The sequence below is a fragment of the Vulpes vulpes genome, chromosome 6, assembly GCF_048418805.1.
Source record: "Vulpes vulpes isolate BD-2025 chromosome 6, VulVul3, whole genome shotgun sequence".
Lineage (NCBI taxonomy): Eukaryota > Metazoa > Chordata > Mammalia > Carnivora > Canidae > Vulpes > Vulpes vulpes.
This window is the reverse complement of record NC_132785.1, coordinates 6873718-7017896: the sequence shown is the minus strand read 5'-3', so window position 1 is coordinate 7017896 and position 144179 is coordinate 6873718.

The following is a 144179-nucleotide window of genomic DNA, read 5'->3' as shown; positions in this document are numbered from 1 at the left end:
GTCTCTAGCAAAGCTGGTTCAGACAGCCTTCTCTGAGTTTATTTTACCAGCTTAGGTCCTGCTGAACTCTAAAGGATTTCAGACACCAGAACAGCTGTGTTTAACCTCGTCTGTTAGTCCCCGCTCAAGAAACCCATCTGAATTGGCAGTGCTTCTCATAACACAAGTGACACTAAATTACAAATGGAAAAAGTGTTTGGTTTAAAATAAACTGTCACCAGACAAAAGCTTTCTCCTTCCATTTTCTTTTTTTCTGAACTGGCGTCGATCTTATCCTTAGATGAGATTTGTTGTTCTAATCTTTTTAAAAGCACTTATCTCAGAATTTCTGATCAACAATAAGAAGGGGGAACAGTTATCTGCTTATAGTAATAAAGATCCAAATCTAACTTTGCAGCTTTGCCTTCTATTCTGAAATAGAATAGCACAGAAAAAATGAATTGTGGACCTTGCAAGGAGCATGTCTTGTGTTGCTTGGTTATGGGGACTCTGGAGATTAGATTGTCAGGATATTCAGAGACCCAGAAAAGCAAATAAACAAAACTCCTACCTGTCTGGTACTACCTCTGTGAGGACAGGACAGCCTCTAAGGTTGGAAACCTATGTAAGGTTGGGGCGGGGGGGGGGGAGGGGGGGAAGATTTCTGTTAGCAGAGGATGATAATAGTAATTATTTTCAACTATGTCTTCCCCAAAAAGTAGTCCCACCATCTGAGACATGGTCAGTGGAAAGTGTCTATATACAATATGATTAATTTCATATTGCTTAATTCTGGGAGCTTTCAGATAATTATACACAGGCCTACTTTTCTTCAAAAGTTACCTTATGCAAACTGCAAAATAAGAAAAGCGGGTCTTATAGCTCATTGGTCTTGAAAGAGGTAAAATAGAAGCAGGCTCTCAAGTATCCCTAAGGAGGGCACTGTAGGATTTGTATTGGAAAGGGATCTAAAGACCAAGAGTGACTAGCAGGTCAGAAATGTAGACAGGCGCCAGTTCTCTTCCATCAGCTAATTTAAAACTGTCTAAGCTTTTGCCAAATGATGTTCTTAGCTCAACAATATCATTCCCTTTTTCTGTATTCTGTCCTGCATCACAGGAGAGACGTTTAGAAATCCCTTTCCAGTAGAATTCTGGATTAAACGTGCCAATGATAGGAACTTAAGTGAGATTTGGAAGGCAGAAGAAGAGAAGGTAGTTTTGTCTTGTGATAGCCAGGGGATGGGAGCTGCGATCACTTATAGCTTCCTCAGCTCTGGAGTTCCTTTAGGCAGGCAGCTGACATCAGCAGGGACTTCCCTGTGATCACTGCAGATCTCTTAAAGTGGCCTCTTGACCTTTGCTCCCCCAGTTCTTCCAGTGGCATATGAAATTTGAATTTTCTATATTAAATATAATTAATAAATAATTATAATAATTAAAAATAATTAAATATCGCTCCACTCAAAATTTGTAGAGTCACTTTTTCCTCCCTAAATAATCCTGAATGATGCAAAGGCGTATACACAGAGGCCCAATACTTTGGTCATCTATGTTGATAAATCTGAATTTTGATTAGCACCAAATTATAGATCAATATATGGCTTACAGACATTAAAAATACATACGGTATAATTTCATCTTAATGATGTTCAAAAGCAGACTGATTTGTGGTATTAAGTAGTAAGGATAGCGGGGCACCTGGGTGGCTCAGTTGGTTAAACGCCTGCCTTCAGTTCAGGTCATGATCCCAAAGTCCTAGGATCGAGTCCCACATTGGGCTCCCTGCTCAGCAGTGAGTCTGCTTCTCCCTCTCCCTCTGCCCTTCCCCGCTGCTTGTGCTTTCTCTCTCTCCCTCACTTTCAAATAAATAAATACAAATCTTAAAAAAAAAGGACAGTGGATGGTGGTTGGGTGATCTGTGAGGAAGGCTTGGGATGCTGGTAAGGTTTGTTTTCTTCATCACAGTGTGCTTAGTTGGTTGAATTCCTCTTTATAATAATTCTTGAGCAGAATAATCATAATTTGTGCATATCCTTTTGGAAACATTAAACTTAAATTTAAAAATTATCTAAAACTTTAAGGCTGATAGGAAATTTTGGTTTTTAATGTCATTCTTCAAATGACAGTGTAATTGTTGAGTCTGGTCTTACTCTTTGATACAACTGAGGCAGGAAAAACCCAATGACCTGCCCAAAGTCTGCCTTCAAGTCCAATTTTCTATCCATTTATATTCTGGTTTAATGTGAGAATTTTTAAAAATCAGGTTTTCCTAATAATTTTTCCTCATTTTGTTTTCGCTAATACAGTCAAATAGGGATCAACTTTACATAAAAATAGATAAGAGGAATTATTCCAAGCTGATTTGTCATCTCAGGCATTACTTTAAAAATGTAAGTCCAGGGAAAAGGTCTATGGGTAACATTGGTAGAGAATGTGCCAATCTTGCCAAGGTATTTAGAATTTATGAGTAGAAGGGAGAGAAGCTGCTTCACAATGGACCATTGTGAATTGGATGTGGCTCTAAATCAAGCAAAAAACACATAGTGTAAAATGTCACCAAGAAAAGTAAATTGGATACTGCTTGAAAACTCATACTAATTTGTCCATTCATCCATTTCTCACAGCTTTTTCTACCTTTGTGCCACCTAGATAATCATCTCTTAAAGCTTGGGATTCCTAAGGCCTAATGTACCCAGTGTTAATTTCCCTGCCATTCTTGCCCTGAGAATATGGGCTGACCTATAAATGCCCACCAAATGAACCCTGTATTGCAGGCGTTTCACCAAGGGAGGGCTACTTCCCAGAAAGCCAGGAATTTCATAGTTAACAAAGGATGAGAAGGATAGAGTTTTCTAAGCTTGCATCCAGTACAATTCAGAAAAGACTACTTCTCATAATCTATTTGTTCAACATGTATTTGTTGAACTTCTATGATACACCTGGCATTGGGCTAGATACTGAGATCACATGATAAATAAGATGCAACCTCTGCCCTCAAGAAATTCATGATTAGTTGCAAAACAGTCATACAAAATAGAAGTTTAGGTACAGGAATGAATTTTGGTACTGGTTAAAACATATCATTTAAGTTCTAACTATGAGTTTTAAATTTATTTTCTTGATAGCTCTTTGCTGGTCACCTTCCAATATGAGGCTCACTGTTATTTTGGATTAAAAGTTATTTTGAAAATTCATCCTGCTTGAGTTCATTTAAGTGTACTAAATATAGGCATAATATGGGGCATTTCAAGTTCAGATGGTGAGAAGAATATACCTATTGGAAACAGGCTGAGATTTCTTGCTTAAATTTGATACTGATTAGAAGTCTTGGGAGTAGGGAATTTTGTGGCAAAAAAACTTCTATAATAGTAACTTGTAAACTGAGTTTGAGAAGTTTCTAAGACATGCTGATGTTGTGTTGAAAGAAAGGCCAAAGATAATGTTGACTATGTTTGTCACCTATCTATCATTAGACAATACTTCAAGGCAAACAGCTTAGAGCATGGAAACTTAAGAGTAGCTTTTCTAGACTGTGAGTTTCTATATCTTCCCAGAACAGAGAAATTCAATCTCAAAACAAGAGATATCTACTTGCAGTTATTCCTGTTTTGTTGTTCGCGAGATAAATTATCTGCCAAATGTGATCAGAGACTTAAACCGGAAAAGAATATTAATCACTCAAGATATCTTTGACCTAATTTTTATTGCTCATGGGTTTAAATGAGTCAGTATTTGGTTAAAAACTTTGCTACGTGATTCTCCTTCAGCCCTGATAGAAAAATCTGCTGATGAATGTTCAGAAGACCAGGGATCACAAGTAATGTGACTTGGGCCAGATGATGGGAGTGCAGGCAATGAGTTTGAAGTGGAGGGTGCCCACCCTGAGTTCAGGGGTAGCCTCTGCTTAGCTGCAACCAATCTCTGCATATGGAAATATAAGCCTAATACATTCAAGAGAACCTACTCTAAAGGGAAGCTGGAAATCTGCAATTTGGGGGGGGGGGTTTCCTAATTTGTAATCGTCAGTTAACGCAAAAACCAGAAAAGAGAAAAGGAAAAGACGTGTGCTTCCAGCTACTCTATGGAAGGCTATGAAAGCTCTTTGCTCTCATGGTAACAAAAAGAAAAACTTATACAAAATTAAGTCATACTTTTCTAGGGGGCTAGCAAAAAGCAGAGAGGACACAGGGAAGCCTTGATGAGCAGAAGTGGGTCAACAATTCTCTCTCCAAACCCAGATTTGGCTGAGAAGGCAACAGTAAAGAAAAGGATAGTAAGCAGAAAGAAAATAACATATTACCATATGTTCCTGTGATAATTGGATTCCAAAACCCTGAATTGAATCTGAAGATGAACCCCTCCCCCCAAATAAAAGAAATAAGAAAATAAAGGTGAATCCAAAATACCTTCGGGCAGTCCAGGTGGCTCAGCGGTTTAACTCAGCCTTCAGCCTAGGGCCTGATCCTGGAGACCTGGGATCGAGTCGCACATCGGGCTCCCTGCATGGAGCCTACTTCTTCTGCCTGTGTCTCTGCCTCTCTCTCTCTCTCTCTCTCGTGAATAAATAAATAATATCTTTTTAAAAACAAAACAAAACAAAAACAAAATACCTTCAACTGTGGCCAACCTTTCTCATAGCTCAAATATTGAAAAGATCAAAAGGCAGTGACAAGGAAGATTCAGTTGTGGTCAACATCAGTTTTCATTAAAGGAATGCAAATTGAAATTACAATGAACAAAATGCCATTTCATACCCCTAAAATGGCTAAAATTAAAAGTATGACATCAAATGTTGGCAAGGATGTGAAACAGCTGGAAGTCTTACACACTGCTGGTGGGAGTGTAAAATGGAATAACTACTTTGGGCAGTTTCTCATTGTGACATGTATACCTATCTATGAAAAAGCAGTTTTGTTCCTATGCATATACTTAGGAGAAAAGAAAATTAGGTCCTCCAAAAGACTTGTACAACACTGTTTCTCATTGTGACATGTATACCTATCTATGAAAAAGCAGTTCTAAAAAAAAAAAAAAGCAGTTCTGTTCCTATGCATATACTTAAGAGAAAAAAGATTATGTCCTCCCAAAGCCTTATACAACACTGTTATCTATAGCAAGTTTATTAATAGTAGCCTAAAATGTTCCTGAAAATAGCAGCCATTATTTCCATCAAATCCCACCCACAAAAGAATACATAAATAATTTGTGATATCCACCCAGTGGAATACTATTTAACAATAAAAGGAGCAAAGTACTGACATGCACCAACAATATGAAAGAATCTCTAAAACATTATATTGAGGGACGCCTGGGTGGCTCAGAGGTTGAGTGCCTGCCTTCGACCCAGGGTGTGACCCCGGAGTCCCAGAATGGAGTCCCGCATCGGGCTCCCTGCAGGGAACCTGCTTCTCCCTCTGCCTGTGTCTCTGCCTCTCTCTCTCTCTCTCTCTGTGTCTCTCATGAATAAATAAATAAAATCTTAAAAAAATTTTCTTTAAAAAAATAAATAAAACATTATATTGAGTGAAAGAAGCCAGACATGAAATAGTGCATACTTATAAATTTCATTTAAATGAAGTTCAAGAACACCAAAAACTAATGTATGATGACAGAAATAGTAATAATGGTTTCTTTTACAAGGAAAGGTCAGTTTTTGACCAGAGAAGGACGTAAGAACACTTTCTGGAGTAATGGAATTATCAGTGTTTGGTGTGCTTACGGTATATGCATTTCCCTTTGTAAAATTGTATCTCAATAAAAAACAAAAATCTCAAATAATAACATTAATAATAACATGTGGGCCAAATAGAATAGTTTTATGACCTATTTCCACCTGTGACTTCAGTCTGGTAGATGAAAGAGTTCTGCCTGCCAGCACCAACCCAAGAATTCATGGATGGAAGAATGACCAATAATCACTCCTTTAGGTTCAGGAGGATCTCCCTATTGTGTTAGCTACTAAGAGAATTTCTCAGCAAGAATATGCATAGTAGTGATCACAGCTTCTGAGTCCCTTTCTACCCCCAGCTTATGCTCATAATATCCCCACAGTTGTGGCCTGGACTTGAGAATGGGGTTCTGTTGGCTCTCATCTCCCTGGCTTGTTTCTGGGTTGTGATGCTCTCTTCGGCAACCTGTTCCTGTGTTTAGCTCTCCTAGGATTCTTCTTAAGATTCACCAAGTTTATCCTGAAATAGTTTGCTTGAATCACAGCCAAGCTCCTTTCTAAATCAGGAGGTCTTTACCTGAGTCTGACGTCTAATGGATCTCTGGGTAGAATTCCAGAGTTTGAAAGGGAAAATTGCATCTTCATTTTTACTAATCTGTGATAAAAATTTGCATTTCCATTATGAATGTAAGCAGCAAGCTATAATAATATTAATAGTACCTGTGAACATCATGATTAAAAATCACAGGCAATTTACGTTATGTTATAGCTATGCAGATATCTCAAAATATTGTTAATGACCATCACTATTTCAAAATTATACTTGCCACAAAATCTTCTTATTTAGTGAATTAAAAAAGATATCTCTGTATATCTCTATATCACTTGAAAATACTTAGATAACAATTTCAGTGTAGTTGCTTTCCATTGTGACACTATGCATTTTATTTATTTATTTATTTATTTATTTATTTATTTATTTAAGATTTTATTTATTTATTGAAACACAGACAGAGAGAGAGAGGCAGAGACACAGGCAGAGGGAGAAGCAGGCTCCATGCAAGCAGCCCGATGTGGGACTTGATCCCGGGTCTCCAGGATCACACTCCTGGCTGCAGGCGGCACTAAACCGCTGCACCACCAGGGTTGCGCTGATACTATGAATTTTATTTATACGTTTGCAAACATTTCAAAAAAAGGTCTGTATTAGTTTTCTATTGCTACTGTGAGAAGTTACCACAAACTTAGTGATTTAAAACAACACAAATTGATGTCATATTGTTCTATAGATCAGAAATCTGGGTGGAAATCAAAGTGTCAGTTGGGCTGTGCCCTTGTAAAGTGGCTGGGGAAAATCCATTCTTTGCCCTTCCCAGCTCCTAGAGGCTGCTTGCATTCCTTGGCTCAGGACTTGCTTGTCTTTCTTCAAAGGCATGTTCGAGTCCTTCTCAAATCATATCACTCCAACCTTCCATTCCACTTCCCTTTCCCACTTGTAAAGACTTTTATGATTACATCAGACCCATTTGAATGATCCAGAATAATCTATTTATTTTAAGATCAGCTGATTAGCAATTTTGTCCTTTGTCATGTAACAACATATTCCCAGGTTCTAAGAATTAGATGAGGACATCTATCATAAGGTTCATAGATTTCATCAAACAGCCCAAGATGTCCATGGTATAAAGAATCGAATGCCTTGCCTAAACCCTGGTCTGATTCATGTTGCCTGGTGCAGGCTGTCCTACCGAATTGTGTCAGACTCACTCTAGGTATATCTGTAGCCAAACTGGTCAGAAGCCCTGTGAGAGGCACATCCAAACCCAATCTGAGGAAGCCTAGGCTTTGAGAGAGGAAATTACATGGACTTCAATACAAAGGGTCCTAGCCAAAGTGTCTGTGAGCCCTTTTACTGTGGGTAACACTAGGGAAATAACCCACCTTCCCCCTGAATTTTGTTACAGCCAAGGCAAGATCCCATTCTGGACTTGTGGATATTACAGGGACAGGGGACATGGATATGCCTCCTGCATTCACATAAGACAAACTTGAGAGACATGTGAGCTGTCAGACATCCCAGAACATGGAGCAAAGAAGGGACTGGAAGTCTGAAGTAGGATAGACTAGATTTCTGAACCTTCTGGTGTTGGACCATAAAGTCTTAGCCTTTGCACTCTAGGGATTTATATACTAAGTTGAGTAGAAGAATATCCTAGTTTTATAGAAAACATCTAAAGTTGAAAATACTTATTAAAATGAGAAGGACAGCACATGGTCCTTCAAACTAGAGCCTTAAATGATAACTTAGTAACACTCTCAACTTTCATTGCCACCTAAGCTTCATGAGAATATAAAGGCCTTAAATATATGTTGTCCTGTATTTCTTTGCCTGATGACTTCAACTGCTATTTGCCTCAATAAAATTGTCTGCAGTGCAGAACTATTAGTCATTGTTGGTCTAAAAGTGAAAATATTTGGATTTAGCCTTAGTTTTACCGCTAGCCAGCAATAGGATGCCAACAAATTATTTAATGCCACCTGAAGAGCTTTTTAAAAATTTAGGTGTCTAGAATATCAGGCACATGCTTTTTGAACCAGAAATGTCATTGAAGAGCACTGTATATTGAACATCTGTATTTTGAACAAATACTCGGTGATTCTCACTATCAGAAGAAAACTGGATTCAGTAAGTACATTCTGGTAGGGGGATGTGTTCACCTTCCTAAAGAAAATCATCAGAAATCACTGTACTTAAAATAACTAGGCACCAAAGAGTCAACTTTGATTTTGCTTCCTTTGGTGAACAACTAGGTAATACAAATGGCATTTTCTTGCAATGATCTCTTTAATAAATGGCAAATGTTTTTCTTCTGGCAATCAATGCCGGGATTAGTTTGCTTTCTATCTTGCACAGATCTGGAATAAAATTAAGTTTGAAGTCTTCCTCCATGAAAACAAGTTTACCAAATATCAATCCATTTAGCAAACCATCGAAATTATGATTGCACCTTAATGTTATTCTTCCATCTTCTAGTTTAGCCAAAAGATATTTGTGGGAATAAAAATCTGAAACCTGAAGGAAGGGATGAAGTGGGAGGGAGGCGATTTCATAGGGTGTAGCAGATAAGAATTGGCATGCTAACTCACATTTATATTGTTTCTTCTTACTCTTCACTAAAGTTAAACTAGAAAAAAGTATTATGATTTTTGTATGAATATCATTCACACATCTTGTGCCGAAAGTCTGAACCCAGAGAATAGACTTCATTTCTGGGCTGTTGATTGAAAGAGAAAAAGTATGCCAAGTGCCATAGGTACTTGGTACTTTCATTTAAGGAGACTGCATCCTTTTTTTTTTTCAGCTGGTGAAATAAGGAAAAACAAGAGAAATATGTGAAATGAATTTTTTAAGTCTGCTTCATGAGCACACATGTGCATAAGTGTGCATGCATATTCATATGTGCATACCCACAAACATGAACTAAACTCAGGTTAGCACCCTGCAGGTTATGATGAGAGGTCGGGAGCATTCCCTATTTATTCTGGCAAGTGCATGCATAAGGATGCAGGGCAATGGCTGGCAAATTGCCGTATGTTCTTTTCTCTGATATTAGCCTGGCTGGTGTGCAGAGGCCCTTGGGAAGTACTGTTAAAGGTATTGAAATCAAACCCTGTGGAGCCTGTCAGGCTGATGGATGGAAACGAATCTCAAAAGTCCATCAACCCTACTTGTCAAACACCTGCCAAGCATCTTCAGATGGAAGACATGCCAGGCTGACTCAACAAAAAACTTAGCATCGCCTGGCAGGAAAGGCTGCTGGAGGAAGTGAAGGAAGACAGAAGAGGGAATAACACTGGCTTTACATGGGAAGAATCTATTTGACTGGCTAGGTCTGATTTCTGTGAATAGTCAAGGCAGTGTTTTTTTGGTGTCATTTTAATTACCTTCTGTGCAAAGGGAGAAAGAAGGCAGTAAGTGACAATAATTAATTTTCATTATCAATTGATAATTATTATTTTTTCTTTCTAGGAATTCTTCTGACTCACAAAGCATGTTATATAGCCATCTGTTTTCCCTTAAGATGGATCCTGTTAGATTTACTCATTTCTGTCTCCTCAGAGATGTACCAGCATTGCCAATATCGGGCATCTGTGTGTGTGAGGGAGAGTGGAGGGGAAGGGGTGGGTATTTGGTGATTTTTCTTTTTCCTATGGTTAAGTTCTGTGTCCCTTGAGGGAACCCTTGAAATTTCTCTTGCTTTCTGGTCTCCAAACTCCAGTGTCCATCCTCACATAGGACCAGATGCTATGTAGGAATCAGAGCTACCCTGGGGAAAAGAACCCTTCTCAAGGTGGTACTGAAGAATTCATGTAAATGAAAACTTCAAAGAAGTGAGGAGGTCTGTGTTCTTTTCAGGGTTGGCATTGTTTTTAGAAGGCACTTCACTTATCCACTAAGCTTTTATTTTTCTCAGAAAATGGAGAGAGTAGTGCATTCTCCCTTTTTTTTGAAAAAAAAAAAAAGAAGCAAGAACAAATGAACATAATCATCTGCTTTTCTATTTTCTGGTTTCTCCTTTTTGCTTATTTCATACTCTAACAAAAGTCAAGTATTCTCATCTCCTTTATCTATTTATTCAACAGTTAAAGCTAATGTCTGAGTAGGGAAATTTTTGCATACCTGTAGTTGGTAGTGTGCATGCCCAGTGTGGATTCGGCTTACTGTTGTCTGCTCCAAGACTGTCATCTGGAGTTAGTTGTGTCTGAAGCCAGGAGAGGAAGTCACCTGTTTGGGAACCGATATAATAAATGGCTTATATCTCAGTCCTTTCCTCTTTTAGTTTTAGCCCCATCAGACACTGTACCTTCCATTTTCTATACATGCCTGAACTAGTGAACTCTCAGATCAGAGCAGGCAACGAGGAGTTGCATGGTATCTGTGCATGTACCAAACTTTGGAGTACCTCCCAGCCCACACTCCCAGAGATCACTAACTCTGCTCCCCATTCCCAATGAAGCCTAGTATTACGTCCTGTGCAGAGTAAGAACTGAACAGTGTTTGTTGAATGAATGGGAAAATGTATGAAAAATTAAATTGTTTATAGTGCCTCTGCTCTACTATTTTCAATCGGGAGTAAAGATGAGCCAGGAGAACATGCTCTGACAGTATATGGAAACGAGCAGGCACTTTTTTATATTGTAGAGAATAAACAAGGGAATCTGAGGCAGAACCCTCATGCCAAGCCCCTGAGCTCTTTGGGCACTGATAATGATGATGGTTAGAGGTAAGGTCAGTGGTCCAAAGCCCTGAGAAAGGAGGCTTTTTGGCACCCAGGGCTCTTAAGTCCATTAGTTTGGAAATCCTTAACAGAAGAATTAGTGGTCAATGGGTAGTGGGTCAAAGGAGAAGAAATTCTCAGTTCCACTCAGGATTTGACTATGTGGTTTATGGAAGAGACTTCTTTAAATAGTGAAATGTAAAGAATGGTTGTTACTCTGTCTTTGACTGGAGAAATGGATTTGCACTCTGGATATGGAAATAGCAGTGCCAAGGCTGGACAGAGGTTTCATTCGCAGAATCATGAATTCAAGTCTTGTAATAACAGCATGCAGTGTTCTAACATCTAACCTTTGGACACTGCCGCTTGGATCTTCCCTCACCTGTTCTGTCTCATTGAAGGTAGGGAGCTTCAGGAATCATCTGTCTAGTAATTCCTTGCATACTTGCAAACTCCCATGGGCACGAAGTTGCTTCTGTAATTTCTGTAGGAAATACATGAGCAATATGACAATAGCAACTCACTATTCTTTAGATGTTAGCAATGCAATGTGGAAATGCTATGTATTACTTTTACTATTTCAGTCTGAAGAGGCATCTGAGACTTAATAATAGGCTACACAAAATATAACACAACAGAGGAGCAATTTGTCTATCAAGAATATATTTGCTTATCAACTCTCTGGAGGGGCTCTGGGTAAAATCTCTGTTTTGGATTTCCATCGTCTCCATCTAGACACATTTTTGCATACTTAGAGTAGCTCACCCCCTTGTGCACATGTAAGTTTTAAATTTAAATTTTAAAGTTAAATCTTAGCAATAAAAACTTGTCCTAAAGCTTCTACACTCCTTGAAATGTTTTCAGCAAGCTCCTTTCTATATCTTTTTACTTTGGTTGGCTTTGCCAAAGCTTGTTTGAACCCATAATAAACCATATATGCGATCTCTGTTTCTTATTTGCACACTGTCATGTCTCTCCATTTAGGCTAACTTCTGTTTCTGCCCCAGTTAAGCAAAGAAGTTTCTTTGATTTTCTCATGATCTGAGAACCGTGTTCTGTACATGGCAGATGATGTTAGTGTAATCTAACTGATCAACAAGATAGGGGGGCAGATTTAAATTGGCAGAGAAAAAATGAGATAATGAGGCCTAAAAAGTGTGTGAAAAAAAGGCAGAGTTACCAGAATGGACTATATTCCTTTTAAAGTTCCTTGTTCAAATGTAATAGAGAACAGTGGTGATTCGATGCATTAGCATTCTCCCATCTGATGGATATTTGGCCATTTCCTGTTTTGGGCTCTCTGTCCAGCTCCTGGAGGACATATGCCCTGCAGACTTCAAGTTTCAGCTAGAGGGGAATTACATCTTTACAAAAATATGGTTTCCAGAAATATAACATAACTAAATAAAATCCAGTACTGATGGCATGAAGAAAGGCCAGTCTCCTGATGCTTAGTTGAAATATCTCCTTGAGCATGTGGGACACATTTTGTTTAGTTCTTATATGGAGGACAGATCGGAGAAATGAGAAGCGTTTGAGTTTGAGAAATTAATTATCGTATTTGCTAAATGCTGTGATGTTTAACTGTAGGATTAAATGGATATCATCCGGGGATGAGGAGCTGATAGGCAGCATGGCTAGGGGAGAAATGAAAGCATAATATTCTTGAGTTAGGTATTTAATCAGTCCTCTTGGATAAAGGACAACCTTGTGTTACAAGCATTCAGAGTTATAAGTGAAAGATGTGTTCATTCTACATTCTCATGTACACCAGGGGCATAATCTGACCCAGGTGTAACCCAACCTGTGAATAAAAAAGGGGCCTTATAACAGGATTTAATTGTACTTGTCTGGAATCTTGCCCCTCATTCCTGTTGGGGGATTTAATTAATCCTTACCCAGAGGTCAGTTACTTCAAGACAAATACCATAGAAGGGCAAAGAATTATCTTAATGTGGGTTCCAGTTAGACACAGGCAGTTTTCATTTTATTACTATTATCAATTGTTTAAAGAACTCTGCTGAATGATTTCATTGTACATGTGCCTTGAGGCTTCCTAGAACAATTTGGAAAATACATTATCAAATAAACCACAAGTTTATTAAAATGACTTTAAACAGTGTGAGTCCAATTTTCAGCAGAGGTTGTAATACCCATGTTTACTTATATTTCATCCACTCATATGATTATTCACACTCCATATTTTGAGGACAAAATTTATAAAAATGTGTCCCCACCTAATATCTCACCCTCTCCTTACTCCCCTACCCCTTGTTTTTTTTTTTTTTCCTGTTCTTTCTTTCTTTATGAAGCAACTTTCTGGCTTCTAGCAAGAGCCCATCAGGGAACTTAAGAACTAGAGGCTGAGTGATCTAGAAATACCAGAACCACTCCTTCACATGTGCTTTCCTTTCAATATATCTAATTCATTTCGCATCAAGGAATACCTTTTGAAGAAAAGAGAGTGGGTTTGTTCTCACAGTGGTTGGCAAAGGATTAAATTAGAGATTTCTTCCTACAGCTCTTTTATTGCCTGTTTCTGCCCCCATGTTCCTGATGCATTAGAAGTTGGGCTGGAACCTCTTGTAACTGCCACTGGGCATGGTTAGAAAGGGTTGAAGTGAGAAACAGCTCCCCTGTGGACATTTGCATCTGGTTCCAACCCACCGTGATCCTGGGGGTACAGTAGCAGATCTGAGGTGACTTGCCTGAAGAGGTTGCCTGGTAACCTGTTTCAGACCTAACATACTATAGTATTAAATATAAAATTTGAAAGAAAAGGACATTTTAAATCACTTTTTTAAAATAAATTTATTTTTTATTGGTGTTCAATTTGCCAACATACAGAATAACACCCAGTGCTCATCCCATCAAGTGCCCACCTCAGTGCCCGCCACCCAGTCACCCGCACCCCCCGCCCACCACCCCTAGTTCGTTTCCCAGAATTAGGAGTCTTTCATGTTCTGTCTCCCTTTCTGATATTTCCCACTTATTTTTTCTCCTTTCCCCTTTATTCCCTTTCACTATTCTTTATATTTCCCAAATGAATGAGACCATATAATGTTTGTCCTTCTCCGATTGACTTGCTTCACTCAGCATAATACCCTCCAGTTCCATCCATGTCGAAGCAAATGGTGGGTATTTGTCATTTCTAATGGCTGAGGAATATTCCATTGTATACATAGACCACAGCTTCTCTATCCATTCATCTTCCGATGGACACCGAGGCTCCTTCCACAGTTTGGCTATTGTGGACATTGCTGCTATAAACACCAGGGTGCAGGTGTCCTGGTGTTTCACTGCATCTGTATCTTTGGGGTAAATCCCCAGCAGTGCAATTGCTGGGTTGTAGGGCAGATCTATTTTTAACTCTTTGAGGACCTTCCACACAGTTTTCCAGAGTGGCTGCACCAGGTCAAATTCCCACCAACAGTGCAAGAGTGTTCCCCTTTCTCCACATCCTCTCCAACATTTGTAGTTTCCTGCCTTGTTAATTTTCCCATTTAAATCACTTTTAATCAGTTCATAAACATATTTTCTTCTCTCTCTTCTCTAATTTGTCTTGCTTTTTCACCTCTCTCCTATATTAATCATCATAGGTATATTTCAAATCCAGAACTCTATCACAAGGGCACCTGAGTGGCTCAGTGACTGAACTTCTGCCTTTGGCTCAGGTCATGATCCCGGGGTTCTGGGATTGAGTCCCGCACCAGGCTCCCTGCTTCTCCCTCTACCTATGTCTCTGCCTCTGTGTGTCTCTCATGAATAAATAAATAAATAAAATCTTTTAAGATCTCTGTCACAATCCCTTCCTCATATTTAAACAAAATGTTGGATATGGAGTGATGGTTTGTCATAAAAACCTAAAATAACTTGTCTGGCTACATCACTGTAATAGAAAGAGTACTGGATGGATAGGCCACCTGTGTTCAAGGTCTCTTTTTGCTACTGCCAATAACTTAGCCACAGTTTATTCAATTCCAAAATTGATATAACATGATACTTAAAATCTCTATCTCACAAAGACTTGGTGAGGCTAAAGTGAGATAAACACTGCATAAAATTTAACATGGAAATACATACTCTATAACATTGTGTTTCAACTGTACTTAAAAATTAACAAAAAAGATATGCAGAAATGCAAAGTACAGTGCATGGTAAAGAGTAGTGTCATAACTTGATCTTGTGTTTTTGTTTATTGTTTATTTGTTGGTTTGTTTCTTCCACTTACCAAAAAAAAATTAGTAATAGCCAGTATTTGTTTCAAGCACTGTGCTAAGTAGTTTACATGTATGTATTTATACAATTATTGGGTAACATTACCATCTCCATTTACAAGTGAGGAAATGAGAACAGAGAGGTAAAACAAGTTGCCTATGGTCACAGACCTGGTAATGGGGGCCTGCAATGGGTTGCATTTGTCCCCTAAAAACATATCTCCAAGTCCTACTCCCTGGTACTTATGCAAGTGACCTAATTTGGAAAAGAGTCTTTGCAGATAGTGGCCCTAGTTTTAAAAAAGGGGTCTTTCTGTTAAGTTGAGGATCTTGAAACAAGGTAACTCTGGATTAGGGTGGGCCCTAAATCCAATGTGAGTGTCTTTGCAAGACATAGGATGGACGCACAGATACATGGAGGGAGGAGGGACCATATGAACTTGGAGGTAGAGATTGGAGTGATGCAGCCACAAGTCTAGAAATGTCTGGGGCCACCAGTTGCTGGAAGAGGAAGGATTTCTTCCCTAGTGCCTTCAGAAGGAGCATGGCCCTGATGACACCTTATTTAGGACTTGCAGTGTCCAGAACTATGAAGTGGTACATTTCTGTCATTTTAAAGCCTCCAGTTTGTGATAATTGTTATGGCAGGTGCCGGAAACTATTAACAATGCCCCAAGATTAAGACAGTGGGAACCTGATTCCAGAACATGAGCATTTGATTATTTTCTTTTCTTTTTAATGTAAGTGAATTAAGGAAGGAAGGAAATTATCCAATCGGATGTGATACAGGTGTTTTGGGGGAAAGAAATGGTTAATTGTACCTTTGTACAAACTGACATGTTAAAATCATTGCTATGCAGGCATGGAGCTTGTGGGGACTTTTAGTTTTTGAAAATGTCTGGTCCAAAAGTAGTCTAAAATAAATTTTAAAAAATTAAAATTAAAATAACTTTCAAAATGAAGACATAGTGCATTAACACTAAGCAAAGTCACTAACAAGTAAACCTAATAAAAGCAGAATGCAAGAACTTTCTACCTGGTGAGCTGAAGTTGTCAGTTCTGGATCAATATTGTTTCATGTACTTAGAGACCAAAAAAATGATGTTTCTTGGAGGCTTTTGGTTTCCTGAGCCAGACTAAAACTTTTGTGAACCATCTAGCTTTTCCTAACCATGACTAACATAACCATGACTAACATATTTTTACTCATGTATAAAGTTGTGTTCTATAAAATATTCTCTCTGTTTCCACTCATTTATACATACACTGTTAGAAGAGATTTAAAGATATAATTCATTAGAGATTGAAGAAAGCTCTGAGTGAAGCCTGCCTGTTCTTTTGCGGGGCCTCTTGGACTTCGGCTTGGCACAAGGGCACCCAAGCTAGACGGCTCAGGAATCACCTGCTGCACACCTCCCTCACCTTACTCTGAGACCAAAGAGCCTCAGGAAGTGAGGAAGTGAGCACCACAGCTGGCACCCCAATTCATCTGGAGCAGCTGTTAAGCTTTGTTTTCTTAAGCTCAGTACAACTGAGTCAGTTTGAGCTCATTCTCTACCTACACCTCTGTTATCTCTCCTAAGCCCTGATCCCAAATTTGCTATTATTTGTTCTAAAACTCGCCCTTGGTTTTCTTCCAAGTCCATTGGATTCACATGCTCTTAGTGTAGCCCTTCCTTTCCCCTTCCCAACTGGATCCCAACCTGGGCCTTCTCTGAGTTAATTGTGCTGTTAAGGATAACACCATTCTCCCTGGAATTGAGGCTCGCAGCTTTTCAATCGTCTTTGATTCTGATCCCCCATTTGTGCTTCCAATCAGTTACCAGGACTGTTAATTATACTCCATAGTATCTTTCATACCCAAACTGTCCTCTCCATTCCCACTGTCATTACCTGCCAAGGCCAAGTTATTATGACCTCCTCCTGCCTAGACTAGGAAAGCAGCCTTTTACCCTGGCCCCAAATGCTTAGACTTGCTCCCACTTATTACATCACACCTCCGCAGTCACAATTTGCCTGTGCTCTAAAATTTCCCATTTCTCTCCCTGGTCTACAGGATAAAATTTAACTTCCTTAGCTAGTCACTGATGGCACTTTACAGTTTGGTCTCAGAGTACCTTTTCAGACTTGGTCCCTGCTACTTCCCTTCTTTCATGCAGTCTGACTTCAGTATCTTCTCTTTCTGCAATAGCCCTTTACTGCTTGCTTTCCCACCTTCTTTTATTCCATGTCCATAGCATGTAGAATCAGGTCTCCTGTTTTCTACATGTCTGAATTTTGTCCCCCACAAGCATTTCTCAGATTCCCTCTTCCAGGATTCCAACACTGCTACCTGAGGTAGACGTAAAGTGCTGGATGCCAAAAACACAGAGAAAAGGGGAAGTCTTCTTAAAGCTTTTTACAACAGTGGGGAGGCAGGCAAGGAAACAGACAACTCAGTCTGGAGTGATATGAAATTAGATGCTTCCGTGCTGCCTGAAGGCCGTCTGGTCTCAGGCTGGTGGAGAGGACATGGGAAGAAAAGTGGGACTTCAGAGAAGACTTGGTAACGGGATAGACCATCAGTTGCTCTGATGCCCCAGCTGCCAGGCCCCATTTCTGGGGTCTCTCCAGGATCCAGCCTGACAGTAGGTCTTCAGCATCTGTTTCAACACTCTAGTCTACATCCATTCTTATTGGTCAGACTTTACCATTTTATTTATTAAATATTTTACATTTCCCCCTTGCCTGTTTCACTAACAGCAAGTGAAGTTTGGGATTGGCAGAGATGGTGGATGGAAAGAATAAAACCCCCTTTGACCAGGGCTTTGTCTAACTCTTCCCAACTTAGTTCCTCTTTCAAGGCTGATACTCTCATCTGGAGTGGCTGCTCTGTGATCACAGAAATCTTATACTGTGTCTTTTTTCATCAAAGTGTTCCATAGCCTCACCATTTCCCATTATTCTGCTGTTTTCAACATTTCTGCATTTCTTCTCATTTTTTGTGTGTTCAAGACCCTGCTCTAGGATTCCAATTGTTGATATACCATCAACCAAGTTTGTGAAGTAATTGAGTCATACAGATTTGACCCATGACTTAATTCTTTTCTCAGCAAGAAGGCACTCACCCTTTTCATCCAGAAAACAGAATTTCTTTCTGATGACACGTCTTGCTCCAGTCATTGTCATTCCTCCTCTGTGTTCTCTCCGCCAAGCCTGCACCCCTACATCCAAGTAAATCCAGAGACCTGGCTGGAATCACTAAAGAGTTACTGTTTGACTTGACAGTCTCACTATTGTCTGCTGAAACATTACCAGTAAGTTCAGGTGACAGCTGGAGAACATAGCAGAGCAAAGGTTTCCATTATCAGAGGCCTCAGTGATATGTTTTCATTATCAGGCTTCAGAGGGGCTGGAAATGCAAGTAGGTTGAGTCTTGGTGAGATCAAACATCAACTGGCTCTCTCAGCATGTTGTCAACACTATGGGCTTGCCAAATTTCTTGTATAAAATGCTGCTTTGGGACAACTGGATGGCTCAGTTGAGCATCTGCCTTTGGCTCAGGTCTTGATCCTGTGGTCCTGGGACTGAGTCCCACATTGGGCTCCCTGCATGGAGCCTGCTTCTCCCTCTGCCTACATCTCTGCCTTCCTCTCTCTGTGTCTCTCATGAATAAATAAATAAATAAATAAATAAATAAATAAATAAATAAAATCTTTTAAAAAAATAAGTTTTTCTTAGAAATATTCAAATATGCAATATAGTTATTATCAACTATAGCCACATGCTCTGCATGAGGCTCCAGAACTTATTTATTTTATAATTGAAATTTGTACCTTTTGACCCCCTTCACCCATTTTGCTCATTGTCTGTATTTTAAAATATATATATATTCCAGACTGGTTCCAAACTGACCACTTCATCCCTTCACAGGGGTCTCTATGCCTGATGCTTATCCTATATTTTCCATTTTGGCTAATAATGTTTTCATCTGGCTTGCACCAAACTAGAAATGTCAGTGTTATTTTCAACTATTCCCTTTTTCTTTAAGCTGCCACATTCCATTTGTGGCCAGTCCTACAGATTTTGCTTTTAAACTGTCTCCGTGGGGGTGCCTGGGTAGCTCAGTTGATTAAGCATCCAACTCTTGATTTCAGCTCAGATTATGATCTCAGGGTTGTGAGATTGAGCCCCGCATCAGGCTCTGTGCTGGGCATGAAGCCTGCTTCAGATATCTCTCTCCCTTTGCCCTCCCCTATGCCTCCCTCTCTAAAAAAAAAATGTCTCCATGCAGGTTGCCCTTTCCCAAGTCACTGATCCTGCCTTGGTCCAGGCCCTTATCACCTTTACCTGGACAAGTGGAGCCACCTGCTGATGGTACCCTTTCAGGCTGTCTTGCCAACCACCCCACTTCTGCCTCCTCGGGACTCTGGTCCTGTTCATTTATCATTATTTTGTGCCATACCTCTGCTGTTTTCTCTGCCCTCAATGTACTTCTCAGCTGCACATATCCCAATTCAAAACTGCTTCAAATCCTTTTTGGGATATGGCAAGATAGGAAATGAAATAAAGCAATCAGCACAAACAACCCAAGAATAGAAGTCTATTCGTTCTTCAGAATTCAGCTCCAAAGCTGCTTTCTTGGAGTCCTGCTGATCCTGTGAGACATAGTAGGCACTTTCTTCCTGCTGCCTCGACAAGACTGTCAGATATTGGCTGCTTCATTCATGGGCTTAGAAGTCTGTTGATTGTGGCAGGACAGGGACTATGTCTCACCCACCCTTCTGTCCTTCTTTTCTTAACCCTGGTTCACAAGTCCATGGTGGGCAGGTCCTGCTGTGTCCAGGGTGGCCTCCATTTGACACAGTCATCTCTGCTGTCTGGAGGCTCAGCCTGCCTCCTTGGTGCCTGGAAGAGGGACACATTTTCTTGTCTGAGACCCGGGTCCTTCCTTGTAGACCCCAAGCTGTTTCTGTTGCCATATTGTTTCTTTACTAGAAATTACATGATTCCTGTCTAAAACACCCTTATTTGCTCCAGAATCTGTCCTGTGTCTGATACAAGCATAGGGTCTTGCTCCCTGTCTGGTATTGCAATTTGAAGACTTTCTGGGTCCGCTTGTTGAAAGTGCAGATTTCTGTGGCTTGCCTCCAAATATTGTGATGCTTTCCCATTCACATCTGGAGTAGAGAAAGGGCATCTATCCTTTACTTCACCAGAGAACCCACATCATTAACTTTACTCTGACTGGCACTGCTCACCCCTAAACCAATCCTGATGGCCAGGGTGATGTGTGGGACGTAGCCCTCCAAGCCGTTAATTTGTCTGCATAACTTAAAACAAAAGGCTTAACCTCCTTAACCAAACTGACAGAATTTAATTGTTTTTGTGTAAGCATGGTAATAAAGTGATAACATTTGGGCCTCTAAATATTTAAACAGAAAGAAATACAGTTGGTTCAAGAGTAACCATTCATTTCCATGGTAGTGGCAAACAGCCAGAATCAGCCTGCCAGGCCACACAATTTAGAGGCCTTATGGTATTATATTTTGTTGAAGCTCCACTAAAATCTAGAGCAGCATTTGTCAAATTGACTGCAAGGGTCATAGGTGCTCATGAGAAGTATAGATTTCCAGATCCTCCCTTAGCAATTCTAATTCAGGGGACCTAGTGGGGCTGGATATAAAATATAAAAATATGTATTTCTAATAAAATCTCTGGGTGATTCTTATGATCAAGCAAGCCTGGGGGAATAGTGTTCCAAAGACAGAAACTGAATTACTTTGTGGTGGAAAGAATAAGAACACATCAAGACCCAGGGAGGGCTTTAGCACAGATACTGATTAGAAGGTGCAAAATCCTCAGGAGGCTCCCACTTCCTGAGTGGTAACCCCTCACCACACACTAATTTTAGCCCATTATGGTCCAAGGAGGCTCCCACTAGTTTCAGCCCCGTTTGGTCCAAGAATTTTAAGTCTCTTTAAACTTAAGTCAAAGCTCTGGGATAATCGCTCAGACTTTTGGATTCTTTCCCTTTCCTGGAACTGTCTCTAAGGTGGTGTTTTGTAATTGGTGGTGGGGGTGGGGGGGCGGTGGTGGCTCACATAACCTCAGGGCATGGGGAGAAGGGGACCACTGGCCTGGTGCCGGGTCTTAAATGGGCACTGGCTGTCCCCTGCTGAAGGGAGTTGGGCCCATTTTGTTGTTGTTGTCTGTGGCCGATGACTTCTTGATTTTTCTTTCCTTTTTTCCCCCCAAGATGTTATTTATTTGTGAGAGAGAGCAAGAACATGAGCAGGGGGAGGGGCAGAGGCAGAGGAAGAGGGAGAAGCAGATTTCCCACTAAGCAGGGAGCCTGACCCAGGTCTTGATCCCAGGACCCTGGGTTCATGACTTAAGCTGAAGGCAGACACTTAACCGATTGAGCCTCCCAGGAGCCCCTGATTTTCCTTTCTTGATTTGTTCTGGCCCAGGGCCTCTCCTTGCTGACCCTCCTCCTCTTAGCTTCACCCGACACATAAATCACTCTGAGTCTCTCCACATTTGTTCACTATAGCTTCTGTAGGATTATTTCTCTTGCCTTTACCCCAGCCCCATCATGTCCAGGCCCTACAGTTCTCAACCTACTGTCTTTATTACACAGAAGCTGTAGGAGGTTTAGGAACGTCATCAAAACCCATATTCTTCCTGGCCATGCTCTCCATCCTCTTCACCATGATGGGCCTCCAGGAGAGAAAGGGGGAGGGAGCAAAAGCCCCTTTGCCCCTGGTGTTTCTCTTAGCCTGTCCAGGGAACCATCTGGCTCTATACTGAATTCCCAAGGTGGGAATATCAAGTTATGACTTCCCCCTATCTCCCATAGGCCTTCCTACACCCCTTCTACCTGTACACTCTCTCAGGGCAGCAAGGGTATGGATTTTCTGCCTTCCTCCTCCTGCTTTCTCAGGCCTTTGCTTATACAAAGGCAATGATTTTCTCCTCCCAGTCAGCTTCTTAATTAAATGGGGCAAAATTAATTTAGGAAATCCTTTCCCTTTGACAATGCCAACCTCTCCAGCTGATTGTCTAGCTGCAAAAATCCTAACTGGACTATCAGGGGAATTTGTCAACTTTTCTGTTACAATCTCACCAGTTCCATCTGTGCCTTGGGGGACCTGGTCTGGCCTGAAAAGGGGAGGGTCATATAGCCAGAAAAATCTGGTAACTGTTTAAAAATACTATCTAACTATCCTGATGGAATAAAAAAATAAGTTTTTCTTTTCAGTTTGCCATCTCCAGCAGGCAACTTTTGGTTCCCATGATCTTCAATGATATCAGTTTCTGAGATACTTTGATGTCGATTCTTTAATATTTCCTTTTTTTCCCTCCCCAAAGAACATATTTTATTTTATTTTTATTTTTATTTTTTTAATTTTTTATTTATTTATGATAGTCACAGAGAGAGAGAGAGAGGCAGAGACACAGGCGGAGGGAGAAGCAGGCTCCATGCACCGGGAGCCTGATGTGGGATTCGATCCCGGGTCTCCAGGATGGCGCCCTGGGCCAAAGGCAGGCGCCAAACTGCTGCGCCACCCAGGGATCCCAAGAACATATTTTAAATGTGGATCACAATAAAGATGATCTGAAAAAAAATAAAAAATAAGATGATCTGAGTTTTTTTCAACAGGGGTGGAGTAGTGAAAAGAACACTAAATGTGGAGCTAGATATATCTTGGGCCCAAATCCATGTCCTTCAACTTCTGGGCTTCAGTTATAACATCTCTGTTTTGGGATAATGAGGAACCTTTTGGGGGCAGTTGTGAGAATTATTTGAAATTGTGGTGTGGATATTCTTTGAAAACTTTAAATCATGTTATAGGTGATTTTTTAAATAATAAAAAAAATCAAGTCCTAGTGTATGTATGGTTGTAAAGTATCGAGTCTATGGGTACAAGTAAAGAGAATTTCTGGGAGTCACCCTATGTCTTGGTTTTTACTGTTGGGTATCAGCTTTCTGGTGCCAAACCACAGGCATCTTCAGGACCCTCATGTCTGTCTTTAACTGCCTGGAACACCCTCACTGGAGAGGCCCCAGATTCTCAGCTCTTCTTAACTTCTTCTTTTAGATAATAATTACCTGTCTGATAATGGTCTAATGGCCATTTCGTGGCCAAAAATAGGTTCATCCAGTAGATCAGCTATTTTAGTGATCTGTGGTTACAAACAATAGAAACCCTATTCAAATGAGCTTCAGCAAAAGGTCAGGAATTACTGGTTCCTGTAACCTGTTTCCCCAACACCCATCCTACCCTGTGCCCAACTAATCTGTCCACACCCCTATTCTGCTTCCCTACAGGTCAGACACCCTCCTTGTAGGTGCCCTGACACATTCCATCCACACTTACAGCTCCCAGGCTTGTAACCCCAAGTGAAAGGGGGTTTCTTACTCCTGACAGTTACAAAGAATGTCCGCATTTTCCTGGTGTGTGTCTCCTGCCCAAGTCTAAGCCAATTATTATGGCTAGGAAAAACAAAATGGAATGTGATGCTTTGGCTAGCCTGAAGTAGCAGCAATGTATGCACTGACAGAGAGTCCTGAAAGGAAAATCAAGCTGCTGTGGGGGATGAACATCAAGCAGGCAAAAATAACAGGTGGCAATAGATTGTTAAAAAAAGGAGGGTGGGAGTATGCCTGAGTGGCACAGTCAGTTGAGTGTTGGACTCTTGTTTTGGGCTTAGGTCATGATTTCAGGGTTGTGAGATTGAGCCCCAAGTCAGGCTCTGTGCGCTCAGCATAGAGTCTGCTTGAGTTTCTCTCTCCCTCTCCCTTTGCCCCCCCCAGCGCCCTCTCTCTCTCTCTCTCTCTCTCTCTCTCTCTCTCGAAATAAATAAATAAATAAATAAATAAATAAATAAATAAATAAATAAAAATAACAAGGGCCCCTAGATGGCTGAGTTAAGCCTCTGCCTTTGGCTCAGGTCATGATCCCAGGACGAGCCCTGAATCTGGTTCTTTGCTCAGCAGAGAACCTGCTTCTCCTTCTCCCTCTGCCTACTATTCTCTTTCTCTCTGTGTGTGTCTCAAAAAAAAAAAAAAAAAAACAAAACAAAACAAAACAAAACAAAACAAAAAAACAGATGCCACTATACTAGCTAACATATGAAGGAACCTGAGCCAGTGTATTGCCTTTCCTGAGATATAGGACTCTCTCCCTTCTGGCAACCCTCACTTTGTTTCCTAGAGTTCAGCATCTCTTATGGTTTGCCTCTCTTTTAGTTTTCAGATTGCCTAAATATATCCTGTAGTAAGTTGACTGTATCAGTTATATATTGCTGCATAATAATCTGTCCTAAGATTTAGTTGCTTAAAACAAAAATAATTTATTTTGATCATAAATCTGCAATTTTTTCAGGGCTCAGTAGGGACAGCTCATCTGCTCAGATGGAGGTCAGCTTGGGTAGCTTGACTGGGGGCTGGTGAATCTACTTTCATGATAGCTCATTCACATGGCTGGCAAATTGGTGCTACCTATTAGCTAGAAGGTTAGCTAAGACTATGGGGCAGGGATCTCAGTTCCTCTCACATGGATCTCTTTATTGCTGCTTGGGCTTCCTTGTAATGTGTTTTTTGGGTCTCATGTATAAGCATCCTGACAGATGAGAAGTGAAAGCCCAGCATCCTTAAGACCTAGATTTGAAACTAGCATAGTACCTCTTTCTCTGAATTCTGTTAGTTATGCAGTCATAAAGCTCCAGACTTACAGAGAGGAGATATAAACCTATCTTTCCATAGGAGGAATGTCAAAGAATTTTATGGCCATGTTTTATAAATGCCTCAGTGATCTGAATGTTGACTCTTACCCATATAAATAAAGCTTCACAGATATGTTGAATTATAATAGTATCAACTTGGTAAGACTATCAGAACTAGTTCAGCTTCTTAGAATATGAAACATCTCCCTTTGATTCAAGAAATCTGACTCTAGTTCTTCATGGAAACAATTCCCAAGATGCATACATTTCCCTTTGGGGCCTGTGTTGATTAATGCCCATAGGTCAAGGTGGCCCTGATCACTATACTCAGCTGGAATTTGGCTCATGGCTACAATACCATTCACTGTAACTAACGTGAGAGCTCAGTTTACAGAGAGACTTGTCAGCCAAGCGGTGCCTACTCTTCTTATATGAGAAATAGCCCTTAACTTAGAACACTTCAATTCTTGCCAGAAAATTGTTCAAAATAATTCAAACGTGACTCTTTATGGTACCTCTTTGCTTGAGTTATATATGGGGTGTGGTTGGGTAAGCATAAAGTGAACACACAAACAGCTTCCTGAGAAAAAACAGTGGGGCTATTCAGAACATTCCCAGGAAACATAACCTTTTTTGTAATGTTGGATTGCTTCCTGGGAAAAGACTCCAGAGGTCATATAATCTGTGTTTCACCTGCCAGGGAATTATGCCAAAGTCAGGAATACCAAATAGACATAAGAATGAGACATAGGGGTAGGAGAGAATGAGGGTATATATTCCTTTGTAACAACCAGAAAAGTTTAACATGTTTTCCTGGTATGTGTATGTTCATCTACCAGGGAAAGGTGTGCAATGGATTTCTTGAGACCCAGTATGATCTAGGATATAACAGAAAGAAATATACCTTATTATTTTACTCTTCTGTGAAGATTCCCTTTATGGACCTCCTCATGTTGGCAGAGGCTATTCTGGTCACTGTGCTTGGTTAGCACGTGGCATCCAGATCCTGAAAATACTGTGGGGGACGGGAAGAGGGATGAAGAACAGTGTGACTCTTGTCACTGGCTATCAAAGACTCTTGTCTTTGTCTATTTATATATATTCTTTGTATATTTATACAACTAGGGAGGAGTGAAATCCTGGAGACTTGTTTCACAAATGGAACTTTCATTTGTCAGAGATATGTTACTCTGAACACTGAGTAGGTAAAGTGTTCTATGCATATACAGGAAAGCCCTCTCAGTATGTACAAACTGCCATCTCCCAAATTTGGCCAAGATCAGATAATACAGATTTTGATTTCCTATCTACCCTTTTCTCGTGGTTTGACATTCCCCTGGGGTGTTCTATTCTTTAAGCACAAATTTATGCCAACATTCCTAGAAAAAAACCTGTTTGCTCCCTTGTGTGATGGTGATGGAATGTCAGACCCTCTGAAAAGGTAGAACACAGCTTTGGTATAGCTCCTTTTCAAGAAACATCCACAGCCAGTTTGTTAAGGGAACTGGCAAGAAATCTAGGTTAAGGCTATTGTTAATTGGTTTTTAATAAGTCTAAAAAACCTGTAATTATGAGTAACTGGTTCTTGAAGTCATACCAAATTTATTGAAAAACAAGAAGCAGATATTATTACCTTTGAAACATATTGTCCCTGTATCTTCAAACTTGAATATACTTTGAATATACCTCCAAAGATTTCTTATATAAATGAATTTATTGTATCTGCTTTTAACCTTGTACATTTCTTATGCTAATGTATTTCTCTTTTAATCTGCTATTATTATTTTAAATATCAGATTTATTTTATTACTGTTTTGAAAACTATGACTGCAATATGTTTATGACACCTGTTGGCTTGGTCACTGGGTTTTCTTTTTCACTGTGTTAATATGGACACATAAGTTCCAGAAATTGCATCTTCAAGTTAGTAGATCATTCTTCTCACTGGGACATAAACGTCTACATTTTCTTTGCTTCACCTCTTGTTTCAAATATTTGTGCTATGCTTTGAAGCTTTACACTTTTTAAAAAAATTTTCTCTGGAGAATCACTCCTTACTTTGCTTTCCAAATCTTCTTTTTCATTTTATCTAGAACACTGTATGAATGTTCTGTGTTAGGGATCCCTGGGTGGCTCAGTGGTTTAGTGCCTGCCTTCAGCCCAGGGCATGATCCTGGAGTCCTGGGATGGAGTCCCACATCAGGCTCCCTGCATAAAGCCTGCTTCTCCCTCTATCTGTGTCTCTGCTTCTGTGTGTGTGTGTGTGTGTGTGTGTGTGTCTTTCATGAATGAATAAATAAAATCTTAAAAAAAAGAGAGAGTGAGAGTTCTGTCTCCCTCATGGCTAGTCTCTCCATGTCCTTCTCTTTCTTTTGTTTTTTTTTTTTTTTTTTTTTTTTTTTTTTTTAATTTATGATAGTCACAGAGAGAGAGAGAGAGAGAGAGAGGCAGAGACATAGGCAGAGGGAGAAGCAGGCTCCATGCACCAGGAGCCCGACATGGGATTCGATCCTGGGTCTCCAGGATCGCGCCCTGGGCCAAAGGCAGGCACTAAACTGCTGCGCCACCCAGGGATCCCATCTTTTGTTTATCCTAGTTGTCTTACATATACTTTTATTGCCTTCTTAAACTGGATTGTCCAGGCCAATGACTTTATTTATGAATCCTGATTTGGTGCCTTCTGTCTCTTTCTCATAGCAAGTAGATGGATGAGTAGCCTGTAGACACGGGATTGGGGATGACAGATTTATATTTATTAAGAAATTGATTGACAGGATCAGAGTGGGATTAAATCACAGGTGTTATATATCAGGCGAGTGTGAATTCTTTCTAGGAAATTTGCTTGTAATGTCTATAGAAAGGGGTCTGCTGTGGTAAAGGGATTTATGATGAAGATGCTAGATGAACACCTACAGAGGATAAAAGAAAAGGATCGTATTCCATGGTTATAAAAATCTAGAGGGGAAAAGACCAGTCATCAGAGAAAGAACTTGAACTAGAGGGGAGGTCAAGGGTGAGGTGAGGTGGTGATAGTATTGTGATCATAAAACCTGGAAGATGGAGCAAACTGAGTAGTACTAGTGATACAGAAAGGGATTAACATTACTCACACAAAGGAGAGTGATCTGGAGTCCCACAGAGAAGAGTGTTTCTAGAATGGGAGCAAGAGGGAGGTTGAAACTGGAGAAAGCCAGGCTTGGGGGTATGCTCTGCAGACTCAGCAACCAGCTGCATACCTATAATTTAAGCCTCCAGCTAGAGTTCAGCCTTAAAGAGCAAGGCCTGTAGGAGAAAGTAAAGTAACAATGTAAAAAGAGTTGATGTTTGAAGTTGAGTTTTAAGCCCTAGATTGTGCTCTTAACAGCTGAGTAGTCTTTGCAGAAAAGGGAATTTGGGGAGCTCAGTGTTTCAAGGGGCCCTAGGCAGATATTGTTCATTATTCTTTAATTTCTTCTCATTTTGCTGCATTTGCTGCCCTGAATCACCTATAATAATTAGAGGAATTCTTGCATTTTTCTTCTTTCTCCCACTTGTTAGGAATGGGGACACTGTAAAGATTAAATGACATACAGTATTTAGAAGCACTATGTGAGCAGAGAAGCACAAAAGTTGTATATGCCCTATCTGAATTGGGATTGGTTTTCTAGGATCCCCGAATGCCCTTAGTTCTTGGTTATAGTAAGATAAAGTAAACCCCGAAGGTAACACCATTTTTAGTTGATATATTTTTCAACAAACGTTTCCTGAGGCTACATGAGGCATTTGAACCTGGGTTAAGTAATGGAGCTACAAAATGAAGACCTGAGCACGTCTGCAGGGGAGGCTGATAGAGCCTGAAGTCAATGTAATTTGGAGGCTTTCTTTAAGAAAAAAATAGATTATGTTACAAATATAAATTTGAGCATAAAAGAGAAATTTTAGGATCCCTGGGTGGCGCAGCGGTTTGGCGCCTGCCTTTGGCCCAGGGCGCGATCCTGGAGACCCGGGATCGAATCCCACATCAGGCTCCCGGTGCATGGAGCCTGCTTCTCCCTCCGCCTGTGTCTCTGCCTCTCTCTCTCTCTCTATGACTATCATAAATAAATAAAAAAAAAAAAAGAGAGAAATTTTAATCAGAGTGAGAAAACAAATTCCAACAAATTCCAAATTTTGAAAAATCTGACAAATACCTCAAATATCATACAATCCAGGGGGAAAAAAACCAACATAGTATTTTTATTCACTAACTGATAAGAAATTTTGAGTATATTTTCTCCTATATGTTTTGACTGTATACTCTTTGATTGCCTTCTCGTATGACAGTAATTTCTAAAACTACTTTTAATAGAGAGACAAAAATGTAATTCAGTCTTTCCTCTAGCATAGTTTATTGAACTTTGTTTTTTGTTATTGGTCATTTTGACAAGATGCACTTGAAGGCTGAATCATTCACTTACAATAGTATATATTTAAAAATTGGGAGAAAGTTTGGTACATCTCATACCTTGTTTCATTTGCCTTCATAGTCCCTGTGCCCAGCATGGCAAGATGTTTTTACTATGATTCAGCCTCTGGCTCCTTGCTCCTAAATGGCATGGTGCAGGATGAGTCAGCCCTGTGGGCAGTAGGAGTTTTCCTGGAAACCATTCCTACACCAGCGTAACTAGTGTCACTTAACTCTACATGTAAGTGTTTATGAAACATAAATACACCTGATTAAGTCCAAATAAATGTCTCTCTAACTTAACTCTCTGACCTAGGTTCCTCAAATACCCTCAGCTGCTCCAAACTACTGAACATGCAAAGTGAGTAGGGTGGGAGCAGAGTGGCAAGAGACAGTTAACTTATTATAATGAAAATAGATTTCATCAGAAAATTTATAAGGACATATGTCCTCATGAACACATGAGGCCCAAGGCTTTTGCAAATAAAGTGCCCTGGGCACTTAAGTGCTTAAGTTTTATTAACCTCCATGTAAATCCACCTCTGAGGAAGCAGGTAGCTAACTTGAGTGGGTGAACAAAGACTTCACAGTGGTATCAAGCTTGGAGCTGAGTCTTGAAAGATTAGAAGACCTTTTTCAGGTCAGTGGGAATGGCCAGGTCTAGTAGGAGGTGCCAGCAAAAAAGACAAAGAGGTGATGGAAACAGTGAAAGAAGGAAAATCAGGTGAGAATGGTTCCTTTGAAGAGTTTTAGAGAAAATTTCAATAAGGGATGATTAAATGCTATATTGGGTCCAAGAAGATGAGAACATGAAGGAGTCTATTGGATTTGGCAATTAGAAGCCATGTAGTGACCTTTGCCACAGTAGTCTCAATGATATGGTGGGAGATAAGGCTTGATTTCAGGGGCTAAGACGTGAATAGACAATGAGAAAGCAGACATCTTGATTCTATTCCTTTCAGAAGTGTATCTGAGAAGGGAAGAAGAGACCATGTGTAGTTATAAGAAAACTTAGAGATGAGGGAATCTTTAATAGTATTATTTTTTAATTAAAGAAGATTGTGACTAAGCATGTTAAAAATGTCATGTAAGGCAGGGGCACCTGGGTGGCTCAGTCAGTTGTGTGAATTTTTTTTAACTTAAATTCAATTAATTAACATATAGTGTATTATTAGTTTCAGAGGTAGAGTTCAGTGATTCGTCAGTCTTATATAACACCCAGTGCTCATTACATCATCTTAATGTCCATCCCCCATTTACCCCATCTCCTCACTCCCTCCCCTCCAGCAACCCTCAGTTTGTTTTCTAAGATTAACAGTCTCTTATGGTTTTTCTCCCTCTCTGATTTCATCTTGTTTTATTTTTCCCTCCCTTCCCATAAGATATTCTGTTTTGTTTCTTAAATTCCACATATGAGTGAGATTATATGATAATTGTTTCTCTGATTGACTTACTTTGCTTAGCATAATACCCTCTAGTTCCATCCATGTCATTGCAAGTGGCAAGAGTTCATTTTTTGATGGCTGAGTAGTATTCCATTGTATATATGTATACCATATGTTCTTTATCCATTCATCTGTTGATGGACATCTGGGCTCTTTCCACAGTTTGGCTGTTGTGAAGTTGTGTCAGACTCATGATCTCAGAGTCATGAGATCAAGCCCCACGTCAGGCTCTGAGCTGGGTATGGGACCTGCTTAAGATTTTCTCTCTTCCTCTGCCCATCCCTCTCCCCAACTCTCTCTCTCTCTCTCTCTAAAAGAAAAAAGTCATGTATGGCAGTTGGTAAGTAGAAAGTATTTTCCTTGATCTGAGCAGAGGGCATGTGGTCTCCATCTGTTCTTAATTTCATCCACCTACTTCCCAGGACTCTACAATTCTCTAGAATAGCTTACCAACATCAAACCAACTGAGTAAGTGGGCAAATAGGCAAGTCCTCAGAGGAGTCCATATGTGCTCACCTCAACATTCCAGGTGGGTAAACCACATCTCAGCCTTGTCTCATAATCCCACGTGTTGAAGATACTACTGTTCATATTCTGTTCTCCTCAGCTCTGCAATTGTCTGATCTTGCCTCTTTTCCCAGTCTTCTGTCTCTGTCTCTCCCTCTACACCCCTTCTTTTTGTAATATGAAACATTTCCCATGCCATTACCCTTCTTCAAAGATATAGCTTTGAGATGGCTGCATAGTGTTCTGTAGCATGAATTAGCCATTACTTATCCTAAATCTCTTGTTGGACATTCAGTTTCTTTCAAGATGATCGCTCAGTTATCTCAATTTCTGTGTACAGTATTTACTTATTTTTTGAGGATAAATTTCAAAAAACTCCCAAGAAATGGAATCATTTGTACAAAGATATGCATGTTTTTATGGCTTTTGTTACATATTGCCAAAATACTTTCCTGGCTTCTCAAATGTTTGATGGTAATGAAGCACTGAGAGACCATAGCTTTGCATTTGGTGAAACATATTTGAATAACACAATAATATGGAAAGCCTGAAGCAGTCATGTGACACATTTGGGTAAAAATTGGAGTTTTGATTGTTTTTGTTCATATTTTGAATTTACTCAGTAATGGAGAATTGACTTCCACTTTTTCCACTTATTGTGAAAATTTATTAAGATTCAAATAAATTGCTTCAAACTTGCCATTGGATTTCTCTGGTTTCCAGACTGTGGTTACTGCCCTGACTGGTCAGCCTGGGGTGAAAAACACTTCCTGGCAGTCGGCAGGCACATTATGCTGGGATCTAGAAACATGAGAAGCAACAAGAGGAAGGCTTTGTCCGTGAAATAAATAAAGTGGGATGGGAGATGCCTAAGTGGCAGCCAGCCCAGAACAATAAACCTAACCTCAGGGAGAGGCTAAAAGACCTACCTCCTGCCTAGCACCCCAGGAGGTCCTGAATCCTGACCCCTTCCTGGTCATCCCCTGGTCCCCAAGTTCTAGGATCTTGCTGAATAGCCTGAGGACAAGTGAGATGCTACAAAGAGACATTTCCAGAGGCTTCCTCTCTGGAAAGGTTTTGTCAAATTTCTGGGAATATGTAAGAAGCTTGGGCCACAGAAAGCCTGGGTAATCCATGAATACAAATACATCACTGGGGGAAATCCAGCTTTATATTTTTTAACAAAACCCCTTTTAAAAATGTCTTGGTTTTCAAAATGCTGCCTTTTCCAAATTACACTTACATAGTGGCATCAAACAAGAAAGCTCTTTGATAAAATTCTGCCTCTTTCTGGAAGAGCGGAGATGAGAAAGATGTGGGTGGGAACCATGTTTGGTCACAGCTTCTTAGCTACTGAACTTTGATCGAGGGAGAAGGGACAAGACCATTATGCCACCAATTCATGGCCTCAAACTGAAACTTGCTAATAAATCATGTCTCTTCTATTTCATTAATGATCAGCAAATGATTAGAACTCTGGCCAAGAGGCCCAGAGATCAGGACAGAGTGTTAAGTAACAGCTGACTCTGTCAACTAAAAATAGTGCTTTGGATTTAAATGAATGACTCAGACTTGATTTCCTATGCTTGCCTCAGATAATACTGTACATGAGAGGGATCTTTTAAAATGTTTTTCTTTTATGTGAAAGAAGGGTTTTATTGCAACCATCTGGGCAGTGAGCTCAGCCTCAACTCTGTGGGAATTGGGTGCACCCATACTTCCACCTCTAAGGCCCCAGGGCCACTTGGCACTGTTGGCCTCCTAAGCACATCTGTGCACTTGACTCTCCAATCCGGGTCACCAAAGAATAAGAGGATGGTTCAGGAAGTTATGTTAGTTTTATATCATTTCCAGAAACTTCTCCCTTTATACTCTTCCCGTAATTCTCCTCCTTCATAAGATGGGAGCAGTTAAAGGCTAACTAGTTAATGATGAATTACACAAGCTGAACAACCCAGGACAGTCCTCAGGAGAGAGAGTAAACAGAAGAACCAAATGTATTTTCTAGAATATGTTATATGCATAATGAATTTATGCATATGTTGGCCAAATCAACCAGGTAAATTTTTTTTGAAGTTCAACCGGGTAATTTTTAATAAAGTCTACAATAAAACATACATTTGTGGTTCATTGGAGTTGAATGTTTTTTATTGAATTTGTTAATTAATATTGGCTAATTGCATTGCTTGATGTGCTTTCCCTAATTTTAATCAGTATCACTATTTTTCAGGCCAATGAAGAATATTTAGGCTATGCATTCTCAAGGTTTTGGCCACTATTAGATGTTTACCCCTCGAGTTTCTGTTTTATGTGTGAGCTTCTCCTCCTCTCAGATATTTTCCCACCCCACGGCCAATCACCAGATCCCCATTATATGGGGGCGAATGATGGGGTTCTTGTTTAATAGTAAGGAAACATACTATTTGGCTACACTCCCTGCCTGGCTCTTGGTGTGTTAGGTACCTCCTACCCATGAGAACAGACAATAGAGCCTGGGAAAAATTATGTGAGCTAGCTTTCCACAGGGATTGCAGGCCAACAATGCCTATTCTGAACCCAATTCCCAGTTCCAAATGGGACAGCACAGGAAAGGGATACCACATTGAGAAATATACTGGAGTAGAAGCTGCATAGAATGATGTGTGATGAGGTTCAGAGGTTAGACCATGAGGCTTCAAGAGAAGTCAGCCCAGAATTCACAACAGCTTTATGGCAGCATCATAAGCCTCAGACATAGGTGTGGAAAGGGCACATAAAGAGTGGACACAAAGCAGGCACAGCTGTTGAAGGCACTAGGCTTTAGAATCAGAGCCCCTAATAAAATTTTACTAAGAGTTTCCAACCTATAGGCCCCAGTCTGAATAAAACAAACTCTGCACGCAGATATGCAAGGAATGTAGTAGGTCTGCAGCCTTTAGGATGCATTGGTAGCACCAATAACTCTACCTATTCCTGGTCTCACCATTAGGTTTAGATCAGATGGTCAGTGAGCTGTGAAAAGCCTTTGTGAGGTCCAGATATCCTTTGTAAGCTGACTGGCAGCTCCATAGGAAGGGAGCAAAAACTTTTGGCCTTACTTCTTTGTGAACCTTTTCTCTGCTCTCATCACTTTGACCCAGGAATCTGTTATCAGACTCTTTCAGGTCCTGAGCCTCAACGTTAAGACCTATAGGAATCCTTTAGGATGTCTGCTGAGTGGCCTGTCTCTCCAAGTGAGGCCATTGCTTGCCTGTTAGGGTTTGGGGCCACTCTTGCCCTATCCACCCTTATAGTCCCTGCATAAAGACCCTGCTGCTGACACCACCTTGTTGCAATGTCATTTGTAAATCTTTGCCAACACTCCAGAACCAGAGCTTAAACCATGTGCAGCAAGCACAGCCCCTCCCTGGAGGCTGCCTCCTCCTCCTCAAAGGGAGACAAGTGGACAGTTATGCAAACAGGAATGGAGACCATATTATGTGCCCCAATTAGGGCTCACCCCTGAGGAGAAATAGCATTCACTTATACGGAACAGCTGTGATTCAACTATCTTTCTCCATCTAACTAAAGGCAGGTGTAAGAGCTCCTCAGAAGGAAGGGAGAAGAGAGGGAGGGAAGCAGGGAAAGAATGGGACAACAAGCAGGGCAAAAGATAACCCCTCATCTTGTTATCTTGTTATTGCAAAAGTGCCAGAGAAAATGACAGTGCCTGGAAAACTGCAAATAAGGCAGCTTGTACCCTGTGGCTCAAGATGGGAATGGGGGCGAATGATGGGGTTCTTGTTTAAAAATTGCCTGGTAGAGAGTTACAGGCTTCTAAGTCATGTAATCTTTCAATAGGCTGGAGGGTGAATAGGTTACTCCCAGGGATTTCACTCATTCCTTGAATTCTTTTCTTAGTGGATCTGTGATAAACTGCTGAATTATAGTGCCAGGGAGGAGCTGCAAAGTAGCCTAAGTGATGACAAATGAACATGAGAGAAGACACAGAAAAGGGCAGGATGTGAATTTTCTGGCACCAAAAGTAGAGCTTGCCCCCAGATCCTATTTTTCTGTTTTTACAAACCCTTGCCTAGATGACACCCTGAAATTTCCCTTTATTATAAACTTTCAAGTGATTCTAATCATTTAAAATCTAAGATTAATTCTTAATTTGTTAAATTCATTATCAAAAATTGATAACCATAGTTCTTGTAGGTACATATGACAATATTATAAAAGTCTAAAAGTGAAATGTAGTTAAGATTATGTTTTTCTTGGACATATGATCCCCACATGTAGTTTCTTGCCTGAAGATAGATTTAAGAGCACTTAGGAACTGATTCGATACGAAGGATGATGGTAACTATGAGATTTTAAATACAAATTGCCAAAGAAATAGTTCTCATTTATGGAAATAGAAAAGACCCCAGGGATCACTGGCTTGAGAGAAAGCTGATTTATTACATTTCGAGTGTGAGATGTTGGTAAAACACCAATTAGAAACAGTATCTTGGAAGTGGTGTCACCTGGAGAAAAGTTTGGAATTAGTCATATGACAAAAGCAAAGGAAGTAGATGAGATAAAAAAGGAAGAGATGATGAGGAAGCAGAGGAGGATGAGAAAAGAGCATCTGGAAAACCCAACTCTGAGGGGATCCACTGAAGACAAAGGCCCTGGAACAGGAAGCAAAAGAAGGAACTGAAAAGAGAACAAGCAAAGTGCATTTATGGAGACCAAGGGAGGAATGTGGAAATAGGGCTTACAAGCCCAAGATGGTAGAGGTCTATTAGCTCTCTAGCTTCATCTCCTAGGACAGTCTCGTCAGCTGTCTCTAGGGCACTGGCCTCCTTGCCAGTTCTTGGACACTCAGACATCCTTCACCTTAGGGTCACAGGTCTGGCTATCGCCTCTGCCTGGAACATGCTCCCTTAGGTGTCTACATGGCTTCCTTTCTCATGTCCTTCAAGTCTGCTAAATTGTCACCTTCTTAGTGATCTCGAATTGACCACTCTTTGAACACTGAAGCCTCCCAATACCTGCACCTCCCTGACTGCCTTATCCTCCTCTATCTTCCTTTTTTTACTATAGGACCACTTAATATACCAAATAATTTACTTACAATTTGTTTACCTAAAAATAATAATAATTTGTTATTTATCTTTTTGATGTCTGCCTCTACAGTCTAATAAAGTATAACCTTTACAAGGGCAGGAATCTTTGTTTTATTAACCTATCCTATGTGGCTGGAACAGTGCTTGGTATAAAGAAATACTCAGAGACTGTTAAATAAATAAATAGAATAATAAAGAATAAATAGTGTTGGATAGTGCTGGAAAGGCAGGAAGAATGGGCAAGGTCACTAGATTGATGTTTTTGGAAGTCCTTCACAGCCCTAGTGACAGTAGTTTCAATAGAGTAATTGAGGGCTGGTTAAGTGGAAATATGTAGTAGAAATGGAAGAAGCAAGGATCATAGAGCAAATTAATATTTGGGCATAATATTTAAAACGCTAGAATTGTAAGCAACTATTAGCTCTTTCTGATACTGGTATTAAAAGACAAATCTAAGGCACACACTTGGTTGGAAATCACAATGGGCTGGCCTGTGTTTAGTTGCAATTTAGAGGGTGGGATGTGACCTGCAATGTTTTTAAATCCATGCGATAATGAGCTGTTCTCTAAAGGACGTACACAGAGTGTTCAACATGACCTACTTTAAGACAATTCAATTTTTGCAAAATCCAAACCTACACATCACATGCATTAAGGGTGATGGATTTCAGATAGAGATAAGAGAGGAAGGGGAAGCAGGAAATGAGGAATGCAGCTAGGGCTCAACACAAAGCACAGGAAGAAGATAGTAGGGAAAAGACACCCCCTGCTGAGGGAAGGCGACAGTCTGGGCCTGCCCCAGAGAAAACAACCCTGTCCAAGGGGGACAGGGGAGGAGAGGGCACAGGGAGGAGGCCATTCTCGGAACTTAAGACAGCCAGAGGGGAACAACAAACTCAATTATAGGAAGATCTTCAGGAAGAGGATCTGTTGGAGGAGGGAGTATTTGGAACTTGAGACAGTGAATAAGCCAGAAATTTAGGAGTCAAAGAGGATGGGGAAAGAGAAAACCCTGAGGGCAGCCAAAGGAGGAATTAAAGCCATTTCAAGAACTTGCTCTAAGAATAGGTGACTATGCAAGGCCACAGAGAGAGCTAAGGGAGGAACTGGAGAAATAAAACAAAAATAAATAAAAGGAAGGGAGCAGAAAATCTGAGTACTTTCTGTATGAGAAACTGGAATGTGTTAAAGTGTATGTGGAATTTGTTTGATAACTCATTAATTCATTCTGGTGTGCCATGTGCATTTGCATATGCAATATATAAATACCTTGTGAGGGTCAAATGAAGAGAGGTGGCATCCAGGAAGGGGAAAGGATGTCTGAATTAGTACTTGAACGCAGAGAACCTGGAAAGTAGGCTCTCTGGAGTCCATTACCTGGTGGACATTGGAGCCTTTTGGGGAAAATTCCTAACACTTTTCCTATCTGGGTTATAAAGCCTGACTACCAGGGCTAAACTAGCTTACTGTTTGTCTTGGTGAAAAGTCATCTCCTTTGATTCATATCTGGAGTAGGTAGCACTGGGGTATTCAGCAATTGTTGGGGGTACCCCCCTGCCCCCATCTTAAGCCTTGGCAGGCTTTTCTTAACAACGATCACACAAGAATAATAGTTAACATTTACTTTGGGTTCCATGTCATGCACTGTGCTAAACTCTTTATAGATAGTAGATCCTCATTATTTGCAGATTCTATGTTTGCCTACTCACTAAAATTTATTTGTGACTCCAAAATCACAGGCTTTTCAGTCATTCATAGAGAAACGTAAAGAAAAATTTGAGTCCCCTGGCATGCACATGTGTTCCTAGCTGAGGTCAAATAGGGTAAGCTATCAACTGTCATTTTGCTGTCTAGTGACATGTTTTCACATTTTTGTGCGCTTTTTGTTGGTGATTCTGCTGTTTGGCAATGGCCTACAAGTGTAATGCCAAAGTGCTGTCCGTTGTTCCTCAGCATGAGAAAGCTGTGATCTGCCTTAGGGAAATATAGGTATGTTAGATAAGCTTCATTCAGGCATGAGTTATGGTGCTGTTGACCATGAGTTTAATGTTAAGGAATCAACAATATATATGAAATAAGGTGTCTTTAAATAGAAACACACATACAACAAGGGTATAAATTGTTCAGTTAAGAAAAATGTGACCAGAGGCTCACAGGAATCTAACTCTTTTCCCTAAGGAGCGTTGGCCTAGAATTTGCTGTTTAAATGTTTGTGGGTGACTTTATAGAATAGAAATACCACAAATAAAAAGAAGTGATTGGACATTATTATTTCACTTATAGTCATAGCTCCAGAAAGCAATGCTATAAAGGCCACATTTCACAAAAATTCAGGCCTAGGGGAATCGTAGTCCCTAGAAAGGTTAAATACTGCATTAAAAGCCATAATACTGGCAAGGAAGTAGAACCCAGCTCTGACTCTATCTCCAACTCATGGAAATTGTGCTACTCTGGTGTGAAGGTGGAAGCTGAGGGAAGTGTTGGATTGTACACAACATAGGGAGGATTTTATCCGTGACCAAACATAAACCAACCCCAGGAGTCTCCTAGAAACTGTTTAATGGGAATTTAAAGTAAAACTGGAATTTCTGAAATCACAAGTAGACAAAGAACCAGGAAATCATTATTTGTTATTGTTACTATGACCTTAGTTTATATTCCCGAATGTTATGGCCTGGGGGAAACTTGAGGCTACACTTTGAAGAGAGTGAAACATTATAGAAATATGTGTCACGTTAGGAAAACACTGAGCTGGAAGCAGAAAGTTCTAGTCTTACTCCTAATTCTGCCAGGAATTTGCGGTCAGGCCTTAAGAAAGTCCTCTATGTAGCTTTACACCTTTGCTGCCCCACCTGCAAAATGAAAATGTTGGTGGACAATTCCCGCTGCTCTTAGTTTTTTTTTTTTTTTTTACAGATTTTATTTATTTACTCATAGACACACACAGAAAGAGAGAGGCAGAGACACAGGCAGAGGGAGAAGCAGGCCCATCAGGGAGCCCGACGTGAGACTCAATCCCAGGTCTCCAGGATCACACCCCAGGCTGCAGGCGGCACCAAACCGCTACACCACCGGGGCTGCCCTGCTTTTAGTTTTTATTATATTAAAACTACACAGCTCAGGATGGCTTTTAACTAGATAACTGTAAGTCCTCTTTTGTCTGGAATAGGCTTGGTTTATACCTGTGGTCCTGGTATATTATTAACAGCATCAGTTGTACAACTGTCTTGTGCTTAACCAGTGTTTGTTCCTTGTGCTTTCTTGGCTGGGTCAGACGCAGGACAGTCACTGCCCTTGCCTTAGTGGAGACCAGCTGGGCCTCCATCCAGCTGGTCTTCATCCAGACATAATAGATTCTCAGTATCTGGTTATTGACTTACTTGGCTCCCACTTGCTGCCAGGTTCCTGGTCCATCTAACCTGGCTCTTTCCTCATACCTTGGGTCTTAAATATGAAGTGTCCTGTTGCCTAAGCCAGGAAAAATTCTGTTTGACTTTTTGGTCCCCACCCCTCCACACAATTATGTCAGTTGAACTGTGTAAAAGAAATCTTTAATATAGAGAAAAAATAATTTGATATAATACTGCCAACTCAAGGTCATAGTATGGCCACAATACAACTATTCCCTGTCCTCTTAGATTTGATGCCTTTTTTAAAAAATCAAGTTACTTACAATTGTAATATAATTATATGAATGTTGATTGAGTATAACACAAATTGATTGAAAATGATAGCATTTAAAAAGCTAGATAAGGAAAAGGTTGAGACAAAAACTTCTGAAAGTCTTTTGAGTCTTTCTAAATGTACTGTTTCATTTTCTTGTTCTAACATAAGTTGCTTGAATCACAATGCAAAAATCTTCACTTTTAAACAAAACATTATATTCTCCTTTACCCAAATTCTATAGAAATAAAATATAAAAAAGAAAGTAAAATACTTAAACCTTATTCTTTTTCTTTTTCTGTTTAGCGGGTTAAAATACACTATGTAATTTTACTATATACACCATTAACTTGCTTAGCGAAGCATTTCTTCCTGCATAGTGAAATACAAACTTCAGTGTAGGCCATATTAAATAACCCTAAACTTTCTGAATATAGTATGGAAAATTATATCATCGATTATTTTAACTCTTTAATCTGTGTTCTGGTTCAAACTCTTCTTTTCTAAATTTCTGGGTAACTTTCAGCTATTCAACCCAGAAAATAGAATACATTACTGATTAAACAAACATCACCAAACTGGTATCCTAATAGAAACACTGTGTTTTTATGTCGCTCATGGGTTCAAAATAAACAGCTCTCTGTAGCAATGTTTTCTGGAATGGAAAAATGCTTGTTTTCTGGAAAGACCTGTAGTTCAGAAAGAAGCATTGGAGAGAACTTGAACTGGTTGCAAGCCCAATCAACCAACTTGTGTCTGCTATTACAGCCTTTTGGGACAATGTCAAGATGGGTTACTGGTTAAAAGATTGTATTCCTTGGAACTTGCCAGTCAGAAACTTAAATAGAAGTCTGTGTTGATGCTCTGAAACCTAGAAAACCCAAAAGACTCCACCCCAAGATTGCTAGAACTCATGCAGCAATTCGGCAGTGTGGCAGGATACAAAATCAATGCCCAGAAATCAGTGGCATTTCTATACACTAACAATGAGACTGAAGAAAGAGAAATTAAGGAATCAATCCCATTTATAATTGCACCCAAAAGCATAAGATACCTAGGAATAAACCTAACCAAAGAGGTAAAGGATCTATACCCTAAAAACTACAGAACACTCCTGAAGGAAATTGAGGAAGACACAAAGAGATGGAAAAATATTCCATGCTCATGGATTGGAAGAATTAATATTGTGAAAATGTCAATGCTACCCAGGGCAATGTACACATTTAATGCAATCCCTATCAAAATACTATGGACTTTCTTCAGAGAGTTGGAACAAATCCTAAGATTTGTGTGGAATCTGAAAAGACCCCAAATAGCCAGGGAATATTGAAAAAGATAACTAGAGCCGGGGGCATCACAATGCTGGATTTCAAGTTGTACTACAAAGGTGTGATCATCAAGACAGTGTGGTACTGGCACAAAAACAGACACATAGATCAACAGAACAGAATAGAGAATCCAGAAATGGGCCCTCAACTCTATGGTCAACTACTATTCGGCAAAGCAGGAAAGACTATACTGGAAAAAGGACAGTCTCTTCAATAAATGGTGCTGGGAAAAGTGGACAGCCACGTGCAGAAGAATGAAACTAGACCATTCTCTTACACCAGACACAAAGATAAACTCAAAATGGATGAACAAACAAACAGTTGAGTTTAATAAGTTATTTCTAAGATCCCTGGGTGGCTCAGCGGTTTAGTGCCTGCCTTCGGCCCAGGGGGTGATCCTGGAGTCCTGGGATCGAGTCCCACAAACAGTCCAATCATGAAATGGGCAAAAGACATGAACAGAAATTTCACAGAGGAAGACGTAGACATGGCCAACAAGCACATGAGAAAATGCTCCACATCACTTGCCGTCAGGGAAATATAAATCAAAACCACAATGAGGTAGCACCTCACACCAGTGAGAATGGGGAAAATTAATAAGACAGGAAACAATACATGTTGGAGAGGATGTGGAGAAAGGGGAACCCTCTTGCCCTATTGGTGGGACTGTGACCTGGTGCAGCCACTCTCTGGAAAACTGTGTGGAGGGTCCTCAAAGTGTTAAAAATAGATCTGCCCTACGACCCAGCAATTGCACTGCTGGGGATTTACCCCAAAGATACAGATGCAGTGAAATGGCAGGATACCTGCACTCCGATGTTTATAGCAGCAATGTCCACAATAGCCACACTGTGGAAGGAGCCTCGGTGTCCATTGACAAATGAATGAATAAAGAAGATGTGGTCTATGTATATGATGGAATATTCCTCAGCTATTAGAAACAACAAATACCCACCATTTGCTTTGACTTGGATGGACCCGGAGGGTATTATGCTGAGTGAAGTAAGTCAATCGGAGAAGGACAAACATTATATGGTCTCATTCATACAGGGAATATAAGAAATAGTGAAAGGGGTTATAGGGGAAAGGAGGGAAAATGAGTGGGAAATATCAGTGAGGGAGACAGAACATGAGAGACTCCTAACTCTGGGAAATGAACAAGGGGTAGCGAGAGGGTGAGAGGGGAGGTAGACGGGGGATGGGGTGACTGGGTGACAGGCACTGAGGGGGGCACTTGAGGGAATGAGCACTGGGTGTTATGCTATATGTTAGCAAATTGAAATCCAATAAAAACATATACAAACAAACAAACAAACAAACAAAAAACAAAGTAGACCCATGTCCCACCACAGTGCTTGCTCCATGGTCAGGAAATGGCCTGAGGAAGGCCCAAGGCCTGGCAGGGCCTCTCCTGGCCTACGCCCTAAAAAGGAAGAAACCATCAGCAGCTTTTATCAGGTTCAGTTCAGAGTTTAAAATATCATTCCCCTATCTTTGCCCAAAAGGGGCAATCTGATCTTATGAGCAAACAGCGAAAGGCATTTTATATTAAAAAACACACACACACAAGAAACCCTGTTAGTTACTATTTCACAATTATCTTAATTTGAAATGCTAAATGTCAGGACATTTTTACTTTGTTTCTGAGGCATGTATTAAGTAAAAATCTTTTATGATGTTGGGCCTTTATGCTTCATCTGTTTTCTGTTAATAATCTTATTTGATTATGAAAAACAAAAGAAAATAAATGTTGCCCCTGCCTGGTGTCTGGTTCAAGATATTTGACTTTTAAATGTTGGCCTGAAGAAAAGAGAATGCAGTTGCTATTTGCTGAACTTGGAACTATGGAATTTGCTATATGTTTGCTGAATTCATTGGTACTGCTGCCTACTTATTACCCATTCTTCTTCCCAGCCACCTTCCCATTCTTTGAAAACTTCACCAACCTGTACCTCATTATGGGCATGATGATATGCATAGTTTCATCTTTCTCTTTTATCCAAAATTTTGGGTAAAATAAAAGTTTTTTTTTTTTTCATGAACCATTGGCAAAGATTGACTGGTCTAAGCCTGGAGATACAGACCATGTTTGAGACTAAAACAAAAAATTGAGGTAGGTGCAAATCCAGGCTCAGAGCCAAAGAGGCTAACCCATAGGCTTGATGTGGTGAAGTAAGTTGTGAGTAAGCACCCATAGACCCCACTCCAGGGTCGGGACGTTTTTTTCATCCTGTCTTGGATTTTCTGCTATGAGCAGGTGTCGTTGGGCCCACCCCAGATGAACAATCCTAGTGGGAGTAAAGCGCCACATGTGTTCTCTGTCACTGACTGGAGTCAAACAGGTGCTAGGAATCTTTGAGAGTTTTTACCCTCATAACTTTTATTTTCTTATGGTTAGAAACATGCAAGTAATTCTGTTTAATGGAAATTAGGAAGGAAAAAAGGGTGACTATGAAGGGTTTCATACCAGGTGTGGAACATAATATTCACATAAACTTGAGAGCTAGGAAATAAGAACACCCTGTATGAGGAAAAAATAAAAATGAGTCCTCTAAAACATTCCTGATAGACCCAAATATATTTAAAGTAACAAAAATAAGAAGAATGCCCTTTGGAATCACAAAATTGACAGATTAATAAAAAAATGGATTCTATACTTACTGTAAGGTGTTGTTCAGTGGGGTAGGGAGAACGTTCAGAGAATTCATTGAGTTTAAGGAGTTGACAAGATAATTTTCCTGACTGGGAGGAAATTATCAAGGTGAGAGGCTTAGGGGGAAACTTATATATTTTGACCAGGTTTCTTGTTCTTCCTCTATGATCTGGCCTTGAAAAGACAGATCATAGAGTAGGAGAGAGGGAGGAAGGGAGGGAGGGAGAGAGGGAGAGAGAGAGATGGGTAAATAGCTCTTTCAGAAAAGGTGAAAAATGGTGAATAGGGGAAGAAATGAAACCTGCAATAGCTTTCTAGTAGAAGAACAGAAAGGGAAACAGTAGAAAGAATTTCGTTTCCAGCTACTGGAGGTCCCAAGACAGGATCAGGATCTGAGACATGATCAGCAAGTCTTTGTGACGAATCAGAGGTGCCCCAGAAGGGAGAAGGAATAAGTGATGACTAATTATCATAGAAATCTCATAAAGATATTATGTTGTATTTAAGGGTATGCCTTTAAATTTCATTCTGTATTATATTGTGCTTTATATTTGGGAAATAATTTAATAAAAAATGAAATTGCTTTCTATAATATATGTTTTTATTTTAAAAAGCATTAACTAGCTGTTTTTCTTCTTCTATCACTTTTTTCTTAATTAAGGAAAGCCTGTCTGCAAACCCTCTCTCCCCAGAGGAGACATCAGTTTTTAGGTGGTGGCATGTACTATAATCTCAGATTGAACATACAAATAATAAGCCCTCATAAAACTGGCCTTGAACATCTATACCTATTAAGTGATGGCAAATGTTAAACCTTAGGCAAAACAAATACCCACTTGGATCATCATAAGGGAAAGAATACAAATTTGGGAGCAAGAGAGATCTGGGCTCAAATCCCAGATACAGAGTAACCAGCTGTGTCCCTGTAACCTCTGCAAGCTTAGTTCACCATCTGTATTGACTATAATTCCTAGTAAGCTGTACTGTTGTAGGAATTAGGTGTAATATATTCAAAGTACTAACATAGTGACCCACAGAGCTTTAGGACCTCACTTAGAGCTCACTACTGTTATTACAGGATACTCTAAGACCATATTTTAGAACTATGGATACTAGCTATATATGTTGAGCATTTTTTAAATCTAGTGATTTTAAAAACCTTTGATCACCTAAATCATAAAATCATAACACAGCTTTCTCAAAAATGGTTTTTAGAAATAGTAAGAGGTACAAAATTTCTAGCTTAAAAGCTAGAAATATTTTTGGCCTCACCTGGGCTGACCAACTGTCCTGGTTTGTCCTGAATTGAAGGAGTCACTGGGATGTGGAATCTTTAGTACTAAAATTACAGGTGAAGCATCATGAATTAGTCACCCTAGCCCCAGCTTGCAGGTATTTGGCTTTTATACTACAATGGTTCTCAAAGTGGGGTCCTTGCACCAGTAGCCTTACCTAGAAACTTATTAGAAATGCAAATCCTTGGGAACCAACTCAGACGTACTGAATCAGAAAGTCCTGGGATACAGCCCAGCAGTCTGTGTTTATATAAGTCCTCTAGGTGACTTTGACACATGTGGTATGCTAAGGTTTGAGAAACATTTTTCTAGAATATGTCACTTATACCAGATTAAGACATTTTATAGGGAAGACTAGAAAGAAGCAATATATTAAGCCTATTTCTATTTGTTTCAGACATATGAATTAAAATTTTCATAGCTGGTAGTCCCTGTTATTAAAATTTTCCAAGTTCCCTGAGGAATAAGGAATGAGCAAGAAGACAAGGTACAGCTAGCATAACAGTTCAGCTCAGGAAGTAAGTTGTATCTTGTTAAAGGTTGCAACCTTTTGAAGGAAGTTTGTTAAGGAGGGTGGAACTACGCGAACTAAAATACAGGTTATAGTCACCTATAACCCCTATCTTTGCAAGATATCACTCAGTCAGTATCCAGGAGTGGGGTTAGGGCAGGAAGAGTGTGGGTAGGGCTAAATAGTATCTCTGGAAGCCTTCCAAGAGGCTTCCAAACACCCAAGAGCCCCTCAAACTAATTTTAGTCTCTCCAGCAACCACACAAATCAGTTCCTCAGGAAGGCTCAGGTTACTTTTGCAAAGCAATCAGGGGTATTTGCATAATCCTCCATCGTATGACTTTAAGTATTTGAATGTCTAGAACAAGATTGTGCAACAATTCCCTTTATGCCCATAATACTGGAATCTTCATAACAAGCTGCTTAGTAGCTTACAGAGTTTTCTCAGTGAAGGGCTACCTCTTTCTGTGGGGAATGGGGAAAGGTAAAACAAACAGCTGATTAATATCATTATGATGATTGTAAATGATTAGCAGGACTAGTGGAAAGTCTTTAAACTTTAGTTGTCACCACTATTCCAATGGGACAGGAAGCAAATGGGACCCAGGTGATATGACTGGATTATTTTTCATTGATCGCCTTGTTTTTTGCATAAAAATAAGACATAAGTACATATCATGAAATTTGCCACAGATCCTAATTTTTCTTCCCATCTGAGGTCTAACCATGTCCTTCTTTCCTAAGAAAGCTGATCTCTCTTTGACCAGAGATGAAATTGACCGTGGCTCCCTCAAACTCTACCTTCTTCCCTCATCCTACTGTGAAGTCCTAGAGATCAGTCCTTTTCTTGCTAAACCCAAGGAAGGGAAATGCCAAAGTTGCTGCACAAGTCCTTCTAGCCTTTGTCTCAGTTGAAAGCATATGTCTTTTCTATTATGCTCCATTGAAATGTTGGAAATATTTGACTCATAAATATGGTATCACCAGTTCTATACCTACCTAGGATTTGTAGGTCTTCCTGTTTGATTCTGGTGAGCTAAGCTGTGTTCCAAGTAGGCACTTTGTTAATGTCATTACTGTTCCAGCAAGTCAGTTACATTAGTAATCTCAGAGGCAATCATTAAATAGATAGTGGGTAACCTTCCTACAGTCTCAATGGTATTTTCCATTAGTTAGTAAAGAAAAAGAGATGTTGGAGTTTCTTCACAATATAATAAGTAAGCCATACTACAAACACTACAGATTAGAGATACCCACAACTTGTTATTCCAAAAATTGGAAAATGGCATCTTTATTTTGTTTCAAATCCTCAACCCTGGTGGTGGTTTGAAAGTTATGGCAGACATAATCCCTATGTCATTTTAGGAAGGATAGGTAAACATGGAATTATTCACCTTTAAAACTAGGAGGTATGACTACAGAGAGTGGAATTTGGGTCTTTATCACCATTCCCGGTTTCTGTTTAATTCTGCTTTTCTCAACTTTCAAATCAGTGGGAGAGAGGGAAGGGCCATACCTTTGTGACTCTTCCTAAAGAATAGGGTTGATTTTTGGACAGAAAGATAGACTCCCTCTCCTAACTACAAGACTCTTCTCCATCATTGGCTCAGGGTGCACAACACTCCAGAATTCAAGGAAATAAAGTTGTTTTTCTGTTATTTTTTCTTTTCCTTGATCTGGGATCAATGCAAGAAGAAATCAAAAGGTGAAGAAAAACTAGAGAATTCAAACCGAGTAAGTTCATGCTGGGAGGTGTGGCCTCACCATCATCTATTTCCAAGAAAAGGGCCCAAAAATGCCTTACGTGATGCTCAGCTAGAACCGTCATCATTTCCTATCATTGTTAGCATAGCTAAGCTCCAGCTCTGAGCCAGGAATCAAGAAGAACCTTCCCTGTATCTGTCTTAATAAATCTCCTTAATACTTATGGAGTATTTTCCTCCATAAAGCTCCATTCAAGGCTTGGTCACATCCTGAGGTACAGTCTTTGTAAGCTCTGTGATCAAGGGGCCCTGTAAGGTGTATCTTCTGACTTGGTCTAAGCACAGGACCTAAAAGCAGAACTGCCAAGATCTACTTGCTGGGGCTAACTACTTATTGACTCCAATGTCACACACCAGTTTGTTACTTTTAGTTATAGAGCATATATATGCTGCATATCAGGGACAAAATGTTCAGCTCTCATCTGTCATCTGTTGTTTGCTTGTTTGTTTTTGCTCTCTTTCTACATGAGAAGACATTTAATCATGGACCCACTGGGAAAACAGCATTGTCTGGCCTCTGAAGGCTGAGATTTTTAGCTCTCTTATCAGAACAAATGTGAAAGAATTGAATAATAAAATTCAGATGATACTGAGTTGCTTCAAATCTAAAGATACTTTAGCCCTTTCTCACTGTCTTTAAGTAATATGGTACACAGAATGAAGCCCAAAATAATAACTTTGAAGTCTAAAAGTTTTAAATTATTTTATGTGTTCAAATTTTTACTTTGCAGCTCCTTTCAAGAGCCTAATTATTATAATCCAATTGCATGATTAAAAAATTACATGCTGCTAAAAACAATTACATCAGACGCTTCCAATGGGATAAATATGCTCAAAGATTTAAGATGTGAAGACCAAATTTACAGAAGATACCAACTCTGTAAGACTTCTTATTTGGTCAAATATAGTTTTATTGCCAAAACCTATGAGATATAATAAGAATAGAATTAAATCTTTGCAATGAGAGATTACAAGATGGAAGAAATATATTTAGAGTGAAAACAAGTCATAAAGTTAGATTGTGACTAAGAGAAGGAGAAAAGGGGGGGGGAAGCAATTGTTAAATGCTTGCTAGGAGGAAAGAGATTTAAATACTTTATCTCATTTAACTGTTAGGCCAATCCTGTAGTGGTATTAATGTTCCCACTTTGAATTGAGGTAATTGTGAATTAAGGAAGTTGGGAACTGAGACCGAAGAGTCAGAAAGATGGAGATAAAACCATCAGTTTTCTTACTGATAAAAATGGCTGCAAAGCACAGCTCCACATGTGCGGCCAAATGGGCTTGCTTCAGTCCACAGACAATTAGGAATTCTTGCCTTCCTGTTTCCTGACTCAGCAGGACCATCCTGGAGAACTTCCCCTCCAGGGACAGAGACTGCTCTGGAAAGCTTACCACAAAAGTGAGGAGCCAGTGAGTAAACTGGAAACAGGCTGAGGGAAGGAGAAATCAAATTGTGGGGCCAAATGCACTGGGTTCTTTCTTGCTCCGCTTCCACGTCAGAGAATTTGTTCCTCTTCCTCTGAGGAGGTCAGTGAAGGAGGTAGAAAGAAGCAAGGATGCTCCTCCCACCCTTTCCCTCCTAGAAAGTGGGTGGAGGGGGTGCCTGGGTGGGTCAGTCAGTTAAGGATCTGTCTTCGGCTCAGGTCATGATCCCAGGGTCCTGGGATCAAGCCCTGAGTTGGGCTCCCCGCTCAGCAGGGAGTCTGCTTCTCCCTCACTCTCTGTCTGCAGTTCCACCTGCTTGTTCTCTCTCTCTGTCAAATAAATAAAAGAAAGTGAGTAAAAATCTCTTGTCCAAGGAAACGTGAGGAATGAGAAAACATTGTTGCTTCTTCAAGCAAACCCCTCACCACACTCTTTCCAGGGACTGAGGCCCATGCACTGCTACTGAATTGTGCCCAGGGAGAACATTCCAGTCTCTTCTCTATTCTAGGGCTGGCAGTGTGGCTTGATGGTTAAAGGCATGGGGTACTGAATCACTGAGCTGGGTTTGAATGCTGGTTCTACTAGTTATAAGGCCTTAAGCAAGTTTATTAATCTCTCCAAACCTCATTTTTCTAAGTCAAAAATAAAAATAGTTATCTCCTCAGGGGTGGTTGTGAGGACAGTGACTAATACTTAGTATGTATTTTGTATGTTAGTCAGCTATTGTCCTGGACATAATTTCTTCTAAGCGAAGCCTCTAGCAAGCACATAATGAACTAATTACAGGGCCCGATTTAAGCTCTGAGAGGTCATTGCTTGCAGTATTTCACTCTGTGGTAGATAGGAAGAAATGAGGTAACAAGTTTAGACCAGGGAGGGCATAGGAAAGGTGAGCTGTGTTTGCCAAACAACCCCCTAAAGTGCTCCTTCCACATTCTCTCTCTTCAGTATTATAGTTTTTTCTTCTTTGCCTGCGCTCCTCACCTCTGTCTGTCCCTTCTCTCCTTTCCCATCTCCCTCATCCTTCCCCACTCTTCTGCCCCCCTTTCCCTTTCCAGCAAGCTGAATTCCAGACTTCATAACAATTCATCTCACCTGATTCAGTAAAGCAAACGTCCTCCATTGTTCCTTTCTGATTTAATTATTGTAGGATCAGAATGTAACCTCCTCCTCTGGAAAAAAAAAAATAAAACACAACACCACCACCACACACACATGAAAATTTAGAGGCAAAGGTTTGGTCTAATTTCATTGTTATCAAGAGAGGGACAGGAGGAGACTCATGCAGAAGAGACACTGGGAGGCACTATGTGGTTGAGCCTGACAGACGCTCTGGTGTTGGGTCGTAGGTTGAATCCAGACTTGAAAACCATCTTTTCTAAAAGCCTTGAGTGTTTGGGCTGCAAAAGTCTATGCAAGGAGTTACTAATTTGGGAAGAATTTATGATTTTCCAGAAATAAAGAGTAAAGTTTCAACTACTACCTTTTCTGTCTTACCTTAGGCTATCTTTGTTCTATCATAGTCTTAGACCAATAAGCTGCTTACAAGAATACGGTTTGTAATTTCTTGCCTTACCAGCACTTCAATTCTAGAAGAGGAGCTCAAAGCTGCCAAGGAAATTTAACTCCTCACCATAGAGGCATTGAGGTCTGCTTCTGAGTTAAATCACTGCCTTCTGGAACACCCCTTATAAATAACTCTTAAGCATGACTATTAAAAATAATTTATCCTTGACCATAAAATAGGGAAACAATATATCAATTTCATTATCATACAAGCATAAGTAACCAAACATAGCCTCATTATTTCTTTAGAAATCACATCCTGTCTAGTTTCTTAAGGATCCAAGTGTGAAAGAAAGGAAGAGAGCAATTATTGTTTAGTTCCCTGGATTCCAGGAACAGAAGGGACTGAAGTAACATTTAATGAGCACCTGCTGTATGCCACCTGTTTCGCATATGTTATCTCAATTTATCCTTACAACTACTTTATAAGGTAGATACATTTTATTCCCATTTTAAGTGAGGATATCATGGCACACAGCATTTTGTTAAAATATCCTTACAACTACTTTATAAGGTAGATACATTTTATTCCCATTTTAAGTGAGGATATCATGGCACACAGCATTTTGTTAAAATACTACAATACTACTTTATAAGGTAGATACATTTTATTCCCATTTTAAGTGAGGATATCATGGCACACAGCATTTTGTTAAAATACTACAATCAGAAAGTGAAGGGGCCAGGATATTGACACATGTCTCATCAATACCAAAGTCCATATGCTTTCCAGTGTGAAATGGTACTTCTCAAACGGAGTGGAATCTGGCTCCATTCCTGAGCTTGGCTTTCCCACAGCAATGAACACCTTCCTGTAATTCATAGTAAAAGTCTTTCCACTTACTGTAGTTGAACTATTTACAAAATTATCAGACTGGGTTCAACTGTCCTATGTATACATGTGCTGATGCAACTGAGAAGATAAACAGGTTGCTGAGGTTCTTCCATCCTGGAATATTTGTGAAGTCTGTTCCTTCCTTTGCAGCTCAAATCCTGCATTCCAAGGTTCAGACCAACCTTAGGTTTTCGTCACTGCCTTAGCAGCCACCCTTTGCTTGAAGTGAGATGATCCCAGTCTGGTCACTGTACGCTACATCTCTAGTCATTCTTCTTACCCACAGCCATGCATAGTTGTTTAAAGGCATATACCCCAGGAATCCTAAGTTTTTGAACAGTCTTTTTTTTAAGATTTTATTTATTCATGAGAGAAACAGAGAGAGAGAAGGAGAGACACAGGCAGAGGAGGAAGCAGGCTCCATGCAGGAAACCTGACATGGGACTCGATCCTGGGTCTCCCGGATCACGCCCTGGGCTGAAGGTGGCACTAAACCGCTGAGCCACTGGGGCTGCCCAGTGTTTGGACACTCTTATTTGTGATCAAGCCTTTTCAATATCATCATTCAGGAGTTCCTTATTGTATTCATTTCTAGATTTGTTGTAACAGATTACCCTAACCTGGATGACTTAAAATAATAGAAATTTATTCTTTCAAAGTTCTGTAGGCAAGAAGTTAAAAATCAAGGTATTAATGGAGTCATGTTCTCTCTGAAGGCACTAGAGAAGGGCCTTCCTTACCTCTTCCTAGTTTCTGGCAATCCTTGGTTTGCAGCTGCATCACTCTAATCCCTGACTCTTCCCTGTGTTTCTGTGTCCCTGTCTTTCCTCTTATAAGGACATCAGTCATTGGATTTAGTGCCCAGTCTAATCCAGTATGAGTTGATCTCAAATAAGTACTTCTACAAGGACCTTATTTTCACATAAAGTCACATTCTGAGGTTCTAGACAAATATAATTGGGAGGCACTTAACAACCTACTATACTCAGGGACCTTACTAACCCTCATTCTGCACAGATCCTGTGGTTTGCCTGGTGGTGTCAAGGTGGGGGGTGTCAAGGCTGACAGTAAAGCTATTGTTTGTCCTGGATTCCAAACTGGCTCTGAAATACCCTGGGAGCCTATTAACATAAAGTACTATTTCTTACTGTGGAGATTACAACAGAACATTCACTGGGTTCCTTAGTTGTTATGAAACAGGTGATAGATTTAGCTTGCTTTGAAGGCTAGAACATATTTTACAATATCTGATATATAGTTCATTACACTTTAAAGCAATAGAAAAAAATACCCTAAAGATGTTGAAAATAAGGCATAAAGCTCATATGGCAGTCAAAGAAGAAATACGTCAATTTGAAAGAGGACAGAAATAGCTTTTTAAAAATTGCCTTGACAAAAAAAAAGGATAATGAATTATAAATTGTGCTTGCCAAAGTATAGCTCTCATAGACCACCATGTATATGGTATTTTTTCCAAGTTGAAAATGAATCAGGGGGTTGAAGTCACTTGAAAGATTTTTTTTTTTAATTCACTTACATCTAAATTGTAGCAGTTCCGCCCACCCTCATATACAATGCCAATGGAAATTCTGACAAGCTGGTCAACACATGTCTAAAGGCAGAATCAAGGTTTTGTAATATACAGCTGAGTTATATTGGAGAGAAAGCAAGGACACTTTGCTTATTATCCTCCATTAGCCAAGCTAGATTTATAGCTCAAAACAGCAATCACAAAAACCTGGAGAGCAGACCAGGAGCTTGGACTGATGTAAATCACTTCAAATAAACCTTAAGAAGCTTGCTGGATATAATTATTATAATAACCTTAAAAATATCACTTCACCAAATGTTTTTTTTTAATCTGAAAAGAAGTAAGCCAGACTGGAAACAATCTGGAACACTCTACTTTTGCTATATTTACCTTTTTCCATAAGAATGGGAAGGCTCAGAATAAGGATATACATGGGCCTGGGGAGATCTGTCCCTCCCTGAATCTAAAGATTTACAAAGAAATGGGAGAAGCAGGTATTGCTAAATAGGCCTCAGAGGATATGAATACTTTGAAGCCTGTTTTATAATTGTGCATGCTCTTGGATTATTGAGCTTGTCTAGCAGGCTACAATAATGCCATAAACAGTGTTTGTCAGGAAGCACCATAGATTAGTTAACAGCATGGACTTGAGAAACAGACAGACCTATGAATAAGTTCCTCCTATTTCTCTATGACAAGAATTTAATTTCTCTGCCTTTTATCATATTGAAATCAGAGCTTATGAGACTATTACATAAAGTTAATATATGGCTTAAATAAGATAACATGAAAAATGAATGGCACATAGTAAGTATTCAATAAATGTTAGCATTTACTAGAAACTCTTATTTGTTTTATTTTACTTCTGGAATATATAGGGGCTACTCCTTAAAGACTTAGTTATTAACTCAAGCACAATGTAAAAATCCATCTTTTCAGTGGGATTTGTACTACAAAATGCATAGGAGCATTGCCTAAAGGTTTGTGTTGAGGTTCCCTGAACTGTTATGTAATGGGAAGTTCAATAAATCCAGAGTTAGCAAATTTGCATTGGAGTCCTACTGCCACTAACAAATCAGCCCAACTTCTTTGGGCCCAATTCCTCATCAGTAAATGGAGCCCTTCTAGTTCCAGAATGCTAGGTTTGTAGCTATAACTAATATGACAGGTGAGCCTATAGAGAGGACAGGTGGGAGGCCATAGAACTGAAATGAGGACAGATGGCCAGTAGGGTTAGGATACAGGTAGATAGTAAAGTTTAAGAAAGAAAAAAAAAAAGGGTAAAAGAAGAGGAGAATCCAATGGTCATCCCTATGAGGGATGAAGAAGACAAAGGGGGAAAAAAACAGGGAGAAGAGGAAGGAAAGTGGAAGGAAAAAATAAAAAAGTGGGTGGAGTAAGAATCTCTGTTCTGCTTGGTTATGTAAATGATTAGGAGTAGCTGGATCCTTATAACCTTACTGAGAGCTCAGGGTTGGGACTAACAGTGGCCAACCAGCCAGTCTGAGGAGTCCTTGTGAAGTCAGCATGGTTGTACCTTTCCTTTCCAGGAATCTGGATGTGGAGATACCAAGTTTATTTATAATGTGGGATCAAATGGATAAAAGGAAAACTGAAACCAACCATCTTAGAAAAGGAAATGGAAAACAGAGGGGAGGAAGTTATTGCAGAAATAATTGAAAGAAACTTCCCTGAAGTGAGGAACATGAGTATTTGGACAAAAGAGTTCTTCAAATGCACAGCAGCATGATAAAATGAAAGAGACAGCACAACTCACAACATCCTGAAATGTCATTACATTCATGAACAATAAAACATATTTAAGTTTCCAAGAGGAAAAACCAGGTCACATGATAGACTGGGAATTAGAATGGCATCAGTCTTTCAAGGATGACATTGAAAGCTGGAAGACATTACAACAATGCCCTTTCATCTGCAAGAGACTATTTTCTGACCTAGATTGTATACCCAAGCAAACATTCAATTGAGCATTTTCAGATGTAGTCTGTCTCAAACATTTACTTTTTGCACACAATTTCTTGGGAAGCAACAAGTCGATGTGTTCTACTTTATTAAGAAAAAAGGAAGGAAGGAGGATGGGAGGGAGGAAGGAAAGAAGGAAGGAAGGAAAGAAAGAAAGAAATTGTTTGATTTTGGAAACATGGCTTGAGAGAAGCAAAGGGAATTACCAGCCTGCTGGTGAGGGTAAGTCCTCAAGGATCCTAGAAACAGTGAAGACTGGAACCAGAAGACAAAGGACTATAGGAAGGTTGTGGGAAGGGAGAAACTGAAACTGATATCACCTGATGCATCTGATGATGTTGAGTGGCTATTTCAGGTGGAGATTTGGAAAAGGAATTAATGAAAAGTAAATAGAAGATGGAATATATATGTAAAACATAAAAATAACAAATGAGAGAGGGAAAGTCGCCTAAGAAAATAGAATCATACTAAATTACATAGCTCAGCTCTGAACATTTTTATTGTCATAACAATATAAGCATTAAATACTTATTTAATCACAAATTGTGATATGACTATTTGGGGGGAATGAATAGGAAGGTATGTGTTGAGAGTGGCTTAGGAGAAGTAAATTCTCATATACCAATTTGGAAATTCAATGTGTATTAACAAAATGTTGGAAAACAACCAAAAAATAGATAGAAGCATATTATAAAAGTGAACTTGAAGGACCAAATAAACAGAGTTAAAAGAGTTAATAACTCTTATTAATAAGGCTTAATGAGGTTAATATGGCTACCCCTGAGGATCAGGAATCTGGGAAAAAAATGCCACTTTTTTTCATAGTTATTGTTTTAAACCTTGTAGTAATATTTGAGTTTTAAAATTGTATGTATTGATCACTATAATGAATATAAAAAATAAATTTAAAGTATATTTGCAATGTAGAGAAAACCATACCTTGCTGTGACGACAGCTGCAAAAACCCAGAAAATCCCTAACAGATAAACAATATATCTTCACTTTACCTATGAAGAAATTGAGGCCCAGAGAAATTGTGCAAGCTGACATAGTTACCAAATGACAGAGCCAGGGACTAAACCCAGTCATTCTGATTTCATATTCAAGCTTCACAATATCTTCCTGCTTCTCATTATCTTTTACCTTACATTTGCCACACTGCTTTAAGTATCACCCACACAGTAGCAACTAAAAAAAAACCTGAATATACAAAATTACATCCTTCATTAGTCGTGTCTGAGCCTACTGAACAGAATCTAATGTTATCTTAGGTCTCATTTGCATCTTTGGTTTGGTGACATCCCGAGGAACAGAGATGAAAATTCAGGTGGGTCTAAAGCTTTTCCTAACAGATAAATACTTCTCATTAGAACATCCCAAGACACAAGGAATGGATTTCACAGCTTTACGAATGTTCTTAATTTGATTCAGTGCACGTGGGAAATAACATTTCCATTTGCTCTCAAGACATGATTGCATTAAACCCTAATGATGTACCAGACGTGGGGTTGGACAAGACTTTTAATTGAGTGTCAACTATGCTATTGGAGCACTCCTCTAGACTTACTTTTTCAAAAAGCTGTAAGGTTTGATGAACTCTCAGTTCTTTCTATTAGTTTGATAGAACCCCTGATAATACTGCCTCCTTCCACAGCGCAAGGCTTCACTAGCCTTCTTGGTAACCAGATACCTCGTTTCCTTCAGCACTAGTTCCTGGAAGTGTCATTATGATGTCTGCAATTTGCAAAACTCAGTGGCAGCTCCGGTAAAATAAACAAAATCTAATTATGTCAAAATTGGACCTTGCCTGAAGTAAGATGATTGGTTTTCATTCTATATGTGCACCCAGAAAGATGGTAAATGTCAAGTTGTTTCTTAGAAAACTTTATAAAAAGAATTTGTAGGAGAAATTTAGACTGAGTTGCTATGTATCCTATCAATTTGACCTTTGTAGTCTAAGTCCTTGGGTATTAGGTTTATTAGCCTTTGGAATTTTATGCAAAATGGGCATGAATGTGTGTTTTGGAAAAAGATGTTACAGAACTTTTGCCAAAATTGTAAAAGAGGTTCATAGCCCTCAAAACATAATCATTCTTTTACCTAAAGAAATGAAGTCCATGTGGAATTCTTTAATTAGACTCTTCTTGGTGGAAATATAGGATTTTTAAAATAGGTATCAGTAAATTTTCAAGAGATAATATTAATTATGTCCTCTCATTATTATTCAGTTCTTTCATATTTCTGGAACTATGAATCTCATAATTCATTTATAACATATGTCACATCATTTCATGTCCTCTCTCACCTCAGCCCCCAAATTTCTTTTTTTTTCTAGTTTTTTTTTTAATGGTAAGTAGGCATTCTATTTATGTATGTATATATGTATTTAATTTTTAAATTCTTTATTTAAATTCAATTCGGTTAACATGCACCGTATTATTAGTTTCAGGGTAGAATCTAATGATTCATCAGTTGAGTATAACACCCAGTGCTCATTACATCAAGTGTCCTCTTTAATGCCCATCACCCAGTTACCCTACACCACCCCCCCTCTAGCACCCCTCACATCGTTTCCTAGAGTTCAGAGTCTCTTATGGTTTGCCTCCCTATTTTCATCTTATTTTATTTTTAGTTACCTTCCCCTATGTATGTACATGTTTTGTTTCTTAAATTCCACATATGAGTGAAATCATATAGTATGTCTTTCTCGAACTGACTTATTTCACTTGGCATTAAACCCTCTAGTTCCAACCACGTCTCTCTTTTTTTTTTTCCTCCTAGCTTTTGAGCATTCATATGAGATTATCAATAAGTAGTACTTTTTATTGTGGCTTCCTAATTAAGTTTTCTATTTCTTTCTCTGGTTGCATACTGAACATACTTAATTGAAAAGTAAAAATCTCAAGCATTATATTATTTGGTGATGTCATCAATGTTACCATTCTCATCTTTCTTGTTGTTTCAGTGATCAGAAGCAGGTTTTATGTTATCTCTGCTAGAGCTCTCCAAAAGCTTTTTCCATTTGGCAATTATAGAGAATAGAAAGAATCAACTTAACTATGAGTGTATGACCTGACATTTTGCACCCTCTTTTTAATATCTAAGAGATTTTGTCATTGTTAAATTTAATTTCTAACAACCTGGAAGCATCACATAAAACTTCAAAGAAAATAACTTAATTGATTATTCTGCTTAATTAATATTTTCCTTAATATTTTAAAGACAAAATATGCAATAGCTTATATTACTAAGAAACACAGCATCCACTCTCAGAACCTTATTAATCTCCTAAGAACAATCTATAAAGTTTAAAGAGAGATGATATATATGGTCAAGTAGGATTTTTAGGTATGTTAGGATAGCAGATGAGCCACCACTCTGGAATCACTCTATTGTCTTGTCCAGAAACTAAATTTTAACAGTGTATCTAGGCTTATTGGTTTCTTCCATATCAACTCATGCTAACCTAATTATTGAGGCATTAAAGTATAAATCAGATGCAAGTGTATTTATTTTTTGGTCAGAAGCATAACAAGGTCTATTAAACTTCTGTCTACTACTTTTTATATTCACTTCCAGGAATTTGGGAAACAAAAACAACTAACAGTTGAAAGCAGAGTGTAAAATTGTATAGAACAGAGGAAACTGGCTATAGGAAAATGGACAATCTTGCCTCTACCAAAAACAGCTCTCAGAGGTGAGTGGTTTAAAATTGACTTGGTGACTAGTGGGCCAGATCTGCTTTTGTAAACTGGATCTGCCACTTTCTTGCAGTGAACTCTTAGGTGATATTTTTAGCCTTTTTGAGCTTCATTTGGCTCAACTTTTAGTAGGGGAACAACAGTATCTACATCATAAGTTTGAAATAAGATAATGATTATAATAACTTAGCATTGTATTGGTACAAAGTAAATTACATCCATAGACTTTGACTGATTTTCCCCCACTTTCCCTTACATTTTTCTTTCCTTTCTTCCCTTCATTCTTGATAAACTATAAGTTTTCTCTTAAAATGAGAGATAAACATGTATCTGAGAAATATTTAGCATTGTTTCATACACGTGGTCTGAAAATTTTACCTAGATGACATTGTGCCTAGATATCATTCGGTTTAATACATTTCTCATGCTACTGTATTAGAATTTAATTCATTACCTCTGTTACATAGTATGCAGTCATATCTATAAACCATATTTTATGTATGTATCCACTTGGTGATACATACTGGTGGCTTCCATTCCCTTGCTACTCCCAAACAACTCTGTGATAAACAAATAAGTATGTAATTCTTTATGAATGTGCACAAACTTTTTTTCTGAGGTATATTTCCAGGGCAAAATTGCTCGGCCATAAATGCATATGCTTATCGACGGTCGACCCGAAAGGACACATTTTTCTTTTAAGTTTTTAATTTTAATCCCGGTATAGTTACCATACGGTGTTATATTAGTTTCAGGTGTACAATATAGTGATTCAATTCTGTACATTACTAAGTGGTTGTCATGTCAAGTGTACTGTTTATTCCACCTATTTCACTCATCCCCCACCCACATACCCCCTAATAATCACCAGTTTGTTTTCTATAGTTAAGAGTCTGTTTCTTGGTTTGCCTCTCCTTTTTTTCTCCCTTTGCTCATTTGTTTTGTTTCTTAAATTCCACACATAAGTGAAATCATATGATATTTGTCTTTCTTTGCCTGACTTATTTCATTTAGCATTCTACTCTCTAACTCTATCCATGTTGTTGCAAAGAGCAACATTTCATATTTTTTTATGGCTGAGTAAAATACATATATTTCACATTACATCTTCTCTATCCATTCATTTATCAATGGACACTTGGGCTACTTCCATAATTTGGCTATTGTGAATAATGTTGCTATAAACATAGGGGCACATGTATCCTTTTGAATTAATGTTTTGTATTCTTTGGGTAAATATCCTGTAGTGTGATTACTGGATCATAGGGTAGTTCTACTTTTAATTTTTGGGGGAACCTCCATACTGTTTTCCACAGTGGCTATATCCATTTGCCTTTCTACCAACAGTGTACAAGTTTCTTTTCCTCCACATCCTTGCCAATGCTTGTTGTTTCTTGTGTTTTTTTTTTTATTTTATTTTAGCCATTCTGACAGGTGTGAAGTGCTATCTCATTGCCGTTTTGATTTACATTTCCCTGATGATCAGTGATGTTGAGCATTTTTTAAAATGTCAGACATCTATATGTCTTCTTTGGAGAAATGTCTATTGATATCTTCTGCCCATTTTCTAATTGGATTATGTGATTTTGAGTGTTGAGTTGTATAAGTTCTTTATATATTTTGGATACTAACCCATTATCAGAGATGTCATTTACAAATATCTTCTCCCATTTAGTAGGTTGTCTTTTAGTTTTGTTGATTGTTTCCTTTGCTGTGAAGGAGCTTTTTATTTTGCTGTAGTCCCAATAGTTTGTTTTTGTTTTTATTTCCCTTGCCTCAGAAGACATATCTAGAAAAATGTGGCTATGGCCAATGTCAGAGATATTAGTGCCTGTGCTCTCTTTTAGTATTTTTATAGTTTCAGGCTCACATTTAGGTCATTAATCCATTTTAAATTTATTTTTCAGTATGATATAAGAAAGTGGTCCAGTTTCATTCTTTTGTATGTAGCTGTCCAATTTTCCCAATACCATTTGTGAAAGAGACTATCTCTTTTCCCATTGGGTATTCTTAAGATAGCACATATTTTTATATTTTTCTAGGAGAGTAGGAAGGGGGATGGGATTGAAGATAGAGATGAAGGGAAAAGTAATAGGGCAAATCAAGGACTTTCTTCAGATGGATGCTAATAGTGGGCTTTGGACTAATGAGCATAAGCAATTCAGTTCTGTGAATCTGAGGTCCTTAAAAATGAAATAAAATTTATAAAAAATAAAATTAAAAATGAAATATGACCCACCCAGTGGATTATCAGCATAAATGCAACACCTACTACTATGGCTTAGCATCCTCCTCTGTGCTACAGAGCCAGAATGCCAGCTTCCTACTACCTTATTAAGATGCTGCAGAAAATCATTAGATATATTTGTGAGGTCCTTAAACCTCTTGAGACTCAGGCTCTATATGAACAATATAAAATTGTTCCTCTGCATAGATAGCTCTCAGAATTTTAATTATAGATCTCTGTTAATCAACATTGAAGATGATTGTTCCCAGTTAGCCTATAAAGATGTTTATAAGTATACTGTTTTGACCATTTCATCCAATCCAAGATTGGAAGAGGATTAAGTTATAAAATAAATAAATCATGGGGATGAAAAGTACAGCATAGGGAATATAGTCAATAATATTATAACTTTATATGGTGGCAGAGCATTTTGTAATGTATATAATTATGATATCACTGTGTTGCACATCTGCCACTAATATAATATGTCAACTACACTTTAATTAAATTTTTTAAAAATTACACAAATGGCTATAACATTAAAAAAAAAAAAAAAGGAATGGAAGATAATTCAAGTAACTGCCCATGCCAAAAAATTGAAATAATAGGGCCTTTCATTTTCAATAGCACTTTTTAGTTTTTCATAGGTCCAGTACTGCCAAATGGCAATATGACGGCCTTTCATGTCTGGATGAGGTGATTATTTCTTCAGAAACTGAGGATAGACAGACCTGGCAAAGTGGTCATAATGATATTCTTCAGAACTAATTGTAAGAGAAGTAAGTGAAAGAGATGAATCTTCTCTGATACGTGTCCACAGGCAGCTCAGCCCTTTAATTCAGAGCAGGATTTTTTTAATTTTTAATATTTTAGGACATAATAGACAAGTTAATTATATTAGCTCACCTTGCTCAAACTATTATAATATTAATCCATTGTTATTTTCAGTAAAGCATATCACTACAACTTTTTTTACAATTCAGAAACCAAGAGTTCACAATGGAACAGCACATTTAGAAGTAAACACCACCACTAAATTTAAAAAAAACCTTTTCATTTTATTGAATTGAGTTTTATTTAACATTTTTTCTCTCCTTTTATGTTTGTCATTATTGTGTCTAAAATATCTGTATTCCTCCAATCTGGTTTGTATATGTTCTGTTCTGTTTATAATATTTAAACATACAAATTTTATTTTAGTAGTCCATACAAAAAGTATACCATGTATCCTAGATAAAGGAAATTTAAAATGTATTTACAAAGGGTTAATTTTATCTATAAATATCATTATTTTTTTATTTTTTTATTTTTAAAAAGATTTTATTTATTTATTCATGATAGACATAGAGAGAGAGAGAGAGGCAGAGACAACAGGCAGAGGGAGAAGCAGGCTCCACGCAGGGAGCCCGACGTGGGACTCGATTCCGGGTCTCGAGGTTCGCACCCTGGGCTAAAGGCTGGCACCAAACCGCTGAGCCACCCAGGGAACCCCTATAAATATCATTCTTATTCAGTTATCTTTATCCAAGGAATGCTGTTCTTCACTTGGAAACCCTTTATGAAAGTTAACTGTACATATACCAGAGGTGAGGGAAGGGACTTGGGACAATAATTTGTGGTTAAACCAATCTTTTAATCCAGCTGTTGGGAGTTGCTTGTGAAACCCCTGTCCTCAGAGCTTTGCTTCCCTTTAACTCTAATTAATTATATGCTTCTTGATTTAGGGAGCTGGAAGATTCACCTCCCCATATAAGGCACTTCCTGAATTAGAATCCTCTTAAAGGGTTATTTGATAACTCACATAGCCCCAACCCTTTTAGTAGCAGGTAATCACTGGTATAAAAGCACCAGTTAAACCTGATATTCACCTCTGTTCCACATACACCATGTGTTTATATGTCCACTATCGTTTATCTGTAGTATAACCTCATTTTCCAAATCTAAGCTAACCTGATCCCCTTTTCTGGGGCAAAAAGGGAACTTGTAAAATAATCTCTCCATCATAACCCGCAGAGTGTCTTCTGGGCTTGAAAGTATACGGGAGGTCCTGTGTATTGGCTCATACAGCTCGACAGGAAGCCTGCGCTGAATTTACCTCCATAGTCCTTCTGTTACATCAGGAAATACATCCCAGAACATTCATCAAATTGTCTTCATTCACCTGTCTCCTACCTTGTATCATTTAACTCTAAGAAGAGTTCATACTATTCAGAATAAGCATTCCTTAATTCTACAGTTAGGAGGTGGAATTTGACACACAAAAAATTTACTTTTTCTAGTTTTAACAGTTCTGGTGGACATTGAGAGAGGAATAGTTTTGTATTTTGTTTTTTGAATATGATCTGGCTATTCTCTATAAGTGAGCCATTGACAATTAGCCATTCTCTGCCAATGCTCCACTTTGGGTCATCTGAAGTTGATTACCGCCATCCTTGGAGGGTGGTGTAAAATGCCAGTGAAATCGTGAACTAATTCAATGACATGCTTATTGTTCCACTCATTTAGGCAAGCGGGTTTCTGAACAGGAAAGCATTTTATGTATTCCTGACCATACTAAATTAACTCAGGAAATGTAAGGATTAGACCCTTTGTTGTTTATCTCTACATCTCAGCTGTCATTCTGGGATACAAGACCCCCCAGAGTCTTTTTGATCATAAGAGAACTTGTGACCATTCAGAAGAGGCTAAATTAACTATTGTTAGGTCACAGGGATTTGGAAGCTAGAGCATATTCAGTGGCATTTGTGATATTGCCTCTGTAGAATTGATATCCTTAATTATAGGCAGCAGGTGGAGCTGAGAGTGAATGAATGCTATTTTAGGGTCCTGCCTTCAAGCTGACTTGGTGTTATCACAGCTCCAAGGCAATCACTGTCCATCAGCTCCAAGTCAGCCTACAATGCTGGCCAGGGGCCTGGGCTATTAGAAAGATGCTGGGTCAGCTTGAAGGCCTAATTTCCTTACTCCCAAGCATAGATACACAAGGGAGAGGGTGTTAAGTACTTGATCACGGACAGAAGCTACCATTTCCTGGATTTGGCAGAGCTGGGAAAGAAAGGCTACTCTGGAATATAAGACACTGAAGACTCAGTACCTGGTGAGGATAAGAAACCGGCCAAGTCACAGGAAGACAAATACTGCATGACTCCACTAATGTGAAGTATCTAAAATAGTCAAATTCGCAGAATCAAAGAGTGGAATGGTGGTTGCCAGGGGCAGGTGGAGGGGGAAGTGGGGTGTTGCTAATCAGCAAGCATAAAGTTTCACTGAAGCAAAATGAATAAGCTCTAGAGAGCTGTATAACATTGTGCCTTACATTACCATACTATACATTTAAACATTTGTTACAAAAGTTGATCTCGTATTAAGTGTTGTTACCGCAAAAAAAAAATTATGTTTAAAGTATAAAACAGCAGAGCCAGATTTGTCAATACTTATTTAGTATCCTTAAGAATCCTTATCTACCAGTCTTAAAGTATGACTCAGACCTGGGGCACAAATGATAAAAAGAAAGATGGTTCACTTTTCAGAATAAGAATACTCAAAAAAAAAAAACAACCAAAAACAAAAACAAAAAACAAAACCCCAAACAAACAAACAAACAGGAATTCTCTGCCTTCAGAGAATGCTGGGTGCCTCTTTAGCCCACATCCCTATTGTGAAATGCTTTTCTCATCTATTGAACAATGTGGTTTACAGTTTATCTAAAGCTTGTTATTGTTTCTCTACTTAATAATCCGCATTTATGATTTCTTCTGGAAGAGCTGCATTGATGGAGATGGAGTGTAACACCTGAAATAATAGGATTTTACAGGAAATAATGTAAATGAAGCCTTTTGCCCTTAATGACCCATAATAAAATGCTCTTGTTACCAAGCTCTGCAGGCAAACCCAGTGCAGGTTGCCATGGAAACGCCCAGCTGCGCCTCCACACTGTTGCTTAATGATCAGTGTGATGTCAGGCTCTTGAGATAACCACAAGCTTAGACAAATCTTTACAGCCACAGTGACAGTCCACGCGGGACTTCAGTTATGTCTGGGTGAGGGCTCCTGTGTCCAGGTATAATTAAAATACATCCAGACCTATGATTGGAAATGCTTTCAGCAGAGAATTAGGTCACCTTTTACATTCTCTGTTCACTTTCATTTCTTCACATGCTTGCTCAGTTGGAAGTGAGCCAGAAACAGAGTGGCCACAGCACATCACTGAAGATGATGCTTCACATGCCTGTGGCCAGGCTCACACTTTGCATGGGTGGGCGAGTGGCTGGTCCACCTGATTCACACACAAAAAAAGACATTATGAAGACCGTTTTTTCCCTTCTTCCCATGTTCCCTGCATCTACCTTCCACCATGACTGAGCCTGAAATTCTATTACTCATTACTTTGACTTAGACCACCAAGACAGGCCCTTTTACCCAGAATATAATTCTCAACATTTATTTTTTATCTAGGAGGAAAAGAAAGGCCCTCAGGAATCTTTTTCCTTCCCTTCCCTCTCTCCCTTTTGCTCTCTCTTAAAACTGTTTTTAGGTGCCTGTTATCTGCCAGGAAATTACCAGAAACACAAGGATGAATAAGGTTCAACCCCTGCCCTCTAGGAACTCCCAGGCTATTAGACAGAGAGATGGCACATAAGGGGATACATAAGCTAGAGACAGAGGTGTTCACACAGCCCAAATGGATAAATCTACCTGAGGGAGAGCAGGACAGGCTGGAAGATGAGATGATGCTTGGGTTAACTTTGAAAGGAAATTAGTGGGATTAAGAGAGTGAAGTAGAAGGTGAGAAACGAGTTGAAGGCATAGAACGATCTTGGATGTTCAGGGAATTGCAAGCAATTCAGAATGTTGAGAGCTTTGGCCACGAGAGCAGTGAGGGATAAATAAGACTGAGAGGTAGATAGAGTCCAAATTCTAATAAGTTGTGACTTTATCTTGCAGGCAAATAGGTGCTATCTAAGGTTTTAGGAAGAGAAGACAGAGAATTATAATTGCCATTTTGAAAAACTATTTTTCCAGAAAAGAAAAGCATGAACTGGGGGAAACATGGAGCATTTAGGAAGTTACTGAAATAGTGAGACATAGAAGGTATCTGTTGCGTTTGTCTAGCGTCTGCCTTTTGGAAGAAAAGTGCCCTGCCCTCAGGCCCTGGCCCACCCTCACAGAAGAGGTGGATATATGACCAAAACTCAGCCTATTTTAGTGCCCTATCACTCTTCACCATGATTGGTCCAGGGGTTGTACATAATCCAAGCAACACCAATCAGGTTCCTCCCCTGAAACTTCACATATGGACCCCTCGACATAGGATTATTTTTCTTTCTTTTTTCCCTCAAGATGAAAGGATGTAGCTTTTGGATTCCAGAGGCCATCTTTCCTGCTGCATGGAGAGGGCTTTCTGATCATTAGGCCAATAGTTAAAGGAAAATGCACTAAATGATGGGGAAAAAGATTTGTTGACATTGTTTGAGCCCCTAGAATCTAGGCCAGAGATCCAGCTGTGTCTGAAGTCAGTATAGCAATGGACTTCCCAGTTACACATACCAGGAGATTCTGTTATGCTAGAGCAAACTTGAGTTAGTTTCTTGTCACTTGTAGCTGAATGTTTCTTAAGGAACCAGGTAAAAATGAGGAGAAGCTGAATAGAAGCTGGAGACTAGAGAGGGTAGTTTCAGTGAAATTAACTTCAATGAAGTTAATTCAAGGATTGGAGAGGTGGGCTGAGTGAGAAGTGATAACAGAGGCACCCACAAAGTCCCAGGGACACAGAGGTTGAACCCTTTAGCCATGGACCTCCAGAATTTTGAAGCTTCCGCTTTCGTAAGTGGGTTGGTAAATAAGATTTCTTCTTTTGATGGAGACTGTCTTCTTTGTAGTGGCCAGATTTATAGGAAGTTTGATCTTAATGTTGAGTTGATTCTGTCTTCATGTCTCTCACTGGCCATCGTGGTTCTATTCTCCAGGTCCTTACAGAATACAGTGTCTCCTATAGAAAATTCGTCTTAAAATAACCCACCATTTGCTTCAACGTGGATGGAACTGGAAGGTATTATGTTGAGTGAAATAAGTCAATCGGAGAAGGACAAACATTATATGGTCTCATTCATTTGGGGAATATAAATAATAGTGAAAGGGAATAGAAGAGAAGGGAGAAGAAATAGGTAGGAAATATCAGAAAGGGAGACAGAACATGAAGACTCCTAACTCTGGGAAACGAACTAGGGGTGATGGAAGGGGAGGAGGGTGGGGGGGTGGGGGTGAATGGGTGACGGGCACTGAGGGGGGCACTTGACGGGATGAGCATTATTCTGGGTGTTATTCTGTATGTTGGCAAATTGAACACCAATAAAAAATAAGTTTATTATTAAAAAAAAGAAAATTCATCTTATATTTTAGTAATACATTTGCATGTCTCTTTCATCTTTCCACTCTAGACATCCTGTCTCTAGTTGCCTTCCATTGTGCTTCATGGGACATGGCTGGGTGGATTTTAAAGTAGTACTTATCAGTATGTAGAATTATCATATCAACTGTTTATCTTCTGTTTTCATTGAACATTCATCTCCATATCTTATCCATCATTCATCTCTAGAACTCAGTGACTTAAACAAAGTAGGCACTAATAACATTTCCTGGTCAATAGTTTCTAGTTCATCAATGGATCTCTTGTTTGTCTATGGCTCAACTAATATGTAGTGTCCAGTGCACAGTACAATACTCTGGTATCAGTAGACACAACACAGAATGGAAAGGGATGGTTGCCAATTTTATCTAGATCCATATATGCATATGATGCACCCCAACACTGCGCGGGCTTTGGGGGAACTACATTATATCATTATCTTGTATTGGTTATCTAAAACCATTGAGTCCTTTTAATGAAACAGAAAGCCATATCTTTCTATTCTGTGGTATTGCTACATTGTTATATTTTTTGGTCTTAGTTGAGAACTTCACATATATCCCTGCTAAAATTTAGCCCAGTGAATGTTTGCATGGTGTTTGCTTGTGATTCTTTTGTCCAGTCTTTAGTCTCCAGGCTTTCTATCATCAGTATAATTAATGAGTATGACTCTAAGCTCCCAGAGGTCAGGCTTTCTCCATAATCTCCAGTGCTGTCTCCAAATCCTAGCATATGGCCTGGTGTCCTGAGCATACTCAGTTAAATGTTTACTGGACAAACTCAAAGACATACCTTCTCTATTTCTCAAGTTTTAATTAAAATGTAAGAATGGACAGATATTTTAGCTTTCTTCCAGAAACATCCTTTTTTTTTGTATGTATCTCTCAATGTGTATTAGTCCAAATATATCTAGATTCAGCTCATTTTTCACCTTTTTTTGTCATGAAGAAAGTTTCAGGATGTTTTACTGTCACTAAGGTACACAACAATTACACTGTAGGAACAATTTCAATGGACAATGAGTTTAGACTGACATTGCTTGATATTAAGGAACCTATACTGACTTCTGGTGATTGCTGGTTCCTCCTCATCCTCCCTGTGTGGGCAGAATGTCCTGTGAGTCCTCTCGTGGAATTTATAAGAGTTAGAATTTGTAAGAGTCAATTGTGAAACTGCATTGACCTTTCAGGTTGCTGCAGCAGATCAGAATTTTGGGGGGAAAGTTGGAGTGGAGAAGCAGCTACAAATACCCCAGAGGGCATATTTTTAAAGCCTATTGTTAGACTATAGAAATTCTCATTTTATTTAGAAAAACATCATGCATGCAGTTGTCTCTTCAAAATGTACCCATTGATGATTGCAATCAAGGATGTTCAAGATGGTGCTTCTATCCTTTCTTTAATATGAGGATTATTTCTGGCAGACAGTTCATCCTAGATTGGGCAAGAAGATTTGAATGGAGATGGCAGGAAGTAGGGATGGGAGCTTACTGTGCTCCACATCTCAGTCTAGGGCCCTGTTAGAGTTGAATATGTTGGTTACATATGTTGGCACTACTTTTTCTCTGTGCCATAGTAATGATTCTGGAACACTATGAAGGGCTTTTCTTAGATTTTTATGTCCTTTAAAAGCCAAAGCTCATATGGCAATAGGGCAAGCCCATAGCCCCTTTCAACATAAAACAGCATGGTCCTTCTGTATCAAGTACTTTCAACCAGAATCCACTGGCATGAAGAGTCATGTTTCCTTGAAATGTACATGATATTTAATAACAACCACAGTATCTCCTACATGGTTTATGGCTGCCTCTTCTCTGTAGGTTTTGGCAAGAAGAAGGGAATTCAGATTTGGCTATATATGGCCAATTCAATAGGCTTGTAGCATCATTTTGTTCAAGCTAATTTGAGGAGGCTGTCACTTTCCTCAAATCTGTGGCAGTTAGCATGATTACTATCACATCTTCACTATCACATTCCTACTCTCGATAGGCTATAAATTAGGAATGGATAAAAATCCAGACAGATTATAAAGATGTTATTTTTTCTCATATCAAGATGTTTTAGGCACTCTTAAGCAGTTAACTGAAAAAATGTTCCCAAAACTTTATTTTTGGCTTCGTAAGGCATAAGACAGTTTCTTTTCCCTCACCCTCCTATCCTCTTTTTTCTCTTTAGAAAATGCTCAGAAAAGCTCAAGCGTCTTAGGGTCAGAATATCATTATAAAGCAAATTGCTACTAAAACCAGCTAAGTGGTAACCTCATGGTCTTAAAAGGTCCCTGCCTTGTCCTGTATGTTGAATCGATTGCTGGAAAATGACTATTCTGTAGGAGAGCTATTAATTATGTAATAATTCATAGCCCTTCTGAGAACAGGGACTAGATTTGGCTAATTCTAAGAGTATGGTCCTTAATGGTGCCAAGTGCCTTGATGTGTACTATTTGACTAAACATGATGAATAATAATAATAACCCCATAAACATTTGTTGACTAATGTGTTTATGGATTCAGGGAAGTCACTCTGGGTTCATTACTTAACTTCACTACTTCCCTATTTCTCCAGCAGATGGCAGAACGGTCAGATTATTGAGTTTGAGATATCTTTGATTCTTAGACATTAAATATGAGATGTTATTCAGAGGTAGGAAAAAAATGATGAGGTGTTTTGATATAATTTTATTTTTATTATGCTCCCTACATTGAACTATCTTGAAATAACGAAAGGATTGTGAGGAACTTAGGTGCTAGATTGGAGGTTAAAAATTAAGTGAGGGATTATGGGGGACCCTGGGTGGCTCAGCAGTTTAGCACCTGCCTTTGGCCCTGGGTGTGATCCTGGAGCCCCTGGGATTGAGCCCCTGGGATCCAGCCCCTGGGATCGAGTCCCCCTCGTCGGGCTCCCAGCATGGAGCCTGCTTCTCCCTCTGCCTGTGTCTCTGCCTCTCTCTCTCTCTCTCTCTCTCTCTCTCATGAATAAATAAATAAAATCTTTTAAAAAATTAAGTGAGGGATTATGGACCGAGGAACATATTAATATTCTTTCTGATATCCTTATAAAGTGGACAATGTGGACAAGAAAATTAATCAGGGAAGGTCTTTCAACCATCTTCCCTCTGTACTTGGAAATATAAGTGGGAAAGATATAAGATAATGCTCTCTTACCCATTGCTGCAATGGCTCTTGGCCTTACAGGAATTACATTCTCTACTCTTATTTAAGGAATTACATTCTCTACTCTTGTTGAGCATTAATCTTTGGGGATAAACCCTTAAAATTCATCTCAGAGGAGAGTTAAAATGTATGAGGAAATAAAAAGGATTAGTCAAGGACCAAGGGTTTGAAACTTTGTACAGATGATCCATGTTTAATATCTTGGGACTTCCAAGTGTTGCCCATGTTTGTTTACCAGTTCTTAAATGGGGAAAATATTTTATTATCCCTATATAGGTGTATATAAAGGGGCGATTTGTAAAAGACAGCGTGTTTCAACCAGAAAACAACTTTATTGACCTCCATTTTCATTGGCATGTCTCATCCATATTTGAAAAACCAAAGCACTGCTGATGTTTTACTTAGTCCATCTTTTGAAATAAATGGCCATTATATTACAGTTTAGAGAGAAAAGGAGTGAGTTAAAAGAGATTGTTTTGAGAATATTCTTTTTAGATAATAATGTGTATGCTAGAAATGGAAAATTAACTTCAAGGCAGTGGTTCTAAAATTTTTAAATCCATATGTGAGAAGAGTATTTTAAGAAGCACACACATATTTATGATATTTTATTGTTCAGCCACTCTGTTTTCTGAGGCTTTGGCTTTAACCTTTCCTAGTTACCATGGCAACAAGGACACAAATACATCCATACCATGCACTGGATCTATGAGGAAGAATTTCCAACTGTATACATAGTATGAATATTTGACCTAAGCAGTGTAAAGAGAATTTAATGTAATTTTAAATATAGTAAATTGTTTGAGTGAGTCATAAACTGGAAATAGTGTACATAGCTAGGAAAATGTAGTCTCATAAATGAACCAAGGAAAAACAGTGTTGGATTTCTCCTCTCTAGAAACTCCATCTTGCCTTCCCACATCTCCTTTTCTGATGTAAAGAATGCGATGGGAAATTTGAAGAAAATCATCCTAAGACTTAATTTTTCCCCTTTTCAAAATCCAAGCCTAAAATAAATGAGTTATTTTTAGGCAAATCATAGACCTGTAATCTGAGACATTGGTCTTGCAAAAACACTGCACTTCCAATTACTGGCTGTAAATTGCTTCCCTAAAAACCCTTCTAAAATATTTAGTCTGCATTCTGAACGAAGAAAACAGATGCTGAAATTTCACCCCTGTAAGCTTTGACTACTGGCTAGGGTGCTCGTCACAGAATCCTGTGAAAGCAGGGATGGGTACATAGATTTTCTATGGAATAAGTTCTGTCCTGACTTTCTATTCAAAGTCTTGGAAATAAGCAGAAAAGGATAATATCAGCAGTGAGATCCGTGTGTATTAGGGAGTTTTTTTGGGTAATGGTGAAGAGCCACATAACAGAAGCACGGAAGTATGAATGCCAGAGACACAAAGAGAAACCCCTGCAGGGAGCCTTGAGCTGATGCTTAATAAATGCTTTTTGATTTGACTGAATGATCAAAGTGTGGTGTTAGTCTCAAGCAGCCTTAGCACCATCGCCTACGAATGCCTTCAGCAGTCTAAATCTTGGTTTATTTGGGGGAATTGGACTGTCCAAAGAGGTGCCATTCCCTTGGGCTCTATGTGAATGAGCAGTGACCCTTCTTGCTTGAGCCACATTCCTCTATAGGAAGCCTGTATTGCGCACTTGTCCTGTGAAGAGTAGTCTTGGATGTATTTTTGAGATTCTGTGGGGGCTGCTGCAACTCAGCACCTCAGTTCTCTGATGTCTAAAATGAAGATGAAAATAAATGAATAATAAGTAATAACATTTGTGTACAAGGTCTAAGTCATAAAGCTGTATGATGCTAAAGAGAATATTTTACACAACCACTGTAAAATTTTAAGATTGTTTTCATCAGAACCTTCTCCTGCAAGCATCCATCAAGGAAGTGGCATGGCTGAGTGGAAAGAATGTTGGCCTGGGTAGCCAAAGAAGCAAATCCAAGTTCCAGCTGGGCAGGGACCAGCTGTGAGACCTGACAAAGCTTCTCAGCCCTTCTGGTGTTCAGTTGTTTCAATGGCAAAATTAATAGGCTGGTCCAGAAGATCATCTAGGTAACATTTTATTATTCTAGAGAGCATTAAAATAAGGATTGAGACCTCGGGTCAGTTTTACTTCTGACTTCCTTAGGTAGCCCTCTAGATATCTTGAAAATACTCAAATTTTCCATTTAGGTTTGAGAAATTGGAATAAAAGCTGATACATTTTACATGCCCAGAAACATAGCCCTAGGGTGAGAAGGAGAGGCAGAAAAATTGATATACAGAAAATGCCCACTGTATCTCTGCTCTTGACCTGCCCTGGCCACACACATCTCTCCAAATGAACCATGTGAGATAGCCAGTAACCAAATAGCCAGGTGTGAAAGAGCATGGAGATGGAAAAAGGCAAAAAGAAAACAGGTTTTTCTGGGCCCAGAGTAAATAGAATTTCTTTGGTATGGAATGGAAAGGATAGGCATTACTATAGGTTACTCAGGTTTGGCTTTTAAGACTTTTAACATTCACAAGACTTTTCAGTTAAAAAAAAAAAGAAGTGTACATATATGCACATGTATACACATTTACCCATCATATCCCATATAAGAATCCCACAAAGGCCTGGTGGCCTCTGGCTCTTATTCTGACCTTCTATATCTTGTTTGTCTTTCACCATAACACACAAACCTGGTAAAATACACAGATTTGAAATGTGCAGAACTCTTTTTTAGATGGATCTTCCTGCTGTAAACACTCCCTTTACCCTGTGCTCTGCTCTAGTGCCCACCACTACAAGAGGGAAGGACAGAACCTGAGAATTCTAACTAGTTTGAGAAATTTGCTTTTTACATTTGCTACTGTTTCCATGACAGATTTTTCTTTTCAGGAGAAAAGAACATTTCTAAAAGATCAAAATTAAATCCCTTTAAAAGATCAAAAAGGATGATAGCTCTGGGAAATTATTAAAATGGAATAACACTGTATATATCTAAAATTGTAACATTTATGAAATTCCTAAGTATTTCAAATATGCTAAGTTTAAAACTCAATCTTTTCCTTGTGTGTTTCTTTCTATTGGCACAGAAAAGGCAAGTATCACTTTAACTCTTTGGTGATACAATAACATTTGGATTCATTGAAGGAAATCATTGCTGAGTGAGGTATTTCATGCTGAAGAGGTAGGTAGGTGATTGCTATTCTGGCATAAAACAGGAGCTATATTTATGTATATATATATATATGATTATGTATACTTGTATTATTATATATTAATATTATATATATAAATCCCAATTCTGACAAAATTCCTCTTTGCCTTCCCCATTTTCTCCAATTACTCACACAAGAATGTTACCACCATCAATCTATTTTCTAATTCTTTATATAATCTCCATATTAGTTTTAGTTCTTTTTCTAGAAACTGTTGTGAAATGTTATGTGAGGGATGTTAATTCATATCCGAAAAGGATATTCCTTCTCAGCCAAAACAGACAGGATCAGACACTTTGGGGAGATCTGGTTGAGAATACTTAGGAGACTGCCACCACAATACACACACACAGAGCACGTTAACAGCAACAGCAAAAACAGCTCCCATCTCTTCAGTCCTCATCTTGTGTTGCTCTTCCTAATCTGCCACCAATGCAATTAGAGATAATGTAAGAGATTAAGATAAAATAAGAATGGGAGAAAATTCCCATTCTTGGTCATATTCTTATATAAAGCAGCCCATCATCAATTATGAACAACTTTGAATGAGTTTACCATAGTCTCTGGCTCTGACAAAAAAAAAAAAAAAAGACAGATAACTTGTTCTGAACTACCTTGTACCTGAAAAGGACATGGGGAATGTTAGGAGAAAATATTGTGAGTGAGGGGAACCTGGCCAGATGGAAGAGAGGGAAAGGGTTGAAGAAAAACTTTATGGAAAAAAAAAAAACAAAGAAAAACTTTATGGTATCATATGGAGTCTAACAGAATGGACTCCTTCACTGAATGCTTGTTTTATATGCCTGAGTCACTTATTTCATCTCTATGATCCTCAGGTTATTCACCTGGAAAAAGACTAAAATTTCTACATGACTGTATTGTTTTAAGGATTATGTTAAATTGTAAGTACAAAGCATATCATATAATCATAACGATTATGTCCATATAATCATGAAAAAAGTTTGAGATATTTCTTGTTTGAGGGATGGTAACTAAAATAATTTCTTATTCTAAAAAAAAATTGAACATCTGGAGGATAATTATCTGTAGAACAATGTGTAACATAAATGCCCAACAACAGAGAAAGAAAAAGTAAAGTATAGCAGGTTTATGCTATAAGAGACACTTTTAGGTATACCATGCAAACAATAATCATAGAGAGCTGGAATGGCTGTACTAATATCAGACAAAATAGGCTTTAAGACAAGGAATATTCTTAGAGAGAAAAAGGTAATGATAGCAGTAATGATAGTAATCGTAGTAATGATAAGAGGGAAACAAGGAGATATCAGAATTATAAATGTGAAACTCCTCACAACCAAACCACAAAATATAAACAACAAAAACTGACAAGATAATAGTAGAAATAGACAAATCAATAATTACAGTTGGAGATTCAAATACTTCTATCTCCATGATTGATAGAATGGGAAAGAAAATCAGTAAGGAAGATTTGAACAATAACAACCAACTTGACCTAGTTGACCTACATAAGCACACTATCATTAACTGCAGGGTGCACATCTTTTTAGGTGTATACAGAAAATTTCCCAGTATAGATCTTAGGCTAAGTTCATAAAACAAATAATATTGAATTTGATAGGTCTGAAGTGATACAAAGTATATTCTTTGATTCTAATGGACCTAAATTAAAAATCAGTAACAAAAAAAATCTGGAAAATCCTCAAATATTTAAAAATTTAACAGCATGCTCTTAAATAATCCATAGTCAGAAAAAAAATCACAAGAGAAGTTTGAAAGTATTGTGAATTAATTAAAAAATGAGAACAAACATTATCTAAGTTATGGAACACAGCTAAAATAGTATTTAGAAGGGGAGCTTATAGCTATAAGTGCTTCTATAAAAAAAGAAGGAATATCTAAAGTCAGTAATCTAAGTTTCTATCATAATAAGCTAGGAAAAGAAGAGCAAATCAAATTCAAAGAGAGTAGAAGGAATTAAATAATAAAAAAATGGATGGGAATAAGTAAAAGAGAAAATGCAAAGCAGTAAAGAATTTCAATTACCTTAAAATTTGGTTCTTTATAAACAACAAACTAGGGTCAACTAATATTTGACAAAGCAGGAAAGACTATCCACTGGAAAAAGGACAGTCTCTTCAATAAATGGTGCTGCGAAAATTGGCTGCACTTCAGCCACATGCAGAAGAATGAAACTAGACCATTCTCTTATACCAGACACAAAGATAAACTCAAAATGGATGAAAGATCTAAATGTGAGACAAGAATCCATCAAAATCCTAGAGGAGAACACAGGCAACATCCTTTTTGAACTTGGCCACAGCAACTTCTTGCAAGATACATCTAAGAAGGCAAGGGAAACAAAAGCAAAAATGAGTTATTGGGATTTAATCAAGATAAAAAGCTTCTGCGCAGCAAAAGCAACAGTCAACAAAACTAAAAAACAACCTACAGAATGGGAGAAGATATTTGCAAATGACATATCAGATAAAGGGCTAGTATCCAAGATCTAGAAAGAACTTATTAAACTCAACACCCAGGAAACAATCCAATCATGAAATGGGCAAAAGACATGAACAGAAATTTCACAGAGGAAGAAGTAGACATGGCCAACAAGCACATGAGAAAATGCTCCACACCACTGGCCATCAGGGAAATACAAATCAAAACCACAATGAGATCCCACCTCACACCAGTGAAAATGGGGAAAATTAACAAGACAAGAAACAACACATGTTGGAGAGGATGTGGAGAAAGGGGAACCCTCTTACACTGTTGGTGGGAATGTGAACTGGTACAGCCACTCTGGAAAACTGTGCGGAGGTTCCTCAAAGAGTTAAAAATAGATCTTCCCTAGGACCCAGCAATTGCACTCCTGGGGATTTACCCCAAAGATACAGATGCAGTAAAACGGCAGGACACCTGCACCCCAATGTTCACAGCAGCAATGTCCAGAATAGCCACACTGTGGAAGGAGCCTCGGTGTCCATCGAAAGACGAATGGATAAAGAAGATGTGGTCTATGTATACAGTGGAATATTCCTCAGCCATTAGAAATGACAAATACCCACCATTTGTTTCCACATGGATGGAACTGGAGGGTGTTATGCTGAGTGAAGTAAGTCAGTCGGAGAAGTACAAATATTATATGGTCCAATTCATTTGGGAAATATAAAAAATAGTGAAAGGGATTATAGGGTAAAGGAGAGAAAATGAGTGGGAAATATCAGTGAGGGAGACAGAACATGAGAGACTCCTAACTCTGGGAAACGAACAAGGGGCAGTGGAAGGGGAAGTGGGCAGGGGGATGGGGTGACTGGGTGACGGGCACTAAGGAGGGCACTTATTGGGATAAGCACTGGGTGTTATACTATATGTTGGCAAATCGAACTCTAATAAAAAATATACAAAAAAATAAAATAAAAAATAAATAAATAACAAAATTGATAAATCTCTACCTAGCCTGACGAAGGAAAGGTAGAAGCAGACAGAAATTTCCAAAATCAAGAATGAAAGAGCACATTAACACAGGCCATAAGGAGATTAAAATAGTTATAAGGGAATATTATAAAAAACATTATGCTAAAAGTTTAGATGATTTAAATGAAACTTATTGACAAATTAATAGACAAATCCCTAGAAGGACACAAATTACTGAAATGGACTCATAAAAAAACTTCAGTTTTTATTCAGTAACTCTGAATAGATGTATATCAAGTAAAGAAATTAATACACAAAAATCTCTCCACATTGGAAAGCGAAGTCCCAAATGATTTTACTTATAAAATCTATCCAGCATTTAAAGGAAAAAATAACACTAATTCTACACAAACACAGACAATAGGCGAAGGAATACTTTTTTCTACTGATATAATGAGGCCAGTACTAGCCTGATGTCAAAGCAAGACACGTATCTCAAAAAGAATAGATAAAAAAAAAACAATGGAATAATATCCCCCATGAATACAGACATAAAGATCCTTAGCAGAACATTGGCAAATCAAATTCATCAATGTGTGGAAAAGATTATAAACAATGAAAAAGTGGGATTTGCAATAGTAAAGTTGAAAAATCATTCAATGTAATACACAATATTAAGAGGATAAAGGGCACAACCCAACTCAATAGAGAAAGAAAAAAAATGGTAAAAGAAAAAAAGCCAACACCCATTCATGTTTAAAAAAAAAAAAAACTCCCAGTAAACTAGGAAGAAAAGAGAAATTCCTTAACTTAATAAAGGGAATCTATAAAAAACTTGAAGTTCATATCACACTTACTGGTGAAAAACTAAATTCTTTCTTCCTTAGATTGGAGAAATTTATTGTATGGGAGGTTCTAGCCAGTGAGTTAAGGCAAGAAAAAGAAACTAAATGCATACAGATTAGAAAGGAAGAAATAAAAATTTTTAGTTATAGATGAAATGATCTTTTGTGCAGAAAAGTCTAAGGACTCTAAGAAAAAGACTAATAAAACTATTAATAGAGCTTAGCAAGGTCATAGGATACAAAATGAATAACAAACAGCATTGTATTCCTATATACTAGCAACAAACGATCTAAAAATGTAATTTAAAAATGCCATTCACAGTAACATAAAAAAAGAAAATACTTAGGAATAAGTTTTTAAAATAATACTGTTCTATACATTGAAAATTACATTATATTACTGAACAAAATGAAAGAAGACCTAAATAAGTGAGAAATATATTATGTTCATGGATTATAAAATTTGACATTGATAAGATGTTGATTTTTTCCTATCTGGTCTGGAAATTTAAAGTAGTCCCTGCCAAAATCTTAGCTGGCCTCCTTTATTAAATATCAATAAGCTACAAAAATATCAATAAGTTGATCTTAGGATGTGTATGTAAATACAAACAACATAGAATATTCAAAACAATTTTAAGAAAAAGGAACAAAGTTGACTCACACAGCCTGATTTCAAAAGTCAACACAAAGTAATAGTTGGTAAGACAATGTGATACTGGCACAATGATAGACATAAAGATCAACAGTGCAGAATAGTACAGAAATAAATCCTACATATATATGATACTTTTATTTTCAACAAATGTACCAAGGTAATTCAATGGAGAGAGATAATTTTTCAATAAATGGGGCTCCATCTATTTGCAAAAAAATAAAAAACAAAACAAAACCCTCCCCTCGCCAAAAAACACCTCCCCAAACTTTAAATCAGTTATAGATGTGAATGTAAGAGCTGAAACTATGTCTCAAAGAACACATAAGAGAAAAATGTTTGTAATTTTGGGCTAGTAAATATTTCTTGGGTATGACATCAGAAGCACATCCATTAAAAAATTGATAAATTGGACTTCATCAAAATAAAACATTTTTGGTCTTCTCAAGATATCACTAAGAAAATAAAAAGACAAGACAGAGATTGGGAGAAAATACTTACAAAACATTATCAGATAGCGGACTTTTATATAGAATAAATAACTTTACAATTCATTAAGAAGACAAATAACTCCCTTCAAAATGAGCAAACTGGAAAGAAAAACTATGAGCAAACGATTTGAATATACATTTCTCCAAAGATACACAAGTGGCTAATAAACATGAAAATATGCTTAATGTCATTAGTCATTAAGGAATGCAAATTGAAACCACAAGATACCACCTCATATCCACTAGAGTGTCTCAACTCAAGACTGAAAATTCTGAGTGTTGGTAAGGGTGGAGAGGAAGGAGAACCCTCATATGTTGCAGGTAGAAACAAAATGGTGCAACTACTTTGGGCAACTGTTAGTTTCTTAAAGAGTTAAATATAAACTTAGACCAAACAGCCAGCAATTATACTCCTAATTACCTACCCAAGAGAAATAAGAACATATGTCCACATGAGTTTTATGTCCACATAAAAACTTGCATGTGAATGGTCATAGTAGTATTACTCACAAAAGCCGCAAAAGGCAATGTACATCAACTGATGAATCCATAAAAAACATAGTAAATCCTGACAATGGAATATTGCACAATAATAAAAAGGAATAGATTACTGACATGCAGCAACACAGTTGAACATCAAAAACATAATGCTGAATGAAAAAAGCCAGACAAATTAGACCATGATGATTACATTTATAAATAATTTCTGAAAAAGACAATACTGCCTGGGATTAGGGAGAGAGCAGAGATTGACTGCCAGTAGTTGAATGAAACTTTTTCTATTGATGGAAATGTGCTAAAACTGGATTGTTTCTGAAATCTTATAGCATCTTTTCTCATAATCGGCCAAACCTGGAAACAACCAAGGTATTCCTCAGTAGGTGAATGGATAAACAAACTATTGTACATCAATACAGAGGAATATTATATAGGAATATATAAGGAATATTATTCAGCACATAATAATGTGCCAACAAAGCACAAAAAGACATGGATGTGTCTGAAATGCATGTGGCTTTATAAAAACAGCCAGTCTAAAAGTGCTATATACCATAAAATTCCAACGATGTAACATTCTGGAAGAGGCAACATTATAGAGATAGTAAAAGGTCAGTAGTCACCAAGCGTTCAGGGGTGTGGTGGGGGGTAGTGTTGATATGTGAAGTACCAGGGATATTTTAGGATGGTGAAACTATTCTGTATGATGCTATAATTGTGGATATAGCACTATATGTATTTTGAAGTCTATAACACAAGAGCAAAACTTAGTTTATGTAAAGTTTAAGAAACTATTTAGAATGTCAAGGGATACTGGGGAGGAATCTAGCCTATCACAAGAGAACTGAACTGTGCTACAGTGTATGGAACAACCTCACTAAGGGAGGTGGGGAAAAGGTGCTGACTTAAGTAATTTAGGGAATGACTGGAATTCATAAGATTTAAAGGCAAAAGAAACTGTGTCAGCACTGTACTCTACTTGACAAAGTTTTTTCCCCATAAGGGTGTGGCTAAATAATTCTGAAATTACTATACACATATACTGGAATTGAACAATCAAGTAAATGGATAGCGTATGGCGAGAGCCAAGTTTCTCACTGTTAAAGTAGAAGTTTACAAATAAGCAAGAGAAGAGAGCCACGTGATCCATGCAATAATGGATTAGGGTTGGAGATATCAATATGAACCCATGTTTAGCTTAATATAGATAAAGATGATTACACATCAAAATATTTTTAGATATGTGAAATACATGGGTTCATACATATACATATATCCCCTTGCTCTATCAGCTGGGAGGTCCCAGAAGCATCAAGACTCCATAGTAGCGAACACACCTACGACCCAGATCTTTGTTTCTTAAATATCATTCTCCAATAAGAGGAGCCAGGACTCCTTGGGGGAAATGGTAGATTCTAGGGCTGAGACAGGAAATTAGCATGGAGCAACTTATAGTTCCAGGAAGTGTTCAAAAACTGGAAAAACAAAGTAAACAAAATCCCATAATGAGGAATATAATACAAAGAGATACAGGAGCCAACTGAAAGAGTTCCCAGTGTCCAAAGCTGGAACAATTTGGGCAAGAACTCAAAGTAGTATTGGATTATAATCCAAAGTATGAAATAAATGTCCATGTGTCCACATGATATAAATAATTGAATAAATAACAATTAGAATGGAGAAGAAACAATATCCCACATAAGAACTCCAAATAATTTATGTAGATACTACATCTTAAAGGAAGTGGGGCATAACTCCTCATTCCTTAAGAGTGGTCATATAGTCCTTGCACAGTGCCTTCCTTCAGAAAAGTGCAATGTGAAAAGGAGGAATAAAAAAATAACTTCCTAGTACAGAAGCCTAACGAACAGTACATCATTCAGGTGATCGAGGTGAACAGCAGCAGTGATAAGTCATGTTGATAGAATGCACCCTAATAAGATATGATGAAAATGGTACTTTATGGTCTTTCTCTTTAAAACCCAGTCTGACCATGAGAAAAATCAGACAAATTCTAAGTAAGGCCCATCTTACAAAGGATCTGACCCGTATTCCTCAAAACTGTCAAGGTCACCAAAACCAAGGACAATCTGAAAAACTGTCACAGCTAAAAGAGGTCTAAGGAGACATAATGAGTAAATGTAATGTGGTATCCTGGATGGGATCCTGGAACATAAAAAGGACATTAGGTAAAAACGAAGGAAAGTGAACTAAATTATAGACTTCATTTAATAATAATGTTTCAATATTGGCTCATTAATTGTAAAAAAATATGTAAGAAGTTAATGACAGAGGCAACTGGGTGTGGAATATAGGGGAACCCTCTGAACTACCTTTACAAGTGTCCTATAAGTCTAAACCTGTCCTAAAAAATAAAGTTTCCTAAAAAGATGAAAATTCTTTCTCTTTTCTGCAGTACAACCAGACTGATCAGAGAAGATCTATATAGAAAGTCTGGGATAAAATTAACTGATATCACACAGATACATTCCAGAAAAAATGTGTACCATTGGCTCTGTGTTGGCTTAGTGCTAAAGTGGCAGCCAGAAAAGGTTTAGAGTTAGTATTATCACTGTTACATATTTGGCAGAAATATTCATTATTAACAGCTGAGAAAACATGACATGGAACTCTTGAACAAAACTGAAGAGGAAAATACAAATTCTCTCAACCTTGTTTTCTGTATACAGCTGACTCTTTTATGGAACAAAGAGCTGGATTTTTCTTTTTAGAGCCTGCAAGAAAATCTTTTAGGAAAATCTAGCCTTTATAACTATACAATACTTTCCAATGCTCAAAGCCTCCTTAACTCATTTAGATACCCAAAAGGACTCTGTAAAATGAGTTTAGTTGTTATTATCTAGAGAAAGAAACAGGGTCAGAGATGGTAAGTGATTTGCTCCAAATACATATTTAAAAAGTAATGGAATTGGAATTTAAACCTGCTCTTGCAAATTAAAATCTAACACCCTTGCTACCACTAAATGTGTCTTGAAAAAGCCTTGGTCCTGTTCTTTGGCACATGTCAGCAGATAGCAGCCATCTAGAACAAGATGTCACCTATTGAGTGAAAGCACCAAAAGTGGGCTTTGGCCTTCTAAATGGGCACTGGTACAAAGAACTAGGAAATTCTTCTGAGCATCACTAAATCTCAATTCCAGTCATTTATTTTCTATTTGCCCTCCAAATGCTTTCACTGTCTCTGCTTCCTATTTGAGTCTAATCACTGATCAACTTTTACATCTCTGATTCCTGCTCAGCTGATGAGAAGTTGCTCTTATATCTTCATCAATTCTGTTTCTACACTGTAATTCAGACTTTTTTTAAAATTATCTTTTTTTGTGTAATAATATTTAAGTTCTACTCTCTTAGCGAAAGTGTTATCAACTATTGTTACCATGTTTTACATTAGATCTTCAGACCTATTCATCTTCTAGCTGAAAATTCTGCTTTAAACATTTTATTTACCTGCCTGATGGTGAGACCCTGGTCCCTGTCCCTGTCCCTGTTTTGCCTTGGTCCTGACCAGGAGTAACACACAGCAAAGAGTATTAGACTGTTATAGACGACCCAAATGCTATTTTAAATAGGCCCTCTGAACTATTTTTAAAGGTTCACTGAAAAATGAAGTACTTGAGAATTCACGGAGTTATTATGAATATCTAATTCTACTTCATCTGTCTTCTCAGGGAGATAGGTCTTAATATGTGTCATTTCTCTTGAAGGAGATGAGGAATTGGGTCATTATTTTCAATCTCACAGTAATATTTCACTGACCTCTAAAAATACCTACTATTAAAATGGTATAGAAACTAATTCTTTAGTGGATTCAGTCTTTAATAGAAGAGAGGAATAATACTCTACATTGGAAGAGCAGGCTTTTCTTCAGAATAGGATCTTAGACTTTAGTATTCTAACCTGTTCTGACACAATGGGACACTAGGAGATGTAGTTAGTTCTTGTCCTTTTGAGGGGTATGGCAAAGAGATCCACATTCCACACAGTTGGTGCAAAGGGCCTAGGGAAATGGAGTTAATGACATTTGAAGTCAGTCTTTTAAATCTATATAGAAAATGAGATTTCATATTGGATCATTCCAGTACATTAAAACTCATTTCATTTGTGTTGCCTGAGCGCTAACTCTTCTCCTTGTGCAGTACTTTGTCAATTCTCGTTGCTGTTTCCCACTAATTCTGAACTTGAATCTATGTCCTCCAAAAGGACATAGAACTTTATATACATGAGTTTTCACAGCCAGTGGTTTTGTCTCCATGTGACCATCACTGAATAGAAATGTTCTGTTGCCTTAAGAGGCTGCCAGGTAACCTTGGAAGAATATGCTGGGAGGGACGTAGATTTAGAACAAAGATGGTAGGGAAAGCATCCTGCTACAGGTGCTGAGAAGTGTAGTCTGGCAGATAGAGCACTCCTTCAGAGAGTATGGAAATAAGTCACATGACATGGGGAAAGGAAGATTGGAAGTAGGAAGAGTGTGTCAAAGGGTAAGGAACTCAAAGCAAAATAGTAGGGAACCTGAGAGACCAGCAGAGAAAGGCAGGGAAGACTGAGGTAGGAAGGGATACTCAGAAGTCCACACAGGCAGAAAATATAAAAATTTTGTTAGCAAATAGCAGGATTCATCTCTGATATCAAAGTTCAAAAATAACATTCGAGTTTCTGAGTAGTCCTTGTGGCTATGAAATGAAGAGATGAGGCAAGATTGAGGCAAGGTTCAGTATGAGAGACACTGGCCAGAAAGTCAAAGGGGGGTTACCAGGGGCCACAAGAGTAGAAGAATGGGGAATTAATGTTTCATGGGTACAGAGTTTCAGTTTGGAATGATGAACAAGTTCTGGAGAAGGATAGTAGTGATGTGTCTACAACAATATAAATGAATTTACAATGTGAATGGATTGTGCTCTTCAAAATGGTTAAAATGGGAAATTTCATGTTAGGCATATTTTACCACTAAATGATTTTTTTAAGAAAAATAAAAGTAAACTAGATAAAGAGAGACAATGGTAGCAACAGGTTTCCAGTGCAGAAACTTAGGCATAGGGAAGAGAGAGAAATCCATTTCTTAGAACTGGCCCAAGAGGTGGAGACTAGTTCTAGACAGAAAGGCCTCTGCAGAAGGTCAGAGTTGGACTGGCAGCGCATATGACGCTGTGCAGAGATCCAGGGTGTGTTCTGGAACATCTCACTGGGGAATGGGTGAGCCTGAAACTGGGTTTATGTAGCCTCATTTACAGAGGGAGAGGAAGCCTGAAGAAGCTGGATATTGAGAAAGACTAGTTCATGTTGGTTTGCTGTGATCTCACCTTCCTGATGTAAAACCCATATTGGGCAGGACAACAAGACACATCAGCCCTGAGGAAAACTAGCCCACATTGAAGGAAATAACGTGACAACAAATGGAGTGGAAACAGGATATAGAGTTCCTAATATTTTAGGCCAGCTCACTAACTGGTAGACAATTCTTCCTTTTAAAGAACTCTATGCCTTTCACTAATGAATTCATGTCCCCACAGAGCCATAAAAGGATGAGAATTTGGCCCGAATGTATACTTAAATTGGATCGCCTTGTAAGAATGCTTTAAAAAATAAAATGCAGTCACCTGTGACCTATTAAGACTGTTAATGTACTCATTGACATAAATACCTGAAGGGTTTCTACAGCAGCTGGAACATGGCTCAAAGACCTTTTGTGTCTGCCTTTTAATGTACTTCCAAAGTGACTTCATAAAATTGCAAGCACTCCCACCAGTGGGACTGAGGTTTTGTTCAACTCCCTGAGACCTCATCTTCCATCACTATCAATGTCAGTTATTATTAATGCTACTTATGCTAAGTGTCTTGAAGATAAAAATCAAACCCCAAATAAATTACTGATTGAGAGACAAGGCTTCAAAGAATCAAAACCTCTATGTGACTGGCCACAGTGCTCACAAAATGGCATTTTTTCTAGCTCTACCCTCACTCACTCTGTAGAATCTTTAGCCCCCTGAAATCTTCCCTATTGGTCCTAGCAAGGCCCAATTTCTTTCCATATGGCACCGCCCAAGGCTTCAAACAACTAAACTTCTTGACCCTGATGGGACTGCAGTATGTCTAGCCTTCAGTGGTGCTGCATCTATCTCTCTTGTGCTTTAGGTGAGAGGTTAGCCTCCACTGAACCACAGGAAGGCTGATTGTTGCAGATGTCTACACCAAGGCTAATGGTGGCCAAGGCAGAGGAAAGTGATATCTGGGCCATTGCAGATCCTGCATTTTCCTCATAATTGCCCTTCTACTCTATCCCCATGCCATTGCCCTTGAGCTTTGTTCATGCTCTCTCAGTCAACAAATGTTTATTGAACCTCTATTATATGCTGAGCACATGGCTTATGGTACACAATTACATGCAAAACAAGCATTATGACAAATTCGTAAATGAACAGCTATTGATATGAAATGCTAAGAAGGAAATAGTTGAGGCATTGTAATAAGGAACAAGAGTTGATGAAGTTGTCAGAAAACCTCATTCAGGAAATGACATGTAACTTGAACCCAAAGGATGAGAAGGAAAGAAGGAGGTGAGCAAAGAGTTTTCCAGGCAAAGGGAATCGAAAAGACCATAAGGAAGAAAGAAGTAAGGTACATTCAATGACCTAAAACAAGCTTGGAGCAAGCATGGCTAGAGCTGAGTGAGAGAGGCAGAGAGTAGCAGAAGGTGGGATTGGAGCAGAGGGAAATGGTCGGGCTATGTTTGGGTTTGTGGGTTGTAGTGGGATAGCCATTAAAGAACAGAAAAATGCGATATGCGATAGTGTTCTTTACATTTTGCAAAGATCATCTTGACTGCTCTGTGGGGGAATTAGTCATTTAGCAGTTTAAATAGCAAGTAGAAGGGAACAGAGTGCCAGCAGGCAGAGCAGACAGGCCGTGATTTGCAGTCATCCAGGTGAGAGATGATGGTGACTTGAAGGAGGACAGTAACACTGGAGAAGTAAACGGAAGAGGTATTCTGGAAGGATTTGTGGATGTGTTAAATATGGAGGTGTGGTAAAAGAGAATAAGAATGAAGACCAACCACCAAGTTTCTGGGCTAAGCAACTGGATAAATATGGATGCATTTTTTAAAATGAGGAAGATGAAGAACAGGCTTGAGAAAAAGAGTCAGCAGCCTGTAACATACTCAGTTTGATGTGCTTATGAGTCACTGAAGTGGAGCATTTGCATATACTCATTTGTTTATTTGACAAATATTTTTGAGTCGCTGTTGTGCACAGGAACTGAGCCAGATTCTGGAGTAAAACAGTAAACAAAACAGGGACATCCTGACCTTACGAAACTTACGAGCGAGCAGGACAGACACTGGACAATACCTAAGCATGATGTAGGCACTGATGCAGGAATCCCCAGGCTTTGAGAGGGAAGACGAGGGAAGCTGACAGTCCGGGTGGCTAGCAAAGGCTTCCTAAGGAAATGAGATTTAAACTCAGCTCTGTAACATGAATGAAATTAGCTCGGCGCAGAGGTGGAGGAGGAGTTTCAGGCAGAACATGTGCGGAGCATGTGTAGAGAGGCCTGGAGGCAGGAGAGATTAGGTCTTTCCAGGAAAGAGTCTTGTAGTACTGATTCTTTCCCCGGAGATTCTCTGTCCTCATGGAAGCAGCCTGCAGTGGCCCGGTTCCACCTATCCTCCAGACATCCTGGAGTGGCCACAGGGTCCCCACGACTTGCACCCAAGCCAGGATTCCGGCTACACTCCAGTTGAAAGATCTAAGCTCATTCTTGCAATCAATAATTTCCAGAGCTCCTAACTATGGATTGTGGAGCACTAGATGAACTTCTTGCCTTTAAGAAAGAACTTCTCACTTAGTAGGAGAGCAAAAAGTGTTGCGTTACGTAAGGAATGAAGGGGAGATTGAACAAGGAGTGACTCGCTCCCTGCGGCCACAGAGAAGATGTCACCAAGGGAGAAGAGGAAGAAAGAAAGAAATGGAAAGAAATGGGAGCACTGACATCGGGTGAGCACATGGAAAACGTGTGAATGAACGAATTATGTGCTGGGGAGACGGCAAGCAATTTGGGGAAACAAACCATTCTTAAGAACTTGATTTATACAACGAACATAAATAATCCTCTCTTGAATACATTGTCTTCTTCTTTAGCACTCAGGAGACGTCTCTGCATTTAGCAAAGCTGTGATTTTATAACTGGCAAGTTTCTCCCGGGACAGAGCCTCGTACTGAAGGCTAATGAAATGGTCCAGTGCTAGTGATCATGTGAGTAAAGGAAGGAAGAACCTCCAGGAGCCAAGCTGAAGACCACAAAGCCTTATTCCCCCTTGCCACATTTCAGTCATCTTCACAGGTAGTAAATAGGATAGAGACTCTCTCCTTATCAGGAAAGACAAGTCGTTCACTTAGCGGTTCCTGTCTCTATCCCCACAGAAAGACACCCCGGCCTTTGATGGCTCTCCGAATTCCCTACCCCCACCCCCAATACCCATAGTAGAGCCTCGGTTGATTCGGAAACTTTCAGGCACAGCTTCCACCCATAACTGACTGGAAAAATCAATTTGCTTGTGGCTGTTTCTTAATTAAAGTGACATTGCATAAAAACAGATTTAGAAATCTCAATAACTCCAACTTGTTAGAAAATGAAGATGAGAAAAAAAAAAGTGGGAGTGGGGAGAGTCCTAGGAGGAGGAAATGAATCTATGTGAGAAACGATTTCCCGGTGAGTCCCCCTATTCATCACAGCTTTCAGACGTCAGCCTCTGGGACCACAGCTGGGTGATAATTAGGAACCAACCAATCTTTCTGAAAGGAGAACAAGATGGAACATTATTAGGTGAAGTGTTTTTTTTTTCCTTCCTTTCTTTTTTTAACCCAAGAAATGTGTTGTGGTTCCTTAATAGCTTTGAAAGGCAAGAACATTCAGCCTGAAGACAGTGTGTTAGGAGCAGCAGAAAACTCACACATGGACTTCTAATATCTGTCCTGGGAAGTGTCTAGTCACCTAGTCATATAAAATTAAAACACTCCAGGCACTGTCAGAGGCTGGGGAGAAGGAAAGAGAGGTGAATAGGTGGAGAACATGAAAATTTTAGGGGAGTGAAACTATTCCGTGTGATACCACAATGGTAGATACATGACACTATGCATTTGTCAAAATCCATAGAATGTATAATACAAAGACTGAACCCTAATGTGAGCCATGAAGTTTAGTTAATACTAATGTATTAATATTGGTTTGTCAACCGCAACACACACGTCACAGTAAAGCAAAATGTTAATCACAGTGGAAACTAGAAGGGGTATATTGGAACACTCTGTACTTTTTGTGCATTTCTTTTTGGAAAGCTTAAGCCTGTTTTAATAAATAAGTCATGTCTTTTTTGGGAGGTAAGGGTCAGAGGAAAAGGGAGAGAGAGAATCTTAAGCAGGCTCTATGCCCACAGCCAAGTCCATTGTGGGGCTTGATCTCATGACCCTGAGATCATGACCTGAGCTAAAATCAAAAGTCAGATGCTTAACTGACTGAGCTACCCAGGTACCCCAAGAAATAAAGTCTTTTCATTGAAAATTTAAAAGACTCTGAAAATGAATCGCTGAAGCTGATCTCTTTTATTTCATTCAATATGCTAGGACATTTATTGAATTTCTAGTATGTGCTATTTCCTATTTTAGGCACTCAGGAGTCAACATTTAATGACACGAAATCCCTGCCCTCTTGGTATATTATTCTCGTTGGGAGACAGGCCATAAATAAACTCATAAAAACACAAATAATGTCAGGCAGTAAGAGGTATGGAGGAACATGAGTCAGCACAACACAATGGCAGGACAGGGAGAAGCAGCACTGTGTCAGATGAGGTGGTCGGGGTATCATTTCTCAGAAGGGACATTTGAGGGGGGCCCTAGGGAAGAGAGGGAGGAGCCATGTGGCCTATGCACAGAGGAGTCTTGAGAAAAGAGGAAACAGCATGGGTGTGATGGAGACTGGGGTGGCTGGAGTATAGTGAGGAGAAGCTCAATAGGCAATGAGGCCAAGGAGATGGCTAAGGGCCAGATCATAGAGGGCCTTGTAAGCCATCATAAGGACTTCCGATTTTATCCCAAGCATGATGAAAAGCCATAGGGAGAGCAAACCAAATGTCCATTGATAGACCAATGGACAAACAAAATGTGGTAAATACATTATAAGCAAAATATGGTATATCCGCAATGAATTATTAAAGTCTTAAAGAGAAAGGAAACTTAGGCACATGCTACCACATGGATGAAACTTGATGATATTATACTAAGTGAAACAAGCCACTCATGAGAAGACAAAAACAGTGTGATTCCCCTTACATGAGGTCAAGTTCATAGAGATAGAAAGTAGAGGGGCAGTTGCCAGGGGCTGGGAGGAGAGAACAACGGGGTGTTGTTGTTTAATAAATACACAGATTCGGTTTTGCAAGATGAAAAGAGCTCTGGAGATTGGTTGCACAACAATGTAAATATACTTAGCACTACCAAATGTTCGAACTAGGTCACAACTTCTGTCTGGCTGACAGCAGTTCTCCTGCATGATGCATGATTGTTACGTGCATCCTGATCTCAAAGAAATTAAAATGCAAAGAAAAAATTGTAATGGCATCAGTTCCCTAAGGCTGCTGTAGGAAATTGTCATAAACTTGAGGGTATGGGGTGCCTGGGTGGCTCAGTGGTTGAGCGTCTACCTCTGGCTCAGGTTGTGATCCCAAAATCCTGGGATCAAGTCCCACATCAGGCTACCCACAGGGAGCCTGCTTCTCCCTCTACCTAAATCTCTGTCTCTCTGTGTGTGTCTCTCATGAATAAATAAATAAAATTAAAAACAAACCAAACAACTTGATGGCTTAAAACCACATAAGTTTCTACTCTGTAGAGTTCTGAGGGCCAGAAGTCCAATGATCTTGCTGGGTTGAAATGAAAGCCTCATTCCTTCAGAGACTCTAGGGGAAAATTCATTTCCTTGCATTTTCCAGCTCCGAGAGCTGCAGTCCTTGCATTCATCAGCGTGTGGCCCTCTCCTCCATCTTCAAAGCCAGCAGCATAGCATCTCCCTCTGTCATCACATCACCTTCTATCTCTGTAGTCAAATCTCCCTTTGCCTCACTCCTATGAGGACACTAGTGATTACATTTAGGGCCCACCTGAATACCCTGATCCACCATCCCATATGAAGATTCAAACCTTAATCACATTTGCAAAACCCTTTCTGCCATATAAAGTAATATTTATGGAAACCAAGGATTTGGGCCTGGATATCTTTGAGAGCCACCATTCAGCCTATCACAGAATCTCAGACTTGATGAAATAGGCAGATACTATTTAAAGCCACAGTCTGGACAAGATGATCAAGAGAGAGAATGTGGATAAAGAGGAGTCAGAGAACTTGCCCCAGTGGACTGCAAAATCAAGAAAAGGAGAAGAGGAGGAGGAGGAGTTTCAGAGGAGTAACAACCTGTGAAGTCTGAGACAAAGTAGACAATTATGTGTTCCTGTAGCCAATTAAAGTTTTTTAAAAAGTAGGGAATTATCAGCATCAAATGCTGCTGAGTGAGGGGGAGATGTGGTGTTGACTACTGGATTTGCTGCCTTTGATAAGGACAGTTTGAGAGGAATGGTATGCACAAGTCTGATTGGCTGGGGTGGGCTTAAGAGAGAATGAGTGCAGAGGGAACATAGGGAGGACAACATACAACATGCAAGTTTTTCTATAAAGAGGAATGAGTCACAGTGAGAAAGTGGATGTTTTGCAGTGCTTTCATAATGGAAGGGGAAGGAGCGAGAAAATTAAGTGGGAGATAGAGTGGTTATAATTATGGATCAGGGATCTTCAACCTAGTGAGGAGGTAAGTTGAGGACATGAACATGAACATGAACAAGGTGATGAACAGCAATGGTGAGATCAGTAAAGTAGATGTTCTTGTTTATGAACAATCATCAAAGTTGTGGTACAGAAAGAGTACACTGATCGGTGTTGAGGTCATTGTGCCACAAATTAATATTGTGTTTCCAATCGCTGAGGACAAGGAAGCCTGGATTGAAATCTCATTGTATTCAAATGATAAATGTAATACAAATCATAATTACAAAAGCATTTGTTTGATTTCCTTTTTTCTCAACCTTATGGTGTTTGTTTCTTTTCTCCATGAGAAATTACTAATAGCTCCTGGGATAATGATTATGAACTCTTTTAATGAAATCATCACCTAACCTTTTGCAAATTTTGCACAACTCTTTTAATATAAAAATTGAACGTTCATTCAGAAGGCACCTCTAAGGCAAATTGTCTTCCACGTAAAGATTACACGACAATAAGTAAACTAAATAGACATTATTATCCTGGTGATTTTGAGAAAGAGATCACAAAAATACCAATGACTTACTGAGAGCCTATTTATGTCTGTCATTTTGCTAGGTAGAGAGGTTACAGGGGAAAGGAGAGAAAAATGAGTGGGAAAAATCAGAGAGGGTGACAAAACATGAGAGACTCCTAATTCTGGGAAACAAACAGGAGGTAGTGGAAGGGGAGTTGGGCAGGGGGATGGGGTGACTGGGTGACAGACACTGAGGGGGGCACTTGATGGGATGAGCACTGGGTGATACTATATGTTGGCAAATCTAACTCCAATAAAAATATACAAAAAAGATAAAATATTTTATTTATTTATTTGAGAGAGAGATGGCACAAGAGAGAGCATGGGGGAAGGGATCACAACATGAGCCAAAGGCAGATTCTTAACCGATTAAGCCACCCAGGTACCCATTGCTAGGATATTTTTAACCTGTGTAACAGCATTGCAAGTGGGTATCATGATCCTCATTTTACAAACAAAAAAAAAATCAGAAACTCAGGCAACATGACTAAGACCACATAGTTAAGAAGTGACAAAACCAGGAATTTGAACCTTGATATTGTGACTCTAAGATCCCTTCTCATTCCTCTACTCTCTTTCTGGATTTCTTTCATACACTTCACCTTTCACCTGTTTGGTGAACTGTAACATCACTCTCCAGTGGTTGCGCCTTTTTGTTCTGTGAGGGCAGGTCAATAGTTTGCTGGATGTTGATAACTAAAATAAATGGTCTGGAAGTTGTGTTTGTTAATTTTTCCCTCATTTGCTCATTTCCATAACTGCTTTTACAATAGATTGGGCCCAGAATAACACTTTTCCACAAATGCTACCATGTGATGCTGTCTCTTATTTAACTGATGCAGCTGGATTTTTAATAGCTGAGGAAAGGGGGACACTCAGTTCTGCCATCTTATTTTAAAAATTTCAGCAGATACAGAATAATTAATATCACTTGCCTTTCAATCAACATCTTTTATCAAGTTACATTGAAAGATCATAGTGCTACCTGATAAATGATAATATTTTTAGAATGAAAAAGATATTCTAAAAATAAATAGGCTATTAATGGTTCTCATCCTCCTACATCCACCCACACTGACATTGCAGAACTTGTTTTCCAGTGTCTTTTCCTTTGGTTTCAAATAACATCTTTCTGGTAATATGATCTCATGGTTTCTTTCTTTCCTCCTATCCCTCGGTCTCCAGCATAATCACAATGTAGTCATCCTTTAAAAATGTGGTTGTCAAGTAATAAGTGTCCTATTACCTCACTTTGTTATTTTACTTGGCAGAAATATAATGATTCTTTGATACCTAAATATTTTTTTCATCAAAATGATATTTAGAAGTGGAAAAAATTTAAACTACATTAATCTACATACTTGAGAATCAGAATAGCTTCTATCAAATCAACTCTCGCTCTGATAACCTCAGTGAAACCTAGACAAATGGTAAAATGTAGCAATGTGAAGGCACTAAAGAACTATGAAGGGGGAAAGGAATAGGGGATAAATTTTCGGAAAGGAAGAAATGCAATGAGACAGTTTAACAAATTCTGTTGCTTTTCCCCTGGAGACATGCTGCCATTGCAAAGCTGAAAAGATTAGACGACAAACATAATGACACACAAAAGAGGTTAATAGCCTAGCAAACTTTTGTTGATATCAAGGGGAGACACAAATGAGAGTTCACATCCCAACCAAGGATGAGCGGCAATGGTAAACATTCGACTCTTAGTTGGGACCCATGAAGAACTACATGTGAAAAGTAAAGGCAAACTGGAAATAGACAAACCCTCACAAACTATTGAAATTCAACCTGATTTCTCCCAATAGCCCCTTCAATCACAGTTACATGCTCCCACTCTAATTGCCTGCCAGAAGAAAAGTTAACATTTTGTGGAAAAATAATACCACAAGATCTTCTACAATTTTTCATAGGTAATACTCATTACTCAGTTGAAAATTACTGGGCATGTCTGAAGACCAAATAACTGGAAATCACAAGATATAAATAAAGTAATAGAAATGGATCCACAAGCAATTAAGATATTGGAGTTATTTGAAGGAGACCTCAAATTAACGATATTAGTAGTTTTGAGAAAACTGATATAGGCTGAAGAATAGGAAACTGAAATCTTAAGGAATCCAATAGAAAGTAAATTGAAAAAGAAAGTATCTTAGATTAATAACCCAATAGATGGGTTGAATAGAAAATTAAAGCAAAAGAAGGAATTAGTGAACTGGAAAATAGGTAAGTGAAGGAAAATTCAGATTAAACCAGAGAGAAAAGGAGACCAAAAATACAGAGAGTGTATAAGGGTGTATATATGTACCAAAATCTAGTAAAAAGAAGAAGAAAAAAAAAAAGGCTAACATTTGTGATAGGGTTTACAAAAATAGAGGAGAGAGAAATAGGACAGGAGCAATATTTGAAGAGATAATGACTGAGAAGTTCCAAAACCTGATGAAACATATCAGCCCACATTCAAAAATCTCAAAGAACCCTAAAATTATTAAATACAAAGAAAACCATTTGAGGAACAATGTAGTCAAACTGCTGTAAATAAAAGCAGAAGATAAAATAATTTAAAAGTCTCTGGGGAAAAAAAGACATTATTTTTCAAAGTAACAATTACAAATTGATTGCTTCTCAACAGAAAATAACAGAAGTCAGAAGATGATTTGGTAGCATCTAAAAAGTGCTGAAATAGAAGACTGGCAACCCAGAACACTATATTGAATGAAAATATAATTCAGAAATGAAGGGAAATAAAGATGTTTTCATATAAATTAAAAACTTGGAGAATTAAGTACCAGCAAAACTACACAATAACAAATATTTAAAATCATTTTTCAGGAAGAAGAAAAATGATTTTTGTTAAAAAATTGATTTTAAATGAAATCACAGAAGTGCACAAAGATGGGAAGAGTCACAGAAAGCTGAATATGTGAGTAAATATATTGACTTGTATAAAACAATAAAATAAAGTAATAATATAAAGATATCTTCTGAGGTTGAAAATACATACAGAATTAATACACACGACAACAGTACAAAAGACAGTAGAGAGTAAATGAGTTTAAAGTATTCTAAGTTCTTTGCATTATCTGGGAAGTGTTAAAAATGCTAATTTTATAAGTAACATAGTTTAGTAATAAGTTTAATAATAAGACAGTAATAAGTTTAGTGTGCATATTGTAATATTTAATCACTAGAATGATAATTAACAAACTAGGGATCCCTGGGTGGCGCAGCGGTTTAGAGCCTGCCTTTGGCCCAGGGCGCGATCCTGGAGACCCGGGATCGAATCCCACATTGGGCTCCTGGTGCATGGAGCCTGCTTCTCCCTCTGCCTGTGTCTCTGCCTCTCTCTCTCTCTCTCTCTCTGTGACTATCATAAATAAATAAAAATTTTTTAAAAAAGATAATAAACTAATGGGAGAAATAAAATAATAAAAATATTGATTACTCAAAAAAAGGTAAGATATGAGAAATTAAGAAACAATATGATGGTAAAAGAAGCTCAGTGACTATAAGAAATAAACATAAAAAAAGACCACACAAAGTCATATTGTTATTAAATTTCAGAACATCAATAATCAGAGAAAATCTTTTTTTTTTTAATTTATTCATGAGAGAGAGAGAGAGAGAGAGAGAAGCAGAGACACAGGCAGAGGGAGAAGCAGGCTCCATGCCGGGAGCCTGACATGGGACTTGATCCTGGGACTCCAGGATCACACCCTGGGCCAAAGGCAGGCACCAAACCACTGAGCCACCCAGGGATCCCCAGAGAAAATCTTAAAAGCAGCAAGAGGAAAGAGACATTATGTACAGAAGGTCAGATATAAGAATTATGGTAGAATTCTTTTTAGTATCTATAGACAGTAGTAGACAATGGATAGACACAGCAAAAGAAAAAAATGTAAAAACCTGTCCAACTAGATTTTCATACCTAGGAAAAAGTCTTTGAAAAATAAGGGAAAATAAAGACTTCTTTTTTTTAAGGGAAAAGTTGAGAGATTTCAGTACCAGAGGATCTATGATATAAGAAAGAGAAGTAAAAGAACTAGTATTAGTTGAAAATTTGGATCTCCATTAAAAAATGACAAGTGTCAGAAATGTTATTATGTGGGTAAATATGAAATATTTTTCTCATGTTTTTTCTATTTAAGAATAATTGACTAAAGCATTGATTAATAACAGTGTATTGTGGTATTTACAGTATATAGAAGAAAAAATGGCCATAGCAATAACACAGAAGATGGAAAGAGGAAATACTCTGTTGCAAGGTTTTTATACTATACATTAAGAAGCACTCTATTATTTAAAGGTCGACAGTGATAATTTAGAAATGAATATTATAACTCTAAGAATAATTGCTAAAAAATATAAAAAGAAGTATAGTTAAAAAGACATTAGTGGATGGAACATGGAATAACAAGAAGTGTTCATTCCAAAAAATACCAGGCAAAGAGTAAAAGAAAACAACCAAAAAATAGAAATTAAATATCTAAGTGGTAGATTTAAATTAAACTGTATAAAAAATTACGTTAAATTCAAATTGTTTAAATGATCTAGTTGGAAGGCAGAAATTGTTAGGTTGGACAAAAAAAGCAAACTCAATTATATTAACATCAGATAAGGTTTATTTCAAGAAATATTATCTGCAATAAAATAGTGTATTTCATAATCATGAACAAATTATGAGGGCATAACAATTAAAAATGTGTCTGTCTCTGTTATAAAGCTTCAAAATACACAAGCAAGTATCTAAGAGAACTCAAAGAGAAATGAACATATCCACTATTATAATTGGGTATTTCAACATATTTCCTTCACTAACTGGTGGACTAAAACTAGATAGAAAAAATTTAAGAATATAGGACATTGAACAATACTATCAACCAACTGATATAATTGACATTTGTAGGACTTCTACCCAACAGCAGAATAATACATGCTCTTTCCAAAAGTACGTGAACAATCACTATGACCACATTGAGCACTATTAAACAAATCTCAATATTTGTAAAATAGTCTACATCATATAAAGTATGTTCTCTACCCATAATGAATTAAAGTAAAAATTAATAACAGAAAGATATCTACAAGGTGCCCTTAAACTAGGGATTATAAAACATACTAAGAGTTGATGAAATCCTGAAGTTTGATATTTTTGGCCGGGGAATCTTTTTTTTTTTTTCATTTCAAATTTTTATTTAAATTCTATTTAGTTAGCATACAGTGCAATATTGGTTTCAGGAGTAGAATTCAGTGATTCATCACTTACATCCAACACCCAGTGCTCATCACAGCAAGTGCACACCTTAATGCCCATCAACCATCTAGCCCATCTCCCCCACCTCCCCTCCAGCAATCCTTGAGTTTGTTTTCAATCATTAAGAGTCTCTTATGGTTTGTTTCCCTCTCTCTTTTTTTCTTTCCCCCCTTCCACATTTTCATCTGTTTTGTTTCTTAAATTCCACATATGAGTGAGATCATATGATAATTGTCTTTCGATGACTGACTTATTTTGTTTAGCATAAAACACTCTAGCTCACTGCAAATGGCAAGATTTCATTTTTGGATGGCTGAGTAATTTTCCATTGTGTATATGCACCTCATCTTCTTTATTCATTCATCAATTGATAGACATTGGGCTCTCTCCATAGTTTGGCTTTTGTTGATAATGTTGCTATAAATATTGGGGTGCATGTACCCCTTCGAATCAGTATTTTTGAATCCTCTGGGTAAATACCTAGTAGTGCAATTGCTGGATTGTAGGGTAGGTAGTTTCATTTTTAACTTTTGGAGGAACCCCCATACTCTTCTCCAGAGTGGCTGCACCAGTTTGCATTCCCATCAACAATGTAGGAGAGATCCCCTTTCTCTGCCACCTTGCCAACACCTGTTGTTTCTTGTGTTGTTAACTTTCGTCATTCTGACAGATTGAAGTGATATCTCATTGTGGTTTTGATTTGCATTTTGGCCAAGGAATCTTTAGTCTTTCCTGTCAACAATCAAGTTAGAAAATACTGAAGTGGGTAGCCCGGGTGGCTCAGCGGTTTAGCGCCGCCTTCAGCCCAGAGCATGATCCCGGAGACCCACGTCAGGCTCCCTGCAAGGAGCCTGCTTCTCCCTCTGCCTGTGTCTCTGCCTCTGTGTGTGTGTGTGTCTCTCTCTCATGAATAAATAAATCAAATCTTTAAAAAAAAAATAAAAAAGAAAATATTGAAGCAAACTACCTCTGAATACACATTTTAAATTGTAGAGTTTACAATGTCTGGAAATAACTGTGGAACTTGAGGAATGTGAGGGAGATATGACAATGAAAGGATGTTACTTAAACTGAGTGTTATCTCCCCAGAGCTAGATATAGGCCTTCCGCTGTCAGAGGAAGAGCTTCCCTGTACAGGAGGTATGATAGTTCTGGGCGATAAAGACTCTCCATGTGCCAGGCATCCATCTGATATTAACTATTAAGTAAAAATTGCTCTTGTCCTTTTCAGGGGTAAACTCTAGCTATATTGGCTTCCTTGTTGTTACTCAAATAAGCTGCACAGATTCTTGCCTAAGGTCTAAACAGCACTGGCTGTTTCCTCTGTCTAGAACATTTGCCTTCCTCCATACATTTGCAGGGCTCATTTTCTTGCCTACGTAAGTCCTTGCTCAAATGTCAACTTCCCAGTGAAACCTTCTCTGGGCCATTACCTATTGCCTTCCGTGACTGATTTTTCTACTTACCACCTTCCACCCTCCAGTTAAGTTCTTCTATTAAGCCCTAACTTAATTTTCTACCCCTATAAGAAGGTAAGCTCTAGAAGGGCAAGAATTGAGCCTGATTTGTAAATTGAGCACTACATCTCTAGTACCTAGAATGATACCCGGCATGCAGTAGGTCAAGCTGTCTGTCTTTGCACACACTACTCTTGCCATCTGGAAAGCTCCTTCTTACCATTCAGGTTTCAGGTTAAATACCACCTCCTCAGAGAGGTCTTCCATGGCCATACTATTTAAAGTACCCCCATTTCATCCTACTAATTTTTCTCCCAATAATACCCTTTTACATTTTCTTCACATGTTTATGGATATCCAAAATTATCTTACTGTTTGTTTACTTCTCTATTGTCAAATTCTTGCTGCTGTAATGTAGAGAACAGAGTACTTCACTTTGTTCACAGCTGATTCCCAAACCTGAAATGGAACACTGCCCGCCACTCAATAAATATTTGATGAACGAATGAATAAACTTGAATCTTTTGTGCTTTTCATTACTTTTGCTATGATGCTTATCCTAACCAACCTCTAAATCTTCCCTTATGACTTTTTGATCTGAGTAATCTGGCCTGTAGTTTCTACATAAAACATAGCCTCATATGGTAATGAGTGTAAAATACTTTAGTCTTAATGTAAACAACAACAAAATTCTAATTTGAGAGTTTTGTTCAACTACCATGAGACTAATCACGGTAAGTTTCTCCTGTTCAATCTCCTGCTGTTCCATTCACAGACATCTTATTTCTGTGTGTTTTACCCTTCTGAGCTGAATATACTCAGCAGCAAAAGTAAAATCCTTTAATCTTTCATTTTGGGGCCCATGTTTGAAATGGATTAAAGAGTCAAACAAAATTAGTTTCCAAACCTTCAATTTTCCAGGCCCATGGGCCTTCTCCCTCTCACTCAGAAATGAAGGTGGCTTTGAGCCATCTGTTACTTTGCGTGGAATATTTCCTTCATCTGTCATTGCTGATTGTTCTATTTCTTTTTTTTATATAGGAGAAAACGAAAGGAAAAAAAAGCAAAGCAAAGCAAATCACCAAACACACACACATACACACATACGTGCACACACACACACACACACACACACAAAATCCACCCTCTCCTGGCTACCTGCATGCACAGCTTTGTTTACTGGTCCTCTAGTTTCCTTGGGAGACACTGCCAAGAAGCTCCATTTAACTGATAACAGCCATTTCTCATTGAACCCCCAATTTAAGCAAGATCCAGGGTGGAATATTGCAAAACAGGAAGCTTGCAAATTGCATCAAAGCAATGCTATTAGACATGTGAGTAAAAGATCCCTTTATGGTGCCAGTCCTTGGGATGAGACCTAGAATTCTATAGGAGGACTTTAGGGCCTTGTGTGCAGGGCTCCTACGGGAACTGGCTCTTCTTCGTAGAGTTACATAGATTCTGAAGACCTACTGGCAGTAACTCAGGTTGTTTGAGAGGTGAAAATGTGAAGTTAAGGTAAAGTGACCATGTGTCCTGATCTGCCAGCAGGGATAGTCTCCTATTATGCCTGTTGTCCCAAGGTAATTATTAAGAGCACCTCTTTTCTCTCTCAAAAGTATCCCTTTTTAAATAATCAATCATAATGTCATCCTAACTAAAGATCAATGTGGTTGATGAAACAATAAAAGACTCTTGTTCTCATCTGTGGTGGATTGCAGACTTGTTTGGATGGCAAAGAGAAATTTTGCCAAGTTTCAATGGTGTGCAACCAAGCACATATACTGATTGACCTTTGACTGTCTGGGATCTTGGACAATCCAGTTCAGACTGTTTGGATCCAGACTTCCCAGCTTGGTGTCTCAAAAACTGAAGGCAACCAATCCCAGAGAAGTATTTACGGTTTGCCTAATAAGCCACCCAGAAAACTATACTTAGACTCTCTGTTATTTGTTTATTTTCTCCTCTTGGATCATTATTGAGTCCTATGCCATTCAGCCTGGTGGCCCCTAGCCAGAGATGGCTGTTGAGTGCTTGAAATGGGCTAGTTCAAACTGGGATGGTTCTAAATACAAAATGCACAGTGGAATTTGGGGACTTAGTACCAAAAAGGTAAAATATCTCATTAATAATTTGATATTGATTACATATTGAAATATTGATATTTTAAGTAAATTAGGTTACATAAAATACATTATTAACATTAATTTCACCTGTTTCATTTTTAATTTTGTAATATAGATACTAGAAAATTTAAAATTACCTGTGTGGCTTGCATTAATTTTCTATTAGACAACACTGATCTAGCTCTTTTAATTTCTACCCGGGGAGATCCACTGAACTGGAACAAAAAAGAAGATTCAACTTATTTCAGACTGCTATTTGGCAATCTTTGTTTTCATTGCATCAGGTATTTACTAACACTTCCAGTCTTAAGTGAGATGACAAATATTAATTATCTACCACAGGTAGGAACTCAATAAATGTTAATGCAGTTCTCTTTTCCTAGAGCAAATGATCTAATCTCTCTTGAACAATCAGATTTTGCTACTGAAAGCACACCCTTCCTATATATTCAGTAAGGAAAAAGCTGCTTAATATGAATTCATCTTGTCAATCATTCATTCATACTCCCTTGCTTCAGTGTCTATTACTAGCAGCATTTTTAGGTTATTTGTGTTATTTGCACCTATGGGTAGAATGTGAAATACACATGTTCTCTTAGTAAAAGTTGCTGAAATTATCAAGTTGTCCAAGCTGTGAGTGTGAAATATAATTCATAGTCAGTGATTTAAGTGAGATTTACTGAACTGAAGAGCATAAATAAGATGTAAGTTTTATTTCAGGAAGATAATGAAGGATTTCAGGAGAAATGAGAAATCTTTTAAAAATGTACCCAATAAAACAGGACCTATATAGCAGGTCAGATCAAGCAGTTTATTGTCAACAGGTTAAAGATTTTGGATTGTACTCTAATTGTAATAGAAAGCTAATTTGCTTTAAGAAGGGTCCAGCTTATTTAAGAAGATCACTCTTGGCTAATAATGGATAATGAAAAAAAAAACATTTATAATGAAAATGGGGAGGTTGCCTGGGGGGGGGGGAGGGTGGTTCTTGTGATGGCCCAGGCAGGAGATGATGGCAGCTTAGAATATGCACTACAATAAAGATAATTTAGGGGGAAAAACATGAAAAGGAAAGAAAATTCCATAACTGTAGCACCCACACACAATGAAAGATAACCCTGAGTAATATTTCTTTCCAGTAATTTTTCTACACATAAGGTTTGGCTTGGTTGTATTTATACTTTATATGTAATTCAGAACAGAGCTTTAAAAACTTAGCTTTATAGGATGTTTTTCATGTTATAAAATGCTTTATAGGTATAACCTTTCATATCTGCATAATATTTTATCAACAGCTAACATTAGCTACATAACTATCTCCTACTAGTGGTTATTTTAGGTTGCATAAAATATTATGCTATTTTAAGTTACATTAAGTTTTTATTAACACATTCTCAGTATTGAATGCCAAAAGTATAATTACTAGGCTAGAGGTGATGAACATAGAATGATTAAATGTTACAAAGTAATAAAGTCAAAATTAGTACATTTTACTTTTGCTACAAATGAAAGTGTTAAAGTTTGTATTTTTGTCTAAGATATAGCTGGTATCAATTTAATGGCATTAACTATACAGATGAAAAATTAAATTTCTATAGACTCTGCATATTTAAAATCTGAATTAAGAGCCAGTAGCCACTTGAATGAAGTTTCAGGACACTATTTGGCTTTGCACTGGAGACACTAGATTCAAATACCAAACACTAAAATCTTAACACAGGGGCATCTAGGTGGCTCCACTGGCTAAACATCTGACTTCTTGATTTTGGCTCAGGTCATGATCTCAGGGTTGTGAGTTCAAGCCCCAAGTCAGGCTTTGGTATCTGCACTCAGTAGGGAGTCTACATGAGATTCTCTCTCCCTCTCCCTCTTCCCTGCCCCTGCTAGCTCTCTCTTTCTCTCTCCCTCCCTCTCTCTCTCTGAAATAAATCTTTAAAATTTGAATGAAAAGGATGGATTTTCTCCTTTTACCTCTTATACTTTTCCCTTTCTTCTTTATTTCTTTAATTTTAAGAGAAATTGTTAACGCCAAACAACTCACAAAACCCAACTGTCTTGTTTTTCTCTTGTAGTTTATTCTTTGGCTTTTGTTCATTTTCAGCATATTCTGATGTTTTGCAATTGGCATGTGTCAGTGCCCATGACTGTAGTGTTCTTTGCTGATGCAGAGGTTCCCTAGTTCTCTCATGGCAAGGTATTTAAAAGATCTGTTAAATTTTAAGATGACTTACTTTCTACTATTAAAGATGAATGAACCAAAATTGATTACCTTTTCAACCATGACAAGAGGCTGATCGTTAAATGGCTGGTATTTAAAAACATGAACACACTTATTTTAATGAAGAATGAAAAAGTAATTGCTTTTGAGGGGATTATGAGCTGTAGAGAGAAAGTTTGAAAAAGATGCTTGAAAATGCTCCCTAATTATATAATCTTGATGCCAAAAATTGTATAGACAACCTATTTTTAAAAAATTGATCTGCACTATTATAAAAATAGACAATTTTCTAATATTTTAAAAACCTTTTAGATTGCTACAGATTTTCAAACCCATGTTTTAACAAATAAAAAGTGTAGCACCTTTTCAATTTGTGATGAAAATGGACTGATATCAGGGAAGAGCCATACCAACAACCTGTGCTGATAACAAGGGAGTCTGGAGACCCAGCAAATTATTTCCATTCCAAATAATTGGTATGAAGTCCTTTGTATGAACTATAACTTTTTCAAATTCGGTTCCCAAAGCAGCAAGAGTGCTCAACTCCAGTGATACCAATTTTCTTTTCTTTTTTTTTTCTTTTTTTTAAATTTATGATAGTCACACACAGAGAGAGAAAGAGAGGCAGAGACATAGACAGGGAGAAGCAGGCTCCATGCACTGGGAGCCTGACGTGGGATTCGATCCCATGTCTCCAGGATCGCGCCCTGGGCCAAAGGCAGGCACTAAACCGCTGCGCCACCCAGGGATCCCCGATACCAATTTTCATATTCAATTAATAACCGTATTTTTCTAAATAACTTTTATTTACTTGACTATTTCTCCTTTTTTGTAAATTTGGCTGAATAAAAAATTAATCTCTGCATAAGCAAAATTGGTGTTAACCTATCTTTCTGTCTGAACACTGTCTTCCAACATTAACTATACATTACTTTAGTCTTTTCAAGCAAAAATACTTATTTTTATGTAATATTTTTTGATACATTTAAGCAAGTACTACTGGAATATTAGTACTTTGATCCCAATGTACTTCCTTGGATGAATAGGCATCTGTTTCTCCTGTTTTAATATTACAAACAAAAAAAGCAGAAGTACTCTGGTGATGAAGGGTTTACCAAAGCTTCATAATGAGTGGATAACAGATTTCTCAAATGGAACCCAGTTGCTATGTTATTTAGACTTTCCTGATGTATAATACCTTTCACAGGATTTGTGATATATTATTTTATTTTATTGCTTTTAAAATTTAATTACTATACTGAAGATGTGTATGATGTATAATACCTTTCACAGGATTTGTGATATTTTATTTTATTGCTTTTAAAATTTAATTACTATACTGAAGATGGACTTTTCGTTTAGAATTTAGGCATAACAAAAGTCAGTAATGAAAGGTTATGTCTGTTATAAAACAGTTTTTTTGATAACCTTGATTCAAGGTGTGACAAGTATTATAATAAAGATTATGCTGATTAACAGTCATTTGTTACAAGTAGAAAGTTCTGGCATCGGGGCAGCCCTGGCAGCTCAGTGGTTTAGCACCGCCTTCAGCTCCAGGTGTGATCCTGAAGACCCGGGATTGAGTCCCACATCAGGCTCCCTGCATGGAGCCTGCTTCTTCCTCTGCCTGTGTCTCTGCCTCTTTCTGTGTCTCCCATGAGTAAATAAATAAAATCTTAAAAAAAAAAAAAGAAGGAAAGTCTTGGCATCAAATTTGATTTATATGAATTTTATTGCGCAGGAGGGAGTTAGTTTAATTGAAAAAATTTCTATTTTAGGGATGACTCAGTCAGTTAAGCATCCAACTCTTGATTTCTGCTCAGGTCATGATCTCAGGGTCATGAGATTGAGCCCTGTACTGGGCTCCATACTGAGCCTGGAGCCTTCTTAAGATTCTGTCTCTCTCCAACACCCCCCCAACCCCTGCTACACTTGAATTCTCTCTCTCTCTAAAAAAGAAGAAGAAGGTGGAGAAGGAGGAAGAGGAGGAGGAGGAGAAGGAGAAGGAGAAGGAGAAGGAGAAGGAGAAGGAGAAGAAAGAAGAAGAAGAAGAAGAAGAAGAAGAAGAAGAAGAAGAAGAAGAAGAAGAAGAAGAAATAATTTCTGTTTTAAAACATGCAAGAGTTTCTGTTCTCTGGTTTTGAACATGAAAGTCTTAGTATCTAATGCTCCTCTAATGTTTCCTGCATATACTTGATTTTATTAAATTTAGTATAACAGGATCAGAGATTTCAAATTAGAAAGGCATGAAGATATCACAATTATTTGAAGAGACACATAATTATAGCAGTGTTATATCAACCTATCTTTAGACATCCCAATCTTCTACATTAAGCGATTTCATATTTTTAAGCAAAGGTGCAACTTTAAGCTATCTTTAAAGGAATCAAAAGAACATATTTGTATTAAGAATAAGACCTTGACTTCCTGAAAGTATGTCAAGCTGTGTAGCTTCATCGCTCACTGAGTATACAGTGCTGAGTACCCCTATTTCCATCAGGAGTTATTTGTTTAACTTGTGCCTGGAAGCGTATGGGGTACTGTGCATAATGCACTGGAGATGTGCGCTGGAGGGTGCAAATTTCATCAGAGCATGAGTTTTAACTCATGAAGAAGGCTCATTTAAATGGCATCAAAGAAATCAGAAACAGACTCAATCCAGTACAAAACTAGCTACAAAGGCTTCTCTGCTTCCTATTTATTTTTCAAAGAGATATTTTCGTGTGCGTGAATCAAAGGTCCTTCCTAATGTGAGCTTCCTGCTACTCCAGCCCTCTCCCTCACAGTATCTTACCCCAAACCTATGTCCCTACTCTAGTGTTTTGTCAGTTTTGTCATGCTTCATCACACTGCTCATTCATGATGTCCTTTTGGAATGAAATTCCTATGGCTTCTCCTTCTCCAGTTCTGCCTGGCAAATGTCTATTCATCCTGCAACTCAACATTTAGGTAAGCCATGGAGGCCTTTCTGGAACATTTGTACTCTCTATGCCATGAGGACAATGTGCCACTCCCTCAGTAGTTGTCTGCTGGGGCTGCCATGACAAAAAGTATCACAGCCATGGGGGCTTAAACAACTGTAACTGATTGTCTCACAGTTCTGGAGGCAGAAGTCCAGAATCAAGGTGTTGGCAGTGTTGGCTCCCTCTGAGTTCGTGAGGCATAGATCTGTCCTAGATGCTCTCCTTGGTTTATGAATGGCTGTCTTTTCCTCCATCTCACCACACTGCCTTCCCTCTAAGCTGGTCTGTGTCCAATTTCTCCTGCTTATAAGGTCACCAATCCTATTGGATTAGGGTCTATCCTAATGTCCTCATTTTAACTTGATTACCTCAGTCAAGACTCTAACTCCAAATAAGGTCATATTCAAAGATACTTGGGGTTAGGACTTCAACATATAAATTTTGGAGAACACGATTCAACCTATAATATCCTCTTTTAATCCTTTTCTCCTGTTTATGTTGTAATAATTTCTTGCACTGGTGTATATTTTTTAAGATTTTATTTATTTATTCATGAGAGACACAGAGACAGAGAGAGAAGCAGAGACACAGGGCTGGAGCCCGATGTGGGACTTGATCCCGGGTCTCCAGGATCACACCCTAGACCGAAGGTGGCACTAAACCACTGAGCCACCCGGGCTGCCCACTAGTGTATTTTTTTCTACCTGAAATCGCTCACAAGGTCATAAGCCTTTACAGAGTGGGAACCACCTTTGATTTTTCTTTGTACCCCTGACCTACTATAATTCCTAGCACAAGAGCCTACTTACTAAAGTCAGCTGCTTGGTTTGCTGATGGGATAATAAATAAAGACTCAAAATGAGAGTAGTAAATAGCCTCCCCTTTTAATGTATAGAAAAAACTGTAGAAATGGATGTCTGGAGGTACCTACCTTTCTTATAGGTCCCTCTTTCTCACAAGATTGAATTCTTCGAGGACAGGAATCATGTTTTATTTTTTTATTGTAATAGAAATCACTAATTAGTAGCTTATCTTATATCCAACCTACTCCTCCATTCACAAATAGAAACTAAATTTTGTTGGGAGAGGCAATGCATCTCGGGCTTCCTTGCAGATAAGTGAGTACATGTGATAGATCTTTGGCCAAGATGTAAGTGAAGTTGGATGGGGCTTCCAGGAGAAGAGGAGCAGAATAATTGGCCTTTTCCCCCTCTTTTGCTGTTTCCCTCTTTCCTACCAGAACACAGGGGCAATGCTTGGAGGTGAAGCAACCATTCTGTGACAAGGTGAATAGCACAGAGTAAGAATGGCTAAGCAAAAAGATAGAAAATATCTTCACTTCACCTCAATCTTGAAAGATGTTTTCTTAGTATAAGATTCTAAGTTAACATTTATATTCCCAACTTGAGCAGATAATTGTTGCCATTGCTGCTTTTAAGTAGTTACCCACCATTCTAATTGCTTTAACTTTGTAGTGCCACCTTGCTTACTGCTTTGTTTTTTAATCTCTTCATTTTTGGTGTTTTGCTTCATTAGATGTGTTTGATATATACATTTCTCTTGTTGAGGTGCCTGGGTAGCTCAATTAGTAAAGCATCTGACTCTTGATTTTGGCTCAGGTTATGATCTCAGGGTCGTTGGATTGAGCCCCACGTCAGGCTCCATGCTCAGCATGGAGTCAACTTGTCCTTCTCCTTCTGCTTCTCCCCCTGTGTGCTTTCTCTCTCTCTCTCTCTCCTTTTAAATAAATAAATAAATAAATAAATAAATAAATAAATAAAGGCTTAACAAAACCCATTTCTCTTGTTTATCATACTTGTAACTCATTGGCTTTCTTTAAAATGAGGATTAAAGTCTTTCAGTAATTAGAATTACTTTTCCCCCCATTATCTTGATTATTGGCCTCTGAGATTTTAATTAATGTATGTCAAACATTCCTGCTCTATCCTCTATGTCTTTAGCCACTCTTTCACATTGTCTCTCTCGTCATCTCTCTGAGCTGTATTCTGTATAGCTTCTTTAGCTATGTCTTCTAATTGACTACTTCTTTATCTGTGTCTGTCTCATCTGCTGTTTATATTGCCTTATTAATTTCAATCTGTATATTTACGACTTCTAGAATTCTCGTTTTTAGTAATTCTTTTGCAAATATATTTAGTTCTTTTAAAATATCTTGTTCTTGTTCATATCCTCAAACTTTTTTTATTTCTCTAAGCATTAAATACAGTTTTTTAAACTGTATTTTAGTGTCTGATAATTCCAACATATGAAGTCTGAGTCTCCTGTGTATTGTTCTGCTGGTTTTTCCCTCATGTTATCTTGGTTTCTGTGTGTCTTGTGAACTTTGTACACTGGTAATTTTTCTTATGCTATTGGGAATTCTTGGAAGCCTGGGTTGAAATTTCTCTAAGAAGATTTGGATTTGTTTTACTTACATCATATGCTTAGGGGCATCATTAACTTGCATGCACATTATAGTTGACCCTTGAACAATGCAGAGGTTAGGGGAGCTGACCTCCTGGCATGGTTGAAAATCTGTGTATAACTTTTGACTACCCTCTCCCCACCAAACTTAACTATTAATAGCCTACTGCCGACTAGAAGAATTACTGGTAATACACATATATTGTATGCTATATGTACTGTATACTGTATTCTTGCAATTAAGTAAGCTAGAGAAAATAAAATGTTAAAATCATAAGGAAGAGAAAATACTTTCACAGTAATGTATGTATATTTATTGAAAAAAATCCATATATAAGTGGACTCATGCAACCCGGGTTGTTCAAGGATCAACTATATATTTTCAACTTGGTGTTTTTTGAAAAACAAAGATACCATGAGCTAGATTTCAAAGTCACATAAAGTCAGGTTTGTGGTTTTAAACTCTCGGAAGAGATTATCCTCATCGCTTACCTAGCACCCAGACTTAGCCAAGTAAATTGTTCCTCCTGGGGACACTGTCACACTGAAGGTGTAGTGCTTTAGATGCAGGTTTTATGTTGGGTGTTTTCTATTGTTTTCAGCCCCTTGTATGAACATTAAGTTTTACTTCTTGGCTTCTGCATCTCACCAAGAATTTGGTCAAATTTTCCAGGGTTCTGTGGAAAAAAAATTCAGAAAGACAATCCTGGCCATCTCTTGCTCCACAGGGTCCATGCTTTCACTTTATCTTTTGAGCCCCGAGTAGTCCTTCTTTACATACAAGCTGATACATCTTGTATTTTCTCCAGCATTCTGATTGTCTCAAGTAGGGCATCATTCAAGTTACCTATCTGCCATATTACTGGAAATAGAAACAAAAATAATTGTTTACATTGTTGAAAAATTTGCAAATCAGCTGAATATCTAACATTTAAAATTGGAAGTGTGATACACCATAAATGTTATGAAGCCACTAAATGGAATGTGGTTGATGTGCATATACTGACATAGAAATATCTGTAACACATACTTTGAATTTTTTAAAAACAGCTAGGGCACAGCAGAATGCATAATATAATTCTGATTATGATAAAATAAGAAATGTATGATAAAATAAGAAATGTGTACATGTATATTTCTTATGTATATGTATTCATATGTATTTAAACACATACATGTTTAAAAAAATAAACATTTTTATTTAAATGCACAGAAAAAGATACAGATGTTCACATGCTAAAACAAAAGGAATTTTTTGTAGGTTTTTTTCTACTTTAAATAAGTGAGAATATATTCTTCCATTACTTTGGTTTATTTAAAAATAAATACAAGTTTAAAGGAATAAATTAGATAAGGCATCTCAAGCACTTAGTACAGTGCCTAACACATCATAAGAATTTAAAATTTTTTCACTTATTATTTTCATTTAAAAGTGGGAAGTATTGTTGGGGTGTATCAGGATATAATGGTGATTTTGTGTTGTACTACAAATCAAGAGCAGACCTTGGGTTTGAAACTTTATCTTTTGATTAAAAGAACTGATCAGCTCCCAAACTATAGCTTACAGATCACTTACTTCACTTGCTACTTTCAGATATGAATAAGTATTATTCCAAAAAGTAAGTTTAAAAAATGTGGTCTATGACCAAATGAGTTTTTAAAATGCTAGGTTATACAAAATACAATTGTTTTGTTTCTTTGTTTTTAACAGGAGGAGTTGTCAGAGCTGTAAAATTCTGTTATGCATTGTGAGTCTCAAAAAGGGAAATCTTGGTGACATGTTCCCCCAAACTTACTGAATTCCAGATCCCTTCTGTGAAGCATCTCCAGGGATTTCTCTTCCCTGAAATGGCTTTTAGGAAATACTTCACTAGACCATAATACAGATTACAAATATCAGAATATCCATTTACTGGCTCTGAACAAATTATGAGTTTTTACAGCCAGGTTGTCATGATGCTTAATGGACAGGGCATTCTCTTTCATCCTTTAATTTGTCTAGAACAGATTCCAAGTATAAACACTGACTTGTTTTGTAAGTGAAGGCAGAGACTTTCCCTGTCTATGCCTCATGCTTCTTTGGATTAGCATTGATTAATGGGTGGAAATATGACGCATCTAGAGCTGTTTCTTGGCAAAATAACCCAAACCAAACAACAAAGGGCAGGCATGGAAAATAAGAGAGAAGAATGAGACCCCTGATGTCCTTATTTCTCCTGTTACCACACACCCAAGCACCCTGCTAATTGGGAAAAATACACTGCCATCTGTAATTGGATGAAAAAGTATTTGCTGTACATGCTTGGACTGTATAAAGGAAAACTCTATGAAGTCAGAAGATATCAAAACAAAATGTGAAATTGCTTAGCTGTAAGCTATTAATAATGAGTATATACCTGCTAAATATCTCCTTCCTCTACTTTTTACATCTGCCAATTATACTACATTTGCAGGGAGCTATTGTCTTGGTATTCTTCATCCCTTTGAAAATATGCCATTCAAAATTTTTTTTAAATTTTATTTATTTGAGAAAGAGAGAGAGAGAGAGCATGAGCATAGGGAGGAGCAGAGGGAGAAGCAGACTCCCTGATGAGCAGGGAACCCAACACAGGCTCCAAAGGGAGACACTGAATCAACTAAGCCACCCAGATGCCCTGCCATTCAAATTTGTAAGTTTGTTCACATAGTGCCAACTAACCAAAGGGCAGGTACAAGAAAGGAGACAGAACAAGACCCCTGATACCCTTGTTCTTGCTGACTGTTAGCATCTTCTGATACAGCCATCCCAAGACCATAAACATTTGAAGAAAGGCAAATTACAAGCTGGAGATGTGCAATGTGATTTAGAGAGAAAAGAACCGCTTTCATTTGTAACATCAAGGGTTAGCATAGTTTGGCTTGTATAGCATGTCAACTGGGCTTGACTTAGATTATTCCAGATTGTGGAAGCAAGGAGTCCTTATCTACAAGAACTGTCTTCAAAGCAGAAAACCCTCTCCTCCTTCTAGAGGGAGAAATTCTTTGGTGGCATCAAAGGGACTTCCTTACTCAACATAGAGAAGTTGAATTGAATGGAAGCTTCTCCACTGCCTGAAATTAAACCATGACTTTTTTCTTCTCCATTATGAAAAAGCAAAAAAAAATCAATGATGTGGATTTCTTAATTCTTCAAACATGAAAGTGCTAAATAAATAAATTCAGTATTTCCTAACCCTTGCCCCTAAGTGGGTGTGATGTATTGAGGGCACCAAGAAGGAGGTACATAGGTTACTGTCCACATCTAGAAAATTCTCACTTCTGATAAAGCTGAATTTGATCATTCGATTAATAACAAGGAACAGAGCCTGGAATATGTCTGTACTGTCCTACATTTGTGAAAACTTTTCATCTGTGCTCTCTTGCTACCCGTGAAAATGACAGTGAAAAATGGCTGTCCATTAACACAAAAGCAAAATGTAATGCAGTAATGATGCTTGAAGCTTCCTGGGATGCTGGAATTTTTAGATATCATTAATAATAAATTACTAGCAATGCCAAGAGAAGCCGATAGCACTTCTCTTTGGAAGGTAAAACTCTCCGTTATAAAATAATAATACAGTGGGTCATATGTCACAGCCTTCAGCAATTCTCTTAAAGTTATTTACTATAACACCAGTATTACCAACACTGAATTCATTTTACAGATGGAAAAACTAAGACTATTCTATCAAATGATTGTTCAGAATAAATCAGAGTATTTCAACTGAGATCACCAGCTTAGCTCCAGATTTAAATTAGGGCCTCTGACAAATTTGTTAATATGACAGGCGCAAGTAGAAGTCATTGGTTCATGAGTTGGGGTTGGAATAGAGATGGGGTTCCATTAATCACAAACTCTGGGTCATTTGTTTCATCCATCAAATTCAAGAATAAGCAACACCATGATAAATTATTAAAAGGTAGACTTGGCCCATATTTCCCCATTTGCGGTTGGGGGCCACAAGGAAAGGAGGTAATGTTCTCTTCAAGGAAAGGAAACAAGCACAAAGTTCGCAAACAAGAAAGCAAAGCATTCAAGTCCAACAACCTTACATATTAGCTCATGAACTCTATTCTCAGTTGTCAGTGTGTAGGACAGGGCCAAAGCAAGGAGCAAGTTCAGACACGCTCTGAGATGCTTCCCTCCTCTCATTTCTCTCAATTCCACTCAGCAATCATCCAAGAACTTGATGGCTTCTTCTAAGTCACAGAGTCTGTAGGAATACAAAATGGAAATAAAATAGCCTAAACACAACCAAAGCCCAGAGTCTCCAGAAAGGGACCTTATGTAGGATAATTCTTCCCAATCCTATCATTTGAGACTTTCCATTTGTGATATACCTAATCAGTCTGTTGGAATAAGGACTGGCTCAAGTTCTTGCTGCTTTTCCCTGAAGAAAATTCATAAGAAGGTGAATTCTGAGATACAAGTCATGTGACTTTTACCAGGACATTCCCTCTTGGAATTTGTTCCTTTTATGGTAATAGGAGGTAGAGAGGATTAAAACCAGGATCCTAAATCACAGGGCCTCCCCTCCCCCACCCAGAAAGCCCTGGACTACCTGATGGTTTAAGTGCCTCTATGCTTCAAAATTCTGAGGTGCTTTTTGTTTGAGCAGCTTTGGTAAAGGTCATGATACTTTGACTTGGTTCCAGGCTACATGTAATTAGCCTTTTATTTTATAAATCCCTAAAACAATGATCCTCAAGAAAATCCAAAAGACAGAAAACCACATGAAATAACAAGTTCCTGAATATCTACTACCTTTCCTCCTTCAATAATTGGCTTATGTTCATAGTTTGTGAAACAGCTGTAAATCATCTGTCTCTTATCTTCTTCATATAATTACAAATCTCAAGATTCTACTCCACATAAGGAAGCAGATCTCCCCCCCCCCCCCCGGTATGACAACTGTTGAAATTGCAGGCAGACTCAATTATAAAGATTTAGGACAAAACCTTAAAATTGAACTTGCCTTAAAGAAGAATACATAATTTAAAACTCATATAATCTATGAACCTACATAATCAAACTTCTTATCAAAATTTCTATCTTAATAGAAATTCAATTTCTTCTTTTAAGTTAGGCCTCAAAAGAATTAAACGACATGAGGAAGAAGGAGAGGAAAAAAGTGTTGAAAAAAGGGCTTGATATGCTCTCCCAAGGTTACTGATCAACGTCGAGAAAAAGAGAAATGACCATGAATATACATTTCATTTTTCTGGATGTGAATTAACTGGGCTGTCATCTTTACTGTGTTCTTTCTCATGGGAAGGATTGCAAAACAACTTGCCAACAGGATCTCAACTACCTTGGAGCAAGGGAAATGGCATCTTCCATCCTGGAGTTCTAACAGGAAATTGCTTTGAAAGAGTTGATCAGGCTCTTTCACATGATACCTGATTCATATCCTTGACAGATTTAATTTTCAACGAAGAGGGAGCTCATTAATGTTTCTCTGAAATTTCCCTGTATATTGAGAACCAATTCCCCTGACCTTGGCTTGCTCATCCTTGTGCAGCATCTTTAAGAAAAGTGATCTTGCCATATTAAATGGCCTTTGACAACCAGAGCCAGGAAAGTTCTCTGGCACATTTGGACTCTAACTGGGGTCAGTGTCCAACATCCTGCAAGCACTCCTGGGGATCACAACAAAGTTTCCATCTTCTCTCTTGTTTGCATTACTTCCTGGGAAGGTTCAAATTAGGCAAATGTCAATATTTTGATGCAGTGACATGATAAATATCCACAGTTAGGACTTGCAATTGCATTTTTGAAATGTTAGACTGCAGGGGGTAAGAGAAGCAAATAAAACAAACTGAACACCACAAAGAAAAATCAATTAAGAGCCTTGAGGAGACGTTCTAGAGATAATCTGTAACAGAAAAAACACTTCAACCTCAATATGTTCAAAACTGGATTTATGGTCTTCCCTCCAAAACTTGGCCTTCTTCCTGATTCTTATCTTGAGAATGGCATCACTGTTGGACACATTTGCACAAGCAAGAACCCAAGAAGACATTCTTGATGTCTCCCTTGCTCTCAGTCACCATGTAGAATCTTTCACCGAGTCTTGTTGCTTTTTACCTCTTAAATGTCTCTTGCATTTCACTCCTTTCCACCTCTGTGTCTCCATCATCATGGTCATCTGAGGAATGCTGAATTGTTTAGCCTCCTCTGTTGACTCTGACCTTCTACAATCCATTCTCGTGCCACAGCGAGCATAATCTTTTCCAAACTTAAGTCCAATGACAATATAAACCTGCTTTAAGGGACGCCTGGGTGGCTCAGCAGTTGAGTGTATGCCTTTGGCCCAGGGCGTGATCCTGGAGTCCTTGAATCGAGTCCCACATCAGGCTTCCTGCAGGGGGCCTGCTTCTCCCTCTGCCTATGTCTCTGCTTCTCTCTTTCTCTCCGTGGTCTCTCATGTATAAATAAATAAAAACTTAAAAAAAAAAAACAACTACTTTAACATTCTTGATTGCTTTCCAGTTACTCTCTGGATAAAGTCCAAGATCCGTAATGTGGCCTACAAAGTACTCAGTGTTCCAGCTTTGCCTACCTTGCCAGCTTGACTTTGAGCTACTTTCCTTCATTCACTGTGCCTCAGTCACTCTCAGGCCTCCTTTCAGCTCCTCGAACTCACAATGCTCCCTCCTACTGAGATCTCTGCAGGTACCGTGATGCCTGCTGTGTCAGCTGTTTGCCTCACCCTTCCACATTCACTCGCCTAATTAATCCTTCTACATCTTTTAGATCTGAAATCAAGTGTCCCGTCTTTTAGGAAAGACTTCAATTCCCTCAGTTCAAGTCATGTTCAATGTTCTAGAATTGTCTTCCTTTCCTGCAGAGCACTCAGCCAATGTGCGATTTTACATTCATTCACCTGCTTATTTGATTATTATTTGTGTCTCTTACTCTAATGCAAGTTCAGTCCAACAGGGACCATGTCTGATTTTTCCCACTATTGTATTTGTTGTTGTTGTTCTATCAGTTTTGGTGAGAAATATGCTTAAAAGCTTCCAGTGGTTGTAGATTTGCTTATTTCTCCTTTAATTCTATCATTTTTTCTTTACATATTCTGAACCTATGTTATTAAATACTACAAACTTAAGACTATTCGACTATTCTATTCTCCTAGCGGATTAATCCTTTTATCTTTTTATAACTTTTTTTTAAAAAAAGATTTCGTATTTATTCATTTGACAGAAGGAACAGGCAGGGGAGAGAGGCAGGGGGAGAGGGAGAAGCAGACTCTCTGATGAGCTGGGAGCCAATGTGGGTTTGATCCCAGGACCTGGAGATCATGACCTGAGCTGAAGGCAGACACTCAACCATCTGAGCCACCCCAGTGCCCCCTATCACTTGTAAATGGTCCCTTTATGCCATACAATTTACTTCGTTTGATACTACTATGCCAATGCCACTTTTTTTGGTTAGGATTTGTAGAGTGTGTCTTTCCTTATTTTTTACTCTTATTCTTTCTGTATCCTTGTATTTAAGATGCTTCTCCCGTAAGTTATATACTATTGAGTCTTGTTATCTTTAATGCAGTCTGACAATATACATTTAAAAAAATTATTTACAATTGTCAATTATATTTAAACAAATATAATTGCTGAAACATTTGGGTTAAAATTTGCCATCTTACTATTTTTTTCTTCCAATTAATCCCACTCATTCTACGTTCCTTTTTTCCCCCCTTACCTTCTTTTAGGTTAATCAAGTAGGTTTTACTTCTCTACTTTTTTCACATCTTGGCAGTTACGAAAACTTTTGGCCTTCTTTCAGAGGCTAGTTTAGAGATTCAGCAAGAATCTTGACTTTACTAAAGCATAATATACAACAGTATATTTTTATCAATTCCTGTACAATGAAAGGACATTTAAACACTTTGACTTTTCTTCATTTTGAATTTTATGCTATCATTGCCATTTATTTTAATTCTACATATATTTAAATCCCCAGGACAGTATTAGTATTATTTCTATATAGTTAATATTTACTTAGATTTCCCTACATATATATCTTTTCCTTACTATTTTTTCTTTCCTATAATTTTTGCTGTCATTTAGCTTCACTTTTTTCTGCCTAAAGACCTCTTTTGTGTATTTCCTTTGTGTTTCTCAGTGCCCCTCCTCCTTAGAAGCCATGAACTCCAATTTTGTCCCATGAGATTGCTGAAACCTCTCTGCAGCCACTTATTATCTTACCCATGCTTCCTGGAGAAAGTAGAGCAGCATGTGAATCTGACCTCTTCTCATTTACCTTTGCTCTGGAATCTTGTCTACTAATGCCCTTATCGCCTTGGCAGCACTTGTATTCCTTCAAACAGATTTCCTTTTTTATTTTTTTAATCCAAGGTTTCCCAGTTATCCCTTATGGAAGGGTCTAGTCTGATAGAAACTAATCTATCATAGTTGCAAAGAAATGTCTGTCTTGAAATGACTACGATTTATTGAGCATGGACTCTGAGGCCCCCGTCATTTTCTCACAATGTTCTGAAGTTTTCCTCTCTGGTAATCTTCACAATTTGTAACTAATTATCTTATGTTTCTTTATTTAACATCTGGCTCTCCCTTTTCAGTCATGAGTCACATGACTCATGTGACTCACATCACATGACGTCACATCTGTTTTGTTCAACTTGTTATCTAGCTCATAATCAGCAACTCAATAACTATTTTTAATGAATGAGTGCAGACTTTTGGGCAAAGACTTTTATTTTTTTAAAGATTTATTTATTTGAGAGAGAGAAAGCGCGTGTATGCACACATGCACACACAAGCACACATGAGTGAGTGGGGGGAGGGGCAGAGGCAGAGGGAGAGAGAAACACAAGCAGACTCTGCACTGAGCTCAGAGCCCAACCTGGGGCTCAATTTCATGAGCTGAGATCATGACATGAGCTGAAACCAAGAGTCAGCAGCCCGATGGACTGTGCCACCCAGGTGCCCATGGGCTAAGAATTTTATATATATTATGTCATTCAATCCTCACCATAAGCATGGGAGGCAGGTATTGCTATCTCTATTTTAGAGAATAGATAGAGGAAAAAGAGACAAGTGCACCACTCCCAGTGTTACCAAATATTGGATGTTCTGTAAAACTCCTCTTCGTGGGCGTTTAAATCATTAAATTTTTGCAACCTGCACATGCAGCCAGCTTATTATTTTTTAATATGCAGGCTGTTAAAGCATCCTTCAATTCCTCCTCTTCATTTTCCTTTTTCTACTTTTTCGTATTCCGTATCTTGCTTTTTAAAGCCTTTGATGCTCATCAGCATTTCGTTAGCAAGTGAACTAGAAAAATTAAAGATGACAAAACTCACCACAGCTGGGCAAGGTGTCTGTGCTCCAGTTTACCAAGAGAGGGCACACACTCTCCTCCCCTCATGCCTCAGGGGACAGCTTTGGGACCTGGCCTCATTTGTTTAAAACAATTTTTTTTTAAGTTGTTTCATTTCATTTTTTTAAAGTAGATTTTATTTTAGAAGAGTTTCAGGTCCATGCAAAACTGAAGAGAAAATACAAAGTTCCTATGTACCCTCCGCCCCCCACCCCCCCATATACACACACTCAACACAGAGTGGTACATTCGTTATCTTCAATGAACCCATATTGGTTTACTCATTTTTATCCTGCTGTCTGAAACCATCTGGGATTGTGTGTTTGCTCAATTTCAGCCATCTTGTATGAAGAGTCCTCTTTTGACCTGCAGTTAAAATGTAAAAATCTCTGCTGCTTTGTCAGCATTTATTCTATTCCTAACGTGCTGCAGTACAGTTCACTTACCCCTGAACTTTGGCCCTTCTAGCACATTTCAGTGTTTGCATGCTCAAAACCAGGCAATTAACTCGAATACCTCATTCTTAAAGGAAATCAGGTACAACCTCTGAAAGTCATAAATGATTACACTGTCATGTTGAGTCTGAAACCTGTGTGATGCTGTGCTCACAGTGCTCTCCCATCCTGCCCACCAGACCAGGCTCTGGCTCGGATCCTATCAGATCCATGAGCCTGGCTTAATAGGCTCCATCCCACAATTTTTTTTTCTCTTTGTCACTGTATCTGGTGTCAAACTGCCCTTGAGAAAGTCATTAACCCCCTCTGAGCTTCAGTTCCCTCATTTGAAAGTGTGGATCAAAACACTTCCAGACAAATCTGTAGGTAAATTTAAACGTACCTTAAAGTGTCCGTGCTCAGCACATAGTAGATATGCAGCAAACACCAGTACTCCCGCTCTCCTTGCCTGCCCAGGTGTGTCTGGCTGGTAGGTGCGTAGTATGAGAGACAAGACTATAAAACTATATAAAAATGGGCTTGGACATAGAGAGCAGCAGAGTAATACCTCAGTGACATGAAGTCGTTTCTGGATTTGTGACCAAATCCAACCTGTCATAGGTCATCCAAGACCCTACATAGCAGAGCCAGGACTGGAAATCCAGGTACACCTCCATCCAATGGATCTCTGTCTGCCTTGTAATGACAGTTACTATGATGAAGCCTGAGAGGAGGAAAATGACTCTTCTATATGGTGCCTGTGCTTTGTGTATTGTTAGCCTCATTCGAGTCATGGCTTCTGGTCCCAAACAGGTCATTCCTCCCCTTGTGAAGCTGCCTCAACCTGGCTCATGCCTTCTTGTGAGAAGCTCTTTGGTGTGGCTGGCAGGCCTTCAGCACTATCTGCTTCTGTTGAGAAAAAAAAAAACTGAGTGAGGAATTCAGCTGCACTTTGGACTCGGCCCTTTGACCTGAATATAGAGCAGGAACTCCAAATCTCTGCAACCTAGAGAGGGAAGCATTCCAGCAGCTAAGTGACTTTCCAGCAAGGAATGTCCCATAGTGAAGCCAGGGACAGACTCTTCAGCCCCCCTGCTGAAGCTGCCAACTTCACTTAGAAAACCAATTCCCCCTTTCCTAGCTAACTCCAACAAGGCTTGCAGGAAGTCTCCAGAAAAGGGTCACCCCTCTAGAACACTGATGCCCTCTTCTGACTGGGCCTAGGGCCTCTCTTGGTGTCCCCTACCACATCACTGCTTCCCCCGCTGTGATATTGCTGTTTGTATGACTCCTCTGCTAAAACCGTGAGCTGCTTAAGGCCAGAGACGGGTCTTCCTTCTCTAAGAAACTCCAGTGCTACAAACCCTTAATAACTGTTAGTAAATAAACAAATGAAGCTGGCTAGTCCAAGCCTTTATGGGGAATATAAGAGCAGAGTTCAGACCTGAAGTACAGAGAGGGTCAGACACTGCCCACCTCAGGTTCCAGAAACTTCTTCCCACCTTCCTTTATCCCCAGGGTGTGATCCTTTCTCAGCCACTCCCTGCAGTATCAGAAATATTTTGGAATATCTGCCTTCATCTAGGGAGTGGGACGGTACAGAGGAGCCCAGCTCCTTGCTTTGTATCCATGCTTCACTCTAGAAGGGGGAGAGCAGAAGGGCCAGGCCTGCTCTTCCCTGCAGGGAAGAAGAAAAAGGAAGTTTCGCGTTCCTGCTTGATTATATTTGTTTCAGGCAGTTATGGCTAAGGGTGCTCATGATTGAGAAACAAGAATCAGAGGATGCTTCCTTTCCATTCGATAATGTATCCGTCAGAGTGACCTCCTTTAGTTGGTAACAGGTTTCAAAAGTACAGGTAAGAGGCAGCTGGGGAACCTGGCACAGCCCTGAGCAGACACGGCCCAGGGTGGGAAGGCAGAAGCTGGGGAAGGAAGTTCATGTCCCTGAAGCAGTATGACAAAGCAAGGGGTGAATGAGTGTGCGTGGGGTTGCTTGCCCAGCCCAGCCATGCCCTGCTCAGCTTTCTCCTCTGTGCCATCCCCTGGGGCTTGGAGGGCGGCCAGGGGCTGCTGCAACCACGAAGGTGGGTTATTTGCCCACTCAGCTCCTCTCCTTCACAGATCCTACCCCTGCGGGGTGCACAGCTGGCTCGGGGAGGGGGGGTGGAGCCTCCTGCTCGGGTGCTGCCCTCGGCTGCCCTTTCTCCTCCGTGTGCTCTCTCTGCTACTCTTTATCCAAGGATTCCCTACACAGTGTGTGGAGCAATACTTCAGAGGGAGGGTTTGTGGCCAGACAGACTCCAGGTTGCACTTAGGCTAATTACTTGGGCTCTCTCGGCTCTATTTTTTTTTTCTTCTCATCTGTAAAATAAAAAGCCCTACATTGCAGGTTGTCGTGATGATTAAGCTGTGGTTCTCAACCCTGGCTGTACATCAGAATTCCCTAGGGAGCCCTAAAATGCCAATGCCTGGGCTTCATCCAGATTAATGAAATCACAGCCTTTGCGGGATGGGCCCAGGCATCAGTATTTTAAAGCTCCTCAAGTGATTCGTATGTGCACCAGGCTGTGATGACAGTAGAGGTAATGTGTATGACCCGAATGACATAATGCCTCCAGAATGTAATATGCCATTAATAAATGATACTAACATCGCTATTATTACTCTTATTATTGCTGCCCTGAATCTTACTTCTGCCAAGAAATGAAATCTGATTCTGAGAAGATCTGCTTATATCCCAATGTAAATAGCAGAGCACATATGAGTGATGATTGCTGGCCTCTGAGCTGCTCAGGGTAACCATGAGAGCGCCTTGAAACAGACAGTCTGCTGTGAAGACTCCGGTTCTTTAAAATATGTGCATGTGCTCACACCTCCCCATGGCGTGACCTCTCATCGGGCACACTTTATCCAGCCTGGGTCTGTGCCAATACAAACATTTCCCGTTGAAACCAAGTGCCTTGTTTCCAGGTGCAATGGTCTCCCGGGAGGCAGCTGTCAATTTTCGCATCCCGAATTACCTTTGCTCTGCTGTAAACAGTTGAGTCATGATTGGTCCTAGCAAGTCAACTCCCAAATAGTCCTGGGCTATCTTGTCTGTGGCGTAGGCTGTTGAGACAATGCCCTTGGTGCCTATGAGGGAGTCATAAAGTTGGGCTTGACACTCTTTAAAGTTATCTTTGTTTTCTGATTGTTTGGCTAGAGGGACTGGTGTTGAGTTATTCCTGGCTTCTTTGGGGCCCTGCGATGATAAGCATGATGATAAGTGTAATTGGGGTGGAAGGAGGGCAAGCAGCCCTTCATTAGCTGAAGCAGTGGGTCAAGCAGATTAGCTCAGATAATTGACACGACAACCTTCTAGTTCCACTTTGGATATCGGTTCCCTTCTTTTTTCCAAACTAAATATGTTCTGGGTGTTGTTTGCAGAAGGGCAGGCTAAAGATTAAGGTTTCTACATATCTCATCCCTATCTGGGTGGTGGTGGGAGGTGGTAGCTTTGGTTTGAAGCCAGATATTTAAATTTCCCTCAAATCTATTCGTTACTTTGTTTCCAAACCACTCAAGTCTGGGCCAGAATCATCAAGACATGAGGTATCTATGCCTCCTACCAGGATTCCCACATTCCCTCTTGCCTCATGGAGCAGCCAGAATGATGCTTCCTAATCTCAGATCAGATCATTTCACTCCCCTGCTTGAGAACTATTAAGTCTCACCCTTTGACAAGGTCACCAGAGTCTAGCCACCATCTATCTACCTTGCCATCTCCTGTAGCTACAGGTAGGGGGATATGGTTCCTCTCAGCTCCAGACTTCTTTTCCTTCCAGGGTCGTGGAGCCTTATTCTTCAACCTGCCTGGAGCACTTTCTCAAGTGTAACTAACCCTAGAATCCTTTATTTTTCAGCTTTAATTGTACTTCATGAGGGAAACCTTTTCTTCCTCTTCTAGGAGTTCCTGCCACATGACTCCCTCATGCTCAGGGTTTCCAATGCTAATGCTTCTCGGGCTTTGCTGTTACCATTTGTCTAACCAGAGTTAAAGTTCCATGAAGGAGGGACCTCATCCATACCCTCCCTGTGCACCCCCCAACTCTATTCTTAGCACCTACTGGGTGTATGTCATTTAGAATGAACCCTGTAAGTACTTGCCAAAGGCAGATATTTGTCATCCTTTCAAAAGGTCTACTGGGAAAGGTCAAAGCAGTAGAGTTTCCAAAGGAGGAGGGTATCATCCAGAGAATAAGCAAGACGTGTTATCTTTTTGCACAGCGATCAAAATGTCAAAAGCTACCTATAATGTGTAAGAAACAATATAAGATATTTTTAACAACTTTATTAAGATATAATTAATATACAAAAAGTGAAACCAAACCACAATGATATTTATCACCTCATACCAGTTTGAATAGCTATTATTGAGAAACAAAAGCAAAAGACAACAAGTGCTGGCAAGAATGTGGAGAAAAAGGAACCCTTGCACTGTTGGTGGGAATGTAAAATGGTGCAGCCACATGGAAAACAATACGGACGTTACTCAAAATATTAAAAGCAGAACTACCCTATGATCCCAGCAATCACACTTCTAAAGATATATCCTATTAGATATTTTAGTTATAAGAAATACACATTTTATAGGTATGTATCTTTTTTCAAAAAATTGTTTGCTAGATTGTCAATAAAGTGAGGCCACTGTTAACTGCTTGCAAGAATGGGCATCATAGCGGACAAGGCACAAGAGCCATATGTGGTAGATGCAATTATTACTCAATCTTGAGGATAAGCAAACCAAGAATGAAATAATTTGCCCAGTGCTGTGAAGACCACATTTGAAACCAGGTTCTTCCATTCAAGGGCAAGCACCTATTGCACCATCTCCCTTGGAACTACCTACCACCTCCCAGATTTTAGGTCTCACACATTTGCAGGAAAACATCATGGGCTGAGGGTGTGTAATAGATCTTACATCCTCTTTCAAGAATTGGAGCCATTGCTCATGCCCCAGAACATAAAAGGGAGGGGCTTGATTTCTTAGCTCCTTGAAATATTTCTGAAGAGTTTACTGTATTATCAGTGACTAAGTAATAGTGGCCATGAGGAGATATGAAAGTGTTTCATTACAGATGATATCATCTTTAACTTCATTTATAGGGCTCAGAGCTCTGTGGCTTCCTGCCCGTTTCGTGACCTGGAATTGTTGTTGATCTGCAAGTGCCCTGTGACTTTGGGGAGATGATGATCAATTGACACAGCCACAGGGTCCCCTTGGCAGGATCTGAGGAGGCCCGCAGTGTTTAGCTGTTTCCATGCCAGCCTCCTGGTCTGGAGAATTCACACAATGCTCTGCCTCTCCAATTTGAGAGTCAAGAGCACAATGGGAATGTTATTACAGTCCTTTCCACTCTAATTGAATTTCCTACAAGGGGCATCTGCTGGATTTTTTTTTCTAGTTTTGCTGGCGCCTCTTGTATGGTCAGTGCAGATCCACTGCCACTGAATTGTTATTTGCCTATTAATTGTTAAAGGCATGTAGATGCTCCGAGGGTTCAGCTGCCAATAATACTGCAATTATTACTATTTATTAGTTGGATGTCCTCTTCCCCTTGCTTTGTAGGTCTTGTGCTCCCAATTTACTGGGGTCATATTGACTTCCACTAATAAAATCATATCCTCTATCTCTAAGTCTGATGACAATTCCTGTTGTAATTAAAACTTTCCCAACATCTTGAACCTGAGAAATAGATTATTCTTCCACAAGGAGCTCAAAAATTATATAATATATATAATATATATATATATCCTCCTTTTGACAATACCACACTTTTGTGGCGTGTTAGACATATTATATACACTCATTTAACCTCCACAACATCCTTATGTATATTTACTGTTATTGTGTCCATTGTATAGGTAGGAATACAGAACACACAGGGTTTGCTTGTTTGTTTTTATGTGGCTTTTGTTTTGTTTTGTTTTTTTAACTTAGATTCATATTCACTATTCTTTTTTTTTTTTTTTAAGATTTTTAACTTATTTGAGAGAGAGAGCTCAAGCAGTGGAGAGGAGCAGAGGGAGAAGCAGACTCCCCGCTGAGCAGGGAGCCCAACGCAGGGCTCCATGCCCAGGACCCCAGGATCGTGGCCTGAGCTGAAGGTGGACACCTACTGACTGAGCCACCCGGGTGCCCCTATGCGATGTTTCAATGTCACACAACCAGTAAGCAGCAGAACTGGCATACAAACTCATGGGACTTTAAGAGCCCACGTTTAACCACCGTGCCATGCTATTCTTACTTCTCCTGTACAGTTTTTAACTTGAGTCATTTTATCCATTATTGTTGTAGCCATGAATACTTGACTACTTGTTTATCAAAAATATGGTCCCAAGTGATTAGGAGGTTATTTTTCAGCATCATTCAATTTCTGTTGTATATGTTCTCCCCCCGACCCTTAGCTTACATCAACTATGCCCACATACATTCCCAAAATTCAGGTGTATATAAACTTTGGTGCATTTTCCTTTCCATAGGATCAAATTGTTCTTTCTCATACACAATCACCTTACCAATTCTTCCAGGGTTATCTAGAAACTATTATTTGTGAGCCTCTTTGGAAGTTACAGTGACTTTTTTGAAAAGGGAGAAGTTTCTCTGATAAACCTAGAATTCCAGGGAAGGTATATACAAGGTCAAGAGGGCTGGACAGATGGTGCTTGTCTCTTCAAATAGGTTAAAATAATGTCTGACGCCTCTTAGGATTAGTTCATTTCACCATGGAAACTAACCACATGACAAATTGGGCTGGATAAACATATTCTCCACATCTCTTGGAGAAGAAGCAGCATGCTATTTCCCTTCTGTGACAATAACCAGGCAGTTGTATGTACTATGACAAGCAGGGAGCCTGCGCCAAGCTTCAGCCTCGCCCCTTACTAGTCTTGCAGCCCTGGGCACATTACAACCTCTTACAGCCTTGTTTTTTATTTCCTTAGCATGAGCTTGACCATACCTGTTCTCCCTCTAGACTCTTCAAAGTGTCAAATAAATTAACACGGGAAAGCTGCCGAGCACGGTGGCTACCGCACACTAGGCCCTCAGGAAATGTGAAATAGAAACCCAACGTGCTAGTGAGGCTCTCTTGAGATTCCAGGAAGTATCTAAACATTCTTCCAGTAAGATGCTTTGTTAAAATGAATGCATCGCTGGGTCTCAGATCCCCACATTTCCGGAGGTAGAGCAGAAGTGAAGTTTCAGTCACTGCATAGAACGGCCAAAAAATGATATGGAAAAAATAATTTGAAGACGGTCCGAGAAACAAAAAAGCTGTCTCTAAGAACCATTTTCTTTCTCCTAGATTTCTTTCTTTCCTTCCTGGATTGGGGGGAAGGTAGGCTATTCTGTTTTCTCAAAGTTAATTTAGTTAATGTTTTTACAGTTGGACCACTTAAGGTTAGAGCAGTGGGGATAATAGAGACTAACGATCATTTGATAACTAGACCAAAGTGTAAATCATTGTAACTATTACAGAATAAAATCCACTCTCCCAGGGACAGTGACTATTATATGGACAGAACCCAGAGAAAACACTTTAACAGCATTGTTTGCTGAATAGAATTCCTGTAACTAAATCAAAAACATATTTTCATGGGCGATCTACCAGGGCATAGAAATAATTTTGTTATTACAGGCTCAATTTCTAGAGATGATTTTGTGAGAGGATTTGCGAATGATCATTTTTGTCTTTTAAAGATAAATGTTGATGAATACATCAAGGAGTCAACTATGCTCTTCGGGACCTGTGTGAGACTCAGACTTGACACCCCTGTGATCTGTGTCTTTCTCCCCCAAGAAATAAGAACCTCTTCTGTGTATCTGTGCTATTGTAATGAAACAAAATTCTACTTTCTGCCATGCTGGGTAGTAGAGTTGGAGGGGCAGACTCCACCATGTCTGGTCTTCTAACCCTCTGCCTTCCTCTCCCTAGAGGTGCTGAGGCTCCTGACAGAAACCCATCCACAGAACCGCTGCTCCCAATATTCTGGACTTCCAGAGAAGTTACTTTTATTTTCAGTGGCTCACAGGTCACTAGAAGAAGGTGAAAGATAATTCTGTATCTCTGCAACTATTTTGCTTCTTGAGAATTATTTGTTTATGAAAACAAGACAGGAGGGGAGTTTGCTTGTGACAGTGAAAGAGGTCTAGGATCAATTATTTTATTCAGCAGGAGCAACACTGACAGCTACTACAGGCAGCTACTTGAGACCACTGCTACTTCCCTGTGTCATTACCCATCTAGATGTCATGGTAGATGATAAATTGTGTGTAGGTGTCATTTTGCCTTTAGAAAAAATCACCTAAGATATCTCCTCTAGTATTCATTCATTCATTCATGAAATATTAATTGAGTTCATACGAAGGGGCAAAGGCCTATGCCATTTGCTATGGTGATCAGAGCTAGGGTCATGGTAAGGCAACTGAGGCACTGGCCCGAAGCACAACATTTAAGGGGATGCCAAAAACTTTGGAATCAAGATAAGTAACACTTTAATGCAATACATTTTAAAAACTCAAAATGAATGCAAAAATCTCTGATGACCAAAATACCAAAATTTCCAATAAAAGCAGAATCAGTAACAGTGCTGGGCCATATCAGAGCCTGAGTCAAAAGAAAAATACTCAAAGGAAGAGGGAAAATAAGGAAAATACTGATCCCACCTTTATGGGAAGTTTTGATGTTTTGTTCATGGCAAAATCATGGACTTTTTTTTAAACCAATACTTATTTTTTTAAATGTTACATTACAATGTTATTTATTTTGACTGGGTTTTTAGCCCCTCCCCTTAATTTTGCATCAGACACAAGTCCCTTATCTTACACAGTCCCAGCCCTGATGGGAAGATGAAGATCTTTGATCATTTTAAGCAGTGATAAATGCAAGAAGAAAGATTATGGAGAAACGTTGTAGGAAATGAGAAGAAGAAGAGCTTATTTCCACGGTAGAGGGTGTGGGGGTCAGTGAAGGCTTTAGACAAGGTTGTACTTAAACAGGACCTACCACACTCTGGCATCATAGAGCATTAGTAAAGAGAAGATCCCAGAAACCCAATCACACTTCTAGGTAAAGAAATAAGCATTATTAGATCAGAATAAAGGAAAGGAATCCACAGGCTCTAAGTGGATAAAGCACACCACATGTTGATGAAAGTGTGTGTTTACACAGTGCAGGGCATAGGGGGAGTCCTTCCTGTGGCAAAGGAGGAGGCCTTGGGGGGATGGATTCATTGTACAACACGACCCTTTATATAAACAAGACCCTTTTTTTAGCTCTGTGGGTGAAGGCTGAAGCCAATGTGAGTGGAAAAGAGTGAATAAATCATGCTTGGGAATGGTGAAGAAGACACCTTGCACCTATAAGGTGTATTCATTCACCAAGTGATTCTTGCCTCAAGGACTGGCTTCTGATGCACCAAGAGGCTTCTGTTGTCAAGCTCTGATGAGTGTCCACACCAAGGACAAAATTCCTTATGTGGAAAACCAAACTTTTATAAACCATAATTATGCAAACACAGAGGAGAAAGCGTGAATTCAGAATATTCTAAAAATTCATATCCAAGATGGAATCAGGGCTTGACTAGAGAGGGTTTGATTTCAAATTCTGTAATGCATTCAGAGTCCACCATCCTTGATTTACTACTAACCACCTTCAAGTGATCAAGTTCAGAAGCAGAGATTTCAAGAGGTTGTTTTGGCCCAGTTTTCTGTTTTGAATGAGTTGAGTCATGTGTGAATTTATATCAACCCAGCCTGGAGGGGCAGATTGCTGGCATAGAGAAGGTGCTCAGTATGTGAAATGAAAGGAAGTGTTAAAGATAACTAGCAGAGATCACCTAATGCACAAAAAATCCAACCTGAACTGTTTTGAGGTAAACAGTGGTATGGTTACTGCAAGCAATTATCTGTTGAAGTAATAAATGAAGAACACAAAACCTACAGGTTGTATTTTTCTAAAGTTAGTTCATGGTTGTGTTATATTTAATTGGGGGGGGTGGAGAATTAAGCCACCTGAAAATGATATCTATGTCATTTGATGCCCCAAAGGACATTCATATTTCTTTGCCAAGAGGAGCCATACTTTTTGCTTTTAACTGTATAGATTTAACACCCATATCACGAAAGACTCTACTTTCTCAGAAAACCACATGATCCAGTGACCAGACCACTAAAACAGTCTACCTTATTTAAGAATGAAATAGTTGTGGCCTAATGGGTATTAATTTAATTACTTTCAATAGTGACAGGAAATAGGTTTTCACAGACTCCAAGGACATGAGCATTGAAAGAGAGTGTGGCCATCGCTTAGTCCATGGCTTTCCCCTAACCTCAAAGGAAGCCAGCTTAAGAAGAAAAAGATCCGTGAAGAACAAAACGTTTTCCAGGAAATAAAAGTGTAGAAAGTGTGCATGATTTGCTCAGAGTCACACATACCTAAGGGATGGGTTTAGAATACAGCTCCTGACTCCGGGTTCCTGACTTTTCCTGTTGTGCTCACACAGGGCACACCAAACCCAAACAGAGGCATCTGCCATTGCAGTGTGTGAATGTCCACCTGTTGGGGGTTTTGCCCTACTTGGCTAAGTTCAGTGCTCCCCAAACTTTTTTTAAAACAGGACACACATACAGTGTCTGTGAGCACACTGGATTAACACTCAGGGGCTTGGGTCTTTGGAACCTGGTCCAGATACCCTAAGGGGTGAGAAGAATCCCTCTCTCCATACACCGGTATGTAACCCATCACTGTGGGTTCACAGGCTGGGAAGCTCTAGGCTCTACAGCCCAGCTAGCTACTTTTCTGGAGAAAATTAATAGAGAAAAAAAGACTTTGACCTGATCATGTTCTAACTATGCCTTCAGTGCCATTTTCTAACATTTTTTCAGTAACAAGATCTAGGCATGTGGGACAGGGCTGCCTAATCAGCAAAGTCAGCAGAGCCTTATTCTAGTAAGGCACAGAGCCATATTATTTCCACTCCACACAATTTTCTTAACACCTATTTGGACAACTGCCAATTCTAAAGGCTGTGGTGAACATGAAAGTGAATGAGGTCATTAAATAAGTGTCTGATCAATGCTGTCAAAGATCAACCAGTTGTGATCAGAGCACGGAGAGGCCTCATAAAGAAGGGACATCTGGACCGTCTTAGGAAATGAGTAGGGTTTCAATAAGCAGAGGGGAAAAAATGGCCATCAAAGTGAAAGCAACAGACTGGACAGAGAATTTCCCCATCGAAGTGGGAAGATTCAAGCCTCGTTAAGGGAAAATTTTGCCTTGTGGTTTGCAAAGAAACAGCAGCCATGAGTAGGCATATGGGACAGATAGGGTGAGCCAAGATTATGGAATGCCTACGGTGCTCCACCAGGGAGCTAGGCTTTCTCCTACATTCATTCCTAAGACAAGATATTAGACATTCATTGGATGTGAGACACTATGGTATGCACGGGAGCTACAAATGTGAAATTACAGTCTTGGAAGTAAGAGAGAGATGTAAAGAAATAGTGTTACAGTACTATGACTAGAATCCACATTAGAAATAATAGGAAAAACATAGAAATAGTAAACTCTTTATGGAGCTTAAGAACAGCTCCATGGACAAGGGAGGAAGGGGCATTGAGTTTAAGATTAAAGATTTAAGAAACTGGACTGCTGGGCCAGGAACATGATTACAGCTACATTTTAGCAAGATTGACCTCACTGGCCAATCAGGTGGTATGGTTTGGTGGAAGGAGCAATCAGAGATAAAGATCTTGGTTGGAAAAAAAAAAGATCTTGGATGGGGGGCCATTGCATGTTCTGGGAGAGAGACAATGAGAGTAAAGGCAGTGGTGTTGGAAAGATGGACATCAGTGGATTTGGCTGCTCCCAGTGTCAAATCAGAGAGTGCACTGCATAGCAGCTACCTACTGCAAAGTCTGAGTCATGCAATTAACCTATAAGACCAAAGTTATTTCTCTACCAGCTATGCAAGAATGCCACCAAAGTCTAATTTAATCAGACCCTCACAAAACTTTCCCCATCTTGGTAATTATGGACTGTCATTTATCTACTCAGCCCTACATAAATGACTCCTCTTTCTAAATACACCCCTTTTAAGCCCATCTCCTGTCATTTTAACTATGAACCTTTACCTATCCCTCTGCTCCTTGTTTCCAAAGTAAATAAATCTTTCCAAAAATTTATGGGAAATAGAGTAGTGATCTTCAAATATCTTAAGACTCAACCATGAGGATGAGATGCATTTATTTTTTGCATAAATGGAAGGACAAATCTTTCTGCCTCTGACCCCAAGGGATTTGCTATATATTGAGATAATAAATCCAGTAAATCAGCAAGATGATATGCACCCTTATACAATGTTATAGCTCAGAGATGAGTGTAGAAAGATATTTTTAAGAAACTGACTTAGAGAACAGGGTGAGGTGAGAGAAGCTTGGAGAAGCTACTAAACGTGTGGAATCAGGAACAACATTTTTCCTTCTCCATGTATGAGAAGAAGGTCCCTGATGATGGGTCATGGGAAGGTGAGCATACAGGCTATACTGGAATCAGTGAGTGAGATTTGTGCCTAACATGGTGCAATTTTTCCACAGTAGTCACTCAATAAATATTTATGGAAGCAAATTTCAATGGGACAGATTTCAGATGAATATGGGGAAAAACTTTTCAACAATTAGAGCTGTCCAACCATGATGACTAAAGAAACAAAAGAGCTCTCTAACCATCTTTTCCTCTCCCTCCTCCTCCTTCATTAGCAACACCAACATTATGATTGCAATTACCACTGCGTGGGAAAGACCATACCAGAACTATAAGGGATACAAAGTCTCAACTGCCAAGGAAATGATAATTTACTGGGAGGTGGGAGGTGAGGGAGGACAGGGACAAAAGACCAGAGAACTGGAGATAATAAGAGAAATTACAGTGAGATAGAGCAATTTCTGTTCATTTTATGACAGAGGATTCAAAGGAAGAAAAAATTCCATTTGATTGAGAGATTCAGTAGAGAAGTTTTTGGAGAAGGTTGAAAAGGATTTTGAAGGATAGGTAGCATTTAAAAAAATGTTTTTTTAAGATTTTATTTATTTATTCATGAGAGATGCAGAGAGAGAGAGAGAGAGAGAGGCAGAGACATAGGCAGAAGGAGACGTAGGCTCCATGCAGGAAACCCAATGTGAAACTCAATCCCCCGATTCTGGGATCATGCCCTGAGCCAAAGACAAATGCTCAACTGCTGAGCCACCCAGGTGTCCCAGGATAGATAGCTTTTTTTTTTTTTTTTGATAGATAACATTTTAATAAAAACAAAATAGATGATCAAAGAGAAACACAGGCTTCAGTTATATATCAGCAAAGGCATTGGGTTCAGATAGTAGAAAGCTTGCTGGGGTCCAACAGTAAGGTTTATCAGGGGCTCAAGCGAGGCATTCACACTGATCTGGTAACTTTTTAAGGTTCTGTTACAATAAAATGATAGTATTTAAACTGTATTTTGGAGATACTCACCTGGCAGCAATTAAATGAAAAGAGTATTATAGAGAAAAGAGGCAGGGAATCAAGTTGACAGAGGCTAGTCCAGAAGTAATTACCTGAACAAAGGATGGAGAAGAGAGACCAGGCCTGAGAGAAGTATTGGATTGTGAGGCTGGCACTAAAAGGGCCCTGAGGTCCTGAGTCTGGACAACTCTAGGGAAGTTAGTTCTACTGATGGAAACAGAGCACAGAACAGAGCATCCCAGGAAAAAAAAAAAGAAAAGATAAAAAAAGGGAGGAACATGCAGAATTTTTCCTTTGGAGATGCTTTGAAATAGGCACCCACCATATCTGCTTTGTTTAGATTTTAAGCACATCTGAATAACAGATCTTTGGTACCTTTAATGTAGTTTATTACCAAAAAAAAAAAAAAATGATGAAAGTGCTGAGGTTTGCAAATGATGTGCTATTTTATATAAATGAGCATGGATCCAAAGTTATGGCTCTAATAGCCACACAGTGTTCACTTCACTTGCATTCTGACAGGTTTTCATAAGCGGAGGAGAAAGTAATGTAGATGTAGCAAATTTATCACAGCCCCGAGTACACCCGGGGGAGCGTATCGTTCACTGGAACAAAATATGCCATTTATTTCACATGTGAAAAGTGAACCACTGGCTTAAGAGATTAAAGCCTATGAATTTCTTTGCACGGTGTCAAGGATTGTTGAGTAACCACGTAAGACATGATCTGACCAAATCACAGCCCTTCTTCAACCGTTCAGATCTGAGGGCCCTTTGTGCTCTGTTTGTCCATCCAGCAATCGCTTGGAAGAACCTAAACTTCTACTTCTGTTCTACGTACGTATACACGCATGATTCGAGTTTTACAACTCAGCCTGGCCTGGCATTGGATTTAATGCGGAGCCATCTTTAACTAATGGGGGCAAATTATGAGTAACAGGAGCATGGGCTGTAGGGTCAGTCCTTGGTTTGAACCTTGGGGTCCCCTCTTAATAGCTTCTAGAAAATAAATCAGTCACCTAACCTCTCTGTGCCTTAGGTTCCTCAACTCTAAAAAGATGAGAGTATCACTCTCAGGAGGTGGAGGTACGTGCGAATTAGAAGGGATGGTGGCTGCCCAGGGTCTAGCATGGCACTAGCAGTAGGAGGTGCTCCATGAAGAAGGCTTCTGTCCAGTTTCCCAGCCCAGCCCCAGAGCCCAGATCAAGATCAGGCTCGAAGCCATAAGGCGGAAGGGAAAGCCAACTGCCAGTAAACCAGGCTTGGCCAAACTGCTTACTAAGAGGAAAAGGGACTTTTACTTTAGACACAGCTTTAAGGAGAAAAATTCTTTTTCTTTCAGCCAATACATATATATTTAGTGTGTGAAGCGTTAGCTAAATCTACTCTTACTATTGTTTTAAAAAATTCAAGCAACAGCAGACCAGAAATTGAGAAATGCAGACCTCTGCAGACATGCTAGCTCAGCTGCACTGCCTATCCCATGATGCTTTCTGCTCAGAGATTAACTGTAACGGTTTCACTACATTTCGCACTTTCCCATTTAAAATGGCATGTGGCTGAGCTAGTGCCCTTAACATATAGCTATTCCCTATTTTGATTTCCATTTCTAGTTGGATGCCATAGAAGATATTGGACTATTTCCTGTGTTTGCTATAATCAATAATTATAATTTTGCTGTGTAAATTTACAAAACAAATGACCCACAAAGGCATGGGTTTCTTTTTTTTTTTTCATTTTTTATTTTGGTATTTTTGTATATTTTTTTATTGGAGTTCAATTTTCTAACATATAGCATAACACCCAGTGCTCATCCCATCAAGTGCCCCCCTTAGTGCCCATCACCCAGTCACCTCAACCCCCCGCCCACCTCCTCTTCCACACCCCTTGTTCGTTTCCCAGAGTTAGGAGTCTCTCCTGTTCTGTCTCCCTCACTGATATTTCCCACTCATTTTCTCTCCTTTCCCCTATAATCCCTTTCACTATTTTTTATATTCCCCAAGTGAATGAGACCCTATAATGTTTGCCCTTCTCTGATTGACTTACTTCATTCAGCATAATATCCTCCAGCTCCATCCACGTCAAAGCACATGTTGGGTATTTGTTGTTTCTAATGGCTGAGGAATATCCCATTGAATACATAGACCACAGCTTCTTTTATTTTTTTCCCCACTTACTATTTTATTTTTTTAAATTTTTTATTGGAGTTCAATTTGCCAACATTTAGCATAACACCCAGTCCTCAGCCCATCAAGTGCCCCCCTCAGTGCCCATCACCCAGTCACCCCAACCTCCCGCCCACCTCCCCTTCCACTACCCCTTGTTCGTTTCCCAGAGTTAAGCGTCTCTCATGTTTTGTCACCTTCACTGATGTTTTCGCTCATCCTCTCTCCTTTCCCTTTATTCCCTTTCACTAATTTTTATATTCCCCAAATGAATGAGACCATATAATGTTTGTCCTTCTCCAATTGACTTATTTCACTCAGGGACCCTCCAGGTCCCTCCACGTCGAAACAAATGGTGGGTATTTGTCATTTCTAATGGCTGAGTAATATTCCATTGTATACATAAACCACATCTTCTGTATCCATCATCTTTCGATGGACACCGAGGCTCCTTCCACAGTGTGGCTATAGTGGACATTGCTGCTAGAAACATTGGGGTCCTGGCATTTCATTGCATCTGTATCTTTGGGGTAAATCCCCAGCAGTGCAATTGCTGGGTCCTAGGGAAGATCTATTTTTACCTCTTTGAGGAACCTCCACACAGTTTTCCAGAGCGGCTGCACCAGGTCACATTCCCACCACCAGTGCAAGAGGGTTCCCTTTTCTCCGCATCCTCTCCAACATGTGTGGTTTCCTGCCTTGTTAATTTCCCCCATTCTCACTGGGGTGAGGTGGGATCTCATTGTGGTTTTGATTTGTTTCCCTGACGGCAAGTGATGCGGAGCATTTTCCCATGTGCTTGTTGGCCATGTCTACGTCTTCCTCTGTGAAATTTCTGTTCATGTCTTTTGCCCATTTCATGATTGGATTGTTTCCTGGGTGTTGAGTTTAATAAGTTCTTTCTAAATCTTGGATACTGGCCCTTTATCTGATATGTCATTTGCAAATATCTTCTCCCATCCTGTACGTTGTCTTTTAGTTTTGTTGACTATTTCTTTGCTGTGCAGAAGCTTTTTATCTTGATTAAGTCCCAATAACTCATTTTTGTTTTTGTTTCCCTTGCCTTCATAGAAGTATCTTGCAAAAAGTTGGTGTGGCCAAGTTCAAAAAGGGTGTTGCCTGTGTTCTCCTCTAGGATTTTGATGGATTCTTGTCTCACATTTAGATCTTTCATCCATTTTGAGTTTGTCTTTGTGTCTGGTATAAGAGAATGGTCTAGTTTCATTCTGCTGCACGTGGCTGAAGTGCAACCAATTTTCACAGCACCATTTATTGAAGAGACTGTCCTTTTTCCAGTGGATAGTCTTTTCTGCTTTGTCGAATATTAGTTGACCATAGAGTTGAGGGCCCATTTCTGGGTTCTCTATTCTGTTTCATTGATCTATGTGTCTGTTTTGTGCCAGTACCACACTGTCTTGGTGATCACAGCTTTGTAGTACAACCTGAAATCTGGCATTGTGATGCCCCCGGCTCTGCTTTTTTTCAATATTCCCCTGGCTATTCGAGGTCTTTTCTGATTCCACACAAATCTTAAGATGATTTGTTCCAACTGTCTGAAGAAAATCCATGGTATTTCGATAGGGATTGCGTTATATGTGTAAATTACCCTGGGTAGCATTGACATTTTCACAATATTGGCATGGGTTTCTAACCAGTTGTGTGACCTTAGAAAATCTACTTATCATCCTTGGTCTCAGGTCTTCAGCTGAGAAAATAATGTTTCATTGTTATGAAAATTAATTGTTGGGAGGAATGAAATGTGTATGCAAATTTTCTGGTATAATCTCCTTCCAAGCTTCCTGTGATAAGACAAGATAATATTAACTCAGTTCTAAATTTTTAAAGTTCTGAATGTGCCACAGCTATTCTAAGTGCTTTCTACACCCTAACTAACTCACTTCATCTTCTCAAAGACCCTATAAGCTGGGAACTATGATTATCCCCATTTTAGAGAACAGAAAACTGAGGCACAGAGAGGTTAAGAAATTTGCATAAGATCACTTACAAGTAAAGGGAAGGGGATCAAGTCCAAGTAACTGGTTCCAGAGATTGGATTCATATGTTCTATGGCTTTTGTTAAATTTGGGCTCATGACAACATTTTTGGAAGATTCTATATAGCTATGATCCTTATGTTTTTATGAAGGAAGGTAAGACTCTCTATCAATAGCATCAAAGTACTAGATAGAAGTTTAAATTTTCTTTTCATTTGTCTCTTTTCCCAGGTAATACTGCTAGACCCAAATCAAGTCAGTAATGGCTGCTCATCCCCCACCCCCTACTTTGCCAAATTTGCTCTTCACTTGACCAAGGTATCAGAGAAAAACAAAATCTGTCTTGAGTCTCAAATGACTTGCTTTTCATTCCCACCTGAGGGAGCTTGTACATCCTCTTCATCCTGGGTTCTGGTTGCATAAAGAAGGTGTGCATTTTGTTATTGATATCAATAGCTCCTCCCATGGATTTATTGACTTTATGTTTCAATATGTGTGTCACCTCATTGCCCACTGTGGGTTTTCTCTAATATGTGGGTCTGGATGTAGAAAATCCAGAAGGATCCCTTGATTTTCACAGACCCGCATGCACACACATGCACACACACACAGTCTTTATATATACTTTATTGTAATTTATATGTACTTTATACCCTTTAGTTGGATAAATCACGTTTACATCATACTGATGCAAACAAATAATTTAAAATGATATGACATAAATATTCTTTCCATGAACTGAGACCTACTACTCTCCCCTCTATTCCCATCCTCACCAGCAAAAAGCATTACAGGTTCATTTTTTTGCATAGACCAGTTCAACCCTCTCTCTCTTTTTTTTTTATAAATTTATTTTTTATTGGTGTTCAATTTGCCAACATATAGAATAACACCCAGTGCTCATCCCGTTAAGTGCCCACCTTAGTGCCTGTCACCCAGTCACCCCCACTCCCTGCCCACCTCCCCTTCCACCACCCCTAGTTCGTTTCCCAGAGTTAGGAGTCTCTCATGTTCTATCTCCCTCACTGATATTTCCCACTCATTTTCTCTCCTTTCCCCTTTATTCTCTTTCACCATTTTTTATTCAGCCCTCTCTTGATTCTATTTTTTCCTTCCATAACTTTTCTGAGGCCTAACCTTCCAGCTCATCCCTTCACATCAGGCTGGCTCATCAAAATAGGTGAAATTTTAAAGCCAGCTGCTGAGATAGCCCATTTTCACCCTATTCTGTTACAGTAAGCTTGTCCACAAACCAAGGGAGAGAATGCATTTTTGTGGACAACCCACCTTGACTAATTGGTAGCAAGTGCCAACATTCCACCTTAAATCTCTTTCTTACCAGTCCAGGCAGCTGCCTCTTGTTCTACATGTGGAAACCTCGGGGGCAGGATTCTTCTAGCCACATAATATTCCATCCCAGAGATTTCACTGCTTCTTGGTGAAGAAGCTGTTTCTAATTGCCCCCTCTCCTGAGGCCACTGGCTGGAGGGGAAGAGAGATGATGGGAGACAGGAGAGGCGTGCCGTGGACGCTACTCAGCACTTTGGGGTGAGAAAGGAAGGGTGCTGATGGAGAACGAATAGGCAAAGTTGAGGGGGCACCACTGGAAGCAAATCAAAAGGGATCATGGAAGCTTCTGGTAGCAGTGGGCCCTACAAGAATAACCTAGAGATCGGGAATCGGGTCCAGGTCTCTTGGATGATCACCTCTGTTTTATCCTTGACTAAGCTGTAGCGAACTGAGATTTTTCTCTCCTCTCTTCTATTTGTGTTACCTCGTGGTCAACATTTCCAATTAAAATTTATTTAACACCAAGCATGGGGGAGATGTCTGGAGAAGAGATTAAGAAGAAAAGCTGGACCCTACTCTGGAAAACTTCTGGGGTCTCTCCCAAAGAGCCTGCTGATTCTTCAGGAACCTGTGTGCTGGGCCACTTGAAAACTTGGGCCACAAGTACAAAACTCATTTAGCTCAGATTCGGTCCCCACTACCTTCAAACCAGACTAATAAAGAACACACTAGGAATTAGTGAAATCTCCAATTCTCCCAGGTACGTGGACTTTGGCGCACAATGGGAATGTATTGGTAAAAATTAAAAATGCCTCAAGAATGTGTACACTTGCTAAGTGGAAAGCGGCTCAGCCCTGCGAGTGCTGCCTGCCCCTGGGAACGCTGAGAGCCCGGGTGCCAGGGGACAGTGAAGTCTTCCAGCAACACCAGACTCAATGCCATCAGCCAGTTTCTCCTGATGGAAACCATTTTGCCATCAAAGAAAAATTACATTTTCCCCTCGTTTAATGATGTGGACTTCTGCTAAATTAAATGCGCTAGGAGGCTGAGAGCCAACATCTATAAAGGAGAAATCTCAGACTCCTGTTTTCTGCTGATCTGTGCTTCCTTGAAAACAGACACTGGGTGATGGAAAATGTGGTAAAAGTTTTAACGTTCCTGCTGAAAGGAAAAACACCTTTTCTTTCCTTTATGTTGGCCAGCCACACCTGGCAAGGCAAAGACCAGCTGAGTGAAAAGTCATTTGTGCAAAATCCAGCTGAGCTGTCAGTTGAGTCCAGCAAGCAGTGACTTGGAAACAAACAAATAAAAATCAGGGGAAGGAGCAGCCGCTTAAGACACAGCACATTTCTAGGGCTAGAATATATACAGATGTTCAACTTTTTTTTTTTTTGAATTGACAAGAAGTCATCCACCTTCAAAGAAATGTTCTCAAGAAAATATCCCAAAGTATACAAGCTTATTTTCTATGATATTAATGCCTGGCACACAGTATGAGAAAATCAAAAGTAGCAAAATCCATTCTTCATAAAGTAGAACATATTTGCTCTAAAGTTTTCAGTGTGATACCAGCCCTATGGGTAGCTGAGTAGGGGAGGAGACAGGAGATGGAGACAGCTAGGGATTCCTGTAAGTCTTGTCTCTAATTTGGCCAGACAGGAATTTATACCTTCTTTGCTCGATCCTGGGACATGTGTCCTCAGCTGTGAAAAGAAGTCTGGTTGTGGAGAGAGAAAGGAATTCTACTCTTAGTTTTTCCATATGACTTTATTCAAATATTGTTTAACTATTTTGGAAACAACTGGAAATGCAGATGCTTTCTCACAGACTGATTGTCACAGGTCTTGAGATAGAGGTGAAGAAAGTAGAGATGTTTCTGTCAGTTCTCAGATGAGTACAGTAGGACCACAGACTCCCTACCCTACCTCCCTGTCCTAACAGGGGCCAACTTGAGAGGCGTTGGATTTTGTACATAGCATTAATGAAGGCTGCAGAAGCTTTCCCTCACGTTAAATTCCTTAGTCAAGTTCTGGGCCCCTTTAAACTGTGAACAAGACGACCCTTGTTCTGAAAATCTCTCGCCTCTTGCCAACACACACACATATACAAAAACACGACTGTTGGGCAAATAAATCTTTCCAGAGAAAATAGATTCCTTTCCAATTCAGTCAACTGTACTGAGCTGGAAAGGGAGAAATGTTATTTTTCCAGGATGAAGGGAAAACAAGATCTCTCCTATTTGCCCCGTCTAGCGCATTTCAAAAGAAGGTCAGTTTAATGCCTTCATAAAAAAAAAAATTCTCAATGTTGTTTATCAGAAGACACTTGGTTCCTTTCAGGCTGGGAATCACACATTGGAGCTCTGTGCTTTTTTTTGTTTGAGCAAAGATATACATGGCAGGGCTGATTCCCACTGCTCTGGAGATGTCAAGTGTGAGGAGTGGAAAAGACAGAGGGTGGGGACAGAGTCTGGTGATGTGGGATTCTTTGCCATTGGCCAGCCTCTCTATGGCCAGCCTGTGAACCACCCAAATCACTGAGCATGAAATAATGAGCTTATGAATTGATCTTCATTCATGGCTACACACACATTTTGTGCTGACTTTTATCCATATTCCCCATAATCCCATATTCCCCATAGCCTGTGGACCCAAATCGTCCCCTAGGAGAGTGAGAAAACACAGATTAATGAAGTGCCTAGCCTAGGAGCACAGACAAATTTTAAGTTGGACACACTGCTATGTGTTCCCTACATATTCTTTAGAGCTTCTGGGAATAAGTCAAGGAAGTCCCAACCATGGCTACATTAACTTGAGAATGAAGATTCCAGCTTTCCAGCCACTACACATGAAAATAGGTATAGGGACTCCTGGATGGCTCAGTGGGTTAACCATCTGACTCTTGATCTAAGCTCAGATCTTGATTTCAGGGTGTGAGTTCAAGCCGTGCATTGCGCTCCATGCTGGGTGTGAAACCTGCTTAAAAAAGAGAGAAAATAGGTATAGCATGTAGCATATAGTGGTTGCTTAGTTAAAGTTTAGTGGATCAAGTCAAAGGCCTTTTTTTTAAAATGATAAATCTGGGAAACTAAACTTAAAAAGAATGTTCCCACGGCATGGATGAACCTTGAGGACATTATGTTAGGTGAAATAAACCAGTCAGAAGAAGACAAATACTGTTTGATTCCATGTATATGAGATGTCTAGAGCAGCAAACTCCTAGAAACAGAAAGTAGAGTGGTGGTTGTCAGGGGCTAGGGTGTGGAGAGGAAGGGAGTTGTCATTTAATGTGGACAGAGTTTCAGACTTACAAGATGAAAAAGTTCTGTAGATTTGTTTCATAATAATGTGAATATACTTAATGCTACTGAACTGTACACTTCAAAGTGGTTAAGATGGGAAATTTCATGTTATGTGTTTTTACCACAAGTTCAAAAAAATGTTCTCTACATAATTACTTCAAAAACAAGAGAATAAATAGACTTAAAATGGATCTGAGAGAAGTCCCCCAGGCACCCTCCCTCCCAAAACAGGATATTCCGTTAGATATTGCAGAAAAAGATAGTAATTTCACATATTTTCATTTGTTTCGAGTATTGTTAATAACCACAAACTGTGGTTACTGTAAGTTTATATAATATGTATTTCTTTCTTCTCTGTCTCATTCCAAACTAATTCCAAACAGAACAAATGGTCTGCTTGATTGCACTGGAACGTGCGTAAGCCCCAAATGGAAAAAGTTGCCTCCCTCCTTCCCATTTGTTTCATGGCTACTGCGGTTTGGATCTTCCCAGGTCTGGAAGGGAATAAGATCTGTTTTAGAATTCATATTCTGAACCTGGAGGAGAAAACCTGCAGCCCCTCAAAGTGCAGCCAAAATTGCTCCATGGACAGGTTCAGGGAATCCTTCCGAGGCCCCAGTCAGCCTGGCTGAAGGAGGGAGAATTTGCAAAGACCTCTTGCCAGAAGTACTAACTGCCTAATGATTGTTCCAAAGAATCTCCATTTCTAATGACAGAGGTGGGAAAACATGACATGCTGTGTGTTAGGCAAATTCTTATCGTCTGAGAACAATACAGAGGAACTTACGGATTTTAAAGAGAACGTCTAAATTATGCAGGATCTAAAATATTGCATCTAGATCTGCTTAATGCAGGAGCCACTAGTCACATGTGATTTTTAAGCACTTGAGATGTGGCTCATTGGAACTGAGGTAGGTTTGATGTATAAAATACAAACCAGACTTTGAAAACAATGCAAAAACAGAAATGTAAAATATCTTATTAATAACTTTCATATTGGTCACATGTTGGAATTATATTTTGTATATATTGCGTTAAAGCGGGTTATTAAAATCAATTCAGCTTGTTTCTGTTTACTTTCTTAATATGGCTACTAAAAATTTTAAATGACATGTGTGGCTTACATTATGTTCCTATGGGACAGTGCTGATATAGACTATTCTGTGACATTTCGAATTAATAAGATAATTAATAAGATAATAAGATAATAATAAGATAATAATTAATAAGAACCATTTATCCAGTTGGAACTTTGTAAAAGCTCTTCTCCCATATTGAAGTGTTTCTAACATTATCTACGCTCCCTTTGTATAACAGAAACCCTTAACTTTGATGTACTCTCTAATCAATTTTATCCTATATGTTTTTTGGAGGGGCACCCGGGTGGCTCAGTTGGTTAAGTGTCTGACTCTTGATCTCAGCTCAGATCTTAATCTCAGGTTGTAAATTCAAGCCCCATATTGGGTTCCCCACTGGGCATGGTGCCTACTTAAAAACAAAAACAGAATAAGAATTGAAGACAACGGTATGATAAAATAATAATAATAGCCTTCATGATGCATGTACTCTGTGTCTGATATTTGATTTATATGAATTTATTTAACCTTAATAACATTACAAAGAGGTAATTTTTATTAGCTCCATTTATTGAAAGGCTACGTATCTTCCCCAGAAGTGCATGACTTGCTAATGGTAGAGCTGGATTTTGAATTCAGGTTTTCTGGCACCAAAACACATGAGCTTTCCAGTCTAAAATTATGTCTCTTAAGCATTCTTTACCCCACTTTTAAAAATATGCCCAAGAGGGGCCCTGGGGTGGTGCAGTCAGTTGAGCATCTGACTCCTGATTTTGGCTCAGGTCCTGAGTCCGGGTCATGAGATTGAGCCCTGTGCCAGGCTCCTTGCTGGGCATAGAGTCTACTTCAGATTCTTTCTCTCTCCATCTACCCCTCCCCCTCCCCCTCTCTCTATCTCTCTCTCTCTCTGATAAAATAAAATGAATAAAATCTTTAACAAATAAATAAAAATAAAATAAAAAAATATGTCCAAGAACATGGACATTCGGTGACTTGGAAAAAATAGGCATATCTTCCCACTCAGTTCCTAATGATAGCTTCAAAGTTTCGATGACCTTAAAAATCAGCTGTTATCTATTCATTCTTTTATTATTGACAAGGGGTGAATAGAAATATTGGTCCTTACACTACAAAGTATAAAAACTAACAGAATTTAAGTTGGAAAAAATTACAAAATAAGATTCCATCTTTCCTAAACACAGAGGAAAAAGGAATTTATTTGATGGGGGAATGTTAATATTGACTGAATGAACACCTACTAATCCCATCAGGTGTCCCACAAGTTCATAATTCTTAACAGATCCAAATTGGAAAACATCCTTATCCCCAAACCAGCTCTTCATTCCTTCTTCTTTCTCTATATCAGGTACTGTCACCTGAATCTACTCTGTCAAGTAAGCCAGAAACCTTGTTGTTTATTCTCATTTCTTTACCATGCTTCTTTCAGTCTTGCTGACTATAAGACATGGATATTCTTACTTTGCCTGAATAGTATTGACTGTGCTTCCTCATGGCCATGCTGGTCCTTACTTGAGTAATCAGCAGGACATAGGTCCATATCCAGCCCACACAGAGTGTAACTCAGTTTTTGAAATTTTTGCAGTCAAACAGGTACAAAATTATAGCTCATTGTTATGTCAATTTGCTGAGTTTTTCATGTTGTTAGCTTTCTGAGTGTATCGCTTTGTAAATTGCCTGTTGATGTACTTTGCCCATTTTTTTTTATTGAGGTCGTTGTCTTTTTCTTGTTGATTTGTTTGATTTGCTTCCTTATTTGATTTATCTTCTTCTATATTATAGATAGGAACCATTTATCCAGTTGGAACTTTGTAAAAGCTCTTCTCCCATACTGAAGTGTTTCTAACATTATCTACGCTCCCTTTGTATAACAGAAACCCTTAACTTTGATGTACTCTCTAATCAATTTTATCCTATATGTTTTTTGGAAGTTTTTTCTTAAAAAGTCCTCTACTGCATCAACATCAGACACATTTTTAAATAAATTTATCATGTATCTCAAAGATCGAACTGGAATTTGGTGCAATTACATTATATTTACTAGGTAAATGTGGGGGAGTTGATATCTTTATAATTTTAAGTCTTCTGATTCAAGAACAAGGAATGTGCCTTGTTCACTGAGGTTTTTCTATGTCCTTTATTAGAGTGTTTAAGTTTTCTCAAGGAGGCCTTATGTATTCCCGGTTAATTACCCAACATTTTTCAGTTGTTGCTATGTGAATGGTATCTTGCCTTTTTAAAATAATATTTTCTACTTGTTTGCTGTTGGAAATGCTTTCATAATTTGACCATATACCCATCAAGTTCTTACTGTTTACCTGTTGATGCTGTTGGTTATTCTGAGTAGGTAAGTATATTACCTGCAAAAACTGATAGTTATGTTTCTTTCTTTCCAATTCTTTTCTTTCTTTCTTTTCTTCAGTGTTGGCCAGGGCTTCCAATATTATAGTGTTGGTTGTAATACATTACAATATATTACAATATTTCTCCTGTTCCAATCTTAGCAGGAATGCCCTTAAAGCTTTTCCATTAAGTAAAAATGGTTTTGGAATATAACCATCATCCATTTAAGGGAATTAAAGAAATCCTTTTTTACTCTTAGTTTGCTAAGAGTTTTATCATAAATAAGTAAAGAATTTATCAAATGCTCTTTCTATCATGAGTTTTAAAATTTTAATCTAT